The sequence below is a fragment of the Triturus cristatus genome, chromosome 1_1, assembly GCF_964204655.1.
Source record: "Triturus cristatus chromosome 1_1, aTriCri1.1, whole genome shotgun sequence".
NCBI lineage: Eukaryota > Metazoa > Chordata > Amphibia > Caudata > Salamandridae > Triturus > Triturus cristatus.
Window position 1 is genome coordinate 62,014,474 of NC_140579.1, and position 144,179 is coordinate 62,158,652.

The following is a 144,179-nucleotide window of genomic DNA, read 5'->3' on the forward strand; positions in this document are numbered from 1 at the left end:
TTGTCTTTAACCTAGCACCTCTAAGGGGTTGTTTGGACTGGTACAGGGTGCCCACTATAACTAGTGGACAGCATATACCAGGCCAACTTCTCACATTGACAATTAGCACATGCACAGCAGGTCTGAACATAACACTATCCACTGACTCAGTCCTGATTTAGAGACCGGCTAGCCCAGCTACACAAAGATTAACTAATTTATTTGTCATACAAAAAAGGCTTAATCAGTTACAATAGTACACAATGGCTCTACTTGTACTTGAAGTGTGGCAGCATACTACCTAACAAAGAAGGTAATTTTATCATTCACCAGACAAGAAAAGGTGATACCAGAGTGGGTAGAAAGCTCACATAAGAAATTATCTTCAATTATAGCTCATCATTGGCCACTGTTTGCAATTCACTGACTTTCATAAAAACATGATGGCCACCAGAAGAACAAGGCACTTGGCTTCAGTAGCGCTCTTTCTGGTGCTTCCTCTACCTGGAAATTCCTCATCTGTTGAATATTCCCCAGGGCGCTAGACTGCATCAAGACAATCTTCAGCAGTAGCCGTACCCTCTGGTAGGTGGCATCGTGCCGTTCCGCACTGACCTCGTTCCACTCCGCACATAAAGGGCCTTATGTAGGTAAATTACATTTATCGATTCTTAAATAACGAATTTTACCGATTCGGTATTTATGAATCGGTAAATGTAATGTAGGTAAAAAATACCGATTCGGTAAGTGTCGGTATTTTAGAATCGGTATTTACCGATTCGGTAATGGTAACCTGTATCTCATTGATTCCTATGGGCCAGGAGGCCCATAGGAATCAATGGGAAGCCAGTTACCATTACCGAATCGGTAAATACCGAATCGGTAATGGGGGGAGCTCAATCAAGGGTGGCAGGGTGTCACATTGACACCCTGTTGCACCCCTGATTCCTGCATGTGTGCACATGTGGCACACATACATGCCCTGAGGGCATGTGTGTCTGCCACATTGCACACATCTAAGGGCCAAATAATGCATTTACAGAGACATTCGTCATTTACCACCAACTTTCAGTTGGTGGTAAATAACGAATCCGCACACCCACCACACACTCCCCCTACATCTCATTTCTGTATTTGGTATTTACCGAATCGGTAAAATTACCGATTCGGTAATTTTACCGATTCGGTAAATTACCGAATACAGAAATGATCCCCCTACATATCAAAAGCCTAAATACCGGTCGGTAACGGTAGAATTACCGAAAATCGGCCGTTACCGACCGGTATTGGGCTACCTACATGAGGCCCACAGTGTGGAGTTGTACATTGCGCCATCTATGTGTACTGACATCAGGTGCTTTCTACTCTGTCTGGATCCTTTTCACTAGAAAAGAACCCAGTGCACAGAACGTGGAGGTGAGGGGGTCAGTGACGGATCTGCAGTTAGAGTTCCACCAGAAAGAGCATTTGTGAAGGTAACTTGTTCTCCCAATCGATACTTCTAACTGAAGATTGGTCTCCTTTTGAATCAATACCAAAGCAGTACCTCCCCGAAGGCTTGTCTGTGAACTGTCTCAAAGCAGAAAGTACTGCATCGCTGAGTAGTCAAAATGCCTTTCTCGTCAGGAATGGTAGTTCAGCCAACAGTGCTTTGTGAACGCGTGCAGTGACGCCCACGTAGCAGCCTTGCAAATATCCAGAACAGGCACCCTGTGTGCCAATGTATTGGTGCAGCCTTGGATCCAGTGGAGTGAGCCCACCAGCCTTCTAGGGGCTGCTGAACTAGTGCAGAGTACTTTGTAAATAAAAAGAACAATCTAGGGACGAATGGTTCGTTTCTGCACTGCTCTGTCTAAGTTCCAGCGGATCCAACAAAGAGCTGACGGTCCACATGTTGTTCACAGGTACGATCAAACTAGAAGCTGTGAAGATGGAATCTCCTTCTCTTTAAAGGGGTGAAGTATGCTTGGAGGGTGATGTTTTGACATAAAAAAGAGTTACCACCGGGGCCTCAACACCAGCTTGCCTGCAAAGAATGTTGTGCATGGTGGGTTGAAAGAGAGGACTTGTAGTTCACTCACACACCTCGCCAAATTTATGGTGCTAGAGTAAGAAGCTGCAATGGACAGCTGTGCAGTGGTTCAAAGTGAGTACACATTAGGAATGTGAGAACGAGAACTAGATTCAGGTCCCATTGGTGCATGAAGAAGGGTGGTGAGGGAGGATACAGATATTGCAGCCCATTCAAAAATGTATCACAATAGGTGATTTAAATAAAGAGGCTAGTCCGGGAACTATCCACAAAAGCTGACAAAATGACTCAATTAATGTCCACACAGTAAGCCAGAGACAACACAAAGAGATAACACAACACTTCGGAGAATTTGGCTTAAATTTGGTCATTCTACTGAGTATCACACTAAGCCACCAAGTTGTCTCAACGGCAAGCGTATACTGATTTTGTGGAAAGACACCTGACTTCCAGAATGACATCAATTAATTCGGAAGGAAGTGTAATGCAGTCAACTGCTGCAGCTTAATCTCCAAGCATGGCGATTAAGTTTGCGTTGTGCCGGTTGCAGGACCTGCCCTGCTGCTGCGACAGAAGACCTTTCCGACGCGGCACGCTGATCGGAAGACCGATGCTCATGCCAAGTTGCTCCAGTTATAAAACTTCCCCTTACCCAAACCAGTGCCACTTGGATGGCTTGGGCTGGCCGTTCCAAGTTCTAAACAAGCATTTGCAATGCAATAGGTCTCGCATTTACGCGACACCTATTACATTGCGAATGGTAGTCATCACAGACAATGGGAGGGGGCGAGAAGGCATGGACAACGGGTGTGTGGGCGGGGGTAGGGGAGGAAAGGCACGGACAACAGGAGTAAGAAGGCAGTAGTAGAGCCACATTAAAGAAAATAGTGCTCACAGTCTAAATATAATTCACCGTGTAACACTCAAAGTAAAGGGGTCAATCGCCATGGGTGGTAACAAATTAAGAGGAGGTGGTACTAAGGTGGTGCTAACAAGCCTATTGATGAATCAAAAGTCAGCATTTAGGACAGACAATGACACAAGCCAATGGCAAACATGGGCAGAGAGTGCGCGGGGCTTCTATTCGCTACTCGCCTACAGTAAGTCACGCAGAGCAGCGCATGCGCGCTGGCTCAGGCTCGTCCTAAAAAGAATCAGGGATAGGAAAGGTAACAGAGCAAAGGCGCCTGACCTGGGGTTCACGTGCTGCCAGATAGTATGCCATCAAGAAAATCCCCTAGTGTTCCAGCCATTTCCAGAGGTGGAGTGCCTTCTGACACAGGGTTCACAACCCCACCTCGCCCAAGGGAGAAGGCGGCTGATGGGAACGTACGTTGGGAGATTAGTGCGCTCAGGCGTTCCTGATCCCTTTGCAGAACTCCCAGTAGAGGGAGGTAACAGTGTAAAGGTGCCTGACCTGGCGCGCACCCCAGCCTGCTTGTTGCAGTACTACATGGAGGTGGTGTTGTCCACAACTACCTGCAGCAGCCATCCTCTGATGGATGGCAAGAAGGCTCTCAACGCCAAGCAGATGGCCCGCAAATCCAGAAGGGTGATGTGGAGACAGGTATCCACCTGAGACAAAATGTCTAATCCCCACTGCTCCAAGATGGCTCCCCAATTCAAAAGTGATGCCTCAGTTGCCACTGTTCACTCTGGGCAGGGTAAGGGATCTGCCGCTGGCCCAATCGCGGACCAGCAACCACCACTGCAGACCTAAATCTTGACATAGTTGGGAAGATCCCCCTGAGGCTGTGTTCATTTGGATTTCTGATGCCGCTGCAGAGCCTTATCTGTAGGATAAAGAAAGCCAGGAACCCAAACAGCCTCAGTCAGTCACACTGAGATTCAGATGCCAGCTGCAAAGAACATTTGCTTGTGTGTTCATACGTTTTCAGGCGACAATAAAAATGTAAAGGTAACTTTGGCGAATAAAGTTCCTGCGGGAAAGAGATGGAAGTATTATCTAGTGGCTGTTTCCACTTATGCTGAAGTAGCGCAGAGGATTAAGATTCCTGCTGCAAAGAACATGTGCTTGTGTGTTCATACGTTTTCAGGCAACAATAAAAATGTAACGGTAACTTTGGGAATTAATGTTGCTGCAGGAGACAGATCGGAGTTTTTTCTAGCTGCTGTTTCCACTCATGCTAAAGTAGCGCAGAGGATTAAGATGCCTGCTGCAAAGAACATGTCCTTGTGTGTTCATCTGTTTTCAGACGACAATAAAAATGTAAAGGTAACTTTGGCGATTAATGTTTCTGCTGGAGAGAGATGGAAGTTTTATCTAGTCGCTGTTTCCACTCAGGTTAAAGTAGCACAGAGGATTAAGGTGCTTGCTGCAAAGAACATGTCCTTGTGTGTCTGTAAGTTTATAGGCAACAATAAAACTGTCACGGTAACTTTGGTGATCAAGGTTCCTGCACGAGACAGATCGGAGATTTATATAGAGCCTGTTTCCACTCATGCTGAAGTAGCGCAGAGGATTGAAATGCCTGCTGCAAAGACCTTGTCCTTGTGTGTTCAGAGGTTTTCAGGCAACAGTAAAAATGTCAAGGTAACCTCGGCAATTAATGTTTTTGTGGGAGAGAGATCAGAAGTTTTATCTAGTTGCGGTTTACACTCATGCTAAAGTAGTGCAGAGGATTAAGGTGCTTGCTGCAAAGAACATGTCCTTGTGTGTCTGTAACTTTATAGGCAACAATACAAATGTAACTGTAACTTTGGTGATTAATGTTCCTGTAGGAGACAGAACGGAGTTTTATCCAGTGGCTGTTTCCACTCAAGCTAAAGTTTCGCAGAGGATTAAGATGCCAGCTGCACAGAACATGTCCTTGTGTGTTCATACATTTTCAGGCGACAATAAAAATGTAAAGGCAACTTTGGCGATTAAAGTTCCTGTTGGAGAGAGATGGGAGTTCTATCTAGAGCCTGTTTCCACTCATGCTGAAGTAGCGCAGAGGATTAAAATGACTGCTGCAAAGAACTAGTCCTTGTGTGTTCAGAGGTTTTCAGGCAACAATAAAAAAGTAAAGATAACTTTGGCGAATAAAGTTCCTGCGGGAAAGAGATGGAAGCTTTATCTAGTGGCTGTTTCCACTCATGCTGAAGTACCTCAGGGGATTAAGATACCTGCTGCAAAGAACATGCTCTTGTGTGTTCATAGTTTTCAGGCGACAATAAAAATGTAAAGGGAACTTTGGCGATTATTGTTCCTGCTGGAGAGAGATGGAAGTTTTATCTAGATGCTATTTACATTCATGCTAAAGTACTGCAGAGGATTAAGATGCCTGCTGCAAAGAACTTGTCCTTGTGTGTTCATACGTTTTCAGGCAACAATAAAAATGTAAAGGTAACTTTGGCGATTAAAGTTCCTGTTGGAGAGAGATGGGAGTTTTATCTAGTCGCTGTTTCCACTCAGGTTAAAGTAGCGCAGAGGATTAAGGTGCTTGCTGCAAAGAACATGTCCTTGTGTGTCTGTAAATTTATAGGCAACAATAAAAATGTAATGGTATCTTTGGTGATTAATGTTCTTGCAGGAGACAGATCGGAGTTTTATCCAGTGGCTGTTTCCACTCAAGCCAAAGTTTCGCAGAGGATTAAGATGCCAGCTGCAAAGAAAATTTCCTTGTGTTTTCAGAGGTTTTCAGGCGACAATAACAATGTAAAGTTAACCTTGGCAAATAATGTGTCTGCGGGAGAGAGATCAGAGTTTTTTCTAGTGGCTGTTTCCACTCATGCTAAAGTAGTGCAGAGGATTAAGATGCCTGCTGCAAAGAACATGTCCTTGTGTGTTCATACGTTTTCAGGCGACAATAAAAATGTAAAGGCAAATTTGGCGATTAAAGTTCCTGTTGGGGAGAGATGGGAGTATTATCTAGAGCCTGTTTCCACTCATGCTGAAGTAGCGCAGAGGATGAAAACGCCTGCTGCAAAGAACTTGTCCTTGTGTGTTCAGAGGTTTTCAGGCAACAATAAAAATGTAAAGATAACTTTGACGAATAAAGTTCCTGCGGGAAAGAGATGGAAGATTGATCTAGCGGCTGTTTCCACTCATGCTGAAGTAGCGCAGGGGATTAAGATACCTGCTGCAAAGTACATGCTTTTGTGTGTTCATACGTTTTCAGGCGACAATAAAAATGTAAAGGGAACTTTGGCGATTAATGTTCCTGCTGGAGAGAAATGGGAGTTTAATTTAGTGGCTGTTTCCAGTGATGCTAAAGTAGCACAGAGGATTACGATGCATGGCTGCTGCAAAGAACATGTCCTTGTGTGTTCAGAGGTTGTTAGACAACAATAAAAATGTAAAGTTAACCTCGGCAATTAATGTTTTTGTGGGAGAGAGATCAGAAGTTTTATCTAGTTGCTGTTTACACTCATGCTGAAGTAGCGCAGAGGATTAAGATGCCTGCTGCAAAGAACATTTCCTTGTGTGTTCATACTTTTTCAGGCAACAATAAAAATGTAAAGGGAAATTTGGCGATTAATGTTCCTCCTGGAGAGAGATGGGAGTTTAATTTAGTGGGTGTTTTCAGTGATGCTAAAGTAGCTCAGAGGATTAAGATACATGTCTGCTGCAAAGAACATGTCCTTGTGTGTTCAGATGTTTTCAGGCAACAATAAAAATGCAAAGGTAACTTTGGCGATTAATGTTACTGTTGGAGTGAGATAGGAGTTTTATCTAGAGCCTGTTCCACTCACGCTGAAGTAGCACAGAAGATTAAGATGCCTGCTGCAAAGAACCTGTCCTTGTGTGTTCAGAGGTTTTCAGGCAACAATAAAAATATAAAGGTAACTTTGGCGAATAAAGTTCCTGCGGGAAAGAGATGGAAGTATTATCTAGTGGCTGTTTCCACTCATGCGGAAGTAGCGCAGAGGATTAAGATGCCTGCTGCAAAGAACATGCTCTTGTGTGTTCAGAGGTTTTCAGGCAACAGTAAAAATGTAAAGGTAACTTTGGCGAATAAAGTTCCTGCGGGAAAGAGATGGAAGTGTTATCCAGTGGCTGTTTCCACTCAAGCTAAAGTTTTGCAGAGGATTAAATTGCCAGCTGCAAAGAACTTTTCCTTGTGTGTCTGTAAATTTATAGGCAACAATAAAAATGTAATGGTATCTTTGGTGATTAATGTTCTTGCAGGAGACAGATCGGAGTTTTATCCAGTGGCTGTTTCCACTCAAGCCAAAGTTTCGCAGAGGATTAAGATGCCAGCTGCAAAGAACATTTCCTTGTGTTTTCAGAGGTTTTCAGGCAACAATAACAATGCAAAGTTAACCTTGGCAAATAATGTGTCTGCGGGAGAGAGATCAGAGTTTTTTCTAGTGGCTGTTTCCACTCATGCTAAAGTAGTGCAGAGGATTAAGATGCCTGCTGCAAAGAACATGTCCTTGTGTGTTCATACGTTTTCAGGCGACAATAAAAATGTAAAGGCAAATTTGGCGATTAAAGTTCCTGTTGGGGAGAGATGGGAGTATTATCTAGAGCCTGTTTCCAGTCATGCTGAAGTAGCGCAGAGGATGAAAACGCCTGCTGCAAAGAACTTGTCCTTGTGTGTTCAGAGGTTTTCAGGCAACAATAAAAATGTAAAGATAACTTTGACGAATAAAGTTCCTGCGGGAAAGAGATGGAAGATTGATCTAGCGGCTGTTTCCACTCATGCTGAAGTAGCGCAGGGGATTAAGATACCTGCTGCAAAGTACATGCTTTTGTGTGTTCATACGTTTTCAGGCGACAATAAAAATGTAAAGGGAACTTTGGCGATTAATGTTCCTGCTGGAGAGAAATGGGAGTTTAATTTAGTGGCTGTTTCCAGTGATGCTAAAGTAGCACAGAGGATTACGATGCATGGCTGCTGCAAAGAACATGTCCTTGTGTGTTCAGAGGTTGTTAGACAACAATAAAAATGTAAAGGTAACCTCGGCAATTAATGTTTTTGTGGGAGAGAGATCAGAAGTTTTATCTAGCTGCTGTTTACACTCATGCTGAAGTAGCGCAGAGGATTAAGATGCCTGCTGCAAAGAACATTTCCTTGTGTGTTCATACTTTTTCAGGCAACAATAAAAATGTAAAGGGAAATTTGGCGATTAATGTTCCTCCTGGAGAGAGATGGGAGTTTAATTTAGTGGGTGTTTTCAGTGATGCTAAAGTAGCGGAGAGGATTAAGATACATGTCTGCTGCAAAGAACATGTCCTTGTGTGTTCAGATGTTTTCAGGCAACAATAAAAATGCAAAGGTAACTTTGGCGATTAATGTTACTGTTGGAGTGAGATAGGAGTTTTATCTAGAGCCTGTTCCACTCACGCTGAAGTAGCACAGAAGATTAAGATGCCTGCTGCAAAGAACCTGTCCTTGTGTGTTCAGAGGTTTTCAGGCAACAATAAAAATATAAAGGTAACTTTGGCGAATAAAGTTCCTGCGGGAAAGAGATGGAAGTATTATCTAGTGGCTGTTTCCACTCATGCGGAAGTAGCGCAGAGGATTAAGATGCCTGCTGCAAAGAACATGCTCTTGTGTGTTCAGAGGTTTTCAGGCAACAGTAAAAATGTAAAGGTAACTTTGGCGAATAAAGTTCCTGCGGGAAAGAGATGGAAGTGTTATCCAGTGGCTGTTTCCACTCAAGCTAAAGTTTTGCAGAGGATTAAATTGCCAGCTGCAAAGAACTTTTCCTTGTGTGTTCAGAGGTTTTCAGGCGACAATAAAAATGTAAAGGTAACCTTAGCAAATAATGTGTCTGCGGGAGAGAGATCAGAGTACTTTCTAGCGGCTGTTTCCACTCATGCTAAAGTAGTGCAGAGGATTAAGATGCCTGTTGCAAAGAACATGTCCTTGTGTGTTCATACGTTTTCAGGCGACAATAAAAATGTAAAGGCAACTTTGGCGATTAAAGTTTCTGTTGGAAAGAGATAGGAGTTCTAACTAGAGCCTGTTTCCACTCAGGTTAAAGTAGCGCAGAGGACTCAGGTGCTTGCTGCAAAGAACATGTCCTTGTGTGTCTGTAAGTTTATAGCCAATAATAAAAATGTAACGGTAACTTTGGTGATTGATGTTCCTGCAGGAGACAGATCGGAGTTGTATCCAGTGGCTGTTTCCACTCAAGCTAACATTTCCTTGTGTGTTCAGACGTTTTCAGGCAACAATAAAAATGTAAAGATAACTTTGGCGAATAAAGTTCCTGCGGGAAAGAGATGGAAGTTTTATCTAGTGGCTGTTTCCACTCATGCTGAAGTAGCGCAGGGGATTAAGGTACCTGCTTCAAAAAACATGCTCTTGTGTGTTCATACGCTTTCAGGCGACAATAAAAATGTAAAGGGAACTTTGGCGATTAATGTTCCTGCTTGAGAGAAATGGGAGTTTAATTTAGTGGCTCTTTCCAGTGATGCTAAAGTAGCACAGAGGATTAGGATGCATGGCTGCTACAAAGAACATGTCCTTGTGTGTTCAGAGGTTTTCAGGCAACAATAAAAATGTAAAGGTAACTTTGGCGATTAATGTTCCTGCTGGACAGAGATGGAAATTTATCTAGATGCTATTTACACTCATGCTAAAGTAGTGCAGAGGATTAAGATGCCTGCTACAAAGAACATGCTCTTGTGTATTCATACCTTTTCAGGCAAATATAAAAATGTAAAGGTAAATTTGGCAATTAAAGTTCCTGTTGGAGAGAGATGGAAGTTGTATCTAGTGGCTATTTCCACTCATGCTGAAGTAACACAGAGGATTAAGATGCCTGCTGCAAAGAACATGCTCTTGTGTGTTCAGAGGTTTTCAGGCAAAAATTAAAATGTAAATGTAACTTTGGCGATTAAAGTTCCTGTTGGAGAGAGATGGAAGTTTTATCTAGTGGCTGTTACCACTCATGCTAAAGTAGCGCAGAGAATTAAGATGCCGGTTGCAAAGAACGTGTCCTTGTGTGTTCAGAGGTTTTCAGGCAACAAGAAAAATTTAAAGGTAACTTTGGCGATTAAAGTTCCTGCGGGAAAGAGATGGAAGTTTTATCTAGTGGCTGTTTCCACTCATGCTGAAGTAGCACAGAAGATTAAGATACCTGCTGCAAAGAACATGTCCTTGTGTGTTCAGAGGTTTTCAAGCAACAATAAAAATGTAAAGGTAACTTTGGCAATTAAGGTTCCTGCAGGACGGAAATGGAAGTTTTATCTAGTGGCCGTTTCCACTCATGCTAATGTAGCGTAGAGGATTAAGATGCCTGCTGCAAAGAACATGTCCTTGTGTGTTCAGAGGTTTAGAGGCAACAATAAAAATGTAAAGGTAACTTTGGCGATTAATGTTCCTGCTGGAGAGAGATGGAAGTTTTATCTAGTTGCTGTTAACACTCATGCTAAAGTAGTGTAGAGGATTAAGATGCCTGCTACAAAGAGCATGCTCTTGTGTGTTCAGAGGATTTCAGGCAACAATAAAAATGTAACAGTAACTTTGGCGATTAATGTTCCTGCAGGAGACAGATCGGAGTTCTATCGAGTGGCTGTTTCCACTCAAGATAAAGTTTCGCAGAGGATTCAGATGCCACCTGCAAAGAACATTTGCTTGTGTGTTCATATGTTTTCAGGCGACAATAAAAATGTAAAGGTAACTTTGGCGAATAAAGTTCCTGCAGGAAAGAGATGGAAGTATTATCTAGTGGCTGTTTCCACTTATGCTGAAGTAGCGCAGAGGATTAAGATTCCTGCTGCAAAGAACATGTGCTTGTGTGTTCATACGTTTTCAGGCAACAATAAAAATGTAACGGTAACTTTGGGAATTAATGTTGCTGCAGGAGACAGATCGGAGTTTTTTCTAGCTGCTGTTTCCACTCATGCTAAAGTAGTGCAGAGGATTAAGATGCCTGCTGCAAAGAACATGTCCTTGTGTGTTCATCCGTTTTCAGGCAACAATAAAAATGTAAAGGTAACTTTGGAGATTAATGTTTCTGTTGGAGAGAGATGGAAGTTTTATCTAGTCGCTGTTTCCACTCAGGTTAAAGTAGCGCAGAGGATTAAGGTGCTTGCTGCAAAGAACATGTCAAGTTTATAGGCAACAATAAAAATGTAACGGTAACTTTGGTGATCAGTGTTCCTACACGAGACAGATCGGAGTTTTATCTAGAGCCTGTTTCCACTCATGCTGAAGTAGCGCAGAGGATTAAAATTCCTGCTGCAAAGACCTTGTCCTTGAGTGTTCAGAGGGTTTCAGGCAACAGTAAAAATGTCAAGGTAACCCCGGCAATTAATGTTTTTGTGGGAGAGAGATCAGAAGTTTTATCTAGTGGCCGTTTCCACTCATGCTAAAGTAGCGTAGAGGATTAAGATGCCTGCTGCAAAGAACATGCTCTTGTGTGTTCATACATTTTCAGGCAACAATAAAAATGTAAAGGTAACTTTGGCGAATAAAGTTCCTGCGGGAAAGAGATGGAAGGATTATCCAGTGGCTGTTTCCACTCAAGCTAAAGTTTCGCAGAGGATTCAGATGCCAGCTGCAATGAACATTTCCTTATGTGTTCAGAGGTTTTCAGGCGACAATAAAAATTTAAAGTTAACCTTGGCAAATGTGTCTGCGGGTAAGAGATGGAAGTTTTATCTTGTGGCCGTTTGCACTCATGCTGAAGTAGCGCAGAGGATTAAGATACCTGCTGCAAAGAACATGCTCTTGTGTGTTCATACATTTTCAGGCGACAATAAAAATGTAAAGGTAACTTTGGCGAATAAAGTTCCTGCGGGAAAGAGATGGAAGTATTATGTAGTGGCTGTTTCCACTTATGCTGAAGTAGCGTAGAGGATTAAGATTCCTGCTGCAAAGAACATGTGTTTGTGTGTTCATACGTTTTCAGGCAACAATAAAAATGTAACGGTAACTTTGGCGATTAATGTTCCTGCTGGAGAGAGATGGAAGTTTTATCTAGTCGCTGTTTCCACTCAGGTTAAAGAAGCGCAGAGGATTAAGGTGCTTGCTGCAAAGAACATGTCCTTCTGTGTCTGTAAGTTTATAGGCAACAATAAAAATGTAACGGTAACTTTGGTGATTAATGTTCCTGCAGGAGACAGATCAGAGTTTTATCCAGTGGCTGTTTCCACTCAAGCTAAAGTTTCGCAGAGGTTTAAGATGCCAGCTGCAAAGAACATTTCCTTGTGTGTTCATACGTTTTCAAGCAACAATAAAAATGTAAAGTGAACTGTGGCGATTAATGTTCCTCCTGGAGAGAGATGGGAGTTTAATTTAGTGGCTGTTTCCAGTGATGTTAAAGTAGCACAGAGGATTAGGATGCATGGCTGCTGCAAAGAACATGTCCTTGTGTGTTCAGAGGTTTTCAGGCAACAATAAAAATGTAAAGGTAACTGGCGATTAATGTTCCTGCTGGAGAGAGATGGAAGTTTTATCTAGATGCTATTTACACTCATGCTGAAGTAGTGCGGAGGATTAAGATGCCTGCTGCAAAGAACATGCTCTTGTGTGTTCATACATTTTCAGGCAACAATAAAAATGTAAAGGTAACTTTGGCGAATAAAGTTCCTGCGGGAAAGAGATGGACGTTTTATCTAGTGGCTGTTTCCACTCATGCTAAAGTAGCGCAGATAATTAAGATGCCGGTTGCAAAGAACGTGTCCTTGTGTGTTCAGAGGTTTTCAGGCAACAATAAAAATGTAAAGGTAACTTTGGCGATTGATGTTCCTGCTGGAGAGAGATGGAAGTTTTATCTAGTCGCTGTTTCCACTCAGGTTAAAGTAGCGCAGAAGATTAAGGTGCTTGCTGCAAAGAACATGTCCTTGTGTGTCTGTAAGTTTACAGGCAACAATAAAAATGTAACAGTCACTTTGGTGATTAATGTTCCTGCAAGAGACAGATCGGAGTTTTATCCGGTGGCTGTTTCCACTCAAGCTAAAGTTTCACAGAGGATTAAGATGCCAGCTGCAAAGAACATTTCCTTGTGTGCTCAGAGGTTTTCAGGCGACAATAAAAATGTAAAGGGAACGTTGGCGATTAATTTTCCTGCTGGAGAGAGATGGGAGTTTAATTTAGTGACTGTTTCCAGTGATGCTAAAGTAGCACAGAGGATTAGGATGCATGGCTGCTGCAAAGAACATGTCCTTGTGTGTTCAGAGGTTTAAAGGCAACAATAAAAATGTAAAGGTAACTTTGGCGAATAAAGTTCCTGCAAAAAAGAGATGGAAGTTTTATCTAGTGGCTGTTTCCACTCATGCTGAAGTAGCGCAGGGGATTACCATGCCTGCTGCAAAGAACATGCTCTTGTTTGTTCAGAGGTTTTCAGGCAACAATAAAAATGTAAAGGTAACTTTGGCGAATAAAGTTCCTGCGGGAAAGAGATGGAAGTTTTATCTAGTGGCTGTTTCCACTCATGCTGAAGTAGCGCAGGGGATTAAGATGCCTGCTGCAAAGAACATGTTCTTGTGTGTTCATACTTTTTCAGGCAACAATAAAAATGTAAAGGTTTATTTGGTGATCAAAGTTCCTGTTGGAGAGAGATGGAAGTTGTATCTAGTGGCTATTTCAACTCATGCTGAAGTAGCACAGAAGATTGAGATACCTGCTGCAAAGAACATGTCCTTGTGTGTTCAGAGGTTTTCAGGCAACAATAAAAATGTAAAGGTAACTTTGGCGATCAATGTTCCTGCTGGGGAGAGATGAAAGTTTTATCTAGTCGCTGTTTCCACTCAGGTTAAAGAAGCGCAGAGGATTAAGGTGCTTGCTGCAACGAACATGTCCTTGTGTGTCTGTAAGTTTATAGGCAACAATAAAAATGTAACGGTAACTTTGGTGATTAATGTTCCTGCCGGAGACAGATCGGAGTTTTATCCAGTGGCTGTTTCCACTCAAGCTAAAGTTTCGCAGAGGTTTAAGATGCCAGCTGCAAAGAATATTTCCTTGTGTGTTCATACATTTTCAGGCAACAATAAAAATGTAAAGGGAACTGTGGCGATTAATGTTCCTCCTGGAGAGAGATGGGAGTTAAATTTATTGGGTGTTTTCAGTGATGCTAAAGTAGCGGAGAGGATTAAGATACATGTCTGCTGCAAAGAACATGTCCTTGTGTGTTCAGATGTTTTCAGGCAACAATAAAAATAGAAAGGGAACTTTGGCGATTAATGTTCCTGCTGGAGAGAGATGGAAGTTTTATCTAGATGCTATTTACACTCATGCTAAAGTAGTGCAGAGGATTAAGATGCCTGCTGCAAAGAACATGCTCTTGTGTGTTCATGCGTTTTCAGGCAACAATAAAAATGTAAAGGTAAATTTGGCGATTAAAGTTCCTGTTGGAGAGAGATGGAAGTTTTATCTAGTGGCTTTTTCCACTCATGCTAAAGTAGTGCAGAGGATTAAGATGCCTGCTGCAAAGAACATGCTCTTGTGTGTTCAGAGGTTTTCAGGCAACAGTAAAAATGTAAAGGTAACTTTGGCGATTAAAGTTCCTGTTGGAGAGAGATGGAAGTTTTATCTAGTGGCTGTTTCCACTCATGCTGAAGTAGCGCAGAGAATTAAGATGCCGGTTGCAAAGAACGTGTCCTTGTGTGTTCAGAGGTTTTCAGGCAACAATAAAAATTTAAAGGTAACTTTGGCGATTAAAGTTCCTGTTGGAGAGAGATGGAAGTTTTATCTAGTGGCTGTTTCCACTCATGCTGAAGTAGCGCAGAGGATTAACGTGTCCTTGTGTGTTCAGAGGTTTTCAGGCAACAATAAAAATGTAAAGGTAACTTTGGCGATTAAAGTCCCTGTTGGAGAGAGATGGAAGTTTTATCTAGTTGCTGTTTACACTCATGCTAAGGTAGTGTAGAGGATTAAGATGCGTGCTGCAAAGAACATGCGCTTGTGTATTCATACGTTTTCAGGCAAAAATACAAAATGTAAGGGGAACTTTGGCGATTAATGTTCCTGCTGGAGAGAGATGGGAGTTTAATTTAGTGCCTAATTCCAGTGATGCTAAAGTAGCGCAGAGGATTAAGATGCCTGCTGCAAAGAACCTGACCTTGTGTGTTCAGAGGTTATCAGGCAACAATAAAATGTAAAGGCAACTTTGGCGATTAATGTTCCTGCTTGAGAGAGATGGGAGTTTAATTTAGTGGGTGTTTTCAGTGATGCTAAAGTAGCGCAGATGATTAAGATACATGTCTGCTGCAATGAACATGCTCTTGTGTGTTCTGAGGTTATCAGGCAACAATAAAAATGTAAAGATAACTTTGGCGAATAAAGTTCCTGCGGGAAAGAGATGGAAGTTTTATCTAGTGGCTGTTTTCCACTCATGCTGAAGTAGCGCAGGGGATTAAGATGCCTGCTGCAAAGAACATGTTCTTGTGTGTTCATACTTTTTCAAGCAACAATAAAAATGTAAAGGTTTATTTGGCGATTAATGTTCCTGCTGGAGAGAGATGGGAGTTTAATTTAGTGGGTGTTTTCAGTGATGCCAAAGTAGCGCAGATGATTAGGATACATGTCTGCTGCAAAGAACATGCTCTTGTGTGTTCAGAGGTTATCAGGCAACAATAGAAATGTAAAGGTAACTTTGGCAAATAAATTTCCTGCGGGAAAGAGATGGAAGTTTTATCTGGTGGCTGTTTCCACTCATGCTGAAGTAGCACAGAAGATTAAGATACCTGCTGCAAAGAACATGTCCTTGTGTGTCTGTAAGTTTATAGGCAACAAAAAAAATGTAACGGTAACTTTGGTGATTAATGTTCCTGCAGGAGACAGATCGGAGTTTTATCCAGTGGCTGTTTCCACTCAATCTAAAGTTTCGCAGAGGATTAAGATGCCAGCTGTAAAGAACATTTCCTTGTGTGTTCATACGTTTTCAGGCAACAATAAAAATGTAGAGGGAACTGTGGCGATGAATGTTCCTCCTGGAGAGAGATGGGAGTTTAATTCAGTGGGTGTTTTCAGTGATGCTAAAGTAGCGCAGATGATTAAGATACATGTCTGCTGCAAAGAACATGTCCTTGTGTGTTCAGAGGTTTTCAGGCAACAATAAAAATGTAAAGGTAACTTTGGCGATTAATGTTCCTGCTGGACAGAGATGGAAGTTTTATCCAGATGCTATTTACACTCATGCTAAAGTAGTGCAGAGGACTAAGATGCCTGCTGCAAAGAACATGCTCTTGTGTGTTCAGAGGTTTTCAGGCAACACCAAAAATGTAAAGGTAACTTTGGCGATTAAAGTTCCTGCGGGAAAGAGATGGAAGTTTTATCTAGTGTCTGTTTCCACTCATGCCAAAGTAGCGCAGAGAATTAAGATGCCAGTTGCAAAGAGTGTGTCCTTGTGTGGTCAGAGGTTTTCAGGCAACAATAAAAATGTAAAGGTAACGTTGGCGATTAAAGTTCCTGCGGAAAAGAGATGGAAGTTTTATCTAGTGGCTGTTTCCACTCATGCTGAAGTAGCACAGAAGATTAAGATACCTGCTGCAAAGAACATGTCCTTGTGTGTTCAGAGGTTTTCAAGCAACAATAAAAATGTAAAGGTAACATTGGCAATTAAGGTTCCTGCAGGACGGAAATGGAAGTTTTATCTAGAGGCTGTTTCCACTGATGCTAAAGGATTCAGATGCCTACTGCAAAGAACATGTCCTTGTGTGGTCAGAGGTTGTTAGGCAACAATAAAAATGTAAAGGTAACCTCGGCAATTAATGTTTTTGTGGGAGAGAGATCAGAAGTTTTATCTAGTTGCGGTTTACACTCATGCTAAAGTAGTGCAGAGGATTAAGGTGCTTGCTGCAAAGAACATGTCCTTGTGTGTCTGTAAGTTCATAGGCATACAAATGTAACTGTAACTTTGGTGATTAATGTTCCTGCAGGAGACAGATCGGAGTTTTATCCAGTGGCTGTTTCCACTCAAGCTAAAGTTTCGCAGAGGATTAAGATGCCAGCTGCACAGAACATGTCCTTGTGTGTTCATACGTTTTCAGGCGACAATAAAAATGTAAGGCAACTTTGGCGATTAAAGTTCCTGTTGGAGAGAGATGGGAGTTCTATCTAGAGCCTGTTTCCACTCATGCTGAAGTAGCGCAGAGGATTAAAATGACTGCTGCAAAGAACTTGTCCTTGTGTGTTCAGAGGTTTTCAGGCAACAATAAAAAAGTAAAGATAACTTTGGCGAATAAAGTTCCTGCGGGAAAGAGATGGAAGCTTTATCTAGTGGCTGTTTCCACTCATGCTGAAGTAGCTCAGGGGATTAAGATACCTGCTGCAAAGAACATGCTCTTGTGTGTTCATAGTTTTCAGGCGACAATAAAAATGTAAAGGGAACTTTGGTGATTAATGTTCCTGCTGGAGAGAGATGGAAGTTTTATGTAGATGCTATTTACATTCATGCTAAAGTAGTGCAGAGGATTAAGATGCCTGCTGCAAAGAACAAGGCCATTGTGTGTTCAGACGTTTTCAGGCAACAATAACAATGTAACAGTAACTTTGTCGATTAATGTTCCTGCAGGAGACAGATCGGAGTTTTATCCAGTGGCTGTTTCCACTCAAGCTAAAGTTTCACAGAGTATTAAGATAACAGCTGCAAAGAAAATTTCCTTGTGTGTTCATACTTTTTCAGGCAACAATAAAAATGTAAAGGGATCTTTGGCGATTAATGTTCCTCCTGGAGAGAGACGGGAGTTTAATTTAGTTGGTCTTTTCAGTGATGCTAAAGTAGCGCAGAGGATTAAGATACATGTCTGCTGCAAAGAACATGTCCTTGTGTGTTCAGAGGTTTTCAGGCGACAATAAAAATGTAAAGTTAACCTTGGCAAATAATGTGTCTGCGGGAGAGAGATCAGAGTTTTTTCTAGCGGCTGTTTCCACTCAGGTTAAAGTAGCGCAGAGGATTAAGGTGCTTGCTGCAAAGAACATGTCCTTGTGTGTCTGTAAATTTATAGGCAACAATAAAAATGTAACGGTATCTTTGGTGATTAATGTTCATACACGAGACAGATCGGAGTTTTATCTAGAGCCTGTTTCCACTCATGCTGAAGTAGCGCAGAAGATTAAAATGCCTGCTGCAAAGACCTTGTCCTTGTGTGTTCAGAGGTTTTCAGGCAACAGTAAAAATGTCGAGGTAACCTCGGCAAATAATGTTTTTGTGGGAGAGAGATCAGAAGTTTTATCTAGTGGCCGTTTCCACTCATGCTAAAGTAGCGTAGAGGATTAAGATGCCTGCTGCAAAGAACATGCTCTTGTGTGTTCAGAGGTTTTCAGGCAACAGTAAAAATGTAAAGGTTACTTTGGCGAATAAAGTTCCTGCGGGAAAGAGATGGAAGTGTTATCTAGTGGCTGTTTCCACTCAAGCTAAAGTTTCGCAGAGGATTAAGATGCCAGCTGCAAAGAACATTTCCTTGTGTGTTCAGAGGTTTTCAGGCGACAGTAAAAATGTAAAGCTAAACTTGGCAAATAATGTGTCTGCGGGAGAGAGATCAGTTTTTCTAGCGGCTGTTTCCACTCATGCTAAAGTAGTGCAGGGGATTAAGATGCCTGCTGCATAGAACATGTCCTTGTGTGTTCATACGTTTTCAGGCGACAATAAAAATGTAAAAGTAACTTTGGCGAATAAAGTTCCTGCGGGAAAGAGATGGAAGTATTTTCTAGCGGCTGTTTCCGCTCATCCTAAAGTAGTGCAGAGGATTAAGGTGCCTGCTGCAAAGAAAATGTCCTTGCATGTCTGTAAGTTTTTAGGGAACAATAAAAATGTAACGGTAACTTTGGCGATTAATGTTCCTGCAGGAGACAGATCGGAGTTTTATCCAGTGGCTGTTTCCACTCAAGCTAAAGTTTCGCAGAGGATTAAGATGCCAGCTGCAATGAACATTTCCTTATGTGTGCAGAGGTTTTCAGGCGACAATAAAAATGTAAAGTTAACCTTGGCAAATGTGTCTGCGGGTAAGAGATGGAAGTTTTATCTTGTGGCCGTTTCCACTCATGCTGAAGTAGTTCAGAGGATTAAGATACCTGCTGCAAAGAACATGCTCTTGTGTGTTCATACGTTTTCAGGCGACAGTAAAAATGTAAAGGTAACTTTGGCGAATAAAGTTCCTGCGGGAAAGAGATGGAACTATTATCTAGTGGCTGTTTCCACTTATGCTGAAGTAGCGCAGAGGATTAAGATTCCTGCTGCAAAGAACATGTGTTTGTGTGTTCATACGTTTTCAGGCAACAATAAAAATGTAACGGTAACTTTGGGAATTAATGTTGCTGCAGGAGACAGATCGGAGTTTTTTCTAGCTGCTGTTTCCACTCATGCTAAAGTAGTGCAGAGGATTAAGATGCCTGCTGCAAAGAACATGTCATTGTGTGTTCATCCGTTTTCAGGCGACAATAAAAATGTAAAGGTAACTTTGGCGATTAATGTTCCTGCTGGAGAGAGATGGAAGTTTTATCTAGTCGCTGTTTCCACTCATGCTAAAGTAGTGCAGAGGATTAAGATGCCTGCTGCAAAGAACATGTCCTTGTGTGTTCAGACGTTTTCAGGCAACAATAAAAATGTAACATAACTTTGGCGATTAATGTTCCTGCTGGAGAGAGATGGGAGTTTAATTTAGTGTCTGTTTCCAGTGATACTAAAGTAGCGCAGTGGATTAACATACATGTTTGCTGCAAAGAACATGTCCTTGTGTGTTCAGAGGTTTTTAGGCGACAACAAAAATGTAAATGTAACTTTGGCGATTAAGGTTCCTGCGAGAGTGAGAAGGAAGTTGTAGCTAGTGGCTGTATCCTTGAAGGAGCATGTGGGGATGTGTGGAGTCTACAGCAGAACTAGATTTCACTTTACAAAAAAGTGTTGGAAGAGTTTATCTGGTAATGCGGAGGGGGCGTTTGTGAGGCAAACGGTGGGTGAGTCTAGAGTCTTTTTTTCGGGGGTAGAATTTGGTGCATTTATTGTACTTTATGGGGAATAGTAAATTTCAGACATTTAAAAAAAAAAAGTTGCTAGATCATTGCAATGAGTGACTGTGTGTTCTGGGAAATTGCCGCCAATCGATGCGGTTAGAGATTTAACAATTTGGAAACACAAACAGCAAAGTAAGAGTTAACAACAGGCCGGTAGTTTCGTTGTTTTCAATCGATATTTTACTATTATAAACATGTTAGATTGGTCCATGGAGCCATGCATATTACATTTACCCTTATTGCCTTTTCAATAGTTTGTAGACAAGCATTATTGATCTAATTACAATTGGGGATTTTTGTTGTAAAGATGCATATGCCACCCACATGCACCCCAGCACACTACCCACATGCATCCCACCAACACACACTTTATAACAACACAGCACACCATGCCACTGCCCCACGTCACTGCACTAGACAACAAGTTTGCAGTACACTGCTCCACAACATACCTAAACACTTACAAGCTCCTAAAGCCGAGACCTGTTGGCTATGCCAATGCTTGTTTAATTCTGCAGAGACTTTATCATATGTTACATGCGGTTTGGTGCATAATTCACATGACAAACATTGTCTGCCCTTGTTTTAAAAATGTACAAGGAAAAGAGATACATAGTTTCATGTGAGGCTTCTGGTTGTCATGGAAACAGGTCAGAGGGTCCTTGTGAAGAAGGTTCTTTGGAATGTTGGTGTTTGAACCGTGGATGACAGTTGGGGGGATGGAGGGGGGCTCACACCAGCCTCAGCTTCGTTCCTTGATAGAGACCAAAGATGGGGAAGAGCCTCTGTGTGAAGGGCGCCTGCGGGAAGGAGTAGAGAAGCTCCATGGAGTCAGCATTGTACAGGGACAGCCGTCCCCCCTCGTAGTCCAGATACACCCCCAGCTTCAGGGGCTTCTCACGAGGGGACAGAGGGGTCGCAGGGGAGGTGAGAGCCTTGTACTGACCCTCCCACCCCTTCACACCCCAGACTCCCCCCTCAGGTGAGCATGTGAAGTCTCCCTTCCTGTCCACAGACTCTGCTGCGACCCCCACATGCCACCCTCCCCCCTCCTGCAGCGGCTGCACCTCCCAGTAATGTCTGCCGGAGGTGAACCCCTCACTCCCCAGCACACAGGGGCCGGAGGTGAATCTCTTGGGGGGGTCCGACAGGGTCTGTGCGGTGTCCGTCCGTCTCACACGTCTCCGCCCCTCAGACAGGAGGAGCCGAGGATGAGCCGTGTCAGGATCCAGAGTCACCATCACTGCAGAGAAGAGATTCACAATTAGAGATTTAACGACACAAAGAAAGGCTGTAATTACTGCTTCTGTTTTACATGTGATTAATGTACACCACACCTGGATGGAGCACGCAGCGCTAGAGAGCGCGGCACTAGACTGATCACTACACTAAAGCGTGGGGCAATAGAGTGCTCACTACACTAAAGCGTGCGGCACTGGACTGCTCACTACACTAAAGCGTGCGGCACTAGACTGATTTACACAGTGAGAGAGTTACTAGAAGTACACTGCATTAGATGGAACAGAGTGAGAGACCCACTTCAAGGCATTCTGTACTGATCAATACTCTATATTAGATGGTACACAGTATGAGAGCTACTAGAAGGTATACAGTACTAGTCAGCACTCTATAATAGATAGTACAGAGTAACAGAGCTACAACAAGGAAAACAGTACTAGTCAGTACACTGCATGAGACGGCACAGAGTAAGAGAGGTACTAAAAGTGTACTGTACTAGTCAATACACTGAATTAGATGGTATGGAGTGAAAGAGCTACTCCAAGGTGTACAGTACTAGTCAGTACACTGCATTACCTGTCACAGAGTGACAGAGGTACTGGAACGTATACTGTACTAGTCAGTACACTGTATAATATTGCACAGACAAAGAGAGCAACTAGAAGTTATATAGCACTAGTCAGTACACTGAGTTGGATTGCACAGAGTAACAGATCAACTAGAAGTGTACCGTACTAGTCAGTACACTGTATTAGATGGCACAGAGTGACAGAGCTACTACGAGGTAAACAGTACTAGTCAGTACACTGCATTACCTGTCAGAGTGACAGAGGTACTAGAAGTGTACCGTAGTAATCCATTAGATGGTACTCTATATTAGATAGTACAGAGTAAGAGAGCTACTAGAAGGTATAATGTAGTAGTCAGTATTGAATATGCTACTTACCAGTATGCACCTGTTCTTGGCATGTAGGGCTGCTGACATTCATATCTGTGCATAGATCGCCGCCTAGTGTTGGGTCCGGATGTTTGCACATTGTTGTCCTGGAAGAGTCTTCGAAGTATCCTGGGATAGGTGACTCCTCCCCTGGACCACAGTGCGCATGGGCATCCTCTCCATCCTTAGATTGTTTTTCGCCATTGTGGCAGTGATGGAGTAGATACAGTAAGTGATGACCATGCTATACAGTAATTCTGAGTGCTGCAGCCGCTACAGGCGCCGGGGAGGAGGGTGGGCGATATGAATGTCAGCAGCCCTACATGCCAAGAACAGATGCATACTGGTAAGTAGCATATTCAGTTCGAGGCATGTGGGCTGCTGAATTCATATCTGTGCATAGAATACATAGCAGTACCTCTTATTAGCGGCGGCTGCCCGTGCCAGCTGCAGCAGTCTGAAAAAGAGTTTTGAGAACAGTCTGTCCTACAGCTGCCTGCTGTTTTGAGTGTACATCTACACAGTAGTGTTTGGTAAATGTATGTATAGTGGACCATGTGGCTGCTCTACATATTTCCTGTAAAGGAATGTTTCCTAGGAAAGCCATGGATGCCCCTAACTTTCGTGTTGAGTGGGCTCTTGGGGGAATCGTTAATGTGCGTTTAGCTTTTTGATAGCAAATTTGAATACATTTAACGATCCATCTGGCTATACCTGCTTTGGAAATGGCGTGGCCCTTGTGTTGTGGAGAAAAGGCAACGAAAAGTTGTTTTGTTTTCCTAAAGTCCTTAGTTCTGTCTATATAGTACATGAGGGCCCTCTTTACATCTAGTGTATGGAGCATTCTCTCTGCGACATTCTGTGGATTTTGAAAGAAAACAGGCAGTTCGATAGTTTGATTAATGTGGAACTGCGATATGACTTTGGGCATGAATTTGGGGTTGGTACGTAGTACAACCCTGTTTGCGTGAACCTGTATAAATGGCTCTTGAATGGTTAGTGCCTGGAGTTCACTAACTCTTCTTAACGAAGTGATTGCTACTAGGAAAGCTACTTTCCAGGTGAGGAACTGAATCTCACATGAATGGAGAGGTTCAAAGGGTGGACCCATTAATCTGGTGAGGACCAAATTGAGGATCCACACTGGTGCCGGTGGGTGTCTTGGGGGAATTACTCGTTTGAGTCCCTCCAAGAAGGCTTTGATGGCAGGCACTCTGAATAAAGAGAGGTGCTGCCTGTTTTGGAGATAGGCCGCTATGGCGGTTAAATGGATACGTATTGAGTTGTACGCCAGATTGCATCGGTATAGGTGTAAGAGGTAACAGATGATATTTTGAATGGATGCGTCCAGCGGGTTAATGTCATTGTTGTTGCAGTAAATGACAAACCTCTTCCATTCAGGTGGCAGGTTTAGGTAGCCAAACTCTAAGACTTCAGGAGCCAGATTGCCAGGTTCAGCTGTTGCGGATCTGGGTGCTGAATCTCGCCATGGTTCTGCGTTAAAAGTGCGGGTTTGATCCGCAGCCTTGGATGCGGCACCACGGAAAGTTCTAGAAAGGTGCTGTACCATGGTTGGCGCGCCCATGTGGGAGCAACTAGGATGAGTGTCAGTGAGTGCTGTCGCAGTTTGCGTGCCACTAGAGGTATTAGTGGCGCTGGGGGAAAAGCGTACGCAAATCTGCCGGACCAGTTCATCCATATCGCATTGCCCTGCGACTGTGGGTGTGGGAACCTGGCGGCAAAGCTTTGGCATTTTGCGTTTTCGTTTGTGGCGAATAGGTCTATCTCTGGATGACCCCACTGTTGGAAGTACGGTTGGAGTACTGACGGGTGTAGCTCCCACTCGTGCATCTGGTGGCTGTGTCTGCTGAGCAGATCCGCCATCTGGTTGTCCTTGCCGGGGAGGTGTTCCGCCATGAGGAATATGTTCCTCTGAATGGCCCACTTCCACATGCTCTGAGCCAGGTGAGACAACTGTGGAGAGTGTGTTCCTCCCTGCTTCTGTATGTAGTACATGGCAGTCATGTTGTCCGTCCGGATCAATACGACTTTGTTGCACAAGTGTACTTTGAATGCCTTCATGGCTAGGAAGATTGCCATCAGTTCCAGAACGTTGATGTGCATCTTCTTTTGTTGCGTTGTCCATAGTCCCTGCACTGTGTAAGTGAGTATATGAGCTCCCCAACCCTGGAGAGAGGCGTCCGCTGTCAGTATTATTTGTGGAACAGGCTCTTGGAACGGTCGGCCCCTGCAAAGGTTTTGTGGAGTCCACCAATGCAGAGAGTTGTATGCCCGACCGCTCACCAACACTAGGGGCCTCATGTAGGTAGCCAAATACAGGTCGGTAACTGCCGATTTTCGGTAAATATGCCGTTACCGACCGGTATTCAGACAAGTGAGATGTAGGAGTCCAAAAACCACTTTTCGGTAAATATGAGGCGGTAAATACCGATTCATATTTACCGAATTCCAAAATACCGATTCAGATTTACCGAATACATAATTAACGAATCGGTAAATATGAAGTGGTAAATATGAAGTGGTAAAAATTAACATGACATGTAGGAGCACTCGGAAATTAAGAAATCCAAGAAAATCGGTAAATTAGAGTCGGTAATTAACACGGATTGAAAGCAGGTGGTAACCATCAACAGTGCAGATAAGCAATCCCAAAATGCAACAGCGTGGACAACATGCTCGCTATGTACGTCATTGCAAGGCGCCTACATCTATAGGCAGCAGGACTGAGGGTTTGGCGACGGGAGGAACGCATCTACAGACAGCGCATCACACTATTCCAGCTGACTGATGCAGAGATACATGACAGGTACAGGCTACACCCCGAAACCATCATGGACTAAATCAGGGACCTGCACCCACTCCTGGACCAGCCAATAAGAAGGGCGCACGCCATACCCCCACATGTGCAGGTGCTCTGCAGCCCACTTCTGTTGGCATCCGGCAGTTATCAGGTGGTGACAGCTGCGGTGGGTGGGGTATCCCAGAGTTGCCCGTCCCGTTCCTTCAGGAATTTCCTGGATGCCATGATGCAGAGAATGCACCACTACATCAGCTTCCACAACACACAGGCTGCACTGCAGGAAACAAAAACAGACATTTCTCACATGGCACAGTTCCCCCATTTCATTGGCTGCATTGATGGTACACACATCCCAATCTGTCCACCAGCTGACACAGAGCACATCAACAGGATCAGGAAGTCCACCCACTCCATCAATGTGCATACCGAATTGAATGATTTTGGGAATGGTCCTGTGGGTGGCTGAACCAAAAGGTGGGCGTATGCTATATACAACGAAGACTGCAAGTTGTCGCACAGTGAGGCGGCTTCCAGATTGAGAGCTATTGACCAAGCAAACATGGAGAAGGCCTTAGCCGTTATGGATAATAGCTCTAGCACTCTCACTTCTAGGATTCATACATGAGACAATAGGCACATGCAAGTACACGGCGCATGCAATGTACAAGCCCCGATTTCGGCGTGCGTCCTACGAGGTATCCCAGTGCCTGTGATTACACCTTCTTTCACTCTGCTTGCAAACGGTATTCATTTAATTATGATTAATGAAGCTTGCTGCGGGATGTGAGTGGGAATCCCGTACATAACTGTCTCGCATAAAGTTGTCTGCTGCAATACTGTTCTTTTCCCACCCCCGCATGGGCGGCGGGATGTTTCCATCTGGCCTTCGATTCCAACCTTGAAAGCAGAGTTCAACAAGTTGAGCAGAATAGAGCGCCATTGTCCCACAAAGAGGTGCCTTTGACTTCCTCTCGTGAAATATTTGTCCTTCACGTTGCTACTACGCGCACTGAGGAACAGGCGCCTCTGAATACTGACCTCCCCCTGCATTTCGGCTCTTTGATCCAAAGTATTATCAATGCCTCGTCCACGACCGGCCTGGCTCAATTTTTTTAAACATGTGGGCTCGGGTCTCGTGACCTCTTTCCAAACTATTTTTGGTGTAATTCCGGCATTTGTACATTCACTTTTCTCGAGCATCTTTGGAGGTGTTCCGCTGCTTCTGGCGCTAGTGGCAGGTGTGCTGCTTTTCCTTTTCATACTCCGGAATGGCTGCTCCTTCTGTGCCACACGAGCACCTGTCCCGTCTGCATCTTCTTCGTGATAGGATGCTTGACTTCTATGGGACTTTGCCATTGGCGACTTTGAGCCTGGCTTATGGATTATCCTTCAGGTATTCCTACTTCACCTGCGTACAACCTGTATTACACTGCCTGGATTGTCCCTTTGAATGGCCTCTGGATTTGTGCTTGACCAACATGGTGTCTCCGGTGCCGGATTTCGATCGACTGATGCGGCCCTTAGTGTCTCACGAGTTGGCCTGTTCTGGTGTCCGGATCATGGCGTGTGGTGCGGCGCATGGTATCCTGGGTAATTGGGACATCTCAGCGGCAGCCTACGACTTCTTGTCCATGAGCTATTTGGAGGAACATTCCGGGTGCCCTCTGATTGTGCTAGAGGCTCCGTTGGTTGGAGAACACGTATGTTCCTTTTCTTCACTCAATTGGATGGCTGAGACTTTTAGTGGCCCTGAAAATGATTTCTTGTTGGAAGCCGTGGCCACATATGCTGCCTATACATTCATGGATTAACTGGATTGTCGTCCATTGCGCCTGTGCTACTGGACAGCACCCTGGCGCAACATTCATTTCTTTTATTTCTCGTTTTTCTCTTCCTGATGGTCGGCTTGAGTTTTTCACTATACTTGCATTGTGTTTTTTGGAATGTTATGCTGCAATTAATTGGACTTTAGGACTTTGGCGCTGCATTGGTTACGCCTTGTTCTGCTCTGACGAAACTGAACTCTGCGTTCTCTCTTTTCTTGCCTATTACATATTGCTTCGCTCAAGGGGGCGTGTAGTGAGTTCTCCCTGAATACGTACATACATTGTTCAGTTAGCATGACCACGTTGAATGTTATGTAGCCATATTTTTGTCTTTGCACACGACACTGCGTGTACATGTTCTTTCTTGATTAAACTGCTGTCTCGAGACTTCCTTCAGACGAGTGCATTCTGTTGTTCCCATCCCAAGCTCTGCGCAGCGACCTTGGTCTGTACATGCTGTGACACACAGTCTGGAATTTTACACAATGCATGTTTTCCACTCTAGGTTGTTCGACCCACGATTTAGCCATGGCACACGCGCAGCTGCACATACCTGACAGTTGGTGCTTTTCATATCACAGACATCATGTTTATTGTTCAGACCGAAGACGAGCCTTCCTGCGAGACGGCTCCTGATGCTCCTGTGATGTGATTTCACTGAGCTGATTTTTGAGGTATGGGGTCCCCTATTCAAGCCTGAGAGGCCTTCTATAATAACATGATTATGATATTGGCTACTTAGTTAAGGGAAGGTGGTAGTATCCTCGGTATTTTCCGAATCGCTAAATACCACCTCGGTATTTACCGATTCGGTGAATTCCGATTCGTATTTACCGAATGTTACCGAATCGGTAACTGTTACCGAATTTTTACCTACATATAACTTACCGATTCTAATTTACCGATTCGGTACGGCTCGGTATTTACGAACCGGTAAAATTTATTTACCTACATGAGGCCCTAGGTCTTTTAATTGCCCGTGAGCCTGATTCCATTGACGTGCCAAGCACTCCTGAAGCGGGCGCATATGTAGTCTCGCGTGCGGGACTATGAAAATGCAGGAGGCCATCATGCCTATCAACTGCATGAACACTCGCGCAGGAAGGGAGTGTTGAGGTTGGAACTTTGAGATCAGCAGTTGCATGCTGTTGATCCTCACTAAATTTGGCTGAGCTGTGGCTGCCAGAGTGTTTATGGTCGCGCCCAGGTACTGTCGTACGTGTGCGGGTTGGAGATGTGATTTTGGGTAATTTAGTGAGAATCCCAGACTGTGAAGAAGGTGAATGGTGAGGGACATGTGGCTGGCACATTGCTGGGCTGACTTTGCCTGAACAAGCCAGTTGTCCAGGTAAGGGAAGACATGAATGTGTTGTCTTCGTAGATGTGCCGCCACTGTTGCTCGGCACTTGGTAAAGAGCCTGGGTGCTGTCGTTACTCCGAAGCGGAGAACTTTGAACTGATAGTGATGCCCCTGGATAGTGAACCTGAGATATTTCCTGTGTGAAGGGTGTATGGGTATGTGGAAATACGCATCTTTTAGGTCCAGTGTGGCTAGGAAGTCTCCCTGACTGAGTAGCGGGAGAACCTGCTGTAGGGTGAGCATATGGAAATGCTCTGAGAGAATGTAGCGGTTGAGGGGTCTCAGGTCTAGTATAGGTCTGAGCGACCCGTCCTTTTTTGGGATTAAGAAGTACAGAGAGTACACCCCTGTCCCCTGCTGGTTGACGGGCACGACCTCTATTGCACCTTTTTGCAGCATACTTAGCACTTCCTGCTGCAATAATGCCAAGTGCTCTACGGACATAGGACAGTGCTTTGGCGGTATGTTGGGTGGAGTGGACGTTAATTCGAGACAGTAACCGTGCTGGATAATGTCCCTGACCCACCTGTCTGTGGTGATGGCTTTCCACGCTGACAGGAACCGTTGGAGTCTCCCCCCGACAGGTGTTATGTGGTCGGGGGGCAGGGAGAGGGCGTCACTGTTTGTTTTTGGGGGAGGACCTGGTGTTGCCGTAACCACGTCCTCTGCCCTTGGTACTGGAGCCACGATATCCACCTCTGTTGGTTTTGTCATAGGTACTTTGTGTGCCTCCTTTAGTGTATTGCTGCTGTGACCCCTGACCTCTAGCTGCTCCTCTATTCCCGGGGCGACGAAAGGAGCCACTACGAAACTGCTGCGTCTGCAGAGCCCCCATTAATTTCGCAGTGTCAGTGTCTTTTTTAATTTTCTCGAGGGTAGTGTCAACTTCAGGCCCAAATAAATAGTCTGGGTTGACCGGTTGATTTAGGATATTGTTCTGAATCTCCGGCTTGAAGCCTGAGATTCTCAACCATGCATGCCGTCTTAACATGACGCTTGTGTTGATCGCCCTCGCTGCAGTGTCGGCTGCATCCAGTCCGCATTTGATGGACGCATTGGTAAGGAGTTGTCCCTCTCTGATAAGGAGCTCCGCTGCCTCTTTGTATTCATCTGGCAAATGTTGTAGCAGTGATTCTAGTGTGTCGTAGTGGGACCTATCATAATGGGCCAGGAGTGCCTGTGTGTTGGCAATGCGCCAGATGTTTGCTGCTTGCGCTGCAATCCGTTTGCCTGATGTCTCCAGCACTTTGGACTCCTTGTCTGGGGGAGGAGCATCACCCGTTTGTGAGTGGGCTCTTTTGCGAGCATTAGCAACCACCATGGAGTCCAAAGGTAACTGACCCCTAATGTACATAGGGTCTCCGGGTGAAGGCTTGTATTTTTTTTCAATCCTGGGGTTTAGCACCAGCGCCCTGGTTGTTTCTTTAAAAATGTCTTTTGCAGGCTTGAGAACTCCTTTTAACATGGGCAGAGTTTTGACAGTTCTTTCGGAAGAGGCGAAAGTGTCCACCAAGAAGTCTTCTTCGACAGTGTCAGAATGGAGTTCTACTCCATGATTGACAGCAGCCCGTTCTATGAGGGCATTAAAGGCAGCAGTGTCCTCTGTGGGAGATGTCTTTATGTTATAAAGCTGCGTGTCATGGGTATCTGGTGCGATACCCTGGTCTGTGGGGTCATCCCATGCCTGATCTGGGTCTTGCAGGTGATCATCAGGATCGATATCCCCAGAGTAGGTGGTATCATCCCCTACATAGTCCTCTACTGCGTCTGCCTCTGAAGGCGTAGGAGAAAAGGACGGTGGATCCTGATGGAAGGGCTGAAAGTGTTCATGAAGCACTGACTCTGACCCTGCTGGTAATTTGTGTTTGAGAAGAATTTTATAGGAGTCCAATCCCTTCTCTGGTGTGATCTTCCGCTTGCCGAGAATCAACCTACCAGTGTTGGCGTCGATAAATCGTGGCTGTGAAGGCTCGAGATCTGTTTGTCCTGTGGATGGGGACTGTGTTCGGCGGACATGTGTCCGAATCTCGAACAGTTTCGGCGCCGTGGGCGGCGGCAACCCAAACGTGATGTTGCTCGGCGCCGAGGGTGTCTTCGAAGCCTTGTGCGTCTCGGGACCCGACGTAGAGTGGAGGGCTGCCTGTTCTCTGATGCGTTGCAACGATGCCGAGACCTGTTGCACGGTGAACGCAGATGGCTCTTTGGAGCCGGTCGGCACTTTGGAGGTAGGCGTCGAAGCGGCCCCCGACTTTTTTGCAGTCATGGGGTCATCGATCCGAAGGGAGGTATCGACGCTTGTTGGAGTCGATGACTTGGCAGGCGCCACCATTTTAGACGTCGACGCAGACTTGGTGGTCGGGGCCGATGTCTTCGGTGCCAGAGGGCGAGGTGCCTTGTGGGGACCGAGGGCCTTTTTCTTTGCCTCTGCACCCGTATCCGCTGCGGTGAGCTCGGCAACGAAATCCCTTTTTGCGTGGTCGGAGCCGATGACCTTTGCCGGCGTCGAAGGAGTGGAGGGCTTCGAGGCCTTCGAGCCGATCACAACCAGTTTCACTTTCGTTTTCGATGGAACTGGTGTGATGGATGGTTTCGGTTTCACTGAATAGAATCCAGTCGTCTTCAATAATAATGGCTCTTGCAAAATGTTCGAGGCCGGGCCTGAAGGCGGGGCCGAAGAACCGTGAGATTGATCTCGGGTTAGGCCCGAAGGCGATCCCTCGACCGGAGCCTTATGACGACTTATTTGTTCGGCCTCCGTAGCGACGGGTGGGCCTAGCTCCTCGCTGGAGCTATCTTCCTCGGCCCCAAAGGCCTCATCGTAGTCTCCTACCTCTTCGACGATTTCTTCTCTCTGAAAGATCACCTCATCGTCGTCTTCCGATCGGGAATCGTGTTCGGAAGCGGGGCTGGAGTCTACGTCTTCCACGCTCTCAGCGTCCTCGTCTTCGGTGCTAAAGATGTTAGTCGGGGCAGGCGCCGATTGCTGCGCCTCCAATCTCACTGCCCGTCGATTCCGGAGAGTCTTCTTCGAGCGGAATCGGGCACAGGCCATACATTTCGACTCATCGTGATCCGGTGAGAGACATTTGTTGCATACCGGGTGGAAGTCGATGTGTGGGTATTTCGTGTGGCATAAAGGACACCTTTTGAATGGAGTCCTCGATTCCATCGTCGATCGAAGTTTGATGTTCGGACCAAGCGGATCAGAAAAGCTGTAAGAAGGTGCTAAAGCACTAAAGAAACTAGTCGACACCGAACGGGAACAGTACCGACGATAACTAAAGGCCTTTTGGCCTTAAACTGAATTTTCCTAACTTGAGCTAAGATAAGCACATCTGAACCCAATGGCGGAAAAAAACAATCTAAGGATGGAGAGGATGCCCATGCGCACTATGGTCCAGGGGAGGAGTCACCTATCTCGTGATACTTCGAAGACTCTTCCAGGACAACAATGTGCAATCATCCGGACCCAACACTAGGCGGCGATCTATGCACAGATATGAATTCAGCAGCCCACATGCCTCGAACACTGCATTAGATGGCACAGAGTGACAGAGCTACTCCAAGGGATACAGTACTAGTCAGTACGCTACATTAGATAGTCCATAGTGCAGAGCAAGAGAGCTACTAGGAGGTACACTGTAGTAGTCCCCACACTGTATTAGATGGTACAGTGCGACAGAGCTACCAGAAGGTGTACTGTACTGGTCAGTACACTGAATTGTATGTTACAAAGAAACAGAGCCACTCCAAGGCATACTACACTAGTTAGTACACGGCAGTAGATGGAACAAAGTAACAGAGCTACTCCAAGGTATACTGTACTACTCAGTACACTGCAATAAATAGTACACAGTAACAAAGTCAGTCTAAGGCATACTGTACAGGTCAGTACCCTACATTAGATGGTACACAGTACCAGAGCTACTTTAAGTTATACAGTACTAGTGAGTACACTGCATTAGATGACACAGAATGACAGAACTACTCCAAGGTATATTGCACTTGTCAGTACACTGCATTGGCTGGTGCAGAGTAGGAGAGCTACTAGAAGGTATAAAGTACTAGTCAATACACTACATTAGTTTGTACAGAGTGACAGAGCTACTAGAAGGTATACTGTACTAGTCAGTACACTGTTTTAGATGGCACAGAGTGACAGAGCTACTTCAAGGCATTCTGTACTAGTCAATACTCTATATTAGATGGTACACAGTATGAGAGCTACTAGAAGGTATACAGTACTACTCAGTACACTGCATTAGATGGTACCGAGTGACAGAGCTACTACAAGGTAAACAGTACTAGGCATTACACTGCACTGGGTGGTACAGAGTAAGAGAGCTACTAGAAGGAATACTGTACTAGTCAGTATACTGCACTAGATGGTACAGAGTGGCATAGCTGCCAGAAGGTGTACTATACTAGTAAGTACACTGTATTGGATGTTACCGAGTTACAGGGCCACTCCAATTCATACTGTACTTGCCAGTACACAGAATTAGATAGTACAAAGTAACAGAGTCACTCCAAGGCATACTGTACTGATCAATCAATCAGGGGAGCTGTAAGCACAATGAGGGTCTCAAGGCGCTGGGGAGGGGGGGCAGGGGGGGGGGCAAAGAGGGGGTGAACAGCTCCGTTCAGTTGAAGAGCCCGGTTTTAACTGTCTTCCTTGAAGCTGTTCAGGTTGGGGCACATTTGATGTCGATCGGGAGCTCGTTCAAGGTCTTGGCCACAATATTGGAGAATGCTCTTCTACGTCTTCTGGCTCTGTGGATGCGCAGGGTTTCGGCGAGGTCGGCGGTTTCTCTAGGGTAGGTGGAAGGAAATTCTCTTGTTGAGGTATTGGGGTCCGATGTTGTGAAGGCATTTGTAGGCATGGATGAGTATCTTGAAAGTAACTCTCTTCTCAACGGGGAGCCAATAGAGGTTCCGCAGATGTTAGGTGATGTGTTCATGTCGAAGGATACCGAGGACGAGTCTGGCTGCGGTGTTCTGTATGGTCTGGAGCTTGCGGAGCAGAGACTTGTTGATCCCGGCGTAGAGGGTGTTTCCGTAGTCCAGTCTGCTGGTTATGAGTGCGTGGGTGACGGCCTTTCTTGATTCGGGGGAGATCCATTTGAAGGTTTTTCGGAGGATGCGGAGGGTGTTGAAGCAGCAGGAGGCGACGGCGTTGACCTGACGGTTAATGGAGAGGGAGGAGTCTAGTATGATGCCGAAGTTTTGGGCGTGGTCCGTGGGAGTGGGAGGGCTGCTGAGGGTGGTGAGCCACCAGGTGTTGTCCCATGCAGAGGGGGAGGGTCCGAGGACGAGGACCTCTGTCTTCTCCGAGTTGAGCTTTAGGCAGCTGCTGCTCATCCAGGATGCGACGTCCTTCATTGCTTCCTGGAAGTTGAGTCTTGCGGTAAAGGGGTCCTTGGTGAGGGAGAGGATGAGCTGGGTTTCGTTGGCGTAGGATACTATGCTGAGTCCGTGCTGTCTGACGATGGCGGTGAGGGGGGCCATGTAGATGTTGAAGAGCGTGGGGCTGAGCGATGATCCTTGGGGTACTCCGCAGTTGATTTCCGTGGGTTCGGCGAGGAAGGGTGGCAGTCTGATTCTTTGGGTTATGCCGGTGAGGAACGAGCAGGTCCAGTCGAGGGCGGTTCCTTGTATGCCGGCGCCAGGGAGTCTGGCGGTGATTGTGAGACGGTGTCGAACGCTGCCGAGAGGTGGAGTAGGATCAGGACTGTGGAGTGTCCTTGGTCGAGGAGGGTGTGGGTGTCGCCTGTGGTGGCGAGTAGAGAGGTCTCGGTGCTGTGGAATCCGGACTGAGAGGGGTTGAGGATGGAGTTTTCTCCAATGAATCTCGTTAGTTGTACATTGACGGTCTTCTCGTGACTTTGGCCGCGAAGGGGAGGAGGGAGATGGGTTGGTAGTTCTTGAGGTCCGTGGGGTCTGCGGAGGGCTTTTTGAGCAGAGGTCTGACTTCTGTGCATTTCCAGTCGTCGGGGAAGATGCCGGTCTTGAAGGTGGCGTTGATGGTGCGTCGTAGTTCTGGAGCGATGGTGATGGCGGCTCTGTGGTAGATGTGTGGCACGCTGGGGTTCGGGGGGGGGCCCTGAGTGGATGTCTTTCATGGTCGAAGTGGTGTCTTCGGTGGTTACTGGGGTCCAGGAGGAGATGGTGGGCTGGCTGGCGTTGCTGGTCAGTACTCTATATTAGATACTACAGAGGAGGGTGTGGATGTAGTCTGTGGCGGTGAGTAGAGCGGTCTCGGTGCTGTGGTTGCTGCGGAATCCAGATTGGGAGGGGTCAAAGATGGAGAATTGTGCATTGACGGTCTTCTTGGTTTATACTAGAAGGTATAAAGTAAGGGCTGCTTCCTACGAAGACGACGCAATGCAGGATCGGAGCGCCGACGTTTTATTGGAATGAAGGAGGCAAGATGAAGTCTGAGTGAGGCCACCACTCACCTCTCTCCTCTCGCTGGATATTTCTCCATGCCGTGAAACTGGATTATGTGCTGGGGCTATTGTCTGACCGGAGATCTCTATGGGCCTATTCCGGCAGAACAACAAGGCAGGCACTGGACACGCTCGTGCTGGGGAAGAACGGGCACCTGCTTTGGCCGCTGGGAGGCTCTAACGCGGATGCTGCTGACAGGCTGGATACAGCAATGCTCCACTGGCTGGAACGCAGACCGCAGAGTTAGCGGTGATGGCTGCTCGCGGAAAAGGGGAACCACGGACGGCTGCCCCTGCTACCACCTCCATACAATCACGCTGTAAACAGAAAGATGCCAAATTGGAGGGCAGGAAGGAAGACCCTTGTGCTGGTGCGGAGGACAGGAACAGCAGTAAAAGGAAAAAATAGAGTCTCCAGTAAAGACAATTCCCTGACGCTTACAGGCGTTCGGAGAGGTAGGGAGGTCGCAACCTTCCATCTCGAACATGTTTCTACCCCTAGACATGAGCGAAAAGGAAAAGGCTGGGCAGGAAAGACAGCAAAATCAAGGAAATGGTGATGGTAATGGGGAACTGTGTAACTTTGTGAACAGCCCTACACATACTGCAAAACCCGGTATACAAGGGGCGGAAAATGAGAATCCCCTAGCTAAAAGTGCGACCCCTTGGCTGGCAAACTGTGATAATACTATTCTGGAGTGTTACAGCAAACAAATGATGGACGGAATGCTGATAATGCAGACATTCTCCCCCAGTCAAAAGATCTGGGTTAAATCCATCGTTCTTTTGCCCACTACGCCACCCCAGTTTGGACCCAGCCATATGCAAATCAGTCTTGACCCTGTGCCTCATGGGAACAGTCCAGACCGAACTGCCAGGCCAGGACCTCCCTGGACCAGAAACAAGCATCCTGGGACCGGGTTCAGGGTATGTCACCCTTCTTCAGACAGGCTACCTTGAAACCAGTGGCACAGTGAGCAAGGGACCCATGTCTGGGCATACCCATCCCACTTAGGGCGAAAAGTACAGAGTGACAGAGCTATTAGAAGGTATACTGTACTAATCAGTGCACTGCATTAGATTGTGCAGAGTAATAGATGTACTAGAAGGTATACAGTACTAGTCGTACACTGCATTTGATGGTGTAGGGTGATAGAGCTATTCTAAGGTATACTGTACTAGACGGTACACTGCCCTAGATGGCACAGAGTAACAGAGCTACTCCAAGGTATACATTACTACTCAGTACCCTGCATTAGATGGTACGGAGTGGCAGAGCTACTACATAGTATACTATACTAGTCAGTACACTGTATTAGTTGGAATAGAGTGACCGCACTAGTAAAGTTCAGAGTAACTGACAGCTACTCTAAGGTATACTGCAGCAGTCAGTACACTGTTTTAGAGGATACAGAATGACAGAGCTATTAGAGTGTGTACTGTACAAATCAGTTCACTGCATTAGGTGGAACAGAGTGACAGAGCTGCTTGGAGGTATACTGTCCTAATCAGTACTCGGCATTAGATGTTACGGAGTTTCAGAGCTACTCGAAAGTCTACTGTACTAGTCAGTACACTATATTAGATGGTACAGAGTGGTAGAGCTACCCCAAGGTATAATGTACTAGTCAGTACACTGCATTAGATGGTACAATGTAAATTAGCTACTAGAATGTATACTGTACAAGTGAGCACACAGTATCAGATGGTACAGAATGACAGAGCTACTAGAAGGTATACTGTACTAGTTTAGAGACCCAGGTAGACACCGTCCTTTAGAGATGCTTCGATTGGTTGGCATTAGTAGAATTAGTGAGTGTAGATACAGCTATTATTCCAGGTGTAAGTCCGCAGCAGGTAAACTCATGCACAGATACCACTCTGCACATCTTGCTGTGTCTTTTATATTCCCACAGACATTTGCAGAGACTGCCTTTGGCTTTAGCTGTCCACAGATGCCGCCTCCCTATTCCTACTAGACCTCAGCCAGGATATGGGGGTAACAGCTAAGGTTCTGATCAGAAGTGCTGTGGACGAGACACATTTGGTTGTGACGTGAATGCCGGAAAGCCGAGGTGCATCTCTTGGGAAGTCCAATCTCAGTCCATGTTCCCAGGGGCCCTGTCTAGCCTTAGGAATGTCTGAGTGGGAATAAACATTTCTACCTCAGGTCAGTGCAGCTGGAGAGAGGATCATTTTAATCTGATTAACTTCCAGCAGGGGCCGGTCCCAGGCCTGAGCTAAGCTCTAGTGATGTCAAGACTACAGTGTTGTGTGGGAGGGTTTTCACTTTTCCCAATAATTTTTTTTTTAATCCCAGTATTTAGGGAAATAAACCACCGCACATCATTTGTGGGTTAGCAAGTTACAGTGGGAACAAAGCAAGATTTACAATGTGGGTGTCCGATTATTTACAGACATATTCGAGACCCAGGTATCCTGTAGAAACACTACAGGGGCTGAGCCAGAATATCTTACTAAACTCCACTGCCCTATCAGAAGCCACAGCCCAAAGATTCCTAATTACAGTTCTGGAACAGATAGAGGTTCCGGGGAGGCGGGTGGGCGTGTGATATTCTGCAGCTCTACATGCCAAGAACAGACGCATACTGCTAAGTAGCATTTTCCGTTCGAGGTATATGAGCTGCAGAATTCATACGTTTGCATAGACTGTATAGCAGTGCTCTCGCCTAGCGGTGGTCACCTGTATCTGTTGCAGTGGTCTGAAAAAGTGCTTTAAGAACGCCTGGCCTACAGAAGCCTGTTGTTTTGCCTGCACGTCTACACAATAGTGTTTGGTGAAGGTGTGTGGCGTAGACCATGTTGCTGCTTTGCAGATGTCATCTAAGGGGATGTTCCCTAAGAATGCCATGGAAGCCCCTAGTTTGCGTGTTGAGTGCGCTCTAGGGTGATGGTAATGTGTGTTTTGCCTTCTGGTGCATATTTGGACGCATTTGACTATCCACCTGGCAATTTCAGCTTTGGAGATGGGGTTTCCTTTATGAGGTGGAGAGAAAGCTACAAACAGTTGGTTTGTGCTTCTAAAGGGTTTAGTTCTGTCAATGTAATAAAGTACAGCTCTTTTGACATCAAGTGTGTGAAGAGCTCTCTCTGCTAGGGAATCTGTGTTTGGGAAGAACACAGGTAACTCTACAGATTGATTAAGATGGAAATCAGAGATTACTTTGGCATGAAATTTTGGATTTGTTCTAAGAACCACCTTGTTACGATGTATTTGTAAGAATGGTTCTTGTATGGTTAAAGCCTGGATCTCACTTACTCTCATGAGAGAGAATGGAATGATTGAAATGATTTTAATGCTAGAAATATTGCCAGTAATTCTAGGTGATTGATGTGGAGCACTTTTTGTTGATGGGTCCACCTGCCCTGAATTGTGTGGTTTAGGAGATGGGCTCCCCAGCCGGTGAGTGATGCGTCTGCTGTTAGCACTATCTGTGGAACTGGATCTAGGAACGGCCGCCCTCTGGAAAAGGTTTTGTGTGTTCCACCACTGCAGAGAGCGATGTGTGCGGCTGTCCACCAACACCAGATCTGAAAGCTGACCGTGAGCCTGGTTCCATTGACGTGCTAAGCATTCCTGTAAAGGGCGCATCTGAAGTCTTGCATGAGGTACTATGAAAATGTAAGAGGCCATCACTCCTATGAGCTGCATAAACACTTGAGCTGGTAGGGAGTGTTGGGGTTGAAACTTTGTGATGAGGGTTTGCATACTAGCTATCCAGGCTGGGTTGGGGTATGCCAGAGCTTTAGAAGTGTCTATTGTGGCCCCTAGATACTGATATAAGTAGGAGAGCTGGAGATGTGACTTGGTGAGGTTTATTGTGAACCCCATGTCGTGTAGCAGCTGAGTTGTTTGGTGAGTGTGGTGAACACACTGACTGTGTGACTTGGCTTTCATTAGCCAGTCGTCCAGGTATGGAAACACATGAATCAGCTGTCTTCGTAAATGTGTGAATACTACGGCAAGACACGTTGTGAAGACCCTGGGTGCTGTGGTCACTCCGAATGGGAGAACCTTGAACTGATAGTGTTGGCCGTCCACTGTAAACCTTGGATATGTCCTGTGAGCGGGGTGTATGAGAATATGGAAGTAGGCGTCCTTGAGATCTAAAGTGGCAAGGAGGTCGCCTTGTTGCAGCAGTGGAAGGACTTGTTGAAGAGTGATCATGTGGAAGTGATATGACTGTATGTAGAGATTGAGAGGTCTGAGGTCCAGTATTGGTCTGAGAGTACCGTCCTTTTTGGGGACTAGAAAGTACAGGGAGTAAACCCCTGTCCCTTGATGCTGTAGGGGAACTGGTTCTATTGCATGGTTTTGAAGCAGTGAGAGAACTTCCTGTTTGAGGAGCGTTAGATGTTCCGTGGACATTGGATGCTGGCGGTATGTTGGGGGGAGTTGCAGTAAGTTCCAGGCAGGAACCATACTGGATAATTTGTTTTACCCACCTGTCTGTGGTGATGGAGTTCCAGACAGGTAGGAACTGTGAGAGTCTCCCTCCGACCGGAGTGGAATGGTCTGGAGGGAGTGTAGGGAAGTCATTGTTTGGTAGTGGGGGAGGCGCGAGTGTTGTTACCTAGGCCTCTGCCTTTGTTGTTATTTCCCCTGTACCCACCTCTGAAATATCCCTTGTTGGGGGAAGTTTGTGTGGGGCTTTTGTAGGAGGAGGAAGCAGTGTCTGCGCTGATGTTTTTGGATGCGCCCCCGTAAAAGGAGCGACGAAAGGAGCCTCGTGTGGATAGAGACTGTAAGGATCCCATAGATTTTGCTGCGTCTGTGTCTTTCTTCATTTTTTCTAAAGCTGTGTCTATAGCTGGACCGAACAGGTGTTCTTGGTCGAATGCTGGTTTAAGATAGTAGTTTAAAACCAGAAATGCGCAACCATGCATGTCTGCGTAGTAAGACACTGGTGTAAGACACTGGTGTTGACAGATCTAGATGCGGTGTCTGCTGCATTGAGGGCACATTAAATGGATGCATTTGTAATTAACTTGCCCTCCTGGACCAGATCATTGGCTTTGGCCTTGTATTGGTCAGGCAAATGCTGAATTAGGTCCTCAAGCTCATCGTAGTGAGCCCTATCATACCTGGCAAGCAGTGCGTGTGCATTAGCTATCCTCCAGTGATTGGCTGCTTGGGAGGCAACTTGTTTGCCTGAAGCATCTAGCAGTTTAGACTCTTTGTCTGGAGATGGAGCATCACCGGAGGATTGAGAATTGGCACGTTTCCTTGCATTGGACACTACCAAATAATCTAAAGGGAGTTGTCCTTTAATGTAGGTGGGATCATTGGGGGTAAGTTTATATTTTTTGTCAATGCGAGGATTGAGAATTCTGGTCCTGACAGGGTCTTTGAAGACGCCTGGAGCGTGTTTAATGACACCTTAGAGCATGGGCAATATTTATATTGTCTTTTGTGACCGGGCAAAAGTATCTACCAGGATGTCTTCCTCCATGGGGTCTGAATGCATTTGTACGCCATGATATTGGGCAGCCCTATCAATAAGCTGTCTAAACCCTATGTTGTCATCGGGGAGGTGGCCGTGTTGGATATGCATCTGGGTCAGGAAGGTCTGGCGGATCTGCAGGATCATTGTAATCTGTCCATGTGTTCTGTGGTATAGCAGTGTCATCATCAGGGTCATATAAAGGGTCATTATGTCCACACCCTTCCCCTATGTCATCATCATCCTGTGGTGGTGGAGAGACTCTAGGAAAGTGTATAAGAGACTTTGTAGGAGACAAAGGCTTAGTAGGAAAAACAGGAGAAGAGGGTCTTAGGAGTGAAGTGGCAAAGTCTCTTTTCTTCACAGGCACCTCAGGAGTGTGTGAGGTATTCAATGTCCTCTTCTTTGTTGGGATACTGACAATATGGCCTGTTTTAGGGTCCACATGCAACGTCTTTTGTTTCAGATCGCTAGGATCTGGTTGAAACAGTTCTTCCTGGTTTGTGTCTCCTTTCGGGGCCGATTTTTTCATTTCCGAACGTGGTGTTGATTTCTGCTCTGGAGCCTTATAAGGGTTTTTTTGCTCGATGTCGAGTTGGAAATCTTTTTCGGGTCTGAAGGTTTTCGGGGTTTGTTCAGATCTAAGGCTTTTTGGTCTTTCGGCGCTGAAGAGCTCGATGCCGAGGCCTTTTTGGAGGTAACAGGAGTAGGATGTATTCCCGATTTTGGCACCAACAGTGTTTTTGGGCACGATATGCGGCTTGCTCGGTCCCGAGCAGCCGGAAGGCTTTTCGTTTGTCTTCGGAGCCGGGCCTGGAGGCGGGGCTTCTGAAGTTTTCTTTGGGTAGCGACTAAGACCGCCAGGCAAAGTTTTGACCAGAGCCTTCTTTTTTTCGGGTGGGCTAGGTGCAGGGGCAGTTGTACTCACTCGTTGACCTGGAGTGATGTGGTCATCAGAGTCATCAGCTTAAGGTACGATGTCGAGCTCTTCCAAATACTCTGCCTCTGGAACGTTGGGGCCTTTATCGAAGATGTTTTCTTGCACCGGTGCAGCCTATTCCACCATAACGTGTCGTCAAGCCCGGTGATCACGGATAGTCTTTTTGGATCGAAAGGAGGCGCAGGCTTGGCAAACTTTTTCCTTGTATTCTGGCTAGAGACAAAGGTTGCAGACCTTGTGGTGGTCGCTGTGTGGAAATTTAGCTCCAAACTGGGGGCATTTCTTGAATGGAGTCCTTTCCATTAGCCGTATGCACGAATGGCGCCGATAGGCCCATCAGCCCACGTCGACGACCGGAATTGAGTATTTTTGAGTTAGCGCGTCGAAGAGCACGTGAACGAAAACAATACCATCGAGTTGTGATGGTTTGCGCATCGAAAAGGTTTGGAAAACACGGTATCGAACCGGAACGCCGAAGTTACATCCGAACCCGATGGCGGAAAAAAACAATCTGAGGATGGAGTCGATGCCAATGCGCACTATCATCCAAGGGAGGAGTCACCTATCTCTACAAAGACTTCTTCCAAGACAACAACAAACTGCAATCATCCGAGCCCAATACCAGATGGCGATCTGTGCAAAAGTATGAATTCTGCAGCTCATATGCCTCGAACATTTAAGTTTCTGCCCAACTTGTATTCCAAGTGACACAGTATTACCACATGCAGGATTACCACATGCAGTATTTCCACATGCAGTAATACCACATACAATATAACCGCATGCAGTATAGCCACATGCAGGATTACCACATGCAGTATTGCCACATGCAGTATTACCACATGCAGTATTACCACATGCAGTATTAACACATGCAGTATAGCCACATCCAACATAACCACGTGCAGTATTACCACATGCAGGATTACCACATACAGTATAGCCATGTGCAGTATAACCACATGCAGTATAGCCACATCCAACATAACCACATACAGTATTACCACATGCAGGATTTCCTCATGCAGTATAAACACATCCAATATTACCGCATGCAATATAACCACATACAGTATTACCGCATGCAGTATAGCTATGTGCAGCATAACCACATGCAGTATTACCACATGCAGCATTACCACATAGAGGATTACCACACGCAGTATTACCACATGCAGTATAGCCATGTGCAGCATAACCACATACAGTATTACCACATGCAGTAGTACCACATACAAGATTACCACATGCAGTGTTACCACATGCAGTATAGCCATGTGCAGCATAACCCCATGCAGTATTACCACATACAGTATTATCACATGCAGTATAGCCATGTGCAGCATAACCACATGCAGCATAACCACATGCAGGATTACCACATGCAGGATTACCACATGCAGGATCACCACATGCAGGAATACCACATGCAGCATAACCACATGCAGGATTACCACATGCGGTATTACCACATGCGGTTCCACTCAACCAGATATTACTGGGGACACATTCCACTTTAGCAGAAATTACAGAAATTGTAGCAGGAACATGACAAATAGTATTCAGGAATTATCTGCAGAAATAAAAGTGCATTAGTACTCTACTGTTGTCTTGTATTGTGTGTGCGTGCATGGCATGAGAGCATATGTGCGTGATGCGATGGGTCTAACTGCGAGTGCATGGTGTGAGTGTAGACTGTGAGGGAAGATCTTATAAACTGTGTGTGTGTGCAATAGGTCAGTGTAGCTGCATGCGCTAGGCCAGAGTAGGTGCATACGCTAGGTCAGTGTAGGTGTATGTGCTAGGCCAGTGTAGATGCATGCGCTAGACCAGTGTAGATGCTTGTGCTAGGTCAGTGTAGGATCACAAGCGAGGTTAGAGTAGGTTCATGAGCTAGGTCAGTGTAGATGCATGCTCTAGGTCAGTGTAGGTGCATGCTCTAGGTCAGTGTAGGTGCATGCGCTAGGTCAGTGTAGGTGCATACACTAGGTCAGTGTAGATGCATGCTCTAGGTCAGTGTAGGTTCATGCTCTAGGTCAGTGTATGTGCATGCGCTAGGTCAGTGTAGGTGCATGCGCTAGGTCAGTGTAGGTGCATGCACTAGATTAATGTAGATGCATGCACTAGGTTAATGTAGATGCATGCACTAGGTCAGTGTAGATGCATGTGCTAGGTCAGTGTAGGTGCATGTGCTAGGTCAGTGTAGGTGCATGCTCTAGGTCAGTGTAGGTGCATGCTCTAGGTCAGTGTAGGTACATGCTCTAGGTCAGTGTAGGTGCATGCACTAGGTCAGTGTAGGTGCATACACTAGGTCAGTGTAGGTGCATACACTAGGTCAGTGTAGGTGCATGCTCTAGGTCAGTGTAGGTGCATGCGCTAGGTCAGTGTAGGTGCATGCTCTAGGTCAGTGTAGGTGCATGCTCTAGGTCAGTGTAGGTGCATGCACTAGGTCAGTGTAGATGCATGTGCTAGGTCAGTGTAGGTGCATGCACTAGGTTAATGTAGATGCATGCACTAGGTCAGTGTAGATGCATGTGCTAGGTCAGTGTAGGTGCATGCGCTAGGTCAGTGTAGGTGCATGCTCTAGGTCAGTGTAGGTGCATGCTCTAGGTCAGTGTAGGTACATGCTCTAGGTCAGTGTAGGTGCATGCACTAGGTCAGTGTAGGTTCATACACTAGGTCAGTGTAGGTGCATACACTAGGTCAGTGTAGGTGCTTGCTCTAGGTCAGTGTAGGTGTATGCGCTAGGTCAGTGTAGGTGCATGCACTAGGTCAGTGTAGGTGCATGCTCTAGGTCAGTGTAGGTGCATGCGCTAGGTCAGTGTAGGTGCATGCACTAGGTCAGTGTAGATGCATGTGCTAGGTCAGTGTAGGTGCATGCTCTAGGTCAGTGTAGGTGCATGCGTTAGGTCAGTGTAGTTGCATGAGCCAGGTCTGAGTAGATGTATGCGTTAGGTCAGTTTAGATGCATGCGTTGGGTCCGTGTCGATGCATGCTCTTGGTCCCTGTTGGTGCTAAAACTCTGGCAAATAGAATGTGTTATGTGGTAAATACCAAATTCTGAGGTAATTTTCCATTCAATAGTCCCAGAATACTGCAGTAACTGAGTTGCTCGCAGTTGTCAAGCCTAGCAGTATCTTTAATGTGAGGTGTGAAATTACTGCATCTGAATTTCTGATAAACTTAGCAGGAAAGTCCAAGGGGAAGAATGATTTAAACAAAGGAAATGCAGCAGCACGTATACAGAATGGAGATAAGTAGAAATCTAGAAAGATCTGGAAAAGACAAAGTTTAGAGACACAAATCAAGTAACTGTACCCTGACGTGAGTGCACGTTACCACTAAATGCCACACAACTACCATACCACACCACATCATACCACACCATACCATATCGCCATCCCATTCAATCCATTACCACCATACCACACCATCCCATACCACTATACCATATTATACCATGGTCTCACCCTATAGTACACTACACCATACCATCATAACATTCCATACCATACCAGTCCACACCATCCCATCTGATCCCATCCCACCATAATATCCCATAGCATACCATACCATTCCGTAGCACACCACACCACACCATAGCATATCACACCACACCACACCGCACCATACCATAGTATACCACACCACACCATACCACACCACACCATAGTCCACCATACCATCCTACACCACACCATACCGTAGCACACCACACCATATCATACCATATCATTTTCATGAACAATAGCATACAGAGCTAATCATCGCAATGATATTTACCTTTATAACTCTTCACCACCTCGGGGCTCTGAATCTTCACATTATTACACCTGTAATAACAAACATCATCTTTGTATTATAGAGCAATGACAGATACAGGACCAAAGCATGAACATCACATAGGACCTGTAGTTGAAATAAGATTCAGTATATGGAGCAACGCCTGCGGACTAGAGCTCAGTGTGAGTTACTGTTCATACACAACAGTCAAAGCTCTAACGATATCCAAAAGTACCTTTAACATCTTATGACAGGTGTGTTTTAAGGCAGATGGCTCAGTGAGACAAGTGCGCTTCATGTGATGCCACTGAATGCCACAGCGTGGGTCTTGTAGGAGCGGCCGTTAGCTGAGTGAGAGGGGGGCAGAGACAGGTTACATCTGCTCCTGGTGGAGTCTTGTGTATTTACTTAATAAATACCTTCTTACCTGAGGTCCATGTGAATTCCCGACAGCACCCACAACACAACACTACAACACCCAATCCCAGCCGGTCTAAACCTTGTCACCATCCTCTACACCTAAAGATGTTGGGTAGCTTTAGTGGGATATATACGAACGATTTGAACCCAGACCGCTTAGTAATGAAAAACTGGTTGCAAAACAAAAACTCCCACGTCGTACGGAACAGCAGATTTTAGGACATAGGGAAAGGATCACAGAGGGAGAGATAAGGGAACAGGTTAGAAGGCTCAGTAAAGGGAAAGCAGCAACAGGTCGAGGAGGGATCACAGAGGGAGAGATAAGGAAACAGGTTAGGAGGCTCAGTAAAGGGAAAGAAGCAGGCCCAGAGGGGATCACTGAGGGAGAGATAAGGGAACAGGTTAGGAGGCTCAGTAAAGGGAAAGCAGCAGGCCAGACAGGATCACAGAGTGAGAGATAAGGGAACAGGTTAGGAGGCTCAGTAAAGGGAAAGCAGCAGCAGGTCGAGGCGGGATCACAGAGGGAGAGATAAGGAAACAGGTTAGGAGGCTCAGTAAAGGGAAAGCAGCAGGCCCAGGCGGGATCACAGAGGGAGAGATAAGGGAACAGGTTAGGAGGCTCAGTAAAGGGAAAGAAGCAGGCCCAGAGGGGATCACTGAGGGAGAGATAAGGGAACAGGTTAGGAGGGATAGTAAAGGGAAAGCAGCAGGTCCAGACGGGATCACAGAGGGAGAGATAAGGGAACAGGTTAGAAGGCTCAGTAAAGGGAAAGCAGCAGCAGGTCGAGGCGGGATCACAGAACGAGAGATAAGGGAACAGGTTAGGAGGCTCAGTAAGGGAAAGCAACAGGAAGCCCAGACGGGATCACAGAGGGAGAGATAAGGGAACAGGTTAGGAGGCTCAGTAAAGGGAAAGCAGCAGCAGGTCGAGGCGGGATCACAGAGGGAGAGATAAGGAAACAGGTTAGGAGGCTCAGTAAAGGGAAAGCAGCAGGCCCAGGCGGGATCACAGAGGGAGAGATAAGGGAACAGGTTAGGAGGCTCAGTAAAGGGAAAGCAGCAGGCCCAGGCGGGATCACAGAGGGAGAGATAAGGGAACGGGTGAGGAGGCTCAGTAAAGGGAAAGCAGCAGGCTCAGGCGGGATCACAGAGGGAGAGATAAGAGAACGGGTTAGGAGGCTCAGTAAAGGGAAAGCAGCAGGCCCAGACGGGATTACAGAGGGAGAGATAAGAGAAGGGGTTAGGAGGCTCAGTAAAGGGAAAGAAGCAGGCCCAGACGGGATCACAGAGGGAGAGATAAGGAAACAGGTTAGGAGGCTCAGTAAAGGGAAAGCAGCGGGCCCAGACGGGATCCCATCTGAACACTATAAAAATTGATAAACTCTTTGGTCTCTTTCTGGGTATCTTATTTTAATGAGATCTCTCTGGAAGGCTGTTAAATTCCACCTTCCTAATATGAGGCAACTGTAGTTATGATCCTTGCTAGGTTAGCAGAGTCCTATAGACCTATATCTTAGTTGAACTGTGGTCAGCAGCTTTATATGGGCAGCCGGGGGAGCCAGGATCTCATGAGAGAAGGTCTAGAAGGGGACTGAAGCAAGGGAGGGTCGGCAGCTTTATATGGGCATCCAGGGGAGCCAGGATCTCATGAGAGAAGCTCCGGAGGAAACAGAAGCAAGAGGGGGTCGGCAGCTTTATATGGGCATCCAGGGGAGCCAGGAGATTATGGAAGAAGCTCCGGAAGAGACTGGAGCAAGGGAGGGTGCGAAGCTTTATATGGTATCCGGGAGAGCCAGAATCTCATGAAAGAAGCCCCGGAGGAGACTGAAGCAAGGGAGGGTCTGCAGCTTCATATGGGCATCAAGGGGAGCCAGAATCTCATGAAAGAAGCCCCGGAGGAGACTGAAGCAAGGGAGGGTTGACAGCTTCATATGGGTATCCAGGGGAGCCAGGATCTCATGAAAGAAGGAGGAGACTGAAGCAAGGGAGGGTCAGCAACTTTATATGGGTGTCCAGGGGAGCCAGGATCTCATGAAAGAAGGAGGAGCCTGAAGCAAGGGAGGGTCGGCAGCTTTATATGGGTATCCAGGGGAGCCAGGATCTCATGAAAGAAGCCCCAGAGGAGACTGAAGCAAGGGAGGGTCGGCAGCTTTATATGGGTGTCCAGGGGAGCCAGGATCTCATGAAAGAAGGAGGAGCCTGAAGCAATGGAGGGTCGGCAGCTTTATATGGGTATCCAGGGGAGCCAGGATCTCATGAAAGAAGGAGGAGCCTGAGGCAAGGGAGGGTCGGCAGCTTTATATGGGCATCCAGGATCTCATGAAAGAAGGAGGAACCTGAAGCAAGGGAGGGTCGGCAGCTTCATATGGGTGTCCAGGGGAGCCAGGATCTCATGAAAGAAGGAGGAGCCTGAGGCAAGGGAGGGTCGGCAGCTTTATATGGGCATCCAGGGGAGCCAGGATCTCATGAAAGAAGGAGGAGCCTGAAGCAAGGGAGGGTCAGCAGCTTTATATGGGTATCCAGGGGAGCCAGGATCTCATGAAAGAAGGAGGAGCCTGAGGCAAGGGAGGGTCGGCAGCTTTATATGGGCATCCAGGGGAGCCAGGATCTCATGAAAGAAGGAGGAGCCTGAAGCAAGGGAGGGTCGGCAGCTTTATATGGGTATCCAGGGGAGCCAGGATCTCATGAAAGAAGGAGGAGCCTGAAGCAAGGGAGGGATACATAGGACTTTTAGGTTCACCAAGAATCCGATGTGCCCAGAGCCAGTAACTGAGCTGCGCCTTGCTATGGTTTTTCATTGTGTTCCGGGTATACAGCAATTCACTTGGTAAAATATAAAGAGTGAAAAATAGGTATCGAGGAAAACTATGTATTTCCGAAATGGGAACAACATGTGGAGTTTAGAAGCAGTGGTTATTTGCACAACTCCATATATGTGGATACCTATACCAGCATGTGAATTAGAGGGCTTTTTTGAAAATTATACTTTTTTACACACTGTCCTACATTTGGAAGGGATAAATGCACAGAAAGTCAGTTGGCAAAAACACTTTTACTATTCTATGTTTCCCGAAGTCTCCCAGCAAAAATGGTGCCTCACTTGTATGGGTAGGCCTAGTGCCAGCGACAGGAGATGGCCCGAAACGCAACGTGAACACACCATATTTTTACAGCGAAAACTGACCCTTTCTTTGTGAAGTGCCTAGCTGTAGATTCTGAACCCTAGCTCTGCCGGCACCTAGGGAAACCTAGCAAACCTATACATTTTTGAAAACTAGACACCCAGTGGAATCCAGGATGGGGTGACTAGTGTGGCTTGTAGCAGGTTCTCTTATCCAGAATTCCTTGCCAACCTCAAACTTTATTTTTTAAAATACACATTTTCTTCACATTTCTGTGATGGAAAGTTCTGAAATCTGCGTGGATCCACAAAATTCCACACACCCTGCATTCCCCAAAGTCTTCCGATAAAAAAGATACCTCACTTGTGTGGGTAGACCTGGTGCCTGCGACAGGAAACGGCGCAAAACACGAATACACCACATTTTTACAGTGAAAACCGACCCTTTTTTTGCAAAGTGCCTAGCTGTAGACTTTGAACTCTAGCTCTGCTGGTACCCATGTAAGCCTAGCAAACCTATAAAATTTTGAAAACTAGACATCCAGGGGAATCCAGGATGGGGTGACTTGTGTGGCTTCCACCAGGTTCTCTTCCCAGAATCCCTTGCAAAACTCAAACTTTGTAAAAAAACAAAAACATTTTCCTCATATTTCTGTGATGGAAAGTTCTGGAATCTGCGTGGATCCACAAAATTCCACCCACCCTGCATTCCCCAATGTCTTCCGATAAAAATGTTACCTCACTTGTGTGGGTAGGCAAAGGCCACGCGACGGGAAACGGTGCAAAACGCAATATGGACACACCACATTTTTACAGTGAAAACTGACCCTTTTTATGCAAAGTGCCTAGCTGTAGATTTTGAACGCTAGCTCTGCCGGCACCTAGGTGAGGTATCATTTTGCTCGGGAGAACAAGGAGAACGTTGTGTAGTAGGACATTTGTGCCGGCACCGTGATCCCAAGCAAAAAATTACAGAGAAAGTGATTTTTTTACTCACATTTGAGGTTTGCAGGGGATTCTGGGTAAGAAAACGTTGAGGGATCCACGCAAGCCATACTTCATTGGAGTCCCCGAGTTGTCTAGTTTTCAGAAATGTGTGGGTTTGGTAGGTTCCCCTAGATGGCCGTGATCCCAGGGGCAAAAAAAAAATGGTGCCCCCCTCCCTGCAAAAACAGGTCATTTTATGATGGGTAATTTTGAAGTCTCCACAATATGTTTTGGGCCCTTGCCTGTCATGGGTACCTGACCCACCCACACGAGTGAGGTCTCATTTTTATCGGGAGACCTGGGGGAGCGCTGAGTGTCAGGAAATTTGTGTCAGTCCTGTGATCCTAGAACTTTCTCACACAGACATTTGAGAAAAGTTTGATTTTTTTCAGCAAAATTTCAGGTTTGCAGGGGTTTCTGGCTAGGGAAACGTTGGGGGATCCACGCAAGCCATACCTCCCTGGACTCTCCCGGGTCTCTAGTTTTCAGAAATGTGAGGGTTTGGTAGGTTACCCTAGATGGCCTTTTTTGGTATTATACTGACCGATCACCACCAGTCAGTCATAAAATGCTACTTGCTTATTTCCCACTCCACTAGGAAATTCACAAGACAAATATTCATACATTGGCCCTTTTAATTGTATTGCACTACACATGTAATCACTTCCCTCGTTTCACCTGGGTGATCAGTTTCCATTCTGAACTGGTCTACTTTTATATGTTGTTATTTGCACTGCCCTTTCTACTACTCAAGAGACTTTGCTGTCCTTGCGGTGCACTAATGTTTACTTTTCCGCTGTGAGAAGTTGGCCTGGTATATGATGTTCACTAGTTAAAGTGACCACCTTGTACCATGCCAAGCCACCCTTATGGTGTGATTGTAAGTCAACCTTTTCGGACCAGCTGCCCTAGTGGTAGCGTAGGCTAAGCCGTCTTTCAGGCTAAACTCGTTTTGGCATGTAAAGCAAGCTGTTTTACCATATGCAACCCCCCCTTATACCAATGAAAGGACACCACACAGATATATATTCAAAATATATATGTATTTATTACTCAAAGTATCCCCTAGACTCTTTATGAGCACAGGAGCACAAATCGTTAAACAAGAAAGTATTACAATATACAGAAGTTGCACTTTATATGGATAGGCCCTGGTGGCCGCTCGAACCATATACTAAAATAGTGATATAAGTACCACGACTAGGAAAGGAAAAAGGCCTAGGGCCTCTAGAATTGCTGGGCCTACAAGGAGCTAACTTCAGTTAGTGACCAGGAGGTCCACGGGTCGCGTGTGCAGTGAGGAAAGTTACACGCGGGCTCCCATAGGTTTTCAATGGGTGCGTAAAAGTTCAAAAGTTACTGCTAAAAGGGTCTTCTGGTTGAACTACGAAATCAAGACTTCAGATCTAGACATTAGAGATGTTACTCTACACTTGTGCACCGGAGTGCCAGCTTTACCTCACCCACAGGAAGCGGGTGCATAGGTCTCGAAGTGCGTCTGGCTTTGTCTATCTGTTCAATGGAGCCTGATGACAAAGATGCTGCAGGCGGTCGGTCCAGAAGAGAAGCGGTGGATCCAAGGGTGGATCGGAGTTGTAGAAGACCTGAAAGCAGAGGGGACAGTGTTCACAGTCACTAGCCAGTGACCGGCGTGGCACCAGGTAGGTACCAGGCGATGTCGGGTGCAAACAGGTGAAGAGGGGTAGCTTGTCTCTGCAGCCCCGCTGTCGGCGGTGTCGGCGACTCGAAGGAAGCAAACAAGCCTTGGCAAAAGCAGAAGTCGCAGGAATCGAAGAAAGCTTGTAGTTCTGACCAGCAAGGTCAGAGGGGCTGCTCCTTTGGAGGGCAGCAGGGGCCAGTCTGGAGCAACCAGACCAGCGTCGTAGTTTTCAATTAGGTTCGCCAAAATGGCCACTAGCCAACGGGCCAGGGACCGGGCAGGCGCATCGAGTTGCAAAGTGCAGAGGGGCCCCACGCAGATCGTGGAGATGCTGGAGGGCTCACCTTTGGTGCAGATGCTGCTCGGATGTTGGGCTTCTCAGGACCCAAAGCACAACTCGGAGGGAGCCTCTGTTGTTGCGCTTGTAGCTTGTCGAGTGTCTTTCAAGATGGCTGGCTCCACGTGTCTCGATGCCTCCAGGGGTTCCTTCTTTGCAGGGACTGTGGATCGGGCTGTGAGAGGTCTGGAGGTCCAGTTCTTGTCGTGCTCTGGGCTCGGGCTCCGGCAGGAGGCGGTGGCAAAGCAGACGTCGATTCGCTGGATGGTGCTTGCGTTAGCAAGATGGTCACTCCCTGACCACAGGGGAGATTTCCTTCAGTCTTCTGTGCAGCAGAACGTCGAAGTTCCAGTCTTCTTCTTAGTTTCAAGTTGATTCCAGGATGTCTGAAGTCTTAGGACACAGCTCCTACCTTTAAGCGGATTCTAGGGGCCGGACTACCTGCTAGGTCCCTCCCTAAGGGTGGGACCAGGAAGGGGGGTGGTTACACCCCCAATCCTTTGTCCAGCTTGCCCCAGGTCCGGGGCTGGTGTGTCCCAGGACCGGTTTGAACTGGCATATGCACCGAGGCTCCTTGTGAGCCTCAGGCATGTCTGATTCTATTCAAGCCCTACCTGACCAATACACAAAATCCTGTCTGGGGTGGTACTCGCACCTCCCCTGGCAGGAAACCCTTTGTCCACGTCTCCCAAGCTGGAAGGACTCCCAGCAGCAGGAGGGCAGACTTGTGTCGGTGGTGGCAGCGTCCATTTTGTGGAGCTGAGGCTATGTCTGATTTTACCCGGGTTTCAGGTTCTGTACGTGTCGTGTCCCTCTAGAATGGTGGAATGCTAACCCCGTTGCCAGAATTGGCGAGGGGTTAGTATTCCAATTCGTATGACACCTTACTCGACATGTTTTGATAAAGCCAAACCAAAGATAGCATTTAACCGCGAGGTTCATAATGCACTTAAGAATATATGGTATGGCGATATCTGGAAACGGTAGAAGAAAGTTGTTCCGACTACTGCAGACAGGCTCAGCTCATGCCAGAGCACCGTCTCACATGAAACCAAGCACTCTGCCTTCAGGATTGTTAAGGCCTGCCATAGGAGTGAGTTATAGGTTAACATGTGTCCCATTTAAGGTTAGGTATAGGTATACTACACCTAAGTAAGAGGTGGTTACACCAACTTACCCCAGCTGAGTGATCAGCCAGTTGTGTCAAATTGTTAGGCCAGGCCAGGGGTGGCACAATACTTGCTTCAGCCCCTGGTAGGCCCTAGATACACCAATGACCTGGGTACCTAGTGTACACAGGTACAGGGGCTCACAGGGTGATCCAATTCCAATTGGTTATGCACTTAGGGTGCATAGTGTCAATTTAGTTAGAGAGAACAGCAGGCTGGGGGTCTGATTAGCAGGCCCACAGCCTCAATATGTAAAAAACCAGTGAAGCAAAAAGCAAAAATTTGGGGTGACCATAGGATAGCAGACCCTACTCTCCTACATCCGCACACTACTATTTTCCCTCAGCATGGTCGAATATACATAAAATGTTATATATATTTTAAATAAATTCTGACAAGATCTTCTCTGCATCTCTCGGACTACTTTTGGACATTGTCCTTACTACAGGGCGCTCAGGTATTCTTATTAAATTTCACTACTAATGTTTATTCTTTCCTTGCATGCAAAATGGAACACTAAACATGCATATTTCTTTGTATCTTAGAGAGCACAATGCATGTAAAATCTAGTTTTTCCCTTGTATTATGATATATACAGCCATTCCCTATGTCCCCCTTCCTTGGGTTCTCATCTTTCGGTCAACATCGCCTATCATGGGTAGCACTTTTAATGGCTTTGGGTGAGCTGACGCTACAATGCAGTTTTACACAATATCCTCATTGCGTTGTGACCGGCATTTATAATCTCACGTCACTATTTTCCAATGCCTCATCACTGCTATATGAGGTTGACTCGTAAGAATTTTACATAAAAGATTTCATGAGAGATGATGTTCCATTCCAATGTATGTATTTTGTCTGCAGCCTCGACAAAGCCCAATGGACGAAACACGTGTCAGCTGCTTGTGCTCGTATAGACCAGATATTGGCCGTTCCTGCTGATATATAAACCGAACATTGTGGGAACTACAAATGGAATAAAATAACTTCACAAAAAAGAACAAAACATTTGATGGACTTCATATTAGGACTACTTTCTTTATTAAATGGCCTTTCTATGTGTGCTCTAGTACTTATTATTTTTTATAATTGTTGCCAAGGACATTGTCCTAAGCAGGTGCACACCCTAGGTGGCAGGGTGTCTGTAGTACCATGGTAGCACCTCTACCCCCATGAAGATTTATGTGTATGATCCAACATCCCTAACAATGGTGCTGAAAATTGGACCTGCAGTTGTTGTGAGCGTAGCCACCATTTGTGTTTGTATAGTTAGGAAATTGTGACTTAGTTTTTGCACAACTCTGAATTGAGGAAAACCTGGGGGGACTTTTCCAGAATGGGCTTGCTTTTTCTGTATGTTCAGGGTACTTTTCGTACGACTTCAGTTAGGCTTTAAAGATACAAATATGTTTTGTGAGGACAGCAGTTCATTTCTGTAGCAATTATTTCAAGACTCAAAAGGGTTTGCTGAAAACTTTCAGGGATTTATGAAAATTTAAGAGAGTTTCCTGATGATGCAGGGGAGGTTTCTGAGGATGTAAGATTTTTTTTGAGAATGTAAATTGATTTTACGAGGATCTGAAAGTTTCCTAACACTTTGTGTGAGCTCAGTAGTGGCATTTACACACAGCAGCATTGAAACCTGCTCCTTACACACTGACAGGAGGATAATAAACCAGCCTTACCTGCTAAGGGTGCTTCTGACATCCTGCAAAACAGGGAAACAAACACAGTGAAATCAGTTTCCACAGGAGATGTTAAAGTTTTGGCAGTATTTTTAGGAGTGAAACACTTAACTATCTATGGTTAGAAAACAGTGACTGGGGTCACATGACACAGCACATTCTGGGGTATCGCATGTCTAAGCACAGAATGTGATATTCTGAATGAGGTCACAAGATATAACAAACTGATATTCGGAATGGTGATGACATAGCACAGTGTAATTCTGAATGGAGTCACAAAAACACAACACATTCTGATATTCTGAATGGAGTCACAAAAACACAACACATTCTGATATTCTGAATGGAGTCACAAAAACACTGCACATTCTGATATTCTGAATGGAGTTACCTGACACAATGTATGATGTTCGCAACAGGGTCACATGCATGGGCATCATTTAGGGATTGCCAGGGGTCGCACCTGTGACTCCTGGCTTGCCCCTTGTGACCCCTGGCACTGCTTGTGCGACCTCTGGCTTCAGAGGTAGCAAAATGAGTACCAAGAACACAGAGGCACCTTATTCTGAAGGGAGCCGTGCTCCACCTTCGTTTTCAGCCAATTTTATATTACACTAATAGTGAATAATAGATTATTATTCACTGTTAGTGAAATAAAAATGGGGCACGAGAATCTAGAGTGTCTGTAAGTAACAGTGAGTGTCAGTGACACGTAGCGTGTGACAGCCACTAAAAGGGAGTGAGTGAGAATAAGTGAGGATGAGTGTCGGTGAGTATGAGTCAGAATGTGGGACAATAAGAGAAAATGTATGAGTGAGTAAGAGTTGGAGTGAGTGTGAATGAAGGAGAGAGAATGAGTGATACAGTGTGTGAGAATGACAATTAGAGCAAGTGAGTATGAGTAAGTATGTTGGAGTCAGAGTAAGAATGAGTGAGAGTGAGGTAGACTGAGTGAGAATGAATGATTGAGTGTGGTTGAGTAAATGTGAGTGAGGCTATGATGTAATGCTTGCTAGTCTGCCATTGACCCTTACATACTGAAGGTAATTTGTGGCTTATAAAGGGACCTATACAAAACATCTACTGCTGGAATACTGGAGGCAATTCCTGGCATGGACAGGCACCTGTGAAAACTACTGCTACTGGCACACTGGAGGCAACTGTTGGCATGGGCAGGCACCTGTGAAAACTACTGCTACTGGCACACTGGAGGCAACTGTTGGCATGGGCAGGCACCTGTGAAAACTACTGCTACTGGCAAACTGGAGGCAACTGTAGGCATGGACAGGCACCTGTGAAAACCACTGCTTCTGGCCGACTGGAGGCAATGTTTGGCATGGGGGTAACTGTGGTAAGATACTGGCACTAGCTCATTGGAGATGCTTCTTGGCATAAGGGAGGAAAACCATGACATATGGGGGGCAACAATCTCAAAATTCTAGTCCTGATGTGCTGGATGTAATTCCACCCAGGTGCAATTTCTTCATGGGGGCATTGTCCCCCTGTATTTCCTGCCCCCCTGGATCCTATTATGCATTTAGACAGTTTATATTCCCGGTCGCGGTGCTTAAATTACAGGGGTGGGCAGGCTGCACATTGCAAGCAACAGACTTTCAATTTATGAGTGGGCGGGGGCGTGGCATCATTATAGACAGCACCGGAAGAGTGTCTGGGTCTAAAGATGTGTAAGTGCGCATGTCAGGATGGATGGATGTCTTCCTATGACCAACCCGGCATACGCACATAAGGCCTTCCCTTCAGTCCCTCTACTGTTACCACCTCATCATCATGCCCAGCCCAAGGAGTAGCAAAGACGAGGGCGAGAAGCGATGCGAGTAAGTAACAGTTATGGTAATAAACTATTTTACAGGATTAATGTTTTCTTAAGATGTTGTATAATACTGAAAATTAACGTGATAAACAGACATAAGAGATACCTGAGAAAATGATCAGAATATGGTAAAAAAAACATAATGAAAACGGACCATGAAATTGAAGGGTGTAGAGAGCTAAACAACAGATGAGAGAAAAATAAAATCACAAGGGGAAGCCAGATGAGTGAGGCACAAAAATATACATTTTCTGATTGGTAAAATGTAGACTTCATCACTTAAGTGTTACCATGCTACCTCGGAGACGATCTTAGAAGGCCAAGCGGCACTAAAACGGTAATACAGTACGACTTCAGGATGATAACATTTCAGAATAATAGGCAAGCGTCCCGTGGCCGTATGTTGGTTCATTACAGTAGGACTTCAGGATGATAAATGTTTAATAATAAGCAAGCGTCCTGTGGTCGTACGTTGGCTCATTTTCAATGAAATTACTGTCTAGAATTATGGCAAGAAAATCCAGAAACATTTGAAGCAGGGGTCTGCAACCAGTCGATTACGAGCTACTGGTAGCTCGCCGACAACCTGTCAGTACCTCGCAGCCTGACCCCCACTTTTGTATCCTGTCACAGCAATTTTGTTAATTTTCAGGCCTTTGCGGCCTCTTATCCATTCCTGCCCACTTTCGCACACACCAACTGCTCCCATTGGCTATTAAGCGTCACTGGGGAGTGGTGGGTCAAAGCGAGTGACGTCAGTCCTGCATGAGCAATGTTAGACAGCCCCCCGTCAGTAACTGGTACGCTTCCAGTCCATGTTGGCCGCTTCCCATTGGCTGATATACAAGGCGGGATGTGCGTACACTGCCTCTGCCAGCCCCCGCGTGCAGAGACTCTGTCTGCAGAACTTGAATAATGTTGGTTTGCTAGTGCGGTGCCTGTGGATTTGAAACTTTCTCTAGAAACAGAAGTGCATCAGCTGCTTTGCTAGTGCGGCGCCAGTGGATGTGAAGCTTTCTCTAGAAACAGAAGTGCATCAGCTGCTTTGCTAGTGCAGCGCCTGTAGATGTAAAGCTTTCTCTAGAAACAGAAGTGCATCAGCTGCTTTGCTAGTGCGGCGCCAGTGGATTTGAAACTTTCTCTAGAAACAGAAGTGCATCAGCTGCTTTGCTAGTGCGGCGCCTGTGGATGTGAAGCTTTCTCTAGAAACAGAAGTGCATCAGCTGCTTTGCTAGTGCGGCGCCTGTGGATGTGAAGCTTTCTCTAGAAACAGAAGTGCATCAGCTGCATCGCTAGTGCGGCGCCTGTGGATGCGAAGCTTTCTCTGGAAACAGAAGTGCATCAGCTGCTTTGCTAGTGCAGCGCCTGTAGATGTAAAGCTTTCTCTAGAAACAGAAGTGCATCAGCTGCTTTGCTAGTGCGGCGCCAGTGGATTTGAAACTTTCTCTGGAAACAGAAGTGCATCAGCTGCTTTGCTAGTGCAGCGCCTGTAGATGTAAAGCTTTCTCTAGAAACAGAAGTGCATCAGCTGCTTTGCTAGTGCGGCGCCAGTGGATGTTAAGCTTTCTCTAGAAACAGAAGTGCATCAGCTGCTTTGCTAGTGCGGCGCCTGTGGATGAGAAGCTTTCTCTAGAAACAGAAGTGCATCAGCTGCATCGCTAGTGCGGCGCCTGTGGATGCGAAGCTTTCTCTGGAAACAGAAGTGCATCAGCTGCTTTGATAGTGTGGCGCCTGTGGATGTGAAGCTTTCTCTAGAAACAGAAGTGTATCAGCTGCTTTGCTAGTGCGGCGCCTGTGGATGAGAAGCTTTCTCTGGAAACAGAAGTGCATCAGCTGCTTTGCTAGTGTGGTGCCTGTGGATGAGAAGCTTTCTCTAGAAACAGAAGTGCATCAGCTGCTTTGCTAGTGCGGCGCTTGTGGATGTGAAGCTTTCTCTAGAAACAGAGGTGCATCAGCTGCATTGATAGTGCGGCACCTGTGGATGTGAAGCTTACTCTAGAAACAGAAGTGCATCAGCTGCTTTGCTAGTGCGGTGCCTGTGGATGTGAAGCTTTCTCTAGAAACAGAAGTGCATCAGCTACTTTGCTAGTGCGGCACCTGTGGATTTGAGGCTTTCTCTAGAAACAGAAGTGCATCAGCTGCTTTGCTAGTGTGGCGCCTGTGGATGTGAAGCTTTCTCTAGAAACAGAAGTGCATCAGCTGCTTTGCTAGTGCGGCGCCTGTGGATGTGAAGCTTTCTCTAGAAACAGGAGTGCACCAGCTGCATTGCTAGTGCAGCGCATGTGGATGTGAAGCTTTCTCTAGAAACAGAAGTGCATCAGCCGCTTTGCTAGTGCGGCACCTGTGGATGTGAAGCTTTCTCTAGAAACAGATGTGCATCAGCTGCTTTGCTAGTGCGGCGCCTGTGGGTGTGAAGCTTTCTCTAGAAACAGAAGTGCATCAGATGCATTGCTAGTGCGGCGCCTGTGGATGTGAAGCTTTCTCTAGAATCAGAAGTGCATCAGCTGCTTTGCTAGTGCGGCGCCTGTGGGTGTGAAGCTTTCTCTAGAAACAGAAGTGCATCAGATGCATTGCTAGTGCAGCGCCTGTGGATGTGAAGCTTTCTCTAGAAACAGAAGTGCATCAGCTGCTTTGCTAGTGCGGCGCCTGTGGATTTGAAGCTTTCTCTAGAAGCAGAAGTGCATCAGCTGCTTTGCTAGTGCGGCGTCTGTGGATGTGAAGCTTTCTCTAGAAACAGAAGTGCATCAGTTGCTTTGCTAGTGCGGCGCCTGTGGATGTGAAGCTTTCTCTAGAAACAGATGTGCATCAGCTGCATTGCTAGTGCGGCACCTGTGAATGTGAAGCTTTCTCTAGCAACAGAAGTGCATCAGCTGCTTTGCTAGTGCGGCGCCTGTGGATGTGAAGCTTTCTCTAGAAACAGGAGTGCACCAGCTGCATTGCTAGTGCGGCGCCTGTGGATGTGAAGCTTTCTCTAGAAACAGAAGTGCACCAGCTGCTTTGCTAGTGCGGCGCCTGTGGATGTGAAGCTTTCTCTAGAAACAGGAGTGCACCAGCTGCATTGCTAGTGCAGTGCCTGTGGATGTGAAGCTTTTTCTAGAAACAGAAGTGCATCAGATGCATTGCTAGTGCGGCGCCAGTGGATTTGAAACTTTCTCTAGAAACAGAAGTGCATCAGATGCATTGCTAGTGCGGCGCCTGTGGATGTGAAGCTTTCTCTAGAAACAGAAGTGCATCAGCTGCTTTGCTAGTGCGGCGCCTGTGGATGTGAAGCTTTCTCTAGAAACAGAAGTGCATCAGCTGCATTGCTAGTGCGGCGCCTGTGGATGTGAAGCTTTCTCTAGAAACAGATGTGCATCAGCTGCATTGCTAGTGCGGCGCCTGTGGATGTGAAGCTTTCTCTAGAAACAGATGTGCATCAGCTGCATTGCTAGTGCGGCACCTGTGAATGTGAAGCTTTCTCTAGCAACAGAAGTGCATCAGCTGCTTTGCTAGTGCGGCGCCAGTGGATTTGAAACTTTCTCTAGAAACAGAAGTGCATCAGATGCATTGCTAGTGCGGCGCCTGTGGATGTGAAGCTTTTTCTAGAAACAGAAGTGCATCAGATGCATTGCTAGTGCGGCGCATGTGGATGTGAAGCTTTTTCTAGAAACAGAAGTGCGTCAGCTGCTTTGCTAGTGCGGCGCCAGTGGATTTGAAACTTTCTCTAGAAACAGAAGTGCATCAGCTGCTTTGCTAGTGCGGCGCCTGTGAATGTGAAGCTTTCTCTAGAAACAGAAGTGCATCAGCTGCTTTGCTAGTGCGGCACCTGTGGATGTGAGGCTTTCTCTAGAAACAGAAGTGCATCAGCTGCTTTGCTAGTGTGGCGCCTGTGGATGTGAAGCTTTCTCTAGAAACAGAAGTGCATCAGCTGCTTTGCTAGTGCGGCGCCTGTGGATGTGAAGCTTTCTCTAGAAACAGGAGTGCACCAGCTGCATTGCTAGTGCGGCGCCTGTGGATGTGAAGCTTTCTCTAGAAACAGAAGTGCATCAGCCGCTTTGCTAGTGCGGCACCTGTGGATGTGAAGCTTTCTCTAGAAACAGATGTGCATCAGCTGCATTGCTAGTGCGGCGCCTGTGGATGTGAAGCTTTCTCTAGAAACAGATGTGCATCAGCTGCATTGCTAGTGCGGCACCTGTGGATGTGAAGCTTTCTCTAGAAACAGAAGTGCATCAGCTGCTTTGCTAGTGCGGCGCCTGTGGATGTGAAGCTTTCTCTAGAAACAGGAGTGCACCAGCTGCATTGCTAGTGCGGTGCCTGTGGATGTGAAGCTTTTTCTAGAAACAGAAGTGCATCAGATGCATTGCTAGTGCGGCGCCAGTGGATTTGAAACTTTCTCTAGAAACAGAAGTACATCAGCTGCATTGCTAGTGCGTCGCCTGTGGATGTGAAGCTTTCTCTAGAAACAGAAGTGCATCAGCTGCTTTGCTAGTGCGGCGCCTGTGGATGTGAAGCTTTCTTTGGAAACAGAAGTGCATCAGCTGCATTGCTAGTGCGGCGCCTGTGGATGTGAAGCTTTCACTAGAAACAGAAGTGCATCAGCTGCTTTGCTAGTGTGGCACCTGTGGATGAGAAGCTTTCTCTAGAAACAGAAGTGCATCAGCTGCTTTGCTAGTGCGGCGCCTGTGGATGTGAAGCTTTCTCTAGAAACAGAAGTGCATCAGCTGCTTTGCTAGTGCGGTGCCTGTGGATATTGAAACTTTCTCTAGAAACAGAAGTGCATCAGCTGCTTTGCTAGTGCGGCGCCTGTGGATGTGAAGCTTTCTCTAGAAACAGAAGTGCATCAGCTGCTTTGCTAGTGAGGCGCCTGTGGATGCGAAGCTTTCTCTAGAAACAGAAGTGCATCAGTTGCTTTGCTAGTGCGGCGCCTGTGGATGTGAAGCTTTCTCCAGAAACAGAAGTTCATCAGCTGCTATGCTAGTGCGGCACCTGTGGATTTTAAGCTTTCTCTAGAAACAGAAGTGCATCAGCTGCTTTGCTAGTGCGGCGCCTGTGGATGTGAAGCTTTCTCCAGAAACAGAAGTTCATCAGCTGCTATGCTAGTGCGGTGCCTGTGGATGTCAAGCTTTCTCTGGAAACAGAAGTGCATCAGCTGCTTTGCTAGTGCGGTGCCTGTGGATGTGAAGCTTTCTCTAGAAACAGAAGTGCATCAGCTGCGTTGCTAGTGCGGCGCCTATGGATTTGAAGCTTTCTCTAGAATCAGAAGTGCATCAGCTGCTTTGCTAGTGCGGCGCCTGTGGATTTGAAGCTTTCTCTAGAATCAGAAGTGCATCAGTTGCTTTGCTAGTGTGGCACCTGTGGATGTGAAGCTTTCTCTAGAAACAGAAGTGCATCAGCTGCTTTGCTAGTGCAGCGCCTGTGGATGAGAAGCTTTCTCTAGAAACAGAAGTGCATCAGCTGCTTTGCTAGTGCGGCGCCTGTGGATGTGAAGCTTTCTCTAGAAACAGAAGTGCATCAGCTGCTTTGCTAGTGAGGCGCCTGTGGATGCAAAGCTTTCTCTGGAAACAGAAGTGCATCAGTTGCTTTGCTAGTGCGGCGCCTGTGGATGTGAAGCTTTCTCTAGAAACAGAAGTGCATCAGCTGCTTAGCTAGTTTGGCGCCTGTGGAAGTGAAGCTTTCTCTAGAAACAGAAGTGCATCAGCTGCTTTGCTAGTGCGGCGCCTGTGGGTGTGAAGCTTTCTCTAGAAACAGAAGTGCATCAGCCGCTTTGCTAGTGAGGCGCCTGTGGATGCGAAGCTTTCTCTGGAAACAGAAGTGCATCAGCTGCTTTGCTAATGCGGCGCCTGCGGATGTGAAGCTTTCTCCAGAAACAGAAGTGCATCAGCTGCTTTGCTACTGCGGCGCCTGTGGATGTGAAGCTTTCTCTAGAAACAGAAGTGCATCAGCTGCTTCAGAAGCTGGCTGAGCCCCCGCTCCACCCTGCCATTCTCTGGAAATGGTATAGCTTGACATGCTTGCAGCCCCTCCGCGTGTTGCTCATTTTTGAATTCAGGTAACTAAAAGTCTAATGTAAACCTCAATACACTTAAAAAAGCTCTTTTGTGTGCATGTTTGTGCTGGTGAGTTTCCGTCAGTGCAGTGTGCCCTTCTCTTCAGAGTCAAGTGACATGATGGGGGGGTTCCTCTTCAGCACCCTGTAGCATGACCTTCTGGGTGGCGTCCAAAATGAATAACCAACAACAGCACCTGTTAGCTAATGGCTTTTATATGAGATGGCACTTGCACAACCCTGGAATCCGCTCCAGCTCCCACATCTTAAACAATAGAGGCAGGTTCACAATTCCGGTGTGTGATATAATTAGGGGACGGGATGTGACCTAACAGCTAGAGCGGTCAACCTCGAAGCTGGGGAACCGGGTTTGTGTCTCAACAGGGATGCTCAACATCCTGTGATTCTGGGCAAATCAGTTAATCTCTCCATGCCTAACAAAATGAATGTGTCCGTCTGTAACGCAACTGGTGCTCATGTAAAGAGCTCCGAGACCTTCGGGTCGAGTTTGCGCTATATAAAACTAAAAGAAAAATTATACTGTTATCCCAGGAAAGGCCCCTTAAATACTTGCTCTTTTGGCAGTGCAGGCTGACTGGTAGGAAGCGGGTGGTGCATGTTCACGACTCCGTGTCTCGAGATAACTGGAAACGTGAGCATACAGTTTTGTTTGGGGTGTTCCTATACCATCCCTCTCGCAAGATCCCATCTCGGAAACCCCCACGCGCCAGCTGCGGCATGTGTGTGTTGTTGAATTATTAGCTGCACTCTAGATTCTCAGTAGAGTATTCAGGTCACTAGACTTGCATTTTTTTAATTTTTCGAGGCCTGATCATGTAAATTAAAGCAGAATTTCACAGGGAACTTTTATTTTTAAATACATAAAGTAATCTGAGTCATTCCTGGCCACAAACCGGAGCCAGGAACATTTTTTTACATTTCTTTTCATTGAATTTGAATGACTGAGAGGGTGTGGCGTAAGGGCCAGAGCTGCCAACTTTGAAGCTGGGATCCAGGTTCGAGTCTCGGCATAGGCTCGACATCCTCTGATTCTGGGCAAATGACTTAATCTCCTATCGACTGTGGCCTATGGACAGCGCCTAAAGACCCTCACTGGAAGGATTATAAATTGTAATAAAATAATGAGAGATGTAAAATAGGTTCCTGGCTCCGGTTTGTGCCTAGGGACCACTTGCAAGCTGTACTTTATTAGGGGGCAATAGGGGGGACTCCGGGAACAATGCACCAGTTGCTCAACCTTTAGTAGCTCACAATGATTTTACTGATCAGAAGTAGCTCTCTCTACAGAAAAGGTTGGAGACTCCTGGTGTACACGGATTACTGGTAGCACCAACGGTTTCATGCAGTAAAAAGTTACCACTGTAGAACGAGCAGGATTTGCAAGAGGGAGTCGTGCATCTATTCTGCACACGCCCGCTGCCTGTGTCACCCTCCTATAGAGAATTCCAATGCTCTGATGTTATTGTCCAAGTTGCGACATGCTGTGTGAACTGCGCATATTATTTACCAGCAGATCATAACAACAAATACGAAGAATCCAATGTGAGCAAGTAGCGGCCTATAGGGACATTGCATCAGGAGGGAGCGGGGACCACTTACCTATTCATTAAGAGAAGGTGAACCAGTCTCAGGCCAACAGCTATGGCACTCCGTAACAACTCTATAACACTGTAACAACATCAACTACAGCGCCGAGACACCCTAAGGGTATTTGCGCGCTCTAAAAGTCGCATAAAATAAATAAACAGAACATCCTGCCGTACTTCCGCACCGTCTTCAGTGTTACTGGTGGAAGCAGAAGTTTTATATTCTGAATTCAGTTTTGTCATGAGAATGAGAGGGGACGGTGAAGGACGTTAAAGGGCGTTGAAGGGCATAGTATTCAGACTCTAACTGGAAAGTGTGGGCACGGATGTGTGCAGGCATTTTACAGCTTTCGGGCGTTTCAGAGATGCACAAAGCCCACAATGCCCATGTAAGCAGCTCGTTTTCCCACTCAAATTCTTGGGAGCAGATTTATTTCTGAGCAGTGTTGGTAGGGCGGAGCCAAACTCTGCTCAGCTCGCGGCAGGCAGAGTTTTGCCAAACTCCGTGCTCCAAGTAGAGCACAGGATGTGGCAAAACTGTGCCAAAGAAGCGGAGTTCTCCACCCACTCCTAGATTCAATGTCCCTGGTCACATGACACAGCAGTGGGTGAGATGAATGAGTTCACATGACACAGTCTGCTAGTCTAAAACAAGTCACATGACACAATCTCTGATATTCTGAATGTTATCACATGAAGCAGTGCAGTGTAGGATTTACTGAATGAGGCCACATGACACAGTCTGTGATATTTTGAATGGGGTCACATGACACTGCATTGTCTGTTATATTCTAATCTGTGTCACATGACCCAGCACTTGGAGAATTTCACATAACATTATAAATCATGAATGATATCCACCCGTAGAAGAGACATTTTACAAGACCTACAAATGATATCACACACACTGAGAGCACAGCTAGAGCGGCAAATGGAAGTTGGTTTCTTCCCATGAACACTCTGTATGCCACGCTCTGAATACAGGTATTTGGACCTCTGCAGTGATGCGAGTCGTCATAATGGGTTCTCATACACTATAATCATTGTTACAATTTAGCTACATGCTGTTATCTATAGCCCATAGACACCTACGGAGAGAGTGCATGTTACATGCGTGCTACATTTGGATGAGCATGGAGTGTGTCTATTGTGATTTAATGCATGAGGACAGGAGTCCATTTTGGATCCCCTGTGTGTGAATAGTACATATGATGGAGGAGGGAGGGACCTGCCAGATAGGAAGGTAGATTGTGGAAACCTTCTTAAGGTCTTTGAAGTGGACCAGTCTTCTGTGAAAGGAAAGGAATGAGGGAGACAAAGGATGCTCTGAAGGTCATTCGCTGTTCACTTCCTGCATTCTTCATCCCCAGAAGAGTTGATGCAGTTCTGTGTAGCAGCCGGGAGGGAAGGCCTCTCTTCTGAGCCTTTGTCTCAGTTTCCTCTGTCACGGCACACACAGCTCCACTCTCTCTTCCAGCCAAGATTGAGTGACTTGGGGCCCGATTCACAGAACTAACTTAAGACAAAATCCTAAACTTACTACCATTTTGCTGTTCACAGAAGGCACTTACTCATTTCGGTATTAGCAGAATTTAGGACTCCTAAATGCCTTCTGTGAATACCGAAAGTCTTAATGTTACGGTTTTTCACAGTTTAGAAGTAGTAAAGTTAGGAGTCCTAAGTGGCCATCTGTCTCAGGAAAAAAGTAACTACTTTAGAACAGAAATATTTTCAAACTTCTTAGAAAAGGAGAAATTTGTTTTTTTTCAATTCTCTAAGATGCTGGCTCAGCTTTTTTCACAATTTTCTCTTTCATTTCCATGTTAATTACTGTAACTGGAATTGCCTGGTGTTTTGCATTAACAACGACCTCTACAGCCTCCTCATGTCAACTGATGCCACCACATGGAAACTGCTCACCACACAGAGCACCACAGCCATCGTGAATAACCCTGGGCAAAGTTCGCGTAGTAGCCCTACGCGTAGCTACGCGAAGTGCACTTGGCACTATGCGAGATACGGGTATCACTACGCGAACTGCGTAGTGTGCTGTTCGCGATGATTGCACAGATGCCGGATGCTTGTCCGCACTGTGCAATCATTGAAAACGGCATCTTGCACAGTGCGAGCTGTCGTTTTCTGCCGCTCGAGTAGATTTTTACTAGAGCGGCAGATTTCTCAATGCGGACTGGTAGTTTCTCATCGCGAGCGGTCGCGACCATACGCGACCACTCGCAATGAGAAACCTGACCTCCCCACGTTGAGAATCTCGCTGGGAGGTTTATTTTCCACGCTCGCGATCGGCAACTTGATGTTGCTGATCGGGAACGAGGAAAAAGTCTCACCGGGATGTCATTTTGCTCACTCGCGGTCGCCATCTTGACGTTGAGGACCGCTAGCGAGCAAAAAATGCCAACTACGCTACGCTACGTGATTTTGCACTGTGCTATGTGCAATTGGTGTAGCGTGAAGTAGCACAAACTACGCAAACTTCGAGAGCGTAACGTAGTTGTCCACCCAGGGTTAATCATGAACTCCATCCACTCTGGAGCACCCACGGACCCCTGCCCCCACCACCTTAATCTCAACACATTCATCAACACAGCCACCTTTACTGAGCCATGGAAACATGCAGAGGTCAGGCTGCTCCTCAAGATACCCTCGGCCAATCACAGCAAACTCCAGAACTACCGCCCCATCTCTCTATTCCCCTTCCCAGCCAAAGTCCGTGAGAAGGGGATCAATCACCAACTCACCGAGCACCTGGAGAGCAACAATCTGTTGGACACCTCCCAAACTGGCTTCCACGCCAACCTTAGCACCAAGACTGCCCTGATCACCTCCACCGATGACAGTAGGTCCCTCCTCAACTGTGGAGAGACAGCGGCCGTGATCCCTCTCAACCTCTACGCAGCATTTGACACCGTATTTCACCATACCCTCATCAAAATAATCCACCTAATCCGGATCAAGGGAGACGCCCTCTAATCCTTCCTCACAGGACGAACCCAAAAGATCTGCCAACCACCCTTCGCTTCAGAACCCAAGAGAATAATCTGCGGCGTCCTTCAAGGCTGCTCAATCAGCCCCACCCTGTTCAACACAGTCATGAAGCCTTTGGCCGACATCGTCAGTACCCACGGCCTCAACATTATATCCTACACAGACGATGCCCAGCTCATACTCTCGCTCACAGAAAACCCTTCCACCACCAGGACCAACTTCCACAACTGCATGACGAGCGTCAACGACTGGAGGAAGACCATCTGCCTGAAGCTCAACATGGATAAGACAGAAGTGCTGATATTCTGAGAATAACACCTCCCTGTGGAACGACACCTGATGGCCCTCCTAACTCAGACGCACACCCACACCGACAGACCACACACGCAACCTCAGCATCATCCTGGACAGCAAGCTCACCATGAAAGACCAGATCAATGCAGTCTCCTCCGTCTGATTCCTCACCCTCCACATGCTCCAAAAGATCTTCAGATGGCTCCCCATCAACACCAGGTAAGCTGTCACTCAAGTTCTAGTCACCAGCTGGCTGGACTACGACGTTCTACGCAGGTCTCATCATCCAACTCCTGAATGGATTCCAGACGATATCGAACTCAACTGCCAGACTCATCCTGGACCTCCCCGGGAGGAACCATACCACCCCCCAACTCAGGTACCTCCATTGGCTCTCCATCCAGAAAAGATCCCAATTCAAGATGTTCGCCAACGCCTATAAGGCCATCCACGACCAAGGACCAGCATACATCAACCACCGCCTTAACTTCCACCAACCCTCCAGACACCTGACCTTCACCTCCCTCACCCTCACTCACACTCTCCACATCCACCGAAGCAACAGTGGAGGATGATACCTCTCCTACCTCACTGCTAAGTCATGGAACAACTCATTGTCAGTGAAATTGCACTCCCCCTCGCAGCTCCACCGTCAAGTGAGGCCTTCCCCCGAGCCCCTGCACGCTCAAGTGTTGGTGTTCCAGGCCCTCCTCCAGCCGCAGGTTTTACCTGCACCTCATGCCTGGTGGTCCAGTGGACCTCTGTCTCCTTTCTCTCGCTCCGCTCTTTCTCTCAGTTTTCACTCGTTTATCACTGATTTCAATCTCCCCTTTCACTCCCCCACTGTGTCTTTCCTCAATTTTCACTCGTTTTTTACTGATTTCAATCTCCCCCTTTCACTCCCCTCTGTGTCTTTCCTCCGTTTTCACTTGTTTTTTACTGATTTCAATCTCCCACGTTCACTCCCCCTGTGTTTTTCCTCCGTTTTCACTAGTTTTTCACTGATTTAATCTTCCCCTCTCACTCTCCTTCTGTGTCTTTCCCCCACTTTTCTTGCACCTTTCACTGCCTCAGTTCCACTCTTTACTCTCTTTTTGCCTTTTCCGCCCATTTTTGCCTGCCGCTGCTGCCCCCGTGGCCCCACCCTCCCAGCACGACCAACGAAACCGGCCCAATCCAGCACCCCTTCCCGCCTCCCAGCTGTCCAGCCCTCCCCGACCCCTACTTAATGGCAGTCGTTGCACGCCCACGCAGCAGACGCGCTGATGGGGAGCCAAAGGCGCACCAAAGGCAAGCCTGTCTGCGCCCGTCCATGACCAGCGCCAGGAACCCTGGATCTCCGCAACGCCAATGCTATGACCCAGCGGCACTTCATGCTCTCAACACAGGACGCAACAACAACTGCAAGCTAGCATCACCAGCCGACACCCACGGACCCTTCAGCTTTCACTGCCGCCGGCACACCTGCAGCACCGCCAAGAACACATACCCGGTCCAGGCCACCCGCAAGACCACAACCCAACCGAAGACCCTACAATGCATCCTCCTCAACGTCCGATCCCTTCACAAACACGCCGACGAAATCTGGGACCTCCTCGACGGCACCACCCCGGACGTAGCATTCTTCACCGAAACATGGACCAACACCACCTCGGGACCGGACATCGCCATCGCCCTTCCCCAAGGATACAAGATCTCCAGGAAGGACCGCCCAGCCCGCCTGGGAGGAGGAATCGCCATCGTCCACAAATACAACCTCCACAAAGCACACGCGCGGACGAGCCCACAGACCTGATGGAACACCTTCACTAAAAGATACCTGCCAGCCCTACCACCACCCTCCGAGGAACCCTCATCTACCGACCCCCTGGACCCCGTGGACTTTTCGCCAACTCCAACACGGAAATCATCTCCCCACATGCCATTGCGTCCACCAACTACACCCTACTGGGAGACCTCAACTTCCACCTCGACAACCAACTGGACCCCAGCACCACATCCCCCTGGACAACTTCCACAACATTGGACTCTGCCAGATCATAACCGAACCCATGCACTTAGCAGGACACACCCTCGACCCCCTCTTCACAACAGGTAACTCCATCGCCTTCAGCCACACCACCGAACTCCCATAGACTGACCAACCAGACACCTGCACCTGCTCCCACGAAGAAACTGGACCAGAATCACTGACGACCAGCTACCTCTTCTCTGAGCAACTCCGCCACAACCATCGTGGAAAATGACAACCCCAAGAGAATCTACGACAACTTCGACAAAGACAACCAACACACTGAACCCTCACCAACCACCCCTGACACCCTGAAGCCAGCGATTGACAACTGGACCCTCACCACCGAAGACACACTGAAGACGATGAAGTCAATCCACTCCCGGGCCCCCACGGACCCCTGCCCCCACCACATTTTCAACAGAGCCGCCGACACCATCGCACCCATGCTCTGCCACACCATCAACCGCTCCCTGGCAACCGCCATGTTCCCCGACGACTGGAAATATGCCGAGGTCAACCCCCTCCTGAAGAAACCCTCGGCGGACCGCACTGACCTCAAAAACTATAGACCCACCTCCCTGCTCCCGTTCCCAGCGAAAGTCATCGAGGAAAGCCGTCAACAGCTAACTCGCCACAATCATCGAAGAGCACAAAATCGTCGACTCCTCCCAATCCGGCTTCAGAAAAAACCACAGTGCGGAAACTGCCCTCCTCGCTGCAATAGACGACATACGCACCCTGCTGGACAAAGAAGAAATGGCAGCCCTCATCCTCCTCGACCTCTCAGTGGCGTTCGACACAGTCTCTCACCGCACCCTAATACACAGACTCCACTACGCAGGTATCCAAGACAAGGCCCTCAACTGGTTCCGCTCCTTCCTCTTCGGCAGAACACAGCGGGTCAGACTCCCCCCTTTCCTCTCCGACCCTACACCTTCCACCTGCGGAGTCCCCCAGGGGTCCTCCCTCAGCCTTACACTCTTCAACGTCTACATGGCTTCGCTTGCCCCCATCGTCAAAATCTACAGACTCAACATTGTGTCATAGACGACATCCAACTCATCCTCTCCCTATCCAACGAACCCAATACCGCCAGACCCAATTTTCAAGAAGGCATGGAAGCCGTCGCCAGATGGATGAAAAACAGCTGCCTACAACTAAACACCAACAAAACAGAAGTGCTCATCACGGGCCCAAACCATGACGCATGGAACAACACCTGGTGGCCCCCACATGCAACCTGGGAATCACCCTGGACCTCGAGCTCAAAATGGACCGCCAGATCAACTTCATCTCGTCCTCCTGCTTCCACACCCTCCGCCTCATACGTAAGACCTTCAAATGGATCCCCCTCGAACATAGAAAGACCGTCACTCATGCCCTGGTCACCAGCAGACTCGACTACGGCAACACACTCTACGCCGGAATTAACAAAAATCTCACCGCAAGCTACAGAACATCCAGATCGCCGCCACAAGACTGGTGATTAGCCCTGCTCTACAAATCCAAGTAGATTGATATCTCACCTTCAGGAGTTCCCACGCTGGCACTTCACACTTCTTTTCTATCGCTGTTATCAGGGCGTTGAGAGAGGTGATCTGATTGGACAGTTTGGTGATATTTCCATTTTCTACCATGGTAATTTTCTTCTCCATCTCCTCCAGTTTTTCACAAAGTGTTTGCTCGTGTTCTTTCAGGAGTTGCCGCAGTTTTTCAAACCCAGATTCAATTTTATTCTTCTCAGTTCTTAACTTGTCCTGTCATAAGCAAAGACACAAAAGCTGGTTAGATATTAAAAAGCTTCCTAAAAGCTGTCCCTAGAGAGGGAGTTCAGGGGAGGATGGAGGGGATTGATAGCTACTTTCAAAAATCAGAACACTAGCGTGCTTCTCTCAATTTTAGAACTGCAGCCTCTTACTACCTTCCCTCTTACCGTCTTCTGTCCTTCTCCCACTCCTGCCCTCCCCCTTTCCTCACAAACTGTGGGGAGGTCAGAATTTGTGAGGCTGCAGAGAAGTTAGATCACTGAAGAAAGTGCAAGGAAGCGAACCCACCACAGGCAAAGACAGTCAAAGACCCAGAGACAGGCTGAGTGGAGACTGGCTGAAGTCAAGTGTGAGTGGATATGACAGACACAATAGAATGTAAATGAGTGGGGGCAGGAAGTTTGAGCCCTTGGGACGAAAGAGAGGATGTACGTGATGTGCAGGCTGCCCCTGTCCTGCCAGGACTCTGCATGTGTTTGCCCAGAAGGAGATGCTGAGGGGGAATCACTGATGTGGTTATTTCACGTTCAGAATCATAAACAAATTATGTGTATTCTGTTATTGAATGGAGAACTACCAGATAAATGAATGTACTGCACCGATTTCTGCAGGTAATTCAGCAATTCCTATAGAAGATGGGTGTGGAGTTTGGTTAGAAATCTTCTCCAATCCTAAGATAAGAGGCTGTGAGTTATCAGGTAAGGTACGTCACTCTGTGGCTTAGAGTAGGAGCCTGTGTGTTATCAGCTGAGGTATGTCACACTGTGGCCTAGAGCAGGAGCTTGTGTGTTATCAGGTGAGGTATGTCACACTGTAACTTAGAGCAGGAGCCTGTGTGTTATCAGGTGAGGTATGTCACACTGTAACTTAGCGCAGGAGCCTGTGTGTTATCAGGTGAGGTATGTCACACTGTGGATTTGGGCAGGACCCTGACTGTTATCAGGTGAGGTATGTCACACTGTAGCGCAGAGCAGGAGCCTATGTGTTATCAGGTGAGCTGCGTCACACTGTGGATTAGGACAGGAGCCAGTGTGTTGTCAGGTGAGGTATGTCACACTGAGCAGGAACCAGTGTGTTACCAGGTGAGGTATGTCACACCGCAGCTTCGGAGGCTGCTGTCACCAAGAAGGACTGGACTCAGAAATTCGGTAGAGTCAGTTATGTCGCCACAGCTGGGAGTGGGTTGTGCCCCTGTGCTGTCACCAGTATATAGCTAGAGGGTTGCACTCCTGTGCTGTACCATTAGTATGCAGGTAGAGTGCTGTGCTCCTGTATGTGTCACTAGTTTGCAGATGGAGGGTTGCGCTCCTGTGGTGTGTCACTAGTATACAGGTAGAGGGTTGTGCTCCTGTGATGTTTCACTAGAATACAGGTAAAGGTGTGTGCTCCCGTGCTGTGCCACTAGTATACAAGGAGAGGTCTGAGCTCTGTGATGTGCCAGCACTATGCAGATGGAGGGTTGCACTCCTATGCTCTGTCACTAGTTCACAGATAGAGGGTCTATGAAGCGTCACACAGTTCGGGAGTCTGCAGGGAGGGCTCGTACTCCTACTAAGGTTCTAAATAAAGCCAAATTTGCAAAGGTCAGAAAAAAACAAGTTGTGCAAGCTGAGTCTTTGAATATGGATGAACAGAGGGGAGATAGCAGCCCAACCACAAACTTAAGTGTGTTAGAGGGGGTCTCTCTGCAAGGCATTTGTCAGGGGGTTTACTGTATTGATGGCTAAAAATCGACTGCCGCTTCCTCCTAATTCCACGCCAGTGCAGGGGGCGTCTTCTCTTGAGAGGCAGGATCCCATGCAAACTTGGGATATCGCTTCACGTGACAGCCATGGAGCAACACCCAGTACCCCTCCTGGCATGAAACCAAGGGGCCCATTAGCATGTCGGGCGGATCGCCAGAGCCCGAAATTTGTGCCCGCCCACATACCAATTCCCCCCCCGCCATATTACTATGGCGGGGGGGGAGCCCGGCGGACGGAAAGACCGTCTGCAGGTTTTCCGCCGGTAGGCAATCCGCCCGATTGCCTACTGGGCGGAAAAGCAGTTAATATGGTGGCAGTGACACCGCCATCCATATTATGATGCATGCGGGGTGTTGCGTTTCCCGCCAGGGAAAGGCATGCGGGTCTCGTCATTGGGGGCCCGTAGCGGGCCCCCAGGGATTCTGAGGGGTGGGGTGTGCACAGGTACCCCCCTGCAGTTCCATGCACAACATGGCAGACACCAGGTTGTGCATGGAACTGCACGACATGCCTTTTTGGCATTGCGGCGGGCGATGCTGAGAGCACCGCCCGCCACAATGTCAAGAATGCAGGATGCGCCCACCATCCTAATGTCACCCACGGGACCCCCGCACCTATGGCGGGCGGTCCCATTCTACGAAAGGATGGTGGGTGGACAAAGTCCGCTCCATATCCTAATGATGCCCTTAGTGAGAAACCAACATACCCCTAATTTGGTTCGAAGAGGGTTGCCAAGGTCTCGCTAATGCCCGGGGAATCGAGGATAGGAACGCAGGATTTAGCTTTGTCTGCTCCATTGGCTCTAGGCAGTAGCCAAGTGCCCCTGGTCGTGCAAGCTGTGAACACATAACAGGAACAGTCAACATCTCAAGCTTCCATCTGACCGCCCAGGCTCTTGAAGGTGCCCAGAATGCAAAGGATGCTTGGGAAGCCTCTCTTAACAAACTCAGATCGGAGAGATTCTTCAGACGATTTTGCAATAGATACAGGGGTTGAAACGTGCACGATAAAAGGCCCACAGGGAAGTTCAAACTCAGCTCGAATCAATCAACAATAATATTTTGCAATTAAATCAGAGACTCGCGCAAGCAGAGCAGACCATAGCGAATGTGGAAGAATCTCAAAAAAGCCTTCGAACTTCGAAGTAAAACATCAAAAGGAGATGCTAGAAGTTCATATGAAGCTGGATGAACTTGAAAATCGATCCAGACTCCCAAATTTACATTTCACAGGCCTCCCAAAGGGGCAAGAGACGGGGCAGGATCCCATGACATATCTCTGATTTGGTTAAAGAAAATGGATGCCCAGGGTGTTCTCCCAATATGGAGCACTTTTCAATCATGAGGGCACATCATGTTCCATTTCATCAGCCACTCAATGCCAAGTACCCGCGCACTTTTTTTGTCAACTTTGGAGACTTCTGCACAAACGAATCAATCTTATTGGTTGCTATATGCAAAAGGGATTTCAGGCTTCAGACGGGTCTCGATTTAACATCTTTTCGCACATGTCCGCAGTGGCAGCTCCGCGTTGTCACAAGTCGATGCTGGAACTTTTAAAAAAACAGGAAGTCCAGCCTGCCTTGGAGCAGCAGTTAAAGTTGAAGGTTCTTATTAAGGGGCAAATACAGATTTCAGGCTCAGTCCAGCAGGCGAATGAGCTATTGCAGCAGCTGAAGTGTCAACACAAAGGATGGCTGATTAATGCATATATGTGGCTTCTTAGAAAAATCATGTTTAGAAGTTAAGATGCATTCTAGCCAGCATTACCTCACAGCTGCTACCTTTGTAGCAAGAATGCCTAGGATGAATGATTAATGCATATTGTGGCTTAGCAAAATCATGTTTAGAAGTTAAAGTTAAGCTATATCCTAGATAGCATCATTTTGCACCAATGACATATGTTAAACGTCAAAATTTAACATATGTCCATACAGTTCTCTTGATCACGATTTGATTCATCAAGGGCTCATGCATTGCATGTGTAAAATCATATAGGACAATACTCTAAATTGTTCATGTCACCAATGTATTTGTTATGTATATAGTGTACTGTCTATCTCACTAATCACTATATGTCACGCTTTCACCACAGTCACTTATTGTCTTGCTGCAATTTCATTTGTATTTGTGACCGCCAGGGGAATTCAATCCCCTCTTCAATATATGATTGATTCTATTTTGTTTGCCGGTGTGTTTGATTGTTTCTTTATATGTGCTATAAATACGTTTTCGTTCATTAAAGCAAATATATCAATCTAAGCAATTGTTTAAACCCGACAGAACCGTTTGTTCTATTTAAAGGGGGAAAAAATGAGCAGAAATATAATGGGCAAGAAAGAGTGTGGGCAGCAGGAGAGAATCGATCGGGCTGCGATTTGGGTGGGAAATTGTTTGCCAAGTATTTACAGGGCTTGGCAGTGGTATCTCTTCAATGTGGGGGCATGGTGGTGGAGCCCTCTTGGTGGGAGTGAATTGTAACATGGGGATAGGATGAGTAATACCTACTGAGATGCAGAAGGTCAGGATCTTTTCTTGTAATGCCAGCGGTATTATAAATAGGCATTAATACGGGAGCTTCATGAGGTGGACCACATCTTTTTCACCCACATTTTTTATTTACAGGAGACCCACCTCAAATGTAATACCCCAAAGATCTTTATTCCACATAAATATTCTATGGCCTTCTTTGCATCAGCCCAAGCTGCGGTGAGGGGGGTAGCCATTTCTCTGAGTCGAGGTATTGATTGGGATGTCCGGCAGTGATTTGAGATTCTTAAGGCAGATGGTTGTGGCTGAAAGTTGCGGTAAAAGGGCTGCGTTTCAACTTAGTCAATTATTATGGACCTGTAGGTGATGATTTTGACTCACTAGTCCAGATCCATAATATAGCAATGGGGGCAGTCGGTCTGCTGATCTGGGGGGAGGAGGGGAGACTTTAATTACATTCAAGATCTGGCTTTGGATACATCCAATAAGGCAAAGAAGCAGCTGAAACCAAAAATTAAAAAAATGATTGATGTATTAAAATCAAGCTTACAGCTTGTTGATCCATGGCGTGAGAATCACCCAGGCTTCGCGCAACATACGTGCTTTTCATATCGATTTAAAACTGCATCCCGACTAGATTTTTTTAACCTCTCGGACAATAAATAGGGTGCAGTCTGATACCTGGGCTAATGCTTCTCTGACCACTCAGTGGCCTCTACTGTGGTGAAACTAGGATCAGCCAGAAGAGATAGGCCGAGGAGGCAACTCAACAGATCCCTCCTGGCTGATTCAGAGTGGGGAACTGAGATGAGAGGATTCATCTCTGAGTTTTTTCTTATCAGTAGAAATACTGCTTCTCTGTTTGCAGTATGGGAATCCTTTAAGGCCACAATGAGAGGAGGGTTATCGCCTTCAAAGCAAATCAAGCCAGGGAACGTGCACGGCAAATAGCGGGGCTCCAGGCTGCAGTGGAGCAAGCTACAAGAGCAAGCGAGGGGGCTAATGAAATAGCGCCCGGTGCTGCACAGCTAGGTTTGGCAAAACAAAATCTCGAAGATTTCTTTACATTACAGGAGATAAGCAATTTTAACGCTTTCCAGCACAAGCTATACGAAGAAAATCAGCACATAGGCAGGTTTTTAGCCTGGTCCACCTGGAATGAAATTGAAGAGGCTACGATGAAGATCGTGGAGAATCCCATTACCGGTGGAGCAACAACAGAAGAAGTTTCAACGTCCAGTATAGAACAATACTGTGCTTCTATCCAGCTCCCCAATGGCCAAACTCAGGCAATGCTGGAGACAATTACGCCTATGGAAATCTTAGAAGCACTCCAAAGAAGGCCCAATGCAGAAGCATGCGAAAATGATGGATTAACCTCAGAATTCTATCAATAATTTGCCAGAGAATTTGTGCCCTTTTTGGTATAGCTATTTAATTATATTACAGAGGGTGGGGGAAGTCCCCTCTTCTTTCAAAGAATCAACTATTGTGAGCTTCCCTAAGACAGACAAAAATCAGAAAAATATAAATTCGTACAGACCCATCAGCCTTCTAAATACAGATTATAAAATGATGATGACAGTCTGGGCGACCCGAATGATGCCTGCCGCGCAGTCATTAATCCACAAAGATCAGCGAACACACAGTTTTAACACAGGCAACAGATTATTCTACAACTAACCACATAAATGCGTTAATAATGATGATCGATGCTGAAAATTTGAGATTTGATCTTGTAAACTGGGATCCTTTATTTTATAGCCTGAAAACATTTGGATTTCCCTCACAATTCACCACAATGTTGGTGAATCTACATCGTGGTGCAGATGTCAAAGTTATGATAAATGATTAAATGGTTGGCACCGTTTTAATTAATAGAGGCAAACGTCAAGGGTGTCCCTTTTCTCTAAATTGTATTTAATTTTTATCGACCCTTTGTTGGAAAAATGAAGTAAAAGTGATATCAGGGCACCAATAGAGGGGATGGCCAGGCTCAAGCTTTTTGCAGATGGCATTACTCTTTACCTGCAACCAGATGAGTTAAACATACAAGGGGCAATGCAGAGGACGGAGGAGTTTACAGGAATAGGGAGTTATAGGATCAATCGAAGCAAAACAGAGGGCCTACTTTTTAATGTAGCTGCTCCAGATCTCCCAGCCAAACTGCAGCCCCAACAAGGTTGCAAACTCCTATAAGGTGTCTTGGAATATATCTTACGAATGATTTTGCGTATTTGTATCGCTTGACTTGTGAGGCAATGCTTAGAAAAATCAAAAGGCTTTTGGAAAGATGGTGTCTGCTTCCCTTAACCTTAATTGGACGAGCTGCCATGATTTAAATGCCGGTCCTACCATTGTGAATATTTCTTTTTTTCCAATATACCAGTTAAAATCCCTAATAGGTTTTTTCAGGAGCTAGATGCATTGATAAGGAGTTTTATCTGGATAAAAATATCTAGAGTGAAACTGAGTGTTTTACAATTAGAAAAAACACAGGGTGGATCAGCACTCCCTCACATGCAGAGTGATTACCAAGCAGCCTAAATTAACACGTTGGCGAGGGTTTTGGATGGGGGCAGGGAGATTTGATGATTCTTTTTTAACCAGGATGGTGCAGGCATCTGAAATAAGTCTACCAGCTTTTATTAAAACAGCGAAACTACCCAAAAAGATTAGATGCAAGTTTCTTCAGGGGTTCAGAGGACGATTGTGCGCTCTTAGTAAATTTTATCAGGCCATTTTTGACACTTCATTTTTGCACTTCCGTCAGAGCAAGTTTTTAAGGCATCGCTATCAGATAGAGGGATGATGTTTTGGAATTCAATAGGTTTTAAAGAATGTGTAGATTTTCTATGTGGGGTAAATGTATCTCTTGGGAGGAGCTTCTTTCCAGATGCGGGGGACAGTGTAACCGGTTCTTTTTAAGTTTTGGATGGATAGTCCACTTCTTGGTAGCAAATATTTTGGGGGACAGCTAAGGTATGCACCCTATAAGTTGTGCACTTTGTAAAAGCAAATTGGTGGGAATAGGAAACTGGTATAAACTGCTTAGGAACCAGTCCCCGAAAAAATAAGTTGCTGGATTGCGATCCAGGGTTCTCAAAAGAACACAATGCAATTTATCAGAAAGGGATTGGTATGCTATCTCAGAGATAGGGCATACATCTTTACGAGCTGCACATTTTATAAGAAAGTCGTTCTTATCTCGTTGGATGGCATATTATACTCCAGTAACCCTTCATAAAATATACCCATTAGTCCACGATAACTGTTTCTGCTGTCATCAGCAAGGGACAGGAGATTGGCTCCTCACATTTTTTACGTGCTCAAAATTTGAAGATTTTGCGCCGTAATTATTTGAGGTATGTCACGCTTTACACTCTAAAATATTCCCAGAAGCAAACTTAGTAATATTCGGGGTCTCCAAGGAGAGCCAGCTGCTTAATAAGGGAGGCAAGTTGTTTCTCTGCATTGCATGGACCATTGCACGATCCTTTATTCTGCAGTTCAGGGCTTGAAGGCAAAGATGACATGCACTATGAAATTTGAAGAATTAAAAAGAAAAGGCAGACGGCTGCGCCGCTGTAATGTGTCACAAGTACACAGGTGGAAGATTGCACTCCTGTGGTGGGTCACTAGTATTATATCAACAATAGAATCCCTGGGTCTATAAAACACAACCGAGAGCCAATGAGAACAACATAACAAGTGCAAAGAAACAGTACTCATGAAGAGGAATAAGTCCCATCACCCACCGAAGTGGCATGCTTCATCATATGGGACCTCCTCTTAACTGCACCTAGGAGCTACAACTCCTTTGCTAATGTCAAAAGAAGGAGGAGCTTCACGGATGTTTTGAAATAGAAAGATTAAGGTCTCCTAAAGTTTAGAAGAAGCTACCTAAGGTGTGGTGTGACTGAGTGTAAAAATTGTGCAGTGTATGTAGACAGTGAGATACAATTAACTACCTAGAGACAAATATATTTATTCAGTATCTATAGGTGTCAAAAAATAAAACCAATGTGCATGTGCATAGAAAATCTATATGCACATTAATAACAGGCATGGTCAACATGTTTCAGCCGGTAATGATCTAACATTGTGATCACGGCTTTTTTCAGGACCAAAAGAAGTACTACTGCAACAAAATCATAAACAAAGTGCAAAAGTGTCAAATTGGACAATACAACCTACATGGTATACCTGCTACTTGCCGAGTGAGCAACACTGTAGGGATACACGGAAAACCCCTGCTTCTAGTCGGGATGTATTACAATGCTCCTGGTGACGACTCAGGGCGTGAGACTGCTCTCTATCCGTCGCTATCCCGGACGGTCTTCCTGATCGTACCGAGCAGACTGGACTCAGTCACACCACACCTTAGGTAGCTTCTTCTAAACTTTAGGAGACCTTAATCTTTGTAGATCTATTTCAAAACATCCGTGAAGCTGTAGTGAATCAGCCACTTTTGTGGTCTGACACCCTATGATGACCCTCGACCACCACCATTTTGTACTGACTTATGTTATCTTAGCCTTAATGTAGGATGGGTTTGCATATGCCTGCTTTTCTTTTGCCTTTAGGTGGAATAGTCTTGCCAAGAATAGAAGGTATGGGATGTTGAGGTGCAGTCTTGTGGGTGGTGGTGCACACATGTGCTCAATGTTGTATACTGAGGGATTAAGTGTATAATGTTATTTGGGTTAGGTGAATTATGACTTTGACCTATTGGCTTTGACGTGGTCTAATGTCATTCTGCCTTCTGACTTTACCTTGCTTCTGTGTGCACAGTGGTGCTTGTAAGTTGTGTGGATGAGAATTATAGGTGCTCCTTTGACATGGTCTCATGTCATCTTGCTTTTCTGATTCCATCTTGCTTTGGGCCTTTGTGTGCATGGCTTAACTAACTCTGAAGCCATTTTCTGTCCCTGCACGAAGCTGCAAAGTGGGGAGGGCATGGTCTGCTCTTTTTTCCTGTTTTTCGCATTTTACTGACAAGAGAGAACTGGTTCTTATCAGAGGAATGTACATGGTTTGACTCGTAGCCATAGCGAGTGCCTGATCAACCGTTGCTGTGGCCTTGGAGCAGGCTGGTACGGGCTCTCATGAGAACTAGGGGGCGTGGCTTGCTAGAAGCTTCGCTGTGCTTGAATGTGTATTAAAAAAGGGAGTCTACACTGGCCTGGTGGAAGTTCATCCGTGGAGCAGACGTGCTGTCACGGAAGAGTAGAGGCTGGTGTCACCTCTGACCTTCACCCGGTTCAAGCAATGGACTCCCCATGAGCAAAGCGGGGTGAAATGATGGAGCATTAGGTGAGGTGTCTCTGCTACTAACTGTCTCTTGATTCTTTTCTGAATTCTTTCCTTTCCTTCTTATTTTCTGATTCGTTTATCCATACATATATATTTCTACATATATATTTGCCTTGATTGGGTTTCAATCATACTATTGATATGTTAGAGTCTGCTATGTTAGGTGCATTTGGCTTACTGTGTGATGCTACTTACTAATAAATACATCCCAGATATACCAATTTGTCTTTTCCTTGTAGTAGGAGGTGTGGACTCTTCTTGGCCAAGTATTCTGTTGTAGAAGGATGGGTGAATTCCCTTCTAGCAGGTAATTGTGTTATAGGAAGTTGGCGCTACTCCTGGACAAGTGATGCGCAAATTATTGTTTTCCTGCCTTGCCTTTGGGGGAGTGTTGAAAGTTTGCCCACCTTAGGAAGTGCTGTGTATATGTTATATTCCATAAGTTTGGAACTGATATTCTCGCCCTGGGAAAGTGACGGTACATTTCTTGGTCCAGGGGAGATCTAAAGTTTGTCATTACAGAAGCTCCTCCTTCTTTTGACACTAGCAAAGGAGTTGTAGCTCCTTAACTGCACTAGGTGCAGTTAAGAGGAGGTTCCATATGATGAAGCATGCCACTTCGGTGGGTGATGGGACTTATTCCTCTTCATGAGGACTGTTTCTTTGCACTTGTTATGTTGTTCTCATTGGCTCTCGGTTGTGTTTTATAGACCCACGGATTCTATTGTTGATATAATTATAGTGATTAGGGGATTGTTCTCGTGCAGGTCTTTAAATTTCCCTTAGACCCCTTTTGAAAATAATTTTTTGGCAGTGTGTCACTAGTATACAGGTGGAAGGTTGTGTTGCTGTGCCACTAGTAATAGAGTTAGAGGGTTGTGCTCCTCTTATGTGTCACTACCATTCAGGTAGAGGGTTGTGCTGATGGGATTTGTCACTAGTATACAGGTGGAGGGTTGTGCTCCGGTATGTGTCACTAGTATACAGGTGGAGGGTTGTGCTCTTTTATGGGTCACTAGTATTCAAGTAGAGGGCTGTGCTCTTTTATGGGTCACTAGTATTCAAGTAGAGGGCTGTGCTCCTGTGATGTCTCACTAGTATATCCTGTGCTGTGCCACCAGTATACAGGTGGAGGGTTGTGTTCCTCACATGTCTCACTAGTATACAGGTAGAGGGTTGTGCTCTTGTACTGTGTCACAAGTATACGGGTGGAGGGTTGTGCTTCTGTGGTGTGTTACTAGTATATAGGTAGACAGTTGTGCTCAGGTGCTGTGTCAAGCTCATGTGATGTGTCAATACTATACAGGTAGCGGGTTGTGCTCCTGTGCTGTGCCACTAATATACAGGTAAAGGGTTGTGCTGTGTCACTAGTATACAGGCAGAGGGTTGTGCTCCTGTGGTGTGTCATTAGTATACAGGCAGAGGGTTGTGCTTCTGTGGTGCGTCACTAGTATATAGGTAGACAGTTGTGCTCAGGTGCTGTGTCACGCTCATGTGATGTGTCAATACCACACAGGTATAGGGTTGTGCTCCTATTATGTGCCATTAGTATACAGGCAGAGGATTGTGCTCCTGTATATGTCACTAGTGTACAGGTGGACGGTTGTGCTCCTATATATGTCACTAATATGCAGGTAGAGGATCGTGCTTCTGTGCTGTGTCAGTTATATAGTGGTAGGAGGTTGTTTTCCTGTGCTGTCATTAGTATGCAGAAAGAGGGTTGTGCTCCTCTTTTGTATCGCTACTATAAGGGTACTCCCGTGTGCGTCACTAGTATACAGGTGGAGGGTTGTGTTCTTGTGCCGTGTCACTAGTATACAGGTAGAGGGTTGTGCTCCTGTGATGTCTCACTAGTATATCTTGTGCTGTGCCACTAGTATACAGGTGGAGGTTTGTGCTCCTGTGCTGTGTCACTAGGATACAGGTGGGAGGTTGTGCTCCTGTATGTATCACTAGTATACAGGTAAAGGATTGTGCATCTGTGCTCTGTCACTAGTATACTGGTAGAGGGTTGTGTTCCTGTGCTGTGTCACTAGACTGGCAGACAGTTGTGCTCATGTGATGTGTCACAAATATCGAGAAGACGGGTTGTGCTCCTGTGCTTTGCCACTAGTATTCAGGTTGTGGGTTGTGCTTCTGTGATGTGTCAATAGTAAACAGGTAGAGGGTTGTGCTTCTGTATATGTCACTAGTATACAGGTAGAGGACTGTGCTTTTGTGCTGTGTCACTAGTATAGAGGTAGAAGGGTTTTTTCCTGTGCTGTTACTAGTTTACAGTCAGGGGGTTGTACTCCTGCAATTTGTCACGAGTATATGGCAGGGCTGCTGAACTGATTATGGCAAGCGGTCCTTGTCCCAAATGAGGCTTCCCTATAGATCTGCGTAGCTGAATCCGCTGATACAGGAATGGGTACTGCGAGCACGCTACCACAGAGCAGGTAAAGCAGGGCAGAGAAATCTGCAGTCTGAGCAATATAGTGTTTTCCCGTGTGAACTCGTTGAGGCAAAAGCCATTGAATTGATCTATGCAGTAGCCAGTGGGGTGACCCAGAGTGAACTGAGTCTGTGCTTGAATAAACCCTAGGCCCATATGACATCAACCAATCAAACAGGATTTATAGAACACGGCTAATCAACTACGAGGGTATCCGGGCGCTGAGAACATACAGGAGACCACAGACATTAATAATTCTACAGCGGTAGAAGGGCATCAGAGGGGGTTCGGGGCTTTTTTGTGGATTGTACATTGCAACCCTGCAAGTGTATCTTTATTGAACTGTGTGGTGTTTCCCTTTATTTGGGCTTAAAGGACTTTATTTCTTAAGAAACAGGGCTAGACATAACATTATTGTGTCTGTTGGTTGACTGTTGAGTTCTGAATGCCTGCCCCGCCCTCTGCCTCCGTGAGAAGCCTTTGACTGCTCGACCTCGCTATCCTGGGAGTCAAGTCCAGAGAGGGATGTCCCTGACCCAGTGTCGAGCCATAGTAGGACAGACCCCAGGACACCAGAGGCAAATGACCTCAGTAGTACACATTCACAGATGAATATCTCCAGACTGTGTATAAACAAACCCAGCAGATTCACACTCTCACATAGGCACACCCGTACATATACATATTCACACAGAGATGCATATGTGATCTCACTGATGTATTACACACATGTACAGATATGAGCACATGCATCTGGATACTCTATGACTCAAAATATATACATGCATACGAAGACACAGAAACACTTGTTCATGTCCACAAAAACACACAAACACAGAGATGAGTAGATATGCATGCACTACCATGAATAACTCCAGGGCCATCCATACATGAATACATAATTAAACTACTCCTTTGAAAATGGACATTATGACCGACACCATGCTGATTTGATGTGATGATTTATAGTATATCATGATTGATGTTTTAAATTGCTTGTCACCCTGAGAGGTTATCAGGAAATAGTAATTATTTGTTTGTGGGAATTATATTTGAGTTTAAACAGTGACAATTTAGTCATGTTAATTCAAAAACGATTTTTTCCCAAAGAATTATGGTTCACATTATGTATTAAGTTTCAACATATATAATATGGATTTTTAAATAATATATATGTGGACCTAGTAGTGATTTTAACTACTGGAATAACGTGTCGGTCTGAGGAACAATAATAATGATGTCTCATTTGCGTAGTCTGTTCACTATATCTATTATACAAACAACCATGTGACCTTCAACTATGTGTTTATAAGTGGTGTTTTTTACTGACTACACATTGTGAACAAGGCAAGTGTGCCGAAACGCGTCAAGCTAAGCAAATAAACTAAAAGCTGGATGGTGAAACTTACCCAAGTGTCGGAGTCTAATTTCTGGAGTAGAAGTTGGAGGTGGTTTGAACATAATTAAACATTTACACCTAAGCATGAATATGCTCGCACACATACGGGTGTGCACACAAACACACACACTGGTATATACTCACAGCTAGCGAATGAGACATCTGTGCACACATACACTAAACACACACCAGTATGTAAGTATTACCTTAAGGTCAGAAGAGTAATTCTTGTTTTTATTTATTTTAGGACAAGCTGTTGGCTGATTTCAGTCCCAAAATCCAAGCACAGTGACTCCGGTCAGTATATTTATTTGGAGGGGATCATGACGCAGTCTGTAGGGCGACTCATCAGCCTCTGTGTGTCACCACAAACACACGGCACAGACATATACAGGCACACAGAGACACAGCACTCACTGCAGCCGCTCACCCTCATGGTTTTATATTGTTCCTCTTCCTTGACTTTAGACTCCAGAATATATTCTTCCTCTTTCTTCAGGAGACGCCGCCACTCTTGAAGTTTTACCTGCAGAGATGAGATTGCAAGAAATAAGTGTATATTTGTAGAGTGTAGTCTTACTCACAAAAAAAGAGTCACTACAGTATCTGCCACACGTGCCCGGACTGTATATACCACTCATACATTAATAGTGTAAGTACCAGCCACACATATGCAGATTGTAAGTACCAGTCGCACATATCAGGGTTGTGAGCACCAGCGCCAGTGTCACAGACAAGGACACAGACAACGGTGTCACTTCTTTGGTCCTGTTCTTGCCTAGAAAGACACTGTGCTCACTTTAAGCCTAACTGCATGGAAAGACTTAGACTTGGCACTACTTTAAAAAACAAACTTTGTCCTAGAGACATTATATGATATTTTAGAACAACACACAACCATGTGAAAATATCTAATCTAACACATTTTTATAAGTGCAATAACCATGTGTGCAGCCCATATACCAAGAATAAACAGGAAGCATATTTGGCAAAAAGAATGGAAAAAGGTAAATTATATGTGCATTTCTTGATTGATGTTCATTAATGCACACTGTGCAGTGACACAACCTAGTTTCAACCTTCAGCCTGGTTCACACCCTCCTTCACGCACATCCTGGGCCTCCTCAGCCCTAAAATTAGATGCTTCCATACATAGATCACACACTCAAATCAGGACGTGGGAGGCTTGAAGTCACACACAGGACACTCTGACCCTCACTGTTAGTAATTCTACAAGACCCAACTCTTTCAAGCTCCTCTCCTGCTATTGACCTCTACAATCTCCAAAACAGCGTCCTTAGTATTCAACGCAGCCACCACACGTTCTTTGAAGACTTCCACCTCCAACACAAAATACATGAAGGACGCCTCCTACACACTACTAAAGACACTGGAAATGAAACAACTCATCAATAACCCAACACAAAGTCAACACACCAGGCCTCATTCTATCAGCATCTCCCAATATCTGCGGCTAGACACCTATAGCCCTCGACTGGACTGACCACCTTTCCATCCTCAACTGGAGAGACCTCCTTTCCATCCTCAAATGGACCAACCTCTAGGTTCAACTAACTCTTCTCTGAGTTGGTCAGTGATCTCTGCTCACGCTACCAACGACTTCTAGTGGTGGGTGACTTTAACAAAACTCCCAGAGAGTTGCAGGCTAGCCAGATCGAGATAGCCATGTGCTCTTTTGGGCTTCACCAACTGGTGAATGCTCAAACTCATATTAAGGGCCACATACTCGATCTCATCTGGACCTCCCAGCGACAAACCCAGCTTACAGATATCAGCACGTGCACCTGGTCTGACCACTCGCTTATTAGGTGCTGGGTCCCGCTGGATAGCTTCCCATTGCAGCCGCCACTTAGTTGTAAAACCGTGGGCAGCTGGAATAGAATTAAGGCAGAAAATCTGGTGGGTACCTTACTTAGACTCCCCATGAAAGCACCCACCTCAGGCAACCTGGACTATGAGTGAGCTGCCCTTACCGACACGCTTAAGAAAGCCATTGATCAGGTAGCACCGGCACGGAGGGAGAAAGTTAGAGATAAAGGAAAGGGCGCCCCCTGGTTCAATGAAGAACTGAGGGGCAGGAAGCAATCCCTACGCCAAGCTGAGAGAAGGTGGCGAACATCAGACAGCCAAGCCGATCTCGTTGCCCACAAACTCTTGCTTATCTCATATAAAAAGGCCATTATGACTAGGAAGGCCGAATGCTATGAGGCAAGAATCACGGGTGCAGTAAATAAACAGGAAGAGACTTTTAAAATATTAAAAGAACTCAGCCAGAAGTCAACACAAGGATCCACAGCCTCACCAGTAGACTGTAACACCTTCCTGACTCATTTCCTGCACAAGGTCGCTGACATCCTAGCTGAGATTGAGAGCACCCCGACCCATCAGGCCCCCGCAAAACAGCACCCCACACCCCCTACGCCTGCTAACCAGCTCCCGTCTTTTCCTAACTTAGATCCAGCCTCCCTGTCAGGCCTGAAGAGCCATATCAAATCAGGCTCACCAGCAGACCGCTGCCCTCCAAGGGTTTTTCGCATGGCCCTCCCCGGTCTTGAAAGACAGATTCTCGCCCTACTAAATCGCTCCCTAGAGACAGGCTACCTTCCCTCCAGTCTGAAGGAAGCCAGGGTCACCCCCCTGTTGAAGAAACCTGGGGCGGATGTGCTCTCAAAAACTACAGACCAATTTCCCAGCTCCCTTTCCTGGTGAAAGTCATAGAGCAACACATCCTAAAAACACCCTCGGTCTTCCTGGAAGAACACCAGCTACTCCAAGGGAAGCAGGCGGGCTTCAGGTCCCACCACAGCACTGAGCTGGTAATGCTACCGGTACCTGACGAGCTCAGAGTCATGCCCGACAATAAAAAACACGTGCGCCCTGGTGCTGTTAGACCTGTCGGCAGTATTCGACACGGTCAATCATGCGCAGCTTCTAGCCCGCATTTCCGAGCTGGGCATCATCGGGCTGGCCCACCAATGGCTTGAATCCTTTCTTTCCGGGCGGTCACAGAGGGTTCAGCTTGGGGAGCAGGTGTCTGACAGGGGCACCCTCACGTGTGGCATCCCCCAGGGCTCAGCACTATCCCCGCTCCTCTTCAACATTTACCTCCAGCCGCTAATAGCTACCTTGGCGCGCATGGAATGCCAAGTCTTTAACCATGCGGACGACACGCAGCTCATCCTCCAGATCGCCAACGCCCAACAGGCCCCCTCATTGATTCAAAACACTCTCTCAAGGTCAACCCAGACAAAACTGAGGTCCTGGTCATCCCCTGGAAGACAAACCCTTGGAACGATCGTTTCTGGCCCCAAGAGCTGGGCATAACCTCTACGCCGGTCACGACCGTAAAAAGCTTGGGCATTAAGATAGAAGCAGACCTCTCTATGTCCAACCAAGTTGCGACTGTGACTGGTATATGCACTCGCCTGCTGAGACAGATGCTCGACTGCAGCTTTACAGATGATAGTATCAGCCACCATCCTGTCCAGATTAGATTACGGGAAAGCCCTGTATATCGGCCTACCGAAAAAACTAACCAACAAATTACAGGTGACCATGAATGATGCAGCTAGGCTGATCTTCAGGATTCCCAGAAGGGCACATGTGACCCCTCTCTTGCGCAAGCTTCACTGGCTCCCCATCAAGCAGAGGGCAAAATTCAAGGGTCTTTGTATTGCCCACAAAGCAATCTACGGCAGGCCCGACCTACATTAAAGAGCATCTTCAAAACTATGTGCCAGGCCGGAAACTCCGGTCCGCCGAGAGCTGCCTACTGGTAGTTACCCGGTTTAATACGATATCCAAGGGAGGCAGAGCCCTCTCTGTCCTGCTCCCGCAACTCTGGAATAAAATACCCGTTGGCCTCCGCAAGGAATGCGCTCTCCTCCCTTTCAGGAAATGCCTCAAAACGCTACATTAACAGAGCAGACACCAGCCCTTTACAGGGTCTGAAGCAAGAATCAGACGCTAGCCTCTTACGGGGTCTGCAACAGAAAACAGGCAGCACACTCATACAGGGTCTGTGACAAGCTACTTGCCAGAAAGAGAGAGCAGACACGAGCCCTTTACAGGGTCTGCACAAGGGAATAGGCAAGACTCATGCAGGGCTGAGGGCTGCAACGGAGAATAGGCAGGAATAGTGGGAGAGCAGGCAACGTGCTGATGACGTCTGACCAGGAGAGCAGGCACCGACCCCAAGCATAGTGTATGGCAGGATGGCAGCAGTCAGACTGAGAGCGTGAACAGTAGGGTCAAAGGTTTTGGCACAGTGTCCATGTGACAAACTGCTTCCGTTTTACTATTCTGGCACGGGATACCTTCTAGTGCAGGAGGCCCGCACCACGAGTCATGTTACAAGTGCCTTACATCTGGCGTGTTGCTCTCCAGCAGAGTACGAGGTTGCAGTCCACCCTGAGTGGTCTTGATTTTAACCTAAGTGGAACCCCCTCCATGGCCAGCCCATGACACTACTAAAGGTTTGTGGCAGCCTAACAGAGTAGTGAGGTAGATGTTGCCTCAAGCTCAGATCGGAGAGTGACTGATACTACCTTCTGACTCTGCATTTCATGTCATCCCTGGGCTCCATCTGACTGTAACATACATGTTGGGACACAGATGTGTATGGCTGTGAGAAGTTGGCCTGGTATATGATGTTCACTAATTAAAGTGACCACCTTGCACCATGCCAAGCAACCCTTATGGTGTGGTTGTAAGTCAACCTTTTCGGACCAGCTGCCCTAGTGGTAGCGTAGGCTAAGCAGTCTTTCAGGCTAAACTCGTTTTGGCATGTAAAGCAAGCTGTTTTACTATATGTAACCCCCCTTTATACCAATGAAAGGACACCACACAGATATATATTCAAAATATATATGTATTTATTACTCAAAGTATCCCCTAGACTCTTTATGAGCACAGGAGCACAAATCGTTAAACAAGAAAGTATTACAATATACAGAAGTTGCACTTTATATGGATAGGCCCTGGTGGCCGATCAAACCATATACTAAAATAGTGGTATAAGTACCACAAACAGGAAAGGAGAAAGGCCTAGGGCCTCTAGAATTGCTGGGCCTACAAGGAGCTAACTTCAGTTAGTGACCAGGAGGTCCACGGGTCGCGTGTGCAGTGAGGAAAGTTACACGCGGGCTCCCATAGGTTTTCAATGGGTGCGTAAAAGTTCAAAAGTTACTGCTAAAAGGGTCTTCTGGATGGACTACGAACTTAAGACTTAAAACCTAGACATTAGAGATATTTCTCTACACTTGTGCACCGGAGTGCCAGCTTTACCTCACCCACAGGAAGCGGGTGCATAGGTCTCGAAGTGCGTCGGGTTTCGTGTATCTGTTCAATGGAGCCTGACGACAAAGATGCTGCAGGCGGCCGGTCCAGAAGAGATGCGGTGGATCCAAGGGTGGATCGGAGTTGTAGAAGATCTGTAAGCAGAGGGGACAGTGTTCACAGTCACTAGCCAGTGACCGGCGTGGCACCAGGTAGGTACCAGGCGATGTCGGGTGCAAACAGGTGAAAAGGTGTAGCTTGTCTCTGCAGCCACGTGGTCCCTGAAGGTCGACGACGTCCAGGAGTCGGTTCACGAGCTGTCCCACGCAGGCTCTCGCTGTCGGCGACTCAAAGGAAGCAAACAAGCCTTGGCAAAAGCAGGAGTTGCAGCAATCGAAGAAAGCTTGTAGTTCTGACCAGCAAGGTCAGAGGGGCAGCTCCTTTGGAGGGCAGCAGGGGCCAGTCTGGAGCAACCAGACCAGCATCATAGTTTTCAAGATTGGTCGACAAGATGGCCACTAGCCAACGGGCCGGGGACCGGGCAGGCGCGTCGAGTTGCAAAGTGCAGAGGGGCCCCACGCAGATCGTGGAGATGCTGGAGGGCTCACCTTTGGTGCAGATGCTGCTCGGATGTTGGGCTTCTCAGGACCCAAAGCAAAACTCGGAGGGAGCCTCTGTTGTCGCGCTTGCAGCTTGTCGAGTGTCTTCCAAGATGGCTGGCTCCACGTGTCTCGGTGCCTCCACGGGTTCCTTCTTTGCAGGGACTGTGGATCGGGCTGTGAGAGGTCTGGAGGTCCAGTTCTTGTCGGTCTCTGGGCTCGGGCTCCGGCAGGAGGCGGCGGCAAAGCAGACGTCGATTCGCTGGATGGTGCTTGTGTTAGCAAGATGGTCACTCCCTGACCACAGGGGAGATTTCCTTCAGTCTTCTGTGCAGCAGAACGTCGAAGTTTCCGTCTTCTTCTTAGTTTCAAGTTGATTCCAGGATGTCTGAAGTCTTAGGACACAGCTCCTACCTTTAAGCGGATTCTAGGGGCCGGACTATCTGCTAGGTCCCTCCCTAAGGGTGGGACCAGGAAGGGGGGTGGTTACACCCCCAATCCTTTGTCCAGCTCGCCCTAGGTCCGGGGCTGGTGTGCCCCAGGACCGGTTTGAACTGACATATGCACCGAGGCTCCTTGAGAGCCTCAGGCATGTCTGATTCTATTCAAGCCCTACCTGACCAATACACAAAATCCTGTCTGGGGTGGTGCTCGCACCACCCCTGGCAGGAAACCCTTTTTCCGCGTCTCCCAAGCTGGAAGGACTCCCAGCAGCAGGAGGGCAGACTTGTGTCGGTGGTGGCAGCGTCCATTTTGTGAAGCTGAGGCTATGTGTGATTTTACCCGGGTTTCAGGTTCGGTACATGTCGTGTCCCTCTAGAAGGGTGGAATGCTAACCCCGTCGCCAGAACTGGCGAGGGGTTAGTATTCCAATTCGTATGACACCTTACTCGACATGTTTTGATAAAGCCAAACCAAAGATAGCATTTAACCGCGAGGTTCATAATGCACTTAAGAGTATATGGTATGGCGATATCTGGAAACGGTAGAAGGAGGTTGTTCCGACCACTGCAGAGAGGCTCAGCTCATGCCAGAGCACCATCCCACATGGAACCAAGCACTCTGCCTTCAGGATTGTTAAGGCCTGCCATAGGAGTGACTTATAGGTTAACATGTGTCCCATTTAAGGTTAGGTATAGGTATACTACACCTAAGTAAGAGGTGGATACACCAACTTACCCCAGCTGAGTGATCAGCCAGTTGTGTCAAATTGTTAGGCCAGGCCAGGGGTGGCACAATACATGCTTCAGCCCCTGGTAGGCCTTAGATACACCAATGCCCTGGGTACCTAGTGTACACTGGTACAGGGGCTCACAGGGTGATCCAGTTCCAATTGGTTATGCACCTAAAGTGCATAGTGTCAACTTAGTAGAGAGAACAGCAGGCTGGGGGTCTGATTAGCAGGCCCACAGCCTCAATATGTCAAAAACCAGTGAAGCAAAAAGCAAACATTTGGGGTGACCATAGGATAGCAGACCCTACTCTCCTACAATGGCCCTGTATTACAATTAGCAGGGCCTCACAGCGCTTTCAGGCTCAGGTACCTTCAGGTCCAGGCCTATAGGATGCAGTGCTTGTGGACATGTGAGGTGGGGCTCACGTGTGCTGCAGTGGGGGCCTCATGATGGGTGGAATGCTTTCTGTTGCATTGTAGAGTCTTTCAAAGTCTTAGTTGTAGTCAGTGCCTACAGCCTCCCTTCTCTTTGTATCGCCCCCGACAATTTACTGCTTCTTCCAGCCCCACCCTCTATTAGAATATTTTTAGGGCCGAGTACAACATTCTGGGTTGAATATCTATCCTGACGGAAGGAGAGATCGTTTGAGGTTCACTGTCAAGTTCAAGGGTTCCCTACAAAAGTCTGGGCTAACTATGAATCTGGATGAACAGTTGCACAGGAGCCAAAAATCCTAGGAAAGGATACAAACTGTCCCCTTTTAACTCTCAGGAGCTCTGCACAGCACTGAGAGAAAGGCAAAGAGCAGAGGCAGGAATCTTGTCTGTCTCCCTCCTACAAGTAAGCGCTAGACCCCAGGACTTTGGAAGAAACTGTAGCTGCTGGTGAAGGACTCAGGAGGTGGACTGCCTGCTAGGAGAGGGCTTGTCCTGATCACACAGAGCCCAGCTCAGGCCCAGCACATGAGCAATAGGTAGATATGTGACGCAGAGAACGGTGGAGGCAGGGACGTGAGAGAGCGAGCAGATGCACCTGTTGATAGAGACTGACGAAGAACGGAAACAGGTGGAGAATTAAGAGAGAAGAAAGGAAGAAATTGTATGAAGGTAGAGGGGCCCAGTAAGGAACAGATGAGAAGCCAGCGTTGGCAGGCAGAGGGTCCCAGGGTCAATGTATCTGTGTGGCTTCCACTGGGGTGCGCATGCAGATGGTACCACCCTACAGACACAGCAACAGCAGATAAGGGTCCAGCCCGCAAGAGAACGCATGAGCTGAGCTTTCAGAGAAGTCACTAGGCTGCTCCTACCTGTGCTGTGCTTCTCGACACCATCATCGCACCCCACCTACGGAACGCCATAAACAGCGCCTTCACATCAGCCACCTTCCCGGAGAGCTGGAAGCACGCTGAGATCAACGCTCTTCTGAAAAAACCCACCGCTGACCCCAGAGACCTCAAGAACCACCGGCCCATCTCACTCCTCGCGGCCAAAGTCATCGAGAAGACCGTCAACAAACAACTGACCGCCTTCCTCGAGGACAACAACTCGCTCGACCCTTCCCAATCCGGATTCCGAGCAAATCACAGCACCGAGACCTCCCTCATCGCAGCCACAGACGACATCAGAACCTTAATGGACAACGGAGAAACAGCCGCCCTCTCAGCAGCCTTTGACACCGTATGCCACCGCACCCAAGTCCACCGCCTCAACAAAACGGGTATCCAGGGGAAGGCCCTGGAATGGATCACCTCTTTCCTCACCAGCAGAACCCAGAGAGTCCGCCTCCCCTTTCCGCTCCTCGGCATACGAAATCATCTGCGGCGTACCCCAAGGATCCTCACTGAGCCCAACACTCTTCAATATCTACATGAGCCCCCTCGCCGCCATCGCACGAAAACATAACCTCAACATCATCTCCTACGCCAACGACACCCAGCTGATACTCTCCCTCACCAAGGACCCAGCCACCGCAAAAACAAACTTCAAGGAAGGAATGAAAGAGGTAGCAGAATGGATGAAGCACAGCCGTCTCCCACTCAACTCGGATAAGACGGAGGTCCTCGTCCTCGGACAATCCCCCTCCGCATGGGACAACTCCTGGTGGCCCTCGGCACTGGGCGCCGCACCAACTCCCACCGACCACGCACGCAACCTGGGCTTCATCCTGGACTCCTCGCTCACAATGACCAAGCAAGTCAACGCCGTCTCCTCCGCATGCTTCAACACCCTGCGCATGCTCCGGAAGATCTTTCGATGGATCCCCACCGAAACCAGAAGAACAGTCACCCAGGCCCTCGTCACCAGCCGACTGGACTACGGGAACGCCCTTTACGCTGGAACAACAACCAAACTCCAAAACCGTCTCCAGCGCATACAAAACGCCTCTGCGCGTCTCCTCCTCAACATCCCTCGCCGCAGCCACATCTCAACGCACCTAAGAAATCTCCACTGGCTCCCCGTCAACAAGAGGATCACGTTCAGACTGCTCACCCACGCACACAAAGCCCTCCACAACATGGGACTGAAATACCTCAACAGCCGTCTCACGTTCTACACCCCCACCGCCAGCTCCGCTCCACCAGCAACGCCCTCGCCATCGTCCCACGGATCCGCAGAGCCACCTCCGGAGGAAGATCCTTCCCCTACCGGGCAGCAAAGACCTGGAACTCCCTCCCCTCCCACCTTCGACTGACACAGGACCATCTCAGCTTCAGGAAGCACCTCAAGACCTGGCTCTTCCAGCAGTAGCGGCACCACCCCCCCCCCCCAGCGCCTTGAGACCCTAACGGGTGAGTAGCGCGCTCTATAAATATCATGATTGATTGATTGAACCCAGGCCGGCTCGCTAGATTGTCCAGAGAGCAGATACTGGAGCGTTTCTCCAAGTCCACATGGCCGCCAACATAAAGTTCGGAGAAGATCTCCAGAGTCCTTCTGGCACAGACTGAGCCCCTTCTGCACGCTCATGGCTGCACCACTAAGCCATGCTTGTCTGGGCACTCTGTGGGAAGGGGCCCACCCTGGCAGCGGCACACACAAGTGCTGCACATGTGGGAGTGTGCATGTAATATGGCAGGATTTCCGAGTCTGTCTCACTGAACACCAGCAAGCCTCATAGTAGACTTCCTGGGCAAGACCACAAAACAAGCACGAATGAATGTAAAAAGAAGCTCAAACAAGTGCAGCTTACAAACCAATGTAGGTGGGAGCAAACGTGCATATTATTGGTGAAATGACAGAGCCCGTAAACAATGTTGGAAACGTGTATCACCATAAATTCAGTGGTGTTGTTTAAGCAGATTACAGTCAAACTTGGTTAAAATTAAAGGAGCCCTTGAAAACACTGCATCTGTAGAGAAAGGTGGTGGGAGGGTGGAAGCAGCGGCTAGCATAAATGAAATGAAAAGTGCGGTTTGTATAGCGCAACTGTCACTCCTGACAGAGTCTCCTGGCGCTGCAGATCATCTAAAAGAACAGATGAAGAAAGTAAGTGTAAGGAAACTTTGCTTGGCCGGTGCTCCTTAGTCTTGACAGGAAGTGAGGTATCGGCTGAGTGAACGACTAAGAAGGCAGCAAAGAGGAGTGACGTAGAAGTGATCCAATAGTAAGTAGCAGGCGAGCTTACACTCCGCACGGTGCTTACATATGGTCTTGCAGAAAGTGCATGTGCGCTGCCTAGGCTGGACCTAAAAATGAGGAAGACACATCTCTTCAGTGAGCACTGCCCCTGATCCGACAGCCCACCCTTGACCTCCTCATAGCAATGGTTTCTTCCCAAGGACCATTTGCCCGGTTTAGTGCTCTGTATCCAGACAGTAAGTACTACCCATATATATTAAGAGTGTAAGTGCAAATAACATACACATCTAGATTGTAAATTCTTGACCACACATATCCATATTGTTTTTGAATATTGTACATCTACACTTCCTTAACCTATTAACCATTTAAGGAGATTGTTCTATACAGGTGCCAGCCACATGCAGGGTCTGTGACAGAAAACAGACAATTAAAGAAATGATCACAGTCTGTGACAGATAACGGGGCAGAGGAAGAGTGCAAGCGCCATCCCCAGGCAGGGTCTGTGACAGAGAACAGACAGACACAGTGACAGAGCAGGTGCAAGCCCCATAGAGAGTCTGCAACAGAGAAGAGACAACTAAAACGAGAGAGCGGGCACCAAGCGTTTACAGGGTCTTTGACAAAGAACAGTCACAGGACGAGAGCAGATATCAGTCTCATACAGGGTCTGTGACAGAGAACAGACAGACACAGTGACAGAGCAGGTGCCAGTCCCATAGAGTCTGCAACAGAGAAGAGAAAACTAAAACAAGAGAGAGAGGGGACACCAAACGTTTACAGGGTATGTGACAGAGAACAGTCACAGGGCGAAAGCAGATATCAGTCTCATACAGGGTCTGTGACCGAGAACAAACCCATTGAGAGAGCAGGTACCAGACTCCTTCAGGATCTCAGATGGAGAAAAGACAGGAACAGCAGGAGAGCAACCAGCCTCATTAAGGGTCAGTGACTGAGAAAAGACATATTGAGGAAGTGGGTACCAGGAAGACACACATTTACATCAAGCGGGCAGGTGCCAGCCTCATACAGGGTCTGTGAGAGAGAACAGACAGCAGAGACCACACTCAGTAGAAGGCAAGAAACAGACAGCAAGAGATAGGGAGCAGACATCAGCCGCTCTAGGGCCTATGACAGGGATCAGGTAGTTGCCCTCAGAGAGAGTTTAAATCAGGGCAGGTTCCAACCCTTCCCAGCATCTGAAATACAATTCAGACACCAGCCCCTTACAGAGGTTACAACAGAAAAGAGGCAACAGGCTCTTACGGGGTCTGTGACAAGCAACCAGACCAGCTGAACCTCTGCCTTATGAACCCTGCATTGCGGGGAGTCATCTGCACAGATGCTCTTGGGAGCCTGTGTACTACACATTGCATTGCTGCACCTCTTCTGCTGCGTCTGATACCCTTGTGGGCCTGTGTGCTACACATTGCATTGCTGCACATCTTCTGCTGTGTCTGATACCCTTGGGAGCCTGTGTACTACACATTGCATTGCTGCACATCTTCTGCTGTGTCTGATACCCTTGGGTGCCTGTGTGCTACACATTGCATTGCTGCACCTCTTCTGCTGCGTCTGATACCCTTGTGGGCCTGTGTGCTACACATTGCATTGCTGCACATCTTCTGCTGTGTCTGATACCCTTGGGAGCCTGTGTACTACACATTGCATTGCTGCACATCTTCTGCTGTGTCTGATACCCTTGGGAGCCTGAGTACTACACATTGCATTGCTGCACCTCTTCTGCTGCGTCTGATACCCTTGTGGGCCTGTGTGCTACACATTGCATTCCTGCACATCTTCTGCTCAGTCTGATGCTCTTGGGAGCCTGTGTACTACACATTGCATTGCAGCACATCTTACGCTGTATCTGATACCCTTGTGGGCCTGTGTGCTACACCTTACATTGCTGCATCAAGTCTTCTGACACTAACAACTGTCACTACCACACTGAACCCTTTGAGTGCCACGTGAGACCCAAAAACACCCACACACATCCCTTCTGATCCTCTGCAGCCGCCTCTGGGGCTCAAGGTATACACCTGTTGTCTCAGCGCTCCGACTGCCACACTTTGAGCTCTTTTCCAGTTTCTTATATAGGTTTCACAGAGTGCATTTGCTTACGATCCCTAAGCACCCACAAATATACCTTGTGGCTTTGGGCAGTCTTCTCCAGGGGATCCACAGAGTCCACTTTGATCCCTGAATACCCACAGACATATCTTGTGCTCTTCTGCATCCTCTTCTATGAGGCTCATAGTGCTTCACCAATGATCCCTAAAAGCAGACATACATAACTTGTATTCCCCTGTGAGACTCGGAGGATGTCTTTACTTGTGAATCCTGACCTCCCACATATATACCATGTGCTCTTGGGCACACTTCTCTATTGGATCCACAGGGTGAATTATAATCTCTTAACATCCGAAAACATACTTTATATCCTCTTAACCCCTTCGCTGCCAGGCCTTTTCCCCTCCTGTGCCACGCCCTTTTTTGGCTATTTGGGGTAGTGCGCGCTTAGACCCCTGTAACGTTTTGACCACATAAAGTATCCACGCCAAATTTGCGTCCTTTTCTTCCAACATCATGGGGATTCTAAAGGTACTCAGGGTTTGTGGATTCTCCCAGAGGGGTCACAGAAATTAGCCAAAATACAGCAAAATGTTGGTATTTTTCGGAAAAATTGGAAAAACGGGCTGCAAATGAAAGCATCTGGGTTTTTGCCCTGCAAATGTTATCATTAAAGGGTTTGTGGGGTTGGAATCACCATTTTCCCAGCTCTTCGGAGATACCAGACTTTTGTCAGAAACCCAACATTTTTTACACAGTTTTGGCATTTTTCTGGGACATAGCCTAATTTTGCTATTTTTTGTGCTTTTGACCTCTTTCCAGTTAATGGCAGAAATGGGTACCAAAGCAATAATGGATCCTGGACAGCTATACATTTTCGAGAAGAAGACAAAATTCTGAATTCAGCAAGGGGTCATTTGTGTAGATCCATCAAGGTTTTTTTATAGAAACTAACAGTTAAATATAGGATAAATAAAAAATTTGTTGAAAAAAAATGCCTTTTGTGTCAACGTTTTCGCCTGTAACTTCTTCTAATTATGACAGTTCTTTGAAAGCAATATACCATTACATCCGCTGGACATTACTGGTTGTGGGGATATATAGGACTTGTAGGTTCACCAAGAACCCGACGAACCCAGAGCCAAAAACTGAGCAGCAACTTGCAATGGTTTTTTATTATGTACCGGGTATATAGTAATTATTCTGTAAAAATGTGTACATGGAAAAATCGGTATGAAAGACACCTATGTATTTCTGAAATGGGAACAAAATATAGAGTTTAGAAACAGTAGATATTTGCACATTTCGGAAATTGGGGATACTCATACTAGCATGAATGACTTCTTTTTTACACAATATCTTTCATTTGGAAGGCAGAAATGCATCGAAAGTCAATAGATAATAACAGTTCCTTTACAAAACCGAATTACCCTAAGTCTCCCGATAAAAATGGTACCTCACTTGTGTGGGTAGGCATAGTGCCCGCGACAGGAAACGGCGCAAAACGCAACGTGGTCACAACTCAATATCGCAGTGAAAGTTTACCCTTTTTTGGCAAAGTGCCTAGCTCTAGTTTTTGAACCCTAGCTCTGCGGGCACCCTGGGAAACCTAGCAAACCTATACATTTTTGAAAACTAGACACCCAGGGGAATCCAGGATGGGGTGACTTGACTGCCTCCCACCAGGGTCTGTTACCCAGAATCCCTTGCAAACCTAAAAAATTGTCAAAAAAAACAGATTTTCCACACATTTCTGTGGTGGAAAGTTTCGGAATCTGCATGGATCCACAAATGTCCACCCACCTTGCGTTCCCCAAAGTCTTACGAGAAAAACGGTACCTCACTTGTGTGGGTCGGCCTAGTGCCCGCGACAGGAAACGGTGCAAAACGCAACGTGGTCACAACTCAATATCGCAGTGAAAATTTACCCTTTTTTGGCAAAGTGCCTAGCTCTAGTTTTTGAACCCTAGCTCTACGGGCACCTTGGGAAACCTAGAAAACCTATACATTTTTGAAAACTAGAAACCCAGGGGAATTCAGGATGGGGTGACTTGACGGCCTCCCACCAGGGTCTGTTACCCAGAATCCCTTGCAAACCTAAAAAATTTACAAAAAAAACACATTTTCCCCACATTTCTGTGGTGGAAAGTTCCGGAATCTGCGTGGATCCACAAATTTCCACCCAACCCGCGTTCCCCAAAGTCTTACGAGAAAAACGTACCTCACTTGTGTGGGTCGGCCTAGTGCCCGCGACAGGAAACGGCGCAAAACGCAACGTGGTCACACCTCAATTTCGCAGTGAAAAATGACCCTTTTTTGGCAAAATGTCTAGCTGTGGTTTTTGAACCCTAGCTCTGCGGGCACCTTGGGAAACCTAGCAAACCTATACATTTTTGAAAACTAGACACCCAGGGGAATCCAGGATGGGGTGACTTGACTGCCTCCCACCAGGGTCTGTTACCCAGAATCCCTTGCAAACCTAAAAAATTGACAAAAAAAAACAATTTTCCACACATTTCTGTGGTGGAAAGTTCCGGAATCTGCGTGGATCCACAAATTTCCACCCACCCCGCGTCCCCCAAAGTTTTACGAGAAAAACGGTACCTCACTTGTGTGGGTCGGCCTAGTGCCCGCGACAGGAAACGGCACAAAACGCAACGTGGTCACACCTCAATTTCGCAGTGAAAAATGACCCTTTTTTGGCAAAATGTCTAGCTGTAGTTTTTGAACCCTAGCTCTGCGGGCACCTAGGGAAACCTAGCAAACCTATACATTTTTGAAAACTAGACACCCAGGGGAATCCAGGATGGGGTGACTTGACGGCCTCCCACCAGGGTCTGTTACCCAGAATCCCTTGCAAACCTAAAAAATGGACAAAAAAAACACGGGCACCAAGGGTTTACAGGGTCTTTGACAAAGAACAGTCACAGGACGAGAGCAGATACCAGTCTCATACAGGGTCTGTGACTGAGAACAAACCCATTAAGGGAGCAGATATCAGTCTCATACAAGGTCTGCGACAGAGAACAGACAGACACAGTGACAGAGCAGGTGCCAGTCCCATAGAGTCTGCAACAGAGAAGAGAAAACTAAAACAAGTGAGAGAGGGGACACCAAACGTTTACAGGGTTATGTGACAGAGAACAGTCACAGGTCGAAAGCAGATATCAGTCTCATACAGGGTCTGTGACCGAGAACAAACCCATTGAGAGAGCAGGTACCAGACTCCTTCAGGATCTCAGATGGAGAAAAGACAGGAACAGCAGGAGAGCAACCAGCCTCATTAAGGGTCAGTGACTGAGAAAAGACATATTGAGGGAGTGGGTACCAGGAAGACACACATTTACATCAAGCGGGCAGGTGCCAGCCTCATTCAGGGTCTGTGAGAGAGAACAGACAGCAGACACCACACTCAGTAGAAGGCAAGAAACAGACAGCAAGAGATAGGGAGCAGACATCAGCCGCTCTAGGGCCTATGACAGGGATCAGGTAGTTGCCCTCAGAGAGAGTTTAAATCAGGGCAGGTTCCAACCCTTCCCAGCATCTGAAATACAATTCAGACACCAGCCCCTTACAGAGATTGCAACGGAAAAGAGGCAACAGGCTCCTATGGGGTCTGTGACAAGCAACCAGCCCAGCTGAACCTCTGCCTGATGAACCCTGCATTGCTGGGAGTCATCTGCACAGATGCTCTTGGGAGCCCGTGTACTACACATTGCATTGCTGCACCTCTTCTGCTGCGTCTGATACCCTTGTGGGCCTGTGTGCTACACATTGCATTGCTGCACATCTTCTGCAGCGTCTGATACCCTTGTGGGCCTGTGTGCTACACATTGCATTGCTGCACATCTTCTGCTGTGTCTGATACCCTTGGGTGCCTGTGTGCTACACATTGCATTGCTGCACATCTTCTGCTGTGTCTGATACCCTTGGGAGCCTGTGTACTACACATTGCATTGCTGCACATCTTCTGCTGTGTCTGATACCGTTGGGAGCCTGAGTACTACACATTGCATTGCTGCACCTCTTCTGCTGCGTCTGATACCCTTGTGGGCTCTGTGTTACACATTGCATTGCTGCACATCTTCTGCAGCGTCTGATACCCTTGTGGGCCTGTGTGCTACACATTGCATTGCTGCACATCTTCTGCTGTGTCTGATACCCTTGGGTGCCTGTGTACTACACATTGCATTGCTGCACATCTTCTGCTGTGTCTGATACCCTTGGGAGCCTGAGTACTACACATTGCATTGCTGCACCTCTTCTGCTGCGTCTGATACCCTTGGGAGCCTGAGTACTACACATTGCATTGCTGCACCTCTTCTGCTGCGTCTGATACCCTTGTGGGCCTGTGTGCTACACATTGCATTGCTGCACATCTTCTGCTGTGTCTGATACCCTTGGGAGCCTGTGTACTACACATTGCATTGCTGCACATCTTACGCTGTATCTGATACCCTTGTGGGCCTGTGTGCTACACCTTACATTGCTGCATCAAGTCTTCTGACACTAACAACTGTCATTACCACACTGAACCCTTTGAGTGCCACGTGAGACCCAAAAACACCCACACACATCCCTTCTGATCCTCTGCAGCCGCCTCTGGGGCTCAAGGTATACACCTGTTGTCTCAATGCTCCGATGCCACACTTTGTGCTCTTTTCCAGTTTCTTATATAGGTTTCACAGAGTGCATTTGCTTACGATCCCTAAGCACCCACAAATATACCTTGTGGCTTTGGGCAGTCTTCTCCAGGTGATCCACAGAGTCCACTTTGATCCCTGAATACCCACAGACATATCTTGTGCTCTTCTGCATCCTCTTCTATGAGGCTCATAGTGCTTCACCAATGATCCCTAAAAGCAGACATACATAACTTGTATTCCCCTGTGAGACTCGGAGGATGTCTTTACTTGTGAATCCTGACCTCCCATATATATACCATGTGCTCTTGGGCACACTTCTCTATTGGATCCACAGGGTGAATTATAATCTCTTAACATCCGAAAACATACTTTATATCCTCTTAACCCCTTCGCTGCCAGGCCTTTTCCCCTCCTGTGCCACGCCCTTTTTTGGCTATTTGGGGTAGTGCGCGCTTAGACCCCTGTAACTTTTTGACCACATAAAGTATCCACGCCAAATTTGCGTCCTTTTCTTCCAACATCATGGGGATTCTAAAGGTACTCAGGGTTTGTGGATTCTCCCAGAGGGGTCACAGAAATTAGCCAAAATACAGCAAAATTTTGTTTTTTTTCGGAAAAATTGGAAAAACGGGCTGCAAATGAAAGCATCTGGGTTTTTCCCTGAAAATGTTATCAAGAAAGGGTTTGTGGGGTTGGAATCCCAGCTTTTCGGGGATACCAGTCCTTTGTCAGAAACCCAACATTTTTTACACAGTTTTGGCATTTTTCTGGGACATAGCCTAATTTTGCTATTTTTTGTGCTTTTGACCTTCTTCCAGTTAATGGCAGAAATGGGTACCAAAGCAATAATGGATCCTGGACAGCTATAGATTTTCGAGAAGAAGACAGAATTCTGAATTCAGCAAGGGGTCATTTGTGTAGATCCATCAAGGCTTTTTTATAGAAACTAACAGTTAAATATAGGATAAATTAAAAATTAGTTGAAAAAAAAAAGCCTTTTGTGTCAACGTTTTCTGCTGTAACTTCTTCTAATTATGACAGTTCCTTGAAAGCAATATACCATTACATCCGCTGGACCTTACTGGTTGTGGGGATATATAGGACTTGTAGGTTCACCAAGAACCCGACGAACTCAGAGCCAAAAACTGAGCAGCAACTTGCAATGGTTTTTTATTATGTACCGGGTATATAGTATTCTGTAAAAATGTGTACATGGAAAAATCGGTATGAAAGACACCTATGTATTTCTGAAATGGGAACAAAATATAGAGTTTAGAAACAGTAGATATTTGCACATTTCTGAAATTGGGGATACTCATACTAGCATGAGAATTATCAGTCATTTTTTAGAATGACTTCTTTTTTACACAATATCTTTCATTTGGAAGGCAGAAATGCATCGAAAGTCAATAGATAATAACAGTTCCTTTACAAAACTGAGTTACCCTAAGTCTCCCGATAAAAATGGTACCTCACTTGTGTGGGTAGGCATAGTGCCCGCGACAGGAAACGGCGCAAAACGCAACGTGGTCACAACTCAATATCGCAGTGAAAATTTACCCTTTTTTGGCAAAGTGCCTAGCTCTAGTTTTTGAACCCTAGCTCTGCGGGCACCTTGGGAAACCTAGCAAACCTATACATTTTTGAAAACTAGACACCCAGGGGAATCCAGGATGGGGTGACTTGACTGCCTCCCACCAGGGTCTGTTACCCAGAATCCCTTGCAAACCTAAAAAATTGTCCAAAAAAAACACATTTTCCACACATTTCTGTGGTGGAAAGTTTCGGAATCTGCATGGATCCACAAATTTCCACCCACCTTGCGTTCCCCAAAGTCTTACGAGAAAAACGGTACCTCCCTTGTGTGGGTCGGCCTAGTGCCCGCGACAGGAAACGGCGCAAAACGCAACGTGGTCACAACTCAATATCGCAGTGAAAATTTACCCTTTTTTGGCAAAGTGCCTAGCTCTAGTTTTTGAACCCTAGCTCTACGGGCACCTTAAGAAACCTAGCAAACCTATACATTTTTGAAAACTAGACACCCAGGGGAATCCAGGATGGGGTGACTTGACGGCCTCCCACCAGGGTCTGTTACCCAGAATCCCTTGCAAACCTAAAAAATTTACAAAAAAAACACATTTTCCCCACATTTCTGTGGTGGAAAGTTCCGGAATCTGCGTGGATCCACAAATGTCCACCTACCCCGCGTTCTCCAAAGTCTTACGAGAAAAACGGTACCTCACTTGTGTGGGTCGGCCTAGTGCCCGAGACAGGAAACGGCACAAAACGCAACGTTGTCACACCTCAATTTCGCAGTGAAAAATGACAATTTTTTGGCAAAATGTCTAGCTGTAGTTTTTGAACCCTAGCTCTGCGGGCACCTAGGGAAACCTAGCAAACCTATACATTTTTGAAAACTAGACACCCGGGGGATTCCAGGGAGGTATGGCTTGCGTGGATCCCCCCACGTTTCCTTACCCAGAATGCCCTGCAAACCTCAAATTTAGCTGAAAAAATCACCTTTTTCACACATTTTGGTGTGGGAAAGTTGAGGCATCACCGGGCTGACACAAATTTCCTACCACCCAGCGTTCCCCCGGGTCTCCCGATAACGGTGCCTCACTCGTGTGGGAGGCCCAAGTACCCGCGACAGGCAAGGGCCCAAAACGTATTGAGGCGACATGAAAATTGCCTACCTCAAAACGACCTGGTTTTGCAAGGGGGGTCACCTGGGTTTTTGGCCCGGTGCTCAGCGGCCACCTAGGGGAACCTACCAAACCCACACATTTCTGAAAACTAGACACCCGGGGGATTCCAGGGAGGTATGGCTTGCGTGGATCCCCCAACGTTTCCTTACCCAGAATGCCCTGCAAACCTCAAATTTAGCTGAAAAAATCACCTTTTTCAAACATTTTTGTGTGGGAAAGTTGAGGCATCACCGGGCTGACACAAATTTCCTACCACCCAGTGTTCCCCCGGGTCTCCCGATAAAAACGGTGCTTCACTCGTGTGGGAGGCCCAAGTACCCGCGGCAGACAAGGGCCCAAAACGTAGTGAGGCGCACTACGTTTAGGACCCTTGCCTGTTGAGGCGCACTACGTTTTGGGGCCTTGCCTGTCGCGGGTACTTGGGCCTCCCACACGAGTGAGGCACGTTTTGGGGCCACCCCGGGGGGGGGGGGGCAGAAAGACTGTAGTAATTGGGGGGGGTGGGGGCATGGGCCTGCCCGTTTTGGGCAGCCCCCACCCCTATTTATTTATTTATTTATGTAACTTCCCTGGTGTCTAGTGGGCTTTTTACCCCCCCGGGGGGGGCAGATTGGGGGCTAATGCCCCCATCTGCCCCCCAGGGGGGGCAAAAAGACTAAAATGGCCAAAATATACAGGGGGGAGCAAAGGCCCTTGCCCAAGGGGCCGCTCCCCCCTCCCTGGTGTCTAGTGGGTGGATCCCTGCTTGGGGATCGCCCTCCTGTGGCGATTCTCCCCTTTCCAACGATCTCTCCCATGTTTGTACGTGCTCAGGGGGCTGAGATAGCCCCCTGAGCATGTACAAAGTGAAACCTGAAATGAGCCTCTTGGCTCATTTCACTTTCACTTTCACTGTAATGACGTCGGCGCGACGTGCGCGCCGATCGTCATTGCAGTGAAAGGGGGGGGGGGATTCCCTAGGGTATGCCTCATGACGAGCTGGACTCGTCATGGGCACACCGCGTGAGTCCAGCTCGTCATGGGCATACAAGGGGTTAAAAACTTAACAAGTGACTTCCCTTGTGGTACCTGAACACCAACACACCTACCTTGTGCTCCTCTGCAGGTTCTTCCTCTGGGTAACTTACAGAGTGTCTTCACTTGTAAGTACTGAACACCCACATACACTCCTTGCACAGACTTCTCTTTGGGGCCCACTGGCACATTATGACCTATAAACAATCACAGACATACCAAGAGCTCTTAGTAGCCTCCTCTATGGACTCTCCGGTGACTTTTGATTCCCTGAACATCCACAGACACACCCTGTTCTCTTCAGCAGTCTCCTCAATTGCACACACAGGTAGGATAAGTAGATGACGCCATGCCACCGGCACTCAAACTTTCAATTTCTGAGCTTTTGATGTAACATATTAGTGCATTCTGGGAGTTGTGGTCCTGGTTCACTTTACTGAATCCTATTGCTTCAACACACCAGATAAAAATGATATATAAAAGCTAAGTCCAGGAATAGAAAAAACGGTGTTCCAGTGACACAGAGCCATCTGGTCAGCCTATACAAAGGGTGACTTTTGACCTCTGAACACTCACACACGTAGCTTGTGCTCTCCGGCTGCCCCTTGGTGTGGCTCACCAAGTGACTTTGTGTTCCCTGAATATTCACAGACATACCTTGTGCTCTTCACTTGTCGTTCCTAAACACCCACACTCACCTTGTGCTTGTTTGCAGGTTTTTCATTGGGGCTCAGAGTGCCTTTGTGACCCCTGAATGCCCACAGACGAGCCTTGTCCTCTTTTCCAGCCCCTTCTTTGAGGCTTGAACAACCTATTAGCCCTAAAATCAAACTTAGATGTCTTGTATTCCTTGGTATGACTCATTGCATGTCTTCATAGTGAACTCTGAGCACCCACCCACATAACTTGTGCTCTTGGACAACTATCTTTATGGGAATCACAGGGCGCCTTTGATCACTGAAGACCCAGAGACATTGTAACTTCTGAAAGCCTCGAGGAGTGTATTCACTAGTGAGTCCTGAGCACACACATACCCTGTACTCTTCTGCAGCCGACTCTATGGGGTACACAGAGTGACTTGTGACCTCTAAGTACGTGCACACATAGCTCGTGCTCTTAAGCTGCCTCCTTGATGGGGCTCACAGAGTGACTTTGTGATCCCTGATTGTCCACAGACATGCCCTGTGATCTTCAATTGACACACACACACGCACACGCACACCTCCCCCCCTTATAGTCATATGCCGGTTCCTCAATGGGGATCATAGTGTGAAACTGTGATCCCTGAATGCCTATAGACATACCTTGTTCTCCTCTGCAGCCTTCTCTAGAGGACTTGCAGAGTGTGTTTTATGCTCCTTTGACTCCCAGCACATCAAACATATCATCCTTTGATCCTCTGCACAGAACAGTCTCAGTTTCTCTTCATGTTTCTCACACAGATTCTCCCCCTGAGGCTTCACTGGGGGCAGATTAAGCCGTTTTGCAATGTCCACCATGTTCCCCAGTTGCCTGTTGGGTCGGAGGCTTTTCCCAGGAGATATTTTCCTGCACTGTGGACAGGGGAAGTTTCCATCTCTTCCCTCCCAGCTCTGAGTGATGCAGGAGCGGCAGAAGTTGTGTCCACAATCGATCATCACCGGATCAGTAAAATATTCCAAACAGATGGAACAAGTGGCCTCTTCCTTGAGGTCCCCGAGCTGAGCTGCTGTCGCCATGATTCAGAACTGCAGGAAGTAAACTTAAGTTTCAGTTTCTCTCTTTGTGAAGTGGGTGTGTCTGTGCGTCTGCCCCTCTCTGGCTGCGCTGGGACTTCCGGGCTCATGTTACAGTCATAAAGCAGGAGGGAACTGCCACTTGGTTTTGTTCTCACTTTCTGCAAGTCTCAGGAGCTGGCACTTAAAATCGATTGTCTGTAAAAGCCATTGTATTTTTTTAAAATATGTTGATTGTAATCATTGTCTAAGAATTATACGCATTTAAAAATTGTTTTTAGGCAATTTCTTTCTGCATTTGCAATTTTACGTTTAAGTTTCAAAGCCTGCAAAGTACCTGCTTTTGCTTCATGTTTTTTAATCTATTCCAGCCATGCATACAAATACTAGTCAGGCCAGTAAATAACCGTCCAGATGGCAACCCCACCTGTACTTTGTGCATGTTCACTTGCTGATGCCTTTCCAGTAGCAGATTTATGTTTAAGAGAAGATTGTAACCACTGCCTGTCATTACCTATTCTGTGTGTGAGGGAAGATTTCACTGCTGCTGCTTGTACTGTAACCTTCTGTGCGCGGGGTAGCTTGCACTGCACTTCTTGTGTGTGAGGGTAGCTTGTACTGTTGGTGCACCTCTTCTGTGTGTGAGGAAAACCTGCACTGCTGCTTCTTGTGCTGCACTACTGTTGTGTGTGCTGCATCTCTTGTGTGTGAAGGAAGCTTGCACTGCTGGTGTCTGTGCTGAACCTCTTCTGTGTGAGGGAAGCGTACACTACTGGTATCTGTGCTGCACCTTTTTTGTGTGAGGTAGACTTGTACTGCTGGCGTCTGTGTTCCCTCTTCTATGGGAGGGAAGCTTGCACTGCTGGTGTCTGTGCTGCACCTCTTCTGTGTGTGCAGGAAGCCTCCACTGATGTTGCTTGTGATACTCCTCTTCTGTGTGTGAGGGAAGCTTGCACTGCTGTTGTCTGTGATGCACCTCTTCTGTATGAGGGAAGCTTGCACTGCTGGTGTCTGTGCTGCACCTCTTTTGTGTGAGGTAGACTTGTACTGCTGGTGTCTGTGTTTCCTCCTCTGTGGGAGGGAAGCTTGCACTGCTTCTGTCTGTGATGCACCTCTTCTGTGGGAAGGAAGCTTGCACTGCAGTTGTCTGTGCTGCACCTCTTCTGTGTGAAGGAAGCTTACACTGATGTCTGTGCTGCACCTCTTCTGTGTAAAGGAAGCTTGCACTGCTGTTGTCTGTGATGCACCTCTTCTGTGGGAAGGAAGCTTGCACTGCAGTTGTCTGTGCTGCACCTCTTCTGTGTGTGCAGGAAGCCTCCCCTGTTGTTGCTTGTGATGCACCTTTTCTGTATGATGGAATTTGCACTGCTGGTGTCTGTGCTGCACCTCTTTTGTGTGAGGTAGACTTGTACTGCTGGCATCTGTGTTCCCTCTTCTGTGGAGGGAAGCTTGCACTGCTGTTGTATTGTCTGTGATGCACCTCAGTTGCCTATAGTCCACCTGTAGAGAGGAAGCATGAACTCCTATTGCCTGTAATTAACCTGTTCTGTGTATGAGGGACACTTAAATCGTCGTTGCGTGTGCCTTGTGTACCTTTTATGATTGTAAAGATGTTCTGAGTCTACATTTTCAATTCAAACAGGCTTTATTCGACAATTGTCATAAAAGCACAATATACACATTAGCATAAAAATTCATACCCATGCTTTAAAAAAAACAGCTTTAAAAAAGATTTCACATAAAAAACTTCATAATCTTAAAATGCGGATAAAATGTTTACATAATAGATATAATACAGTATAAAATATTTGAAAGGATCAACCACTAATCATTTTTCTCCTTAGTGCCCAAGACCAAAAAAGAAACTTTGCCACTGATATAGAAACAAGAGGAGTGGTACAAGAACAAATAATTCTAGTTGCTAACACACCACTCCTAGTGCCAAATAACTTGCACATGGGTTTCAGCCAAACCCTGCGCGGAACAGAGTATACCAGGCACTCAAATAGAATGTGAGCAACTGATTCCATAGATGCCAAGCAACTAGGACAGGTAGCCATACCGCCTTGGGACCATCTTGATGTAAATGCTCTAATTGGCAAGCTTCCAATTCTAAGTTTGAAATAGAGTTTTCTATCGAGTGGGTTGGTTATATCATCCCAGTAAGCTTCAAGGCCAATTTCATCTTTTAGATCTAAGAACGTCCCTGTGAGCGAAAGTGGGGTATTTGTCCTGAAAATCTTAGTTACTACCATCTCTCAGTATTTGTCCTTAATGGCTTTCTTGGAGGGAAAGCTAGCGTTAAGAGGGTCCTCCCATAAAGATTCCATACCCAGTTCTCCAAGAATACCCCTGATGCCAACTAGCCATTTGATTTTGTGGAAAGTAACATGTTTTATGATATCCATAATACCTGTGGCATATGTTCTTAATTCAGGGGTTGACCACAGGTGCCTCCAATATAACACCGGGCGCAGATTTGCAATGTAATTAATTAAATGTAAATCATGTTGGACATTTATACCCAGATAGCTAAAAGCCCTCACTTGGTCGAGCGGTGAGTTGTTCATAAAAAGTTTACCCTTGAAGGTTTTGTGCGGGTTAAAAGACATAAATTTTGATTTTAGCACATTTACCTCAAGGCCTCGTATGGTGCAGAATTCTTCAAAAATACCTAGCGCTCTCTGTATCCCACTTGGGGTCTTGGAAACAATTAGGGTATCATCTGCAAACATTAAAATGGGTACTTTGACACCAGCTAAAATTGGGGCATCTACATTGGCTTCGATCATTAGCTTCGCTACGTCATTAATGTACAATGAAAACAGGGTGGGTGCCAGGACACATCCCTGGCGTACCCCTCTCTCTACTGGAAACTGGCTGGTAACATTTCCAGGAGAGCCCCACCTGATTTGTGCGTAGTTATGCTCATGAAGTCTCATGACCAAAGTTAAAAGGGCACAAGGCATGCCCAAGTCGTGCAAAACCAACCACAAGGTAGAGCGAGGAACAAGATCGAAAGCTGCCCTTAACCACCCCCTTTTGTACCGCTTTGTTCGCCATAAGTTGGCAGGGTAAGCTCAGACGTGAGTCCCTTGCTCACTTTGCCACTGGATTCAAGCAAGCCTGGCTGAAGACGGCTGAAATGCCAGAAACCGGTCCTAGGAAGCTTGTTTCCGGTCCAGGGAAGGCATGGCTTGGCAGTTCGGGCTGGACTGTTCCCATGAGGCACAGGGTCAGACTGATTTGCATATGGCCATGTCTGAACTGGGGTGGCAGAGTGGGCTAAAGAACGGTGATGGATCAAACCCAGATCTGTTGACTGGGTGTGAGTGTTTGATTGGTTCTGATGCTCCGTCCATCACCACTTCCTTTTGTACGGCTTTGTTCGCCATAAGTTGGCAGGGTATGCTCAGACGTGAGTCCCTTGCTCACTTTGCCACTGGATTCAAGCAAGCCTGGCTGAAGACGGCTGAAATGCCAGAAACCGGTCCTAGGAAGCTTGTTTCCGGTCCAGGGAAGGCATGGCTTGGCAGTTCGGGCTGGACTGTTCCCATGAGGCACAGAGTCAGACTGATTTGCAGATGGCCATGTCTGAACTGGGGTGGCAGAGTGGGCTAAAGAACGGTGATGGATCAAACCCAGATCTGTTGACTGGGTGTGAGTGTTTGATTGGTTCTGATGCTCCGTCCATCACCACCCCCTTTTGTACCGCTTTGTTCGCCATAAGTTGGCAGGGTATGCTCAGACGTGAGTCCCTTGCTCACTTTGCCACTGGATTCAAGCAAGCCTGGCTGAAGACGGCTGAAATGCCAGAAACCGGTCCTAGGAAGCTTGTTTCCGGTCCAGGGAAGGCATGGCTTGGCAGTTCGGGCTGGACTGTTCCCATGAGGCACAGGGTCAGACTGATTTGCATATGTCCATGTCTGAACTGGGGTGGCAGAGTGGGCTAAAGAACGGTGATGGATCAAACCCAGATCTGTTGACTGGGTGTGAGTGTTTGATTGGTTCTGATGCTCCGTCCATCACCACCCCCTTTTGTACCGCCTTAAATCAATAAAGGCAGCATAAAGACTACCTTTTTCCAGTTGTACTGTCTTCCAGTGTAACATAGAGAAATGTAAAACTTGATCAATGGTACTGGTGCAAGCCCTAAATCCTGCTTGGAGGTGTGACAAAATTTTCTGCTCTCGCTCCCAAATCTGGATTTTATTTAAAATCATTCTACCTAGAATCTTTTGCATGGAATCTATCAGACTGATCGGGCGGTAGTTACCGGGGAGTGTCTTATCCCCCTTCTTATAAACTGGAATAATTTCCGCACCATTCCACGAGGCCGGAATGGGCGCTCCTTTTGCCACTGCATTCGCTAGTAGCAGTATGTATCTACCCTAAGACTTTTTGTCATGCAAAAAGGTGTCTGCTGGGACACCGTCTATGCCCGGTGCCCTACCAGCTACCACAGATTCCAATGCCAGGTTTACGTCCCCTATATTAAATGCCTCGTCTATAAAGGATGAATAAATGGGTTTATCCCTTGTGCATGCTGCCGAGCTTTTTGCATATTGGGGCTTAAAATAATCCACCCAGTCATCCTGTGCAACCCAGTTATGGGGTTTTTCTGGTTTACCACCACATCCCCACTTGATAATGCCCCAAAAGCATTTAGTGTCCTTAGGGGCACTAGCTTTTTTAAGCTCTTGCCACCTCTGTTCGTCCCATGCACGTTTTGCTTTGTACATTGATTTTTTTTAATATTCAATCCTTGCACTACGGACAGCATTACTAGTTCCTGTTCTTATAGCCTGTCAATAAGCAAAACAGGCTTGTCTACATTCCTTGTTGTACCAGCGTGGTGAGTTATTAGGCAATTTCTTACTTAGCTTTACTGGTCTAACAAAGAGATTTTTTAATTGCTGGAAGAACATTTCATGGACCTATGTGAAAGACTCTAGGTCTGAGCTACTACTAGGGATGGTACTCATCTCATGGGTTGCATGTGATAACTTGCTAGAAATAGAATCTACTTTCGCCTGGTTATCTACCATTTGTACCCACTTCAAATGACGCATGTCGTTTGTGGGAACCACATTTAAAGAGGACAATTTGTTGTACATACTTTCAGGTATGGTCGATACCCAGCGAGACAGGGACATGCATAGGGGGTTGTGATCACTCTCCAACCGGTCAATAACCGACATATCCTCTAGATAAACCCATAAACTTAGGCTCAGCAGGATATAATCTATTCTGCTTTGGCCCAGGCTGGTTTTATAGGTATTAGCCCCCAGCCTGTCCTGTGCGGTCCTACCATTGGCTGCCCTGAGTCCCTTATTTAAACAGATTGAATTAATCTGGATGGCCACTTCTGTCCATCTTTTGATTGGCGTAAGTTCCAGTTTTGGGATACCCCATTGAGCATCTTCTTCCATGGTGAGGTTCAAATCATAGCTTAACAGAGGTTCGAATGTCACATTAAAATCACCAGCAACAATTATATACGATTGCGTAGAATATCTTTCTATTAGATCTTCTAGGGCAGTTATAATCTCAGATTTCCTACCCCCTGTGCTCCTAGCATATACATTGTAAATATCCACAGGTTTAGAGTGCCCGTGTTTGAGGCTGATAAACTGGATATCCCTGTGGTTAGATGGAAGTGACTTCACGCTGATTTACAGATTCTGCTTAATCCAGATAGTCAAACCCCCTGATGGACGCCCTTTTGCGCCCCTCACTGCTGGGAGATTAAAATTTAGATACCCAACGAGGAATTGGGGATCAAGAAGCCATGTTTCTTGGAATATACAAATACTATGTAAATGAATAAAGGTGGTCCATTCCGAGAATTCAATCCTGCAATATTCCAAGATAAAATGGAACCTGGATTCACTAGAGTAGAGTATCGGGGGAATTAGAGGGCTCAATCTTATTAGGATCATTTAGGTCATTTCTTTGCCCGAGTAGAGGTAGACCTTCCAATGTACCTAAAATTACTGGAGTACTCGTAAAGCCTAAATCAGGATTACCCTGGGGAGGATTAGTTAGGTCGCCTGGCCCCCGTAGTCAATCATTAAGTTCAAGGCCCAAGCTATCTTTACCTTTCTCAATTGTCCATCTAATCTGACTGTCGTGCCAATGTCGGAGGAGAGTGGATCTAAATTGGATAGCCGAATAGTCTGGGGAACAACTTCTAAACTACAGTGAGACTAAGTTTTCTGCCATAGTTACCTGTTTAAAAGTCGGTTCAATGCAATCAGTAGACTCCCCATATTGGGTAAACCTACGCGCCCTGGTAATATCTTCTCTGATCACAGAGCAACAGCCCCTGGTGTGCCTGATCCAATGAATAGCCTTGTTTGTTAAGAAATCTATTGTTTCTACATTTTTTCCTACACCCAGTCTGGGAACATTCACCATATAAACTTTAGATACTCTAGGCATCTTTGTAATGCTCGGGTAATCTCCTCTAGAATCAGTGATGGTTATATTGTTATCTTGCTTAGATGAAAGGGAAAAATTACTATTACTATGCATATCATTTGCTTGTTGTCGACCACTCCTTTCATTAGGCAGTAGATTCCTAGGACCATCATGTTTGTGATTTACACTGTAAGCTTTCTCAACCCCCTTTTTTCGTTTAACCACTTCACTATACTGAGCGGCAGTTTCAGGCTGTCCATAATCTCCACAAGTGCCATCCATAGAGGATTGCACTGGCTCGGGGCTTTAGATATGCCACTTGGTTGTTTACTAGCTAAGCAGGATGGGCAGTGACCTTTGGCTAGTAGACTACTACTCACTATAGCAGTGAGATTATCAATCTTGGTTTTCATACATTCAACTGCCTCACGTAGTGATTGGACCATGAAGGTCAGATCAATCCGACCATCTACGTTAGACGCGTGAGGATCAGGAACATCACAGGATGACATCTCTTTTGCACCTAAAAAGGAGTCAGACTTACGTGAGCTAGCTAAGTGTATATCATGGTCTGCCATATGATTATCACTTACTGAATTTGCTAGGGCTGAAAATCTGTTTTTGCATGTTATGATGGAATCGACCACAAGGGGAGAGATACATCTTGCCTCAATGTTGGTATTAGGGGTTACCACCCCCCCTTGATGTTAATTCGATCTTAGCCTTTGCTGGAGTAATCATTTTTGCTCCTAGTTACAAACATTTTGGGGACCACAGGACCCTGTTTTTTGCCAGTCCTTAATGCTATGGGTGAATTTTTATAATAGGTCATCTATACGATTCATAACACAATTATTCCAGTGCGTGGTGCAATCTTCCTTGTCTTTCTGGCTTTTTTAACCTTGACCAGCGCACTTGCACTCTCGTCCCCACCCTCAGTGATCTTCCTTTTTCCCATAATGTATAGATCTGTTTTAAAATAACTGGGCTTTTCCGATCTGGGGGGAACAATGTCACAGCTACAGTACCTTTAGGTCATGCAATAAAGGGGGTGGCCCAGCCCAGTCTCATCCGGTCACAGACGGGCAAGGACGGGCCCGCCCTTGGCCCGGGCTTCGCCCGGGCGCCGCCCGCGCGCGTCCCGCGCTGCGATGTATGGCGGTGCTTCTTAAGCGCTAGGGCAGCGATGGCACCTCCCTCCTGGGAGCAAGGGATTCTGGGGCTGGTAGTCCCCCTGCAGGCAACAAAGTTTCAGCGCGTCCCGCGCTGCGGTGTATGGCGGCGCTTCTTAAGCGCTAGGGCAGCGATGGCACCTCCCTCCTGGGAGCAAGGGATTCTGGGGCTGGTAGTCCCCCTGCAGCCATCAAAGTTTCAGCGCGTCCCGCGCTTTGATGTATGGCGGCGCTTCTTAAGCGCTAGGGCAGCGATGGCACCTCCCACCTGGGAGCAAGGGATTCTGGGGCTGGTAGTTCCCCTGCAGGCAACAAAGTTTAAGCGCGTCTACATTTTCATATTTTGGATCTTTTTCCTCCTATCAAGGCTATCACTTTCTCAAATTCAAGCCAGGGGCTAATTTTATATGCCTTGTGTTTTAAAATCTGCCTCTTGAGTATTCCCTGCTGTGGTATGAATGACTGTGTCCTGATTGTGACTGTTCCACACATAAGGGAAGTCTGCATTGCTGTTGTACCCATTATGTGTGCGAAGGAAGCTTGTTCTACCTGTATGATCTTGCACTGTGCCTGTTCCATGTGTGAGCACTGCTGCTGCTGTACCCATTCTGTGTGTGAAGGAAGCTTGTTCTGCCTGTACCGGTTTGATACTGCACTGTGCCTGCTCAGTGTGTTAGAACTGCTGCTGCAACTACGCTTAACTTTTATGTGAGGGAGAATCATGCACTCTGATGGCATGTGCTCTGTTCCGATTGTATACACAAGAAGATTGCACTGTGGGTGCTTGTGCTGTACTCTGTGTATAAGACCTGGCACCATTGGCTCCCTGGCAGGGATCACCTGAACCTCCTGAGGCGGAAGCCGGGAGCGCAACTTGGTTTTTTAAAAATTGTTCCTCACCACTTGTGTCTAGCATTTTTAAATCACTCACCACTTGATCCGTGTTCCCCGCGCAGCCGATTTAACGCTGCTGCGGCAAGAAACCTAACAAATCCACCTCTGGACGCCATTCCGGCGAGCGCCGAGGCCACGCCCCTTCACAGAGGCCACGCCCCCGCCGCCGCGCATAAAAGGGCGCTGAATACAAGCGTTTACCCAGATCACCTGAACCTCCTGAGGCGGAAGCCGGGAGCGCGACTTGGTTTTTTAAAAATTGTTCCTCACCACTTGTTCTAGCATTTTTAAATCACTCACCACTTGATCCGTGTTCCCCGCGCAGCCGACTTAACGCTGCTGCGGCAAGAAACCTAACAAATCCACCTCTGGACGCCATTCCGGCGAGCGCCGAGGCCACACCCCTTCACAGAGGCCACGCCCCCCGCCGCTGCCTCTCCCACCACCAAATATGTGCCTTTTTCGGACGCGCAGCGGACGAGCGCAGCGGGCGCGCCGATGGCGCGCCAAAGGCGCGCCTAAGGCGAGCCCGTCTGCGCCTGTCCGCGACCGACCGGGCCTAGGGCCACTCCACCATGCCCTAACGAGACAATACTCGTCGGTGCAACTACATGGACTCCAAGGCCCGTGGCCGATCGATGACTCCGTGACCAACTACATCGATAGTTTGGGACTGTCTACCCTAAGCCCTTCTCCTTCTCTCCCCTCCCCGTCCCTCCCTCCCTCTCTCTCTCCCCCTTACTTCCCGCTCCGATTCCCCTGCTGCACCCAAACCCACTTCCCTCTCCATTTACTATCTCAACACGCGCTCTGCTGTCAAGCACTATTATGAACTCTCTGTTCTACTAGACCAGCACAAACCTGATCTCTTATTCCTTACAGAGACCTGGTTCCGTGATACCTCCCTCCCCTCTCTATTAGCAGCTCTCCCTGCCACTTACTACGCGCTTCGTACCGACCGACCCTCTGGCAAAGCGGGCGGGGGTGTCGCCTTGATCGCCCGCAAAGAACTCCCCTTTCAGCCTCTAACTTTCCCCCCTATCGGCACCTCAGATTTCTTAGTTATCTGCTCCCTTTCCCTCAAAGTTCCTCTTACCTGCCTACTTATGTACCGTCCCCCCCAACCCTCTCAAGTCTTCCTTCCTGGGTTTCAAGAGCTTGTGGCCACCCTAGCGGTTAACAACTCCTCCATTATGGTGCTAGGTGATTTCAACTTTTGGCCCTCTGACCCAGCAGAATGCTCCATCTCCAAAGAATTTTCAGATACCCTTCGCTCCCTCAAATTCAACTCTCATGTCCACACCCCTACCCACATTCAGGGCCACATCCTCGACCAGATCTGGTCCCTCAACTGTCCTATAGCGTCCCTCTCCACCTCCCCCTGCTCTTGGTCCGACCACTCCCTGATTTCTTTTTTTCTACAACTTGGCCCTTCCACGTGGAAGAAAACCGAGTATTAGCCCCCCGTCAGGCCGGATTTCGCCCCGCTCATTCCACCGAGTCGGTGGTGTTATCCGTCCTCGACAACCTTAGAGAAGGCATGGACACCAACCTTCCCCAGGCCTTGGTTCTCCTTGACCTCTCCGCCGCCTTCAACACGGTGGACCACTCCATCTTACTCTCCCGTGTCGGGGCGGCTGGGGTCGGCGGTTCGGCCCGGGTCTGGCTGTCCTCCTTCCTAAGGGACTGCACCCAAGCGGTGCGCCTGGGCGACTTCTCGGCTGAACCACGTAAGGTTTCATGCGGGGTCCCTCAGGGCTCCTCCCTTTCCCCACTACTGTTCAATCTGTACATAGCCCCCCTCATCTTTGCTCTTCAGCAAATGGAGGTCTCCGTATATAACTATGCGGATGACCTCCAGCTTATATTTTCCCTATCTCAATCCCCTGACTCCATGTCCAATTTTCAATCTACTATGATCTTCATCCGGGACTGGATGAATTACAACCACCTGAAATTAAACCCAGACAAAACCGAACTGGTTTTGACAGGTGGTTGTACCAGTCCCTTGTCCCCCCTCTTTTGGCCCCCCTCCCTTGGTCCCCCTCCGTCCCCCTCTTCCTCCGTCAAAACGCTTGGGATCAAACTTAACGATCAACTCACTTTGCACTCCCAGGTGAGCACAGTGGTGTCCTCTTCCTTCCTTTCACTCCGCACCATCCGCAAGGTCTCCCGCTTCTTCTCCTTCTCTGCCCTAAAACTTATTGTACTAGCTATGGTCATCTCTCGATTAGACTTCGGCAATGCCCTATACTGCGGCATGCCCGCATACAATGTACGACGGCTACAGCTGGTTCAGAACCAGGCTGCTCGTCTAGTCTACAACTTGGCCAAATCCCATCACGTCACCCCGCTTTAAAAATCCTTGCACTGGCTCCCTATCCGCGAACGCTCCCAGTTCAAAATGGGCTGCATCATTTTTCAGGCTCAGTCAGGTTCCGCCCCTGCCTTTATCTCATCTGAGATTAAAGCCTATGCCCCCGCAAGGGAACTGCGCTCATCTTCTCAACACCTGCTGACTGTCCCTCGTTTTCGGCGTAATAAATGGGGAGGCTCAAAATTCTCCACTCTCGCCCCCACTTTCTGGAATTCTCTCCCGGCCCAGCTCAGATCCTCCACCCAATACTCTCTCTTCCGAAAGGCACTAAAAACCTTTCTCTTTTTACAGGCTTTCCCACAATAACTCCTCACTATGCCCCCCGGATCCCCCCGCTCTCTCTGAGGCTCAGTGAACTGCAGCGCCATGAAACCGCAAGGTGTACGCGCGCTTTAGAAATGATTTAAACTCAAACTCAAACTCAAACTCGTTGGCTTGGGTCTCCCTTCTATTTTTCGCTGTTGTCTCCTCTGTTTTTGCTGGTATTAGATGCTCTGGGCGCTGTGCCACTGCCATTCAGTGCCACAGCATGAATGCTCCCTGTGTAAATATGACATGTGAATTGGTATATCCATGATTGGCTTATTTGGTTTACTTGTTAGTCCCTAGTAGAGTGGCCTGTGTGTACCCAGGGCTGGTAAACCAAATGCTGCTGGTGGGCCTGCAGCGCTGGTTTGCTTGTAAAGTGTGTCTCAGACCTGCCACTGCAGAGTCTGTGTGCAGTCCAGAACTGCCATCTTGGCTGTGAAGTGCACCCACTTCCCAGCCCCTGAACCTTCCCCTGGCATCATGTAAGCCACCCCTATGGTAGGGTGCATTGTATGTGTAAGGTAGGACATGCCTTGGTGTGTGTAGCATGTCCTGGTAGTGAATTACACCCAATTTCGTTTTTCACTACTGTAAGGCTATCTGTTCTCCATAGGCCAGAATGGGCAGTTTGACTAATACATTCTATAGTCCTAACTGACCCAAGGAACATGGTAGAAAAACGAATTTAGTATGCCTGAGCTCAGAATATTAAAATACATCTTTTAGTGAAGTTTACTTTTATATTCTGTGTTTGAAAATACCACTTTTAGAAAGTAGGTATTTTCTTGCCTAAGCCTTCCAGTGTGCTCTGCTGTTATGTGTATTTGCTGTCTGGTTTTGGAGGGACGGGGCAGGCTAGGTCAGACCTGGGTTGAATAGAGAGATCTGCATTTGGAGTATGGGGAGGGGTAGCTCCTTGACCTGAATAGGGCTGTGCCTGGCAAGGTGAATGCTGGCTCCACCTCCTACTGTGCGTCTGATGGCAGACCACCTAGTTCTCAAAGGAAGGAGGCAGCCTGGTAAACAAAGTGCTCCAAGACTGGGCAGAACTGGTTCTGGCTGGGTTCAGTGACTTGTAGCTTCTGAGAACAAAGACTTTTGGGGTATGAATACCTGTGCCGAAACCCCTACAATTTGTATTGCTCCTGGACAACAAGACGAACCTCCGTCCATGTAACTGAAGGATTCTGCAGGAGGTGACTATCCTTGTGCTTGTTTTCTGTTTCTTGGATTGGCCTGCAGTGGTTACCATTGGACTTGGAAGAAGAGGAAAAGGACTTTGAAGGAACTTTTAATGAATCTTGCTAAAGCAATCACCCAAGGGCTAGGAGAGAGCTAGCCTCCTGTTGAAGTCTCAGGCACATCAGACTTCACCACCAGCCTCCTGTTTCCTCCCAGCGAGGATTTATATCTGCAGGTGAGGCTCCTGTGAGTTCCAGGTCCTCTAGTTCTACTACAGAGGAGAGAGTGCTGAAATTGTCGCCAACGCTAACGTTTGCGAGCCGCCGCAGCTGAAAGCGCACGGAAAACCATTGTGCTGCTGCCGCTGAGTGCTCGCTACCGAAGATCATCGCATCGCACGTTTGTGGGCTGCCAAGTGCTCGCTAACCAAAGATCATCGCATCGAGATCATCGCATCACGACATCGCAGCACAGGTGCCAGCGTCCGCCATTTTCATCGCATCGCATCAGGATCGTCATTTCCTCGCGGAGCGCCATTTCTTCGCATCGCAACACAATCGCACACGCAACAGGATCGTCGCCTCGTCTCCTCCCTCGCGGCAAGGAGTCATCTCATCAACGGCCTAGCGTGCAGAAGTTTGTCGCCTTGTCCCCGCGCGCAGCAGTAGATCGGCGCATCGTCTCCTCCCTCGCGGCAAGGATTCATCACATCACCGGCCTCGCGTGCAGAAAATCATCGCTACAGCTTCTTTGCGACATTTTGTTGGTTTTGCTATGAAATCCAGGTACTTTGTAAGTAAAAGGGTCGCAGAGACCACTGCTTTGAACTGAACTCCTCTTTGCACACTTTGAACTATTTTTGCAGCATTTCAAGAGTAATCCTATTTTACAGTATTGTGGCTTTTTACCGTTATTGGTCTTGTGTAAAGTCTATATATAAAGATACTTATTTTCTATAACTACTTGTGTGGTGTCCCTTTGTAGTATTCTTCACTGTGTTACTGTGTATGGTCATAAATGCTTCACACACTGCCTCCGAGATAAGCCTAGCTGCTCGTGCTACTTTACCACAGGATTGAGCAGGGGTTATCAAAGGGTGTAGCCTTCTTGCTCTGACTTAGGAAGAAGGGTCCCTACTTGGACAGTGGCCAGCCATTGCCAACTAGAGACCCCCATTTCTAACACTATGTATGAGTGAGAAGCTTGACTGTGGCTGCTTGTGCTGTACTCTGTGTGAATAAGAAGCTTGCACTGTGGGTGCCGGTGCTGTAGTCTGTGTATAAGTGAGAAGCTTGACTGTGGCAGCTTGTGCTGTACTCTGTGTGAATAAGAAGCTTGCACTGTGGGTGCTGGTACTGTATTCACTGTGTGAGTGAGAAGCTAGCACCATGACTGCCTGTGATGTACTCTGTGTGAATAAGAAGCTTGCACTGTTGGTGCTGGTGCTGTACTCTGTGTGAATAAGAAGCTTGCACTGTGGGTGCTGGTGCTGTATTCAGTGTGTGAGTGAGAAGCTAGCACAGTGACTGCCTGTGCTGTACTCTGTGTGAATAAGAAGCTTGCACTGTTGGTGCTGGTGCCATATTCTGTATGTGAGTGAGAAGCTTGCACCGTGACTGCCTGTGCTGTACTCAGATGCTGAGTGCAAGATTGATGTACTATGGTTACTTCTTCTGAACCCGGGGAATATTTACTAAACTTTGGCACAACACGGGGGAGCAAGCAAAGTTGTTGCACTCAGTTGCGTGAAAGTGAGAGAGCAAAAATGCTCCATATTTACAAAGATATGGAACATTTGTGCTCTCTCCTTGCCCTGGCACACTGTGTGCCGACTAGCGCACAATGCAGGCACAGGTGCACAAAAACCATTGGGCTGAAAGGGCTTCAGCCCCCCCACCACCCTCTGCCATGGGCTGGGCTGAGAATGCCAGTTATCCAGGACTATTCAAAGTATTACTGGCCGTCCTAAAGCCCAACCATTCACAGCAAGCCTCTGTGTTTATCTTCGTTTCTGTTTCTTTCTTTGAGCAGCCCCCCCGTGTTGTGTCTTGTGAATAAAAGAATGCTGGAACTCTTTTGATTCCCACTTTACACCGTATGTCTGTGACGTAGGCAGGCTTAGAATGTTGAGTTCTGACTTACACGCAGCAGACTAAAGATGTGTAAAATGACCCTCCGTGTGGCGTGGTTATTGGCGAGAACCTGGGCTGGCAGGACGCTACAACTGGTGACGAGATAGGGGATACAAAGCCCGCATGCTTAATGCGCTGTTCCAAAGAGATTGCCGCGGTCCAGCAAACTACTCGTGCATGCCATGTGTACTGCAGTTGAAGTACAGAATCAACCCTGGCACTGGTGGAGTCTCAGCACAACGCCAGCCTGTACACAACCCGTGAAGCTAAAGAAAGTGAGATAGAATGTCTACATGTCGGTGACCAGGAACTGAATGAAACAACCACACTAAAAGGTACTGCTCCATCACGCAAATTAATGCCGTACGCAACACTGAGTAAGAAAGCTAAGGGCGGATGCAACCTGGTTACAAAAGCAGTGCACAGCAATATTTCAGTACAAATCAAATTGAAATTCATGTGCTAAGAAGCCGATATTAACCAGGTGTTTGTAAAGAAACTTTAAGCACAAAGCAGACCAAATAGCATAACATTATCTGCTTTCATGGACTAGTAGAATACAAGGCTTAAAGGCTTATCTACTTACCAAAACCACTTGCGAATCGTCGGCCCACAACGTGCTGTGAAGTGCCCCGGAGGGAGGGTCAGGGTGGTACTTGTGGAGCTGCTATACCCGAAGAAGCCACAGCACCACCAAAACTAGGATAAAGAGCTCCAAAGGAAAGCCAGGGAGAGATGGAGCTGTTCCCCATAAAGAGCGACCCCATCACTACAGCTAGCGCAGTGGGGCTCAGAACAACTCCTTAAGATAAAGAGCTCCAAAGGAGAGCCAGGCCGAGATGGAGCTGTTCCCCAGAAAGAGCGACCCCCTCACCAAAGCAAGCGCAGTGGGGCCCAGAACAATTTCACAGACCGCTATCAAGTAAATGCCCCAATGGAGAGCAAGGCTGAGATCCAAGCTCCAAAAGTCGTTATGGCTGACCCTGAAGCCAGCACCTCACAAGGCGCCAGAGATACTGTGCCTGATTAAGTTCAACAAGAAGCTCCTGCGAGACCACTACTTTCCACCAATGTATATATGGCTGCTGCATTTAATACAGCCAAGAAACACAATATTGGCAATAGATCGACCGCATGAATAGAGACTTTTGAAGATTTCATAGATGCAATAGATGAAAAAGAGGATAAAACGAGTATAAAGTATCTGAAGAACATGGCATGTGAAGGAATGAAAGAGGCTACGAGAAAGATACCACAAGACGGTGTAGTGACGTGCGATCTAATCAAAACCGCCTTGAATCTCAAATTTAATCCAGTGCCAAATGTGGATTATGGAAGATACATATTCAGCCAAGAACCAGAGACTCGGCAAAACCATTTGTTGAGTTTGTTGAGAGAGTGGATGTTCTGGTGAGGCACGGCAAATTCAGTGAGTTTAATGGTGAGGAAGCTACCCGCCACAGAGTAATCAATGGATGTCAGTCAGATTCCTTTCGACGACCAATGCTAGTGGAAACTCCGAGCTTAGAACAAGTCCTCAAGGCATCCGGCGCTGAAGAGTGTGTTGATTGTTAAGCAACTGACATGGAGGCGCCTAAAATGCATCAGTCATGAGCATGAAAAGTAAGCCAAATTATAAGGCTGAGGGACACAAAAAGATGTCTCCAAAGAAAACGTGTTATAGATGTGGACTGTTGTTTCCACACAAAGGTAAATGTGCTGCCATTGGACAAATATGAATTGGCTGTGGTAAAACAAACCATTTTGTGACAACATGCAAGGTGAAGAGAAAAGTAAGTGCCTCACAGCATGAAGACAAAATGGCCAACCAAACGCTACCTCACTGACTATCGACGCACTCCCACAAGGCCAAGCAGTCACACCAACTGAGGCAACTCGACACCAAACAAAGTTGATCGTCGTCCAAATCATCGACAAAGACTTTCTCAGTATCCGTTTCTAGTGACAATGACAATTGTGCAATGTTTACTTCAAAAAGGCATGCACATGTGGGACAAGTCAGATGTCTGTTGCTTCCACGTCCCTAAAAAGTCAAGGTTCGTCTGTAGCTATGATGAAACATAAGGAAATTTTGGTATAAGCACCTGTTTATATACTTCAAGGAACAACTTCAAGTGCCTGTTTCCTGAGTTTTAACACTGCTGCTGATATGGGACTGATATCAGTGAACTACAATATGCAGCTCATCATGAAATTTTTATGTTAATTTCCTTCATTATTTCTGGGATTAGGAAAACTCAAAACAATGAAACTAAAGGCACACATAAATGAGAACGTTTATCCTGTTGCTGAAAGACACAGACTAGTCGAGTTTCACTTACAAAAATCTGTTGAAAAAGAACCTAATTTGTTGCTTAAACAGGACATCGTTGAATGCTGAACTGGTCTAACACTATCTCCGATTGTAATAGTGCCTAAAAGTGAGATTATGAAGTAGCTATACGCATATGCTGACATGCGTCAGACCAACAAGGACTTTGAGTGAGGAGAGACATCCCGGTCTGCACATTGCTGATATGATAACTCAATTGATTGGCCCGAAGTTCCTCTCCCGGCTTACATAAACGATAACACCAACTGCAACTTGTAGACAAACCCTGGTACATTACAACCTTTTCTACGCATACTCAAGCAAATGAGGTTGGTATATCCTATGCTGCAGAACTTTCCAAGGCGCTATTCGATTTGTCATACAGCCTATAGTAAATGCATTAACTATAGTGATGACATTTTGGTTTTCGGAGCCACACAGAAAATGCATGACAAAGCTCATGCGCAAGTAAGTTGTTTTCTGAACAATGCAGGCTTAACTCCGAATACTGACAAATGTGAATTTCACAAGAAAAGTTTGAAACTATTTGGCTATCTATTTTCTGATGGGGCTATGAAATCTGATCTGGCAAAAGTGCAAGCATTGTGTATGGCAAATCCCCCATAAGGCATTTCTATATTACGATTATTTCTTGGAATGGCCAATTGCTGTTCTAGATACATGATACAAGGCTTTGCCATGGTCAGTGCACCATTTCGAAAACTAACGAGAAAGAGTTTGTCGGCAAGCTATTGAGAGTGCCACTGAAATGGCTACTTTGATTCTGAACTTCACACAGAGGTTGTTGTTGAAGCTAGCCCTGTAGGGTTAGGTGCAAGCTTAGCAATAGCAGAACAGACAGCCAAACACCAGGAGACATATTGCGGCAGCGCCAGTAAAAGCCTGTCACAAACGGAACATGTTTATTTACAACCTGAGAAAAAAAGTTTGGCAGTGGTCTAGGCTGGCAGATATTTCCAAGTGTTTTTGTACGAAAAGCCTTTCACAGTAGTGACTGATCATCAAGCACTGGTAATGATATGAGGCAATCCCAAAGTCAAAATACCCCGTATCAATCAATCAATCAGGTGTTTATAAAGCACAAGCTACTCACCCGCAACGGGTCTCAAGGCGCTGAGAGAAAGGGGGCGGAGGTCCGCAGATCCTGGAGGTTCACTAAGTTTTAGAATTGAACGACTGGGTTTGAGGTTACAAGAATAAAACTAGGAAAAATCTTCATCATCCAGGGAAAGGTCGGAATCTTGCTGATTTTTTTTCAAGTGTGTGGTTACAGTGCCCAGGTACCCCATCTAAGACAGCAGAGGCCTCCATCAATTTTATTGTGAAATCGAGCACACCAGCTGCCATGTCTTTAGAACAAACTGCCACCACCACGAGCCAAGATAGTGACATGTTAAAAGACATTATTGCTCATCAATCGTGGAACCAGCACTCTCGACCCCTCACTAATGGCAGTGAGTACTCGAAGTTCAAAAATGGAAGAATAACCTTTCAGTGACTCAAGAAAGCCTCACTCTGGGGTACATGAATTGTCATTGCAGAGAGTCTCCGACAACAAGTAACTGATGTTGCCCATGAGGGACAATGAGGAATAGTTGCCACTAAGAGAGCTCTCCGTGATTAAGTCTGGTTTACGTATCCCAACAAAAGGGTCAACAAAGAATTGAAGACTTATCACATATGCAACTGCTTTTCATCTCAAGAAATTCAGCGTCCTTTGAACATGTCAGAATTGCCGCATCATGCGTAGGAGAAAATTGCTATTGATTTCTTTGGTCCTCTTGAGCATCAACATCATCTTCTAGTTAGTGTTGATGAATTCTCCAGTTTTCCATTGGAAGAAGACCTTTCATCCACTACACATGAAAATGTTATTAAAAAATTACATGGCATCTTTGCAACATGGGGTGTACCTGCAATTTTAAAATCTGAAAACAGCCCAACTTGTAATAGACAAGAATTCAAGACTTTCTAATTCACCCCAATATAATACAGCAAAAAAGTACTCCTCAGGCCAATGGTCTGGTATAACGGTTTATGACTACTCTAAAGAAAGCTGTTCAGCGTGCTGCGTTGGAGCAGCTCGACCTCAAAGTTGTTTTGAACACTACTCTTCGTGCTTATTGTTCAAGCCTCACTCAACGACAGGGGAAAAGTCCTGGAACTTTCATGTTTGGAAGAGCCATGACGACCAAGCTACCCCAATGTACCAAACTCAGATCCAAGAATGAAGATGACATTCATGCTGAGGACTTTGGTCGCAAACATAAGATGAAAATACATGCTGACAGACGACGTCATGTTAAAAGATGTCACCTTTACAAGCGGAGATCGAGTGCTTGTCAGACAACACAGAAAAAGAAAGTCTGATGCTTCTTTTGAGGCAGAACCCTTTACCATCACAAACACCAAAGTCACATGGTGACTGCTCAGGGTCCTGGGAAGTCCCTTATGAAAGACACCTCTCATTATCGACATGTGGCCCATCACTCACCAAACATTGATGTCAATGTAGAGACTGTGTCCCGACAGACTGCTGACGACTCTTTATCTGCTGATAATTCCACCACACCTGTGCAGATCACTGACACTTTCAATCAGTTCCCAGTTTCCAGTGACCCGATCAAGACGTGTGATTGAGGTGCCACAATGCTTAATTGAAGAATTATAAATGCCTGTATATCTATGAGTATCTGTGTATTTATTCATGTATGTACTTGTGTATTTATTTACTTCTTTACTTATTCATCTATTTTGAAATGTTGTAACTTTTTATTTCACAAAGCAGGAGATGTAGTGTCTTGTGAATAAAAGAACGCTGGGACTCTTGGTTCCCACTGTACACCATAGGCCTTTGACGTAAGCGTTGGAGAGATGAGTTTAAAGCAGACTTAAAATGTTGAGTTCTGACTTACACGCAGCAGAATAAAGATGTGTAAAATGACTTTCCTTGTGTGGTCTGGTTAATGGAGAGTCTCTGGGCTGGCAGGATGCTACACCCTGCAGGGCTATGCCATGGCTTAATCACTGTATGTGCATGACAACAGCGACGAGATTAGCAGTGTTAAAGGGTTCATTGGTATGAAGTGAAGCTTGCCCTCTCCGCCCAGGAATGAACAGGGTATCATGAAAAGGAACATACCCACATCACGGGGAATTTAAGTGGACGAATGATAGATGTATATAGGGTTGCCACCTTTTTCAGATACAAATGGGAACAGAGCTGGTATGTGAATAGCAACTTATGGACAATCCTCAGTATGCTTCATTAAAAAAATAAAATCAATCACAATTCTGTTAGCTTAAATAATAATGTAGGAATTATATTTATTGATTGGAAATAATGTTGATGCAATATGAGTTTGAGTTTAAATCACTTCTAAAGCGCACGTACACCTAACGGTTTCATGGCGCTGTGGTTCACTGAACCTCAATTAGCAGGTGGACCAGGGGGCAGGGGGAAAATCATTAGGAGAAAGCCTGAGAAAAAAGAAAGGTTTTTAATGCTTTACGAAACAGAGGATAATGGGTGAGGGACCTGAGGTGAAGCGGGAGAGAATTCCAGAAGGTTGGGGCAATAGTGGAAAATTTGGAGCCTCCCCATTTTTTTCGGCGAAAACGGGGGACAGTCAGCAGATATTGGGAGGATGATCTCAGTTCCCTTGCAGGGGTATAGATTCTAATCTCAGAAGAGATAAAGGCGGGGGCGGATCCTGACTGGGCCTGAAAAGAAATACAACCCATTTTGAACAATGAGCATTCAAGGATAGGGAGCCAGTGGAGGGATTTTAGAAGCGGAGTGACGTGGTGTGACTTGGACAAATTATAGACTAGCCGAGCGGCCTGGTTCTACACCAGCTGAAGCCGTCGAACATTGTAAGCAGGCATGCCGCAGTATAATGCGTTGCCGTAGTCTAGTCTAGAGACGACCATAGCCAACACAATAAGTTTAAGGGCAGAGAAAGAGAAAAAGCGGGATACCTTGCGGATAGTGCGGAGAGAAAGGAAGGAAGAGGACACCACAGAGCTCACCTGGGAGTGCAAAGTGAGTTGATCATTGATCTTGAAACCGAGCGCTTTGACGGAAGAAGAGGGGGAAGGGGGGGAGCCCAAGGAGAGGGGCCAGAAGAGAGACGACCAGGGATTGGCACAACCACCTGTCAAAACCAATTCGGTCTTATCCGGGTTTAGTTTCAGGTGGTTGTGGCTCATCCAGTCCCGGATGAAGATCATAGTGGTTTGAAAATTAGATATGGAGTCGGTGGATGGAGACAGAGTAAAGATGAGCTGGAGGTCATCCGCATAGTTAAATACGGAGACCTCCATTTGTTGAAGGGCAAAAATGAGAGGTGCAATGTATAGATTGAACAGTAGTGGGGAAAGGGAGGAACCCTGGGGAACCCCACACGGCACCTTACAGGGCTTAGCCGAGAAGTCGCCCAGCCGCACTGCTTGGGAGCAGTCCCTAAGGAAGGAAGATAGCCAGACCAGGGTTACCCCGCCGACCCCGGCCGCCCCGACACAGGAGAGTAAGATGGAATGGTCCACCGTGTCGAAGGCGGCAGACAGGTCGAGGAGGACCAGGGCCTGGGGGAGGTTGGTGTCCATACCTTCTCTGAGGTTGTCAAGGACGGATATCGCCACAGACTCGGTGGAATGAGCGGGGCGGAATCCGGCCTGACGGGGGGCCAAGACCTGGTTTTCTTCTACAAAGGTGGTAAGGGCTCTGGTCACGTGTCGTTCCAGTACTTTCCCTAAAAAGGGGAGTAAGGAAATGGGTCGGAAGTTGACTGGGGCGGAGGGGTCAGCGCCAGGTTTTTTCAAGATGGGAAGAATAATGGCTGTTTTTAGATTTGGGGGAACAACGCCCTGAGATAAGGAGCAGTTGAGAAAGGAGAGAGGTGGTAACATACAAGTTGTGAAAATGAGCCTGAGGATGTGAGCAGGGCAAGGATCTAGGGGGGAACCAGATTTGACCAAGGATAGAAGGGAAAGGAAAGAGTCTTCGGTTAGTGGGGGGAATGAGTCAAAATACGCCTTTGCAGGAGGGCTAGGGGGATTGTAAAAAGAGAGCGAGGGAGGAGGAATATTGGCTTTTTGGCTTTGTCAATTTTATCCAAGAAGAAGGTGTTCAAGGAATCACAAAGAGACTGTGACGGAGGGGGTTTGAGAATGGTTCTGTCAGCATAGGCAAGATTGTGAACTATAGAAAAGATTTCTTTAGGCTGGTTCTCGGCGGCTAAGATTTTGGAAGAGAAATATTCCGTTTTGGTAGTTAAAATAGTTTTTTTGTATTGCAATAGGAGGGAAGTGTACTGGGATTTAGGGTTGGGGCAGTAGCTGCGTCTCCAAGCTCGTTCGGCATGGCGAACTGAGAGTTTCAGCGCCTTCAGTTCCTCACTGAACCAGCGATTGGACTCATACGGCCGTTTAGAGGAAACTCGTCAGAAAGGAGCAATTGAGTCACAGCCTGACTGGAGCCATGAATTAATAGAATCAGCTTGTACTGTAAGCGGTAATCCAAATAAATCGGGGAAGAGGGGAAGGAGTGTGGAGGCCACTAAAGAAGTGTCAATCTGGCCCCAAGAGCGTGCCCAGATATTTTTAGGAAGTGAGGGCTTGGTGGTTAAGTGAAGAGGTGAAGAAAAGGAAATCAAAAAGTGATCAGACCAGGAACAGGGGGAGATAGAGAGAGACACAATAGGGCAGTTGAGAGACCAAATCTGGTCGAGAGTGTGACCCTGATTGTGAGTAGGGGAGTGAACGTAGGAATTGAAATTGAGAGAACGAAGGGTGTCAGAAAATTCTTTGAAATTGGAACATTCTACAGGGTCAGAGGGCCAGAAGTTAAAATCACCTAGCACCATGATGGAGGAGTTGTTAACCGCTAGGGTGGCCACCAGATCTTGAAACCCAGGAAGAAAGGCTTGGGAAGGTTGGGGGGGACGGTACACGAGTAGGCAAGTGAGTGGAACTTTGAAAGAAAGAGAGCGGACTACTAAGAAATCGGAAGTACCAATAGGGGGGAAGGTAAGAGGCTGGAAGAGGAATTCTTCCCGAGCGATCAAAGCAACACCACCGCCCGCTTTATCCGTGGATCGGTCGGCTCGAATCGCATAGAAAGTGGTTGGGAGAGCTGCCAATAAAGAGGGGAGAGAGCTATCACGAAACCAGGTCTCTGTGAGAAATAGGAGATCAGGTTTGTATAGGTCTAAGAGGACAGAGAGCTCGTGATAGTGTTTAACAGCAGAACGCGTGTTGAGGTAATAGATGGAGAGAGAAGCAGGTGTAGGTGCAGCAGAGTGCTCAGGACGGGAGACGGGGGGATACAAGGGGGGGTGCGAGGAGGAAGGAAAAGAGGATGGGGGTATGGAGGCTGTGAGTCCCAAACTGTCAATGTGAGAGGTCACAGAGTCATTTATCGGCCAAGGGCCTTGGAGACCGTAAAGTTGGGCTGACAAATAATGTCTCGATGGGGCAGAGAGAGGTGGCCCTTGGTCCGGTCGGTCGCGGACGGGCGCAGACGGGCTTGCCTTAGGCGCGCCTTTGGCACGCCATCGTCGCGCCCGCTGCGCTTCCGGTAGGGACACATGCTATATACTGGTGAAGAGGAGGTTGGGAGGGGGCGTGGCCTGCGCAAGTGGGCGTGTCTTGCTGGCCGCGGCGAATGGCGGCAAGAAGGTCCAAAACACCTCACCCGCTGCAGCGATAGTTCCGCTGTGCGGGGGTGTCAGTGCCTGAAGCGAAGTGAAATGCCCAGGGGTAAGTGAGTAGGTAAATTAAAAACACACAAGTATACAAGTTTTTAAAAAAATCACTAAGTAAGCTGCTCCCGGCTGTGCCTCAGGAGGATTCGGTGTAATACGGCGGCGCTCGTACTCAGCGCTTAAATAGGAGCCTGGTGGAGGGGGCGTGGCCTGCGCAAGTGGGTGTGTCTTGCTGGCCGCTGCGAATGGCGGCAAGAAGGTCCAAAACACCTCACCCGCTGCAGTGATAGTTCCGCTGTGCGGGGGTGTCAGTGCCTGAAGCGAAGTGAAATGCCCAGGGGTAAGTGAGTAGGTAAATTAAAAACACACAAGTATACAAGTTTTTAAAAAAATCACTAAGTAAGCTGCTCCCGGCTGTGCCTCAGGAGGATTCGGTGTAATAGGGCGGCGCTCGTACTCAGCGCTTAAATAGGAGCCTGGTGGAGGGGGCGTGGCCTGCGCAAGTGGGCGTGTCTTGCTGGCCGCGGCGAATGGCGGCAAGAAGGTCCAAAACACCTCACCCGCTGCAGCGATAGTTCCGCTGTGCGGGGGTGGCAGTGCCTGAAGCGAATTGAAATATGCGGGCCACTGGAAATATGCAGAAGGAAAGCCAAATTATGCGGTAGTGTTGAGTAAATTATACAAGAAAAGGCAAATTATGCAGCGTAATGTGGCACATTTTGTTAATTTGTGATTTTTACACTTAGTAGCACTATCTCAGCATTGGTTGCACCTCATTAGTACCAATTTAGCACCCAAATACTGAAGTAAGAAACTGAAAGTTGACCAGTCACCCTTTGCAATGGACCTTCCACTGTGTTTTAGTAACTTTTGAAGTCTTTGAGCTAAAATCAAATTTATTCCTGTTAAAATCCGCAAATATACAACAGATGATGGATTATGTCAAATGCGGCGAATCTATAACTATGCAAAAAACGACTCGGCCGCACAATCGCCTAATTTGCCCAGGATATATGCTTGTATTAACTGTTTAAACCGTGTATTTCAAACAGGAATAACTAGCAGCTTTTGTTGCGTTCCAAGGGTCTTTCCCAGCCTTAATTTAGAAATATCCACCATTTTGGTGACTGCCTGGCAGGTGGAAGACACAGCATGGAGGTAAACATGGATGCAGGTGGAGCAGGAGCCTGAGCGACAGTAGCAGGCTAGAGGAGTGAGGGGCAGGGGAAAGGTGAGTGTATGAGGGACAGGACCAGTGAAACACGTACTGGGCAGCGAGGAACAGGAAGGGGGGGGGGGACATGCATGTAAGATGGGCAGAACCAGTGGGAAATGTGAAAGGCAGGGCAGAGCCGACAGTCAAAGATGAGGGCTCGGAGGAGAGCGGTGAACCCATCCTGCTCACAGCACTGGCAGCAAAGATGAGGGCTTGCAGGAGGGCGGTGAACCCATCCTGCTCACAGCACTGGCAGCAAAGATGAGGGCTCGGAGGAGAGCGGTGGACCCATCCTGCTCACAGCACTGGCAGCAAAGATGGGGGCTCGCAGGAGAGCGGTGAACCTATCCTGCTCACAGCACTGGCAGCAAAGATGAGGGCTTGCAGGAGAGCGGTGAACCCATCCTGCTCACAGCACTGGCAGCAAAGATGAGGGCTCGGAGGAGAGCGGTGAACCCATCCTGCTCACAGCACTGGCAGCAAAGATGAGGGCTTGGAGGAGAGCGGTGGACCCATCCTGCTCACAGCACTGGCAGCAAAGATGAGGGCTTGCAGGAGAGCGGTGAACCCATCCTGCTCACAGCACTGGCAGCAAAGATGAGGGCTCGGGGGAGAGCGGTGAACCCATCCTGCTCACAGCACTGGCAGCAAAGATGAGGGCTCGCAGGAGAGCGGTGAACCTATCCTGCTCACAGCACTGGCAGCAAAGATGAGGGCTTGGAGGAGAGTGGTGGACCCATCCTGCTCACAGCACTGGCAGCAAAGATGAGGGCTTGCAGGAGAGCGGTGAACCCATCCTGCTCACAGCACTGGCAGCAAAGATGAGGGCTTGGAGGAGAGCGGTGGACCCATCCTGCTCACAGCACTGGCAGCAAAGATGAGGGCTTGCAGGAGAGCGCTGAACCCATCCTGCTCACAGCACTGGCAGCAAAGATGAGGGCTCGGGGGAGAGCGGTGAACCCATCCTGCTCACAGCACTGGCAGCAAAGATGAGGGCTCGCAGGAGAGCGGTGAACCTATCCTGCTCACAGCACTGGCAGCAAAGATGAGGGCTTGGAGGAGAGTGGTGGACCCATCCTGCTCACAGCACTGGCAGCAAAGATGAGGGCTTGCAGGAGAGCGGTGAACCCATCCTGCTCACAGCACTGGCAGCAAAGATGAGGGCTTGGAGGAGAGCGGTGGACCCATCCTGCTCACAGCACTGGCAGTAAAGATGAGGGCTTGCAGGAGAGCGGTGAACCCATCCTGCTCACAGCACTGGCAGCAAAGATGAGGGCTTGCAGGAGAGCGGTGAACCCATCCTGCTCACAGCACTGGCAGCAAAGATGAGGGCTTGCAGGAGAGCGGTGAACCCATCCTGCTCACAGCACTGGCAGCAAAGATGAGGGCTTGCAGGAGAGCGGTGAACCCATCCTGCTCACAGCACTGGCAGCAAAGATGAGGGCTTGCAGGAGAGCGGTGAACCTATCCTGCTCACAGCACTGGCAGCAAAGATGAGGGCTCGGGGGAGAGCGGTGAACCTATCCTGCTCACAGCACTGGCAGCAAAGATGAGGGCTTGCAGGAGAGCGGTGAACCTATCCTGCTCACAGCACTGGCAGCAAAGATGAGGGCTCGGGGGAGAGCGGTGAACCTATCCTGCTCACAGCACTGGCAGCAAAGATGAGGGCTCGCAGGAGAGCGGTGAACCCATCCTGCTCACAGCACTGGCAGCAAAGATGAGGGCTCGCAGGAGAGCGGTGAACCTATCCTGCTCACAGCACTGGCAGCAAAGATGAGGGCTTGCAGGAGAGCGGTGAACCTATCCTGCTCACAGCACTGGCAGCAAAGATGAGGGCTCGGGGGAGAGCGGTGAACCTATCCTGCTCACAGCACTGGCAGCAAAGATGAGGGCTCGCAGGAGAGCGGTGAACCCATCCTGCTCACAGCACTGGCAGCAAAGATGAGGGCTCGGAGGAGGGCGGTGAACCCATCCTGCTCACAGCACTGGCAGCAAAGATGAGGGCTCGCAGGAGAGCGGTGAACCCATCCTGCTCACAGCACTGGCAGCAAAGATGAGGGCTCGGAGGAGAGCGGTGAACCCATCCTGCTCACAGCACTGGCAGCAAAGATGAGGGCTTGCAGGAGAGCGGTGAACCCATCCTGCTCACAGCACTGGCAGCAAAGATGAGGGCTCGCAGGAGAGCGGTGGACCTATCCTGCTCACAGCACTGGCAGCAAAGATGAGGGCTTGCAGGAGAGCGGTGAACCCATCCTGCTCACAGCACTGGCAGCAAAGATGAGGGCTCGGAGGAGAGCGGTGAACCCATCCTGCTCACAGCACTGGCAGCAAAGATGAGGGCTTGCAGGAGAGCGGTGAACCCATCCTGCTCACAGCACTGGCAGCAAAGATGAGGGCTCGGGGGAGAGCGGTGGACCCATCCTGCTCACAGCACTGGCAGCAAAGATGAGGGCTCGGGGGAGAGCGGTGAACCCATCCTGCTCACAGCACTGGCAGCAAAGATGAGGGCTCGGGGGAGAGCGGTGAACCCATCCTGCTCACAGCACTGGCAGCAAAGATGAGGGCTCGGGGGAGAGCGGTGAACCCATCCTGCTCACAGCACTGGCAGCAAAGATGAGGGCTCGCAGGAGAGCGGTGAACCCATCCTGCTCACAGCACTGGCAGCAAAGATGAGGGCTTGCAGGAGAGTGGTGAACCCATCCTGCTCACAGCACTGGCAGCAAAGATGAGGGCTTGGAGGAGAGCGGTGGACCCATCCTGCTCACAGCACTGGCAGTAAAGATGAGGGCTTGCAGGAGAGCGGTGAACCCATCCTGCTCACAGCACTGGCAGCAAAGATGAGGGCTCGCGGGAGAGCGGTGAACCCATCCTGCTCACAGCACTGGCAGCAAAGATGAGGGCTCGCGGGAGAGCGGTGAACCCATCCTGCTCACAGCACTGGCAGCAAAGATGAGGGCTCGCGGGAGAGCGGTGAACCCATCCTGCTCACAGCACTGGCAGCAAAGATGAGGGCTCGGAGGAGGGCGGTGAACCCATCCTGCTCACAGCACTGGCAGCAAAGATGAGGGCTCGCAGGAGAGCGGTGAACCCATCCTGCTCACAGCACTGGCAGCAAAGATGAGGGCTCGGGGGAGAGCGGTGGACCCATCCTGCTCACAGCACTGGCAGCAAAGATGAGGGCTCGCAGGAGAGCGGTGAACCCATCCTGCTCACAGCACTGGCAGCAAAGATGAGGGCTCGCAGGAGAGCGGTGAACCCATCCTGCTCACAGCACTGGCAGCAAAGATGAGGGCTTGCAGGAGAGCGGTGAACCCATCCTGCTCACAGCACTGGCAGCAAAGATGAGGGCTCGCGGGAGAGCGGTGAACCCATCCTGCTCACAGCACTGGCAGCAAAGATGAGGGCCTGCAGGAGAGCGGTGAACCCATCCTGCTCACAGCACTGGCAGCAAAGATGAGGGCTCGGGGGAGAGCGGTGAACCCATCCTGCTCACAGCACTGGCAGCAAAGATGGAGTCTCCACTGTTTGATGTGCTCCTAACTTGAAGAGGATCCGCAGAAACTGGCAGGTCCAGCATCAGAAGCTGAAGCAAAGTTGAAATGACATCTGAGTCCTCAGGAGGCCCTTTGAGGGCGCGGGCGACAGCATCTCATTCCTGAATACTGGGCCGAAGATGCAGAAGGAAAAGCCACGAGGACCAGCCTTCCGATGGGGGCCTCAATAAATGAACTAAGAGCTTGAGCACTGAACTTTCTTTGGAAGGCTCACGGATCGGCCAGTGCACACGGTGCCAATGTGTGCCACACGATTGTGGCTCCTTTCACACGACCACCCAGCGGGGAGTCGAAATCACACTGTGGCAGGAAAGATAAGCTGGAAAGCCCTGCAAAGAGTGGATTTAGAACTGGTCTTTTGAGGCTGTAAGCAGCCAATGTCCATTAAGGGACGTGAAAACACCCCAAAACGTCAGTGGTAGCCTCAACAACCCTTGTATTTTGGCATGGGGAGGGTGCGTTGGTGGAGGGCAGAGTGCTTCTCAGGGAGCTCTTGGCCCAAGGCCACGCCCCCTCCTCACACAGTGAACTTTGTTTATAGGTCTGCAGGTATGGAGTTCCTAAGCACAACACGTGCAACCAATTTCCTGACCAAGTTCTCTTCGGTTGAACAGGCACACAGGACCATAGTATCGATACTGCCGTCCGGACAGCCAGCCAGACCTATATTCTGCCAACTGTTAAACAACAGCCTAAGAGACACCATCCTGCTGTGTGCAGGCGAGACGGCTCCAGCACTGTCACACAGTGGGTAGGCGTGACTTTCCTTCCTGTTATGCTCCTTGATGAGGCCTTGCGAGGCGCTAGGGCGAGACTGTGCGCACCATGCACAGCATGATTCACAGGGTGCCAGGAACTGTAATCATGGTCGTGCTATGAAACGGGCCATGCCCGTGCTGTGACAAAACACCTGGCTTCCGGTTGACAGGTAGTGGCAGGCAGACGTGCCTAGGCTGGGGTTTGGAACCTCCCATGTATGGCCTTTGCTGCTATAGATCGAGCAACATTATGGTCCATTAAACAATGTACAGGAGATGTTTTAGTACAGTTTGCACCCTGAACACTTATGTCAAGATGTTCTCAAATATAATGATCATGGAAAGGGAGTCACAGTGAAGAAAAGCAACTGCCCAGGGTCACACAGTTTAGTCATTCTAGGTAGCCAGGTTCTTTGGGTCAGGGCACCACAAAAGCTTCAGACTGGCCTGGATGGCCCATAGCCATCTGTTGATGCAAAAGTACTGTTATTTCCCGATTATACTCCAAGGGTTCCACAATGGAGCAGAACCTCAGACGCTCCCCCTGATTGATTGACTGATTGAACCTATCTGGAAGTTAAGAAACAACTCCCTGAATTACACCTCAAGTACAAGCGAACCTGAAAGTCTTGCACAATAGGAAATCTCACTTCTTCACTGATACATGGAAATGCGCTGAAGGACTGACGGAGTCCAGGAGCCCTCTCTACCGGTCATCCCAGAACAGACAGATCTAGGTGGCAACGAGGAGAAAAACCCAAAAGGTTGAAAGACCGTCTGCTATTCTGCACACGCTGAGAGGGCTGCCGCAGCGATGGACCCGCTTCATGAATGGGGGGCTAAGAGGGCTGCCGCAGCGATGGAGGCGCTCCATGAATGGGGGGCTGAGAGGGCTGCCTCAGCGATGGAGGCGCTCCATGAATGGGGGGCTAAGAGGGCTGCCGCAGCGATGGAGGCGCTCCATGAATGGGGGGGCTGGTAGGGCTGCGGCAGCGATGGAGGCGCTCCATGAATGGGGGGGGCTGAGAGGGCTGCTGCAGCGATGGAGCCGCTCTATGAATGGGGGGGCTGAGAGAGCTGCCGCAGCGATGGAGGCGCTCCATGAATGGGGGGGCTGGGAGGGCTGCCGCAGCGATGGAGGCGCTCCATCAATGGAGGGGGCTGGGAGGGCTGCCGCAGCGATGGAGGCGCTCCATGAATGGGGGGGGCTGAGAGGGCTACCGCAGCGATGGAGGCGCTCCATGAATGGGGGGCTGAGAGGGCTGCCGCAGTGATGGAGGCGCTCCATGAATGGGGGGGGCTGAGAGGGCTACCGCAGCGATGGAGGCGCTCCATGAATGGGGGGCTGAGAGGGCTGCCGCAGCGATGGAGGCGCTCTATGAATGGGGGGGGCTGAGAGGGCTGCCGCAGCGATGGAGGCGCTCCATGAATGGGGGGGGCTGAGAGGGCTACCGCAGCGATGGAGGCGCTCCATGAATGGGGGGCTGAGAGGGCTGCAGCAGCGATGGAGGCGCTCCATGAATGGGGGGGCTGAGAGGCCTGCCGCAGCGATGGAGGCGCTCCATGAATGGAGGGGGCTGGGAGGGCTGTCGCAGCGATGGAGGCGCTCCATGAATGGGGGGGGTGAGAGGGCTGCCGCAGCGATGGAGGTGCTCCATGAATGGGGAGCTGAGAGGCCTGCCACAGCGATGGAGGCGCTCCATGAATGGGGGGGGCTGAGAGGGCTGCCGCAGCGATGGAGGCGCTCCACGAATGGGGGGGCTGAGAGGGCTGCCGCAGCGATGGAGGCGCTCCATGAATGGGGGGGGCTGAGAGGGCTGCCGCAGCGCTGGAGGCGCTCCATGAATGGGGGGGCTGAGAGGGCTGCCACAGCGATGGAGGCGCTCCATGAATGGGGGGGCTGAGAGGCCTGACGCAGTGATGGAGGCGCTCCATGAATGGGGGGCTGAGAGGGCTGCCGCAGCAATGGAGGTGCTGCATGAATGGGTGGGCTGAGAGGGCTGCCGCAGCGATGGAGGCGCTGCATGAATGGGGGGGCTGAGAGGGCTGCCGCAGCAATGGAGGTGCTCCATGAATGGGAGGGGCTGGGAAGGCAGCTGCAGCGATGGACCCGCTTCATGAATGGGGGGCTGAGAGGGCTGCCGCAGCGATTGAGGCGCTCCATGAATGGGAGGGGCTGGGAGAGCAGCCGCAGCGATGGACCTGCTTCATGAATGGGGGGCTGAGAGGGCTGCCGCAGCGATGGAGATGCTCCATGAATGAGGCGGCTGAGAGGGCTTGCGCAGCGATGGATGCGCTCCATGAATGGGGGGGGCTGGGAGGGCTGCCGCAGCGATGGAGGCGCTCCATGAATGGGGGAGGCTGAGAGGGCTGCCGCAGCGATGGAGGCGCTCCATGAATGGGGGGCTGAGAGGGCTGCCGCAGCAATGGTGGTGCTCCATGAATGGGCGGGGCTGAGAGGGCTGCTGCAGCGATGGAGGCGCTCCATGAATGGGTGGGCTGAGAGGCTGCCGCAGCGATGGAGGCGCTCCATGAATGGGGGGGCTGGGAGGGCTGCCGAAGCGATGGAGGCGCTCCATGAATGGGGGGGCTGAGAGGGCTGCCGCAGCGATGGAGGCGCTGCATGAATGGGAGGGGCTGGGAGGGCAGCCGCAGCGATGGAGGCGCTCCATGAATGGGGGGCTGAGAGGGCTGCCGCAGCGATGGAGAGGCTCCATGAATGGGTGGGCTGAGAGGGCTGCCGCAGCGATGGAGGCGCTCCATGAATGGGAGGGGCTGGGAGAGCAGCCGCAGCGATGGACCCACTTCATGAATGGGGGGCTGAGAGGGCTGCCGCAGCGATGGAGATGCTCCATGAATGGGGGGGCTGAGAGGGCTGCCGCAGTGATGGAGGCGCTCCATGAATGGGGGGCTGTTAGATCTGGGGGTCTCTAGTTGGCAGAGGTAAGTACCTGAGACCAAATAGGGACCCTTGCTTCTAGTCAGGGCACAGGGACACACACTGTAGATAACCCCTGCTCACCCTCTAGGTAGCTTGGCTCGAGCAGGCAGGCTTATCCCCAAGGCAATGTGTTAGGTATTTGCTCTCAATCACCACGATGACCCCCCCCCCAGTACACCACAAAGGTAGACCACACAGGTAGGTATATAAAAATATATCTTTATCTAGTTTAGCAGGAGAGAAAGTCGATCACTTACAGGGTAATTGCACACAAGCTTAATGGTTGCACTAGGTTACTAGGAAGTTTCTTTTACTCAAAAGCAGGGGTATCACAGCAGGGCTGTGGGACCCAGTCAGCTCTTCTCACCGTTGCGCTTTACACTGCAGCCTCAGCTTGGGTAGAATCTTCTGAAGCAGCCCCGGCCGATCACGTCCGCTCTTCCGCCCGCTCTCGACAATCCAACGAGCGGCGGGGAGGCAGTGCGGCACTTCTCTTCCTTGGTTCTGTTGTGGCCCATAGGGAACGCAATAGAGCACTGTCAGTCGGAGCGTCTACCTTCCGCTGGAGGCGGACATAACGGGAACTACAAGTCCCATGGAACAATGCGGGCTGACGCTCGTGACGTCAGCGCGTTTGGCGCAGCGTTGAAGAAAAGGAACATCCGGCATCAGTTGGGTGCCGGTTATTTTGATATCCAGGTCGGAGTGCGGTGCGGACAGAGAACGGCGTTCTGGTAGGGGTGCTCTGCACCAACCGCTTAGTTCCTAAGCTGACTTGGTACGCACCTTTGTTCTTGGTTACCCCCGTCGAGTCGGGCGGAGGGTAGTTTGATTATACGTTGTATGAGTTTTTCGTGGCCCCGTTGGATGCCACTTGGAGGTGTGCGGGGTCGCAATTCCTGAAGGATAGTTACGTTTGCAGAGTTTTTCGTGGCCCCGTTGGATGCCACTTGGAGGTGTGCGGGGTCGCAATTCCTGAAGGATAGTTACGTTTGCATATTGCTATCCCGATTTCGAACCCGCCTTTTGACATTGAAGAGGGCGGAGGGCTGCCGCTAAGTTCTGAGCGAGAGCATCTCGCAACTGTGTTTGTTGGCAACCCTCTACGAGGGAGGAGGCCAGCATCCGTGATAAAGCTGTTACATATATATGTTGGGGAACATTGCCTCAGAAATATAGATACAGTAAAGGAGGGAGAAACCTTCTAGGGCATCTTGAAAGTACTCATCATCCATTGCCCTGCTGCGTTTTATTTGTTCGTTTTTGTAATCACTACAGGGGAGGAAAGGTCACTGCTGGCATACGTCCTTCCCCCCCTGTTCAGAAAAGAATCCAGAACTTATGGTAGGTCAGGTCGCAGAGGGGTACTACGACAAGGGGGTATTCTTACGACTGTCACACCATAGGCTGACCAGTGTCTTGTCTGTAGGGTTCCAGTTGCCTGGGGATCAGGTCCACCCGGTCTCCTGTTTCCAGAGGGCTTTCTTTCGTTTACAGGTATAAGGGGGAGTTAGGGGGTGAAAGTGATATAAGACAGCTAGGGATTGATTTAACCGCTGTCTCCTGTTCTTTCTCATTACAGATCTCCCTCCCTGCTGTCCCCTTCCTTTCCTTCCCTCGCCTGATCACCCTTCTGTGTCTGTGCATAATCTATCAGACCAAGGGGTTATCGGGAGGTGGACCCCTTACAGCATCGTGCGACTCTGAGGACAACCGGACCACGACAGGTTCACAGGCCGGGGGGGCACGCTGAATACACTTGCGGCTCCCTCGACGAAGACGGGTCACGCCGATGACTCGGACACCACTCTGCCGGCTTCTCGGGATGTCCCGGTGACGCTGGCCAATCCCAGCGCGGCATCAGCGAGGGGGCTTGATCCTCTCAACCAATGAGAGGGCAGCGGGCTCGATCTTCACCTCGGAAGCGCAGGCTAGATTGCGGGGCGATGTACGGCCCTCTGGCAGCGAGAAACCTTCACGGCAACAGGGGTTGGAGGGTGCTGGCCACGGCTAGGCCGCCCTCAGGGTCCCCGTTGATGATCTGAGGCAGAATTCACGAGGGGAGGCCACACAGTCCTCCGACCCTCGCAAAAGCCGTGTGCCGATGAGCACACCGATCGGGTCTCTTAGCAGCTGCTGACAAATTCACGCTCCAGGCAGGTACAGCACGGTCTTGATAGCTTAGTTCACTTTCTTGGGAACCTTTTGACCCTGGGTTCCAGGACAGGAGGCCAGCTCTTCTCAGGCCCTTGGAGATTCGGTCAACGACACAGCACACAGCAAAGTCTTGGTAGTTACAAGTAGGCAGGGGCACAGCACACAGCAAGCCCTTCTTCTCTCCTTCAGTTGAACAGCAGAACAGGTCAGCCCTTGGAGCACACAGCAAGGCAATCTTCCTTCAGTTCTTCCGCGGTCCTTCTTCTGGCAGAGGTTCCTCTTGATTGTAGAATCTAAAAATCTGTTGTCAGGGGTCCTGTACTTATACCCCTAAAAGTCTTTGAAGTCTTTGTGCAAGTGGGTCCTGAGCCCGGTCTGATCCAGTTCTGGGTGTTGCTGGAGCACTTTGTTTTCCTGGCTTCTTCTTTCCTTTCAGAGTGAGGGGCAGAGTCGTCAGCCGCCCAGCAGGAGGTGGAGCCAGCAGTGTGGCAGGCAGGCACAGCCCTATTCACTCCCAGGTGCTATCTCCTCCCTCCACTCTACTTGCGAATGCAGTCATTCAGCAAAGGGCTGACTCATCCAAACTCCTGGGGGCTCCCCAGCCCCTGTCACTCTCAAACCAGACAGTCAATCCACAAGCATGCCCAGGCACACAGAAGGGTCAGACAAGAGAACAGCTACTCTCTAAAAAGTACTGGTCTCCAACTCAGGATTAAAAAAACAACCTCTTCTAAAAGATGTGTTATTAAATGCTGAGCTCAGGGATATCAAAAACTCATGTCTTATCTTGTTCCTATGAGAAGATAGGCGGATGGCCATTGGCACCAGCCTCCCGCATGTTAGCCTATGGAGCAAGATAACCTTGCAGCAGTGAACACACAAAATGGCCGCTGTTCACTACCAGAGCATGGTACCTGCACTAGTACACGCTCTACCTTTTACATGCACTGCACCCTGCCCAGGGGGGTAACTTGGGCCTTCCATAGGGATGACTGATGTGCACAAAAAGGGAAGGGTTAGGCCCGGCCAGTGTGGACACTGGCCAGGAGGACATGGCAGTCCAGGGACTGCGGGCAGGCCTGCGGTGGCAGGCCTGGGACACTATTTTAGGGCTACTCATGTGGGTGGCACACTCAGCGCTGCAGGCCCACTAGTAGCATCTGTCATCACCAGCCCTGGCACACACAGTGCACTTTACTAGGGACTTCATGGTGATACAAATATGCCAATCAGGTATATCCAATCAATATGATATTTTACACAGGGAGCACTTACACTCTGGCACTGATTAGCAGTGGCAGAGTGTCCAAAGCATCTAAACCAGCAAAAACGAAATTCAGCACAGCATCAAAAATCCGGGTAGCAGAGGCAAAAGATAGGGGAAAAACCCACGCCAAGGATGTCAGGTCTAACAGGGGCTGAGAGGGCTGCGGCAGCGATGGACCCGCTTCATGAATGGGGGGCTGAGAGGCCTGCCGCAGCGATGGAGGCGCTCCATGAATGAGGGGCTGAGAGGGCTGCCGCAGCGATGGAGGTGCTCCATGAATGGGGCGGCTGAGAGGGCTGCCACAGCAATGGTGGTGCTCCATGAATGGAGGGTTGAGAGGGCTGCCGCAGCAATGGAGGTGCTGCATGAATGGGGGGGCTGAGAGGGCTGTCGCAGCGATGGAGGCGCTGCATGAATGGGGGGGCTGAGAGGGCTGCCGCAGCAATGGAGGTGCTCCATGAATGGGAGGGGCTGGGAAGGCAGCCGCAGCGATGGACTCGCTTCATGAATGGGGGGCTGAGAGGGCTGCCGCAGCGATGGAGGTGCTCCATGAATGGGAGGGGCTGGGAGGGCTGCCGCAGCGATGGAGGCGCTCCATGAATGGGGGGGGCTGAGAGGGCTACCGCAGCGATGGAGGCGCTCCATGAATGGGGGGCTAAGAGGGCTGCCGCAGCGATGGAGGCGCTCCATGACTGGGAGGGGCTGGGAGGGCTGCCGCAGCAATGGAGGCGCTGCATGAATGGGTGGGCTGAGAGGGCTGCCGCAGCGATGGAGGCGCTGCATTAATGGGGGGGCTGAGAGGGCTGCCGCAGCAATGGAGGTGCTCCATGATTGGCGGGGGCTGAGAGGGATGCCGCAGCGATGGAGGCGCTCCATGAATGGGGGGCTGAGAAGGCTGCCGCAGCGATGGAGGCGCTCCATGAATGGGTGGGCTGAGAGGGCTGCCGCAGCGATGGAGGCGCTCCATGAATGGGGGGGGCTGAGAGGGCTACCGCAGCGATGGAGGCGGTCCATGAATGGGGGGCTGAGAGGGCTGCCGCAGCGATGGAGGCGCTCCGTGAATGGGGGGGCTGTGAGGGCTGCCGCAGCGATGGAGGCGCTGCATGAATGGGGGGGCTGAGAGGGCTGCCGCAGCGATGGAGACGCTCCATGAATGGGTGGGCTGAGAGGGCTGCCGCAGTGATGGAGGCACTCCATGAATGGGGGGGCTGAGAGGGCTGCCGCAGTGATGGAGGTGCTCCATGAATGGGGCGAGCTGAGAGGGCTGCCGCAGCGATGGAGGCGCTCCATGAATGGGGGGCTGAGAGGGATGCCGCACCGATGGAGGCGCTCCATGAATGAGGGGGCTGGGAGGGCTCCCGCAGCGATGGAGGCGCTCCATGAATGGGGGGGCTGAGAGGGCTGCCGCAGCGATGGAGGCGCTCCATGAATGGGGGGGCTGAGAGGCCTGACGCAGTGATGGAGGCGCTCCATGAATGGGGGGCTGAGAGGGCTGCCGCAGCAATGGAGGCGCTGCATGAATGGGTGGGCTGAGAGGGCTGCCGCAGCGATGGAGGCGCTGCATGAATGGGGGGGCTGAGAGGGCTGCCGCAGCAATGGAGGTGCTCCATGAATGGGAGGGGCTGGGAAGGCAGCCGCAGCGATGGACCCGCTTCATGAATGGGGGGCTGAGAGGGCTGCCGCAGCGATGGAGGCGCTCCATGAATGGGAGGGGCTGGGAGGGCTGCCGCAGCGATGGAGGGGCTCCATGAATGGGGGGGGCTGAGAGGGCTACCGCAGCGATGGAGGCGCTCCACGAATGGGGGGCTGAGAGGCCTGCCGCAGCGATGGAGGCGCTCCATGAATGGGGGGCTAAGAGGGCTGCCGCAGCGATGGAGGCGCTCCATGAATGGGAGGGGCTGGGAGGGCTGCCGCAGCAATGGAGGCGCTGCATGAAGGGG

General features: G+C 48.0%; 1 protein-coding gene across 1 annotated transcript; it reads right to left on the reverse strand.

Moving 5' to 3' along the window:
- Nucleotides 1-20,026: 20,026 nt before the first annotated feature.
- Nucleotides 20,027-106,820, reverse strand: LOC146869411 (E3 ubiquitin-protein ligase TRIM39-like). Its single transcript, XM_085599779.1, has 6 exons — nt 106,387-106,820; nt 84,422-84,517; nt 70,369-70,599; nt 54,069-54,091; nt 44,690-44,739; nt 20,027-21,112 (listed from the first exon to the last, which is right to left on the reverse strand). Exons 1-6 carry the CDS (start codon nt 106,798-106,800, stop codon nt 20,601-20,603), a joined length of 1,326 nt encoding a protein of 441 aa, XP_085455905.1. The 5' UTR covers nt 106,801-106,820; the 3' UTR covers nt 20,027-20,600.
- Nucleotides 106,821-144,179: the final 37,359 nt, after the last annotated feature.

Bases quoted from the DNA above. Each gene is read 5' to 3' on its own strand.
- LOC146869411 (XM_085599779.1), bottom strand. From the start codon at position 106,800: ATGGCGACAGCAGCTCAGCTCGGGGACCTCAAGGAAGAGGCCACTTGT. The intron at 84,518-106,386 runs GTATGTCTATAG...TCATCTCTGCAG, and splicing joins AGGCTGCAGAGGAGAACAAG to GTAAAACTTCAAGAGTGGCG. The intron at 21,113-44,689 runs GTAAATATCATT...TCTTCTCTGCAG, and splicing joins GGTGGTGAAGAGTTATAAAG to TGATGGTGACTCTGGATCCT.